Raw genomic sequence first — 104,429 nt, forward strand, 5'->3', positions numbered from 1 at the left:
CTGCAAAGCAAGGTGAATGGATAAGGTAGACTACTGCAAAGCAAGGTGAATGGATGAGGTAGGCTACTGCAAAGCAAGGTGAATGGATAAGGTAGGCTACTGCAAAGCAAGGTGAATGGATAAGGTAGGCTACTGCAAAGCAAGGTGAATGGATAAGGTAGACTACTGCAAAGCAAGGTGAATGGATGAGGTAGGCCACTGCAAAGCAAGGTAAATGGATAAGGTAGGCTACTGCAAAGCAAGGTGAATGGATAAGGTAGGCTACTGCAAAGCAAGGTGAATGGATAAGGTAGACTACTGCAAAGCAAGGTGAATGGATGAGGTAGGCCACTGCAAAGCAAGGTAAATGGACAAGGTAGGCTACTGCAAAGCAAGGCGAATGGATAAGGTAGGCCACTGCAAAGCAAGGTAAATGGATAAGGTAGGCTACTGCAAAGCAAGGCGAATGGATGAGGTAGGCCACTTCAAAGCAAGGTAAATGGATAAGGTAGGCTACTGCAAAGCAAGGCGAATGGATAAGGTAGGCTACTGCAAAGCAAGGTGAATGGATAAGGTAGACTACTGCAAAGCAAGGTGAATGGATAAGGTAGACTACTGCAAAGCAAGGTGAATGGATAAGGTAGGCTACTGCAAAGCAAGGTATCTAACTACACATGTTTATACAGTATATAAGGCTCAAATATTCATGTTTCAGGGGAGATCTATGGACAACCAAATTAATGCTTAGTTGGCTATAGTTAACTAGCGAGACAACTGCTACAAGTTATGTGTTGAATTGGTGATCTAGTTAGTCTGTCATTACTTCATAGTACCTGCTGCTGAAATGTCGTGGTCTCTCCTCGGGCAATGGCCCGCTTGCAATGGCACACGTGCAGCACCACATGCACTGAAGGGTCATTCTGATCATGGCTGACATGTCGTTTTTTTTATAGATTGAACATATTTAAAAGTGATCTTTCATGAATTACATTAACAAAAATCATGAAACTAATAAAAATGACTTTTCATGGCCTTACAAACCTTAATTTGACAACTTGCATCATTAGGGCTGTGGTGTCATGACATTTTGTCAGCCAGTGATTGTCAAGCAAATAACTGCCGGTCTCACGGTAATTGACCTTTTGGAACATCTACATTTTACAAAGTCTAATTAATCCATGTAATATAGCCTACACCATCACAATAAATCCATTATTTATTTTAGACAGGTCTAAAGGTACATGACAGGAAGAAAATGTAGTCTATTTCAGAAGAACAGAATAGCATTCTCTGAGCTGACCATATGGCTGTGGTGTACACTAGTTCATTTAGATTTGCTTAGAATTTCATGGCGTTATTTTATATGATTTTATTGTATGAAGAATACAATTGAATATAGCTGAATAAAATAGAAAGGATATTTTCTCCAAGCGATTTGAGGGAGTGCGCACATGCGGCTATTCTGTGTTGAGGGCTTAACAAAGAAACAGGTCCTCCTATTTGCTTAATTTAGAGTTATTTATGCAACTTTAGTTGTGATAGAAACGTTGGGCTATATATTTTCATTTTGAATACAGTACATTATAAGGCTGCAAGATGTGACTCCAATGATGATTTGGAAAAGGTTGCATGAAAGGCATGAGCTCCGCTTTGTTATTTGCACAGGCTGCACACACTTCATCAGTCTCTCATTCGCAATTTGACAAGCACTTGATAATGCCTAGAATTTCCCAGCAGCATGTCCTTTGTGTGTCCGTAATGCCCCCTAAAAAAATCCATGTCTTTTGCGGCCAGTGGTTGTGGTGCCCTTGGGCTAAATATACTAATTATTATTCCCTTCACATGGCTCTCTCATATAGCTTTATTCTTTGTTACATTTGCAGAAGTATTCGGACCCTTTGACGTGAGACTCGTGGGAAAGAAGAAGACTACTAGTACTGTAGCTGTTGCTTCATAGAGGCTCTTCAGTGCACTAGCCCTTCAAAGGAGAGGGCATTGACTTGCTATTGGCTTCAGACATTGTGTATGCTTGATATTGACTAAGACCATTGACACGTGGTGCCAGTAGTGGGATTTCGCATTCTATTTCTTCTATAATCTCTCAGGGCCACTGTGGACTAGAAATCTTCAATCTTCAATCTTCCATCGCTCACTTAATCTCACTGGGAGTGTCTCGGAACTCATTTTTTATTCTCCAATTTAATGCGAGATGAGACCAAGCTCACAGGAAAAGATGCGACACCATCCCCATATTACAGGCTATTAGGTAATGAGAAATCAACTGAGACAGTTCATCCATAGATTTTAATGAGTGTGCTTGATGGAGTAAAAATGGAGGACGCGGCACATAGATGACAGTCAATTTCAGGGCAATTTATTTCCTGCTTACTTGTCGTATGCTCATCGGTGGCCAGACACTCGTGCAGTAAAACGTCAAATCCCCACATCACCAGTGTGATCCTATGATAAATGTGAGATTAACAACTGACAAGCTCTTGTACTTAATACTGTGTGTACATGAGACTGCGTGTGAGGGAAGGAAAATCATCCACACACATGCCAGCATGTACCCACGCTCAAACATGTATCCAAACGCAGACAAATACATACATGTGTTTACGCCCCTGAAAACAGGGGAGAAATAATCACGAGAGTGATACGGTGTTGTATTCTCAAGTCAACATTTAGTTCAATCATTTCACAAAAGTAACACATTACATAACAGAAAACCCATTATACAAATAACACAGCAAAATATCTTATTAACAACACGCATGTTCATTCACAATCGACATAAAATGGCAGCTACTCTCAGTACGATGCTATCCTTCACTTCAACCGAGCAGGGCTAATATTACTCTCTTCAAACTTAACTCTAACTTCCTCAAGACGTTACTAAAACACACCTTAAACACTCTTGACATGTTCGCTAGTTATAACATTTAAATTACTATTTTTATCATCAATAAAATACCTGAAAACAGGGGAGAAATAATCACGAGAGTGATACGGTGTTGTATTCTCAAGTCAACATTTAGTTCAATGAGAAAAAGACCGCGAATTTCCCCAGGAATATGGGTGGAGACCAGAGCAATCGATCTCCGGCTCATAGATTAAAAGCATTTCGTAGATCACAGATTAACACTTTTAGGCACCACAAAATAAAGTAATCAATATAACGTTTACACATTACTCTCACAATTCGTACCCTTTGACAGATTTGAACTTTAACACAATTATATGAATGTTCAATCTCTATCAACTAATACTGAATGCATATTTTAACCTTAGATGTTTTAAGATCCTCACATACTATGAACTTACTAATACTTTTCAATGTATAACAGGCTATGAATATGTCCTTTAACCTGTCACACTCTCCCCGACAAAATAAATGTTGTCCCAACATTACCAACATTGTCTTCTTCAACAGTTCGTATGCACTGGACCTAGAAAATCCTCTTCTGTAAGGTAGTACTTGAGCAGAAGTCACGGGTCACAGTTCAAATATAACTAACAAGTTATATTCACAGTCCATATCTGTTGACCAGCTATATAACATAAGCAGTATTTTCTCATACTATTGATCAACAGTCCATCAATTTTAATGATCTATATGCATAGTCTGTAAATTGTCTCTTTTGACAGTCTGTGAAATCTGACAGTAGTCCATGGTCAAACATGTCAACTCTGTAGCCTCATGTTTGCTGAAGCCCATACATGTAAGGTGGCTGAAAGTAACATTGCTGTAGTGATGGCAGCCATGGAACCAGTCCTGGTGCAGAGTAGACAGGGAACAACTGTGGCTGTGGCTGTATACTGTAGCAGGAAGGGATACCAAGCTGATCATAGGTGATACGTCTTGGAGGGTGTCTCTCTCTTTGTGGCAGCTGGTAGGCTGGTTCCTCAGGTTCAGCAGCATCAGTATATGAAGGAAAGGCACTTGGTGGACGATCATCAGGCAAATTTTCAGCAGGCAAGTTAATCTCCTCAGCAGGTAGGTCTTTAACTGTTGTCTCCTCCAGCCGCTTTTCAACAAGAGGCTGTGCTGGTAGTGTATAAGGGACTGGCACTGCAACTGTCTGTTTCACTGTTGGGGGTCTGTGTTCCCACTCTCTCGCTGGTTCAGCATTCCTCTCCTCAGGTACTGTAGGAGATGTGGGAACCTGTAGCGGATCATGATGAAGGTCATATTCATCCCCACTGTCTTCATCAGAATCTAGAGTCTGTGATGCAGGCTGGTGTCTCCTCGTTTTCTGACTTTTGTCCACTTTGGTCATTTCTGGTTGTGTCTCAAAAGGTAAGTGGTCACAGGACATGAGCAGATTTCTGTGCAGGACCCTGGAGCGTCCCCTACCCTTTTCTGGTCTCAATTCATAAATCGGCAGGTCTGAACCCATTTGTCTCACCACTGTGTGAATTGTATCTTCCCAATAGTTATGGAGTTTTCCTGGTCCTCCTCTTGGTGTCAGGTTTTTAATCAGAACTCGCTCGCCAGGCTGTAGCACTGAACTCCTAACTTTAGTGTCATAGTACTTCTTACTTCTTTCAGCGGCTTTCTGAGCATTTTCATTTGCAATGGCGTATGCTTCTTCCATCCCTCGTTTCCAGTTCTCCACATATTCTCGCTGGTTACTGGAACCTGCCTCTGTGCACAATCCAAAGAGCATATCAACTGGAAGCCTGGGTGATCTCCCAAACAGAAGATAAAATGGTGAATAGCCAGTCACTTCGCAACGGGTGCAGTTATAGGCATAAACCAGTTTGTTCAGAGACTCCTTCCAATTTGACTTTTGTGTCTCAGTGTCTTTAACATTTGCAACAATGTTCTGTTCATGCGTTCCGCTTGACCGTTTCCCATCGGGTGATAGGGTGTTGTCCTGGACCCCGCCATGCCACTGAGTTTCTTTAACTGATGGAACAACTGATTTTCAAATTCTCCCCCTTGGTCATGGTGGATGCGGGACGGGAACCCAAACTTCAGGGCAAAATCATTGAAGATGAGATTTGCAGCAGTTTTACCTGACTTTGATGTGGTGGCGTAGGCTTGAGTGAAACGTGTAAAATGATCAACAATCACGAGGATGTACTCATATCCTCCTTTGCATCTGTCGAGATGAAGGAAGTCTATACATACCAGTTCAAATGGCTGTGTTGTCACAATGTTTGTCAGAGGAGCTCTTGTTGCATGGGCTGGCCTTTTCTGCTTGACACAGCTACAAGTTTTAGTCACATAGTGCTCGATGTCAGATTGCATATATGGCCAGAAGAAGCGGTCACGTACTAGTGATACAGTGCGGTCAGTACCTTGGTGTCCCATGTTATTGTGCAACTCTTCCATCACTTTACCTTTGTACTGCTCTGGTAGAACTAACTGCTTGCGGGCTGTAGTGATTCTGTACAAAATGCCATCACTGTCTATTGTCAATTTGTCCCATTCTCTGAATAGGCATTTTGTCTTTGGACTGAATTTCTTTTTGCTCTTTAACTGGCGGTTTGGAACCCGACAGTTTGAAATTGAGCACAGGACGGATGACTGGATCAGATTCTTGTGCTTCTCTAATCCCATCTTTTGGGATCGAGCTGGTTGTTGCAGTGGTTGTCTCACCTTCAGCTGATACTGACATAGATGCAGCTGAAAATGACCAAGGTACAACAGCCTCTTTCTGTACCTCAACTGCTTGTATCGTGGCGGCGATGGTGTCTGGTGGAAGCTCCTCAGAACATTCTCTCATCAGTGACTCTACATCCAGTGGCATCCTTGACAAAACATCTGCATCACCGTTCTCTCTGCCTGGCCTGTACTTTATTGTAAAGTGGAAATCAGCCAAGTCTGCAACCCACCTGGAAGTGGTTGCGTTCAGTTTTGCAGTAGACAGAATGTAGCAGAGCGGGTTGTTATCGCTGTATACAGTGAAGGTGGGAGCATAGTACAAATAGTCATGGAACTTATCAGTGATTGCCCATTTTAGAGCTAGAAATTCTAGCTTGCTCGAGTGGTAGTGATAGTTCTTCTCAGCTGCTGTTAAGGTTCGAGAGCCATAAGCAATGACCCTAAGCTTCCCCTCTTGCTTTTGATAAAGAACTGCTCCCAAGCCTTGGTGTGACGCATCAGTGTGTACAACAAATGGCTGAGTGAAATCAGGGAAACCTAAAACTGGTGGGTGAAGCAAACACTCAATCAGCTGTTCAAGTGCCTGTTGATGCTGGTCAGTCCACAGGATTGGCTTGTTTGAGGGCACCACATGACTTACTTTCTTTGTTTTTGTTTTCCGTGGGTGGTCAGGTAATTTCTCTGAATCTGCTTTCAGGAGGTCATACAGGCAGCTGGCACTCCTAGAAAAGTCTTTGATGTACTGTCTGTAGTAAGTGAGTAAACCAAGCATTTTTCTGAGCTGGCCCACAGTCTCTGGTCTGATTTCTTTCAATGCTCTTACTGCTTCAAAATCGGCTGGGTCAACTCGGCTGCCCTCTGCAGACACTATTCTGCCCAAATAACGGACCTGGGGTTTAAAGAGATCACACTTACTTGGTTTGAGTTTAATGCCATACTCTCTGAGACGCTGCAAAACTTTTCGCACATCATTCACATGGCTGTTGAATGTTTTACTGAAAACTAGCGTGTCGTCCAGATAAGGAATGCAGATGTTATCCCGGAGCCCTTCCAAACACTCCTCCATACACCGCTGAAAAGCTGCAGGAGCGTTCATGAGGCCGAATGGCATACGTATCCACTCATAGAGTCCCCACGGTGTCACAAATGCTGTCAGTGGTCTGCTTTCTTCAGAGATGAACCCCTGGTGATACGCTTTCCCCTGATCTAAGAGGGAGAACCAGGAATTACCACCTAAACTGTCCATGATGTCTTGGACCCGAGGGATGGGCTGGCGGTCGGGATGTGTCTTTCTGTTCAGATCTCTGTAATCTATACACAACCGGAGGGTCCCGTCCTTCTTACGAACGCACACGACAGGTGAGGAATATGAAGAGTTTGACTTCCTAACCCAGCCCTGGACTATGAGGTCATAAATGTAACCCTTCATCTCCTGATACAGTGGCCTGGGCACTGACATGTATGTGCGCTTTACTGGTTCAGAGTCCTTTAGAGAAATAGTCATTTTCAATCGTTCAATGCAGCCAATGTCATTGTCTGATCTGGAGAAGGAGTGACACTCTTCTCTAAGCATTTGCCTAACAACCTCTCTCTGTTCTTCGGTTAGGTGAGTTAAATCTACTGGTGGATCCCACTGTTCAGTAGCAGTACATGGGGTTCGAACGCTGGTGTGATTCACTGTGGCTGAGGTGACAGTTTTTTCAAAGACTTGGGCAGGTAACACAGTCATAATGGTTTGTACTGTACCGATGATTGTGCGTCCTAGCAGGGCAATGTCGTGGTCAGTGGGGTTAGAGACATCAAGCAGGATAACTGGAAAAACACCTTTACTGACTCTGACTAGTGTGTCAAAGAACTCAAGGTCATCTGGCCACTGCGGGTTCAGGTCTGGCTGGAAAAGCATTGTCATGTCATCTTTGAAAGGCTGGGAAGCTACACGGCACTCAATCTGAATGCTACTGTGTTTTGGTACAGCAACCTTCTCTTTCTTGGTTTTCACTGCGTATTCATCTGTCTGTTCTGCGCTAACAGCCTGTATAAAAGCTCTCACCTTTTTCTTTTGAGGCTTGGGAAAGCTGTTTTTACTGTACTGTATCGTTTAGTCTTTTCGGTCATTGTCAAGATGTGCTCGATAACATTGAAACCTATGATGGGATGAGATAGGTGACAGCCTTTCATTACCAGCACTGGGATGATCAGTTCCTTTGTTTGGTCAGTTTCAGAGGCTAGACGAAAAGTTGTTTCAATCCATCCCAGGTACGGCATTTCAGTCCCATTTGCTGCAGTCAACCTTAGATCATCAGGTGAGTCCAGGATTTCTGAAACATCTCTCAGCCTTGCGTTTGGGAGAGATTCCTCTTTCCATCGTTCATCAATGACCGATACCTGAGAGCCTGTGTCCCATAAAGCTTGGAGGTGGTGGCGATTCAGGTGACACTCAATAAGGCACTGTCTGCCGACTAGCGAGGTGACCTTACGGGGTGGCAACCTTGAGCTAGGGATGGTAAGGAGTGGGCATTTTCCTCTGTGCAGGAAAACCTTTCACTGGTAGAGTCACTTTTCAGGTGAGTGCATTTTTCCTTATGTTTAGTCCAATGTTGGTTTTGACATACTTTGGAACAGTACAGTGTCTCTTTACATGATGAACATTGTTTCAGGTTCTCAAATGACTCTTCTCTGGCACAATTTGCACATTTCTGGGACTTTTTGGTAGCTACGGTTAACACTCGTCCCTCAGCGGTAACCCGTTTCCGTTTAAAGGGGCCTCCTTGATGGTCTGGCTCCCGGATTTTACATCAAGCTTGAAAATGTTCTCCACTCCCACATCGGAAGCAGTGTGTGCAGCGTGCATCTGTTCTGGCCTGCTGGCAGACAAAACACCTCCTTGGAGCTTGAGCAGAGTGGTTGGTATACCGGTTAGGTGCATATTGATGCTGTGCAGGGTCAAGTGCTTGGGACCGACTGTAGTTGCTGTAATACTGCTGCTGGGAAACAGGTGGCTGGGGGTCCCTATCTGGCCTCCTAACTGGGGGTGGGGCATAGGCACAAGGCTGTGACTGAAACATAGGCTGCTGTAATGTCTCCTTAATCTGAGCAATCTCTGCACTGAGACCTTTTAGAGAAGCTACACCTGTCTTAAGTTCAGCTAACTCTGTTAACAGTTCTGCGGGTATCGTAGCTTTGGCTTCCTTCACAGAACACTTTGCAGATGGCATATCCTCTAACTGGACTACACTTACAGTTGTAGCAGGCTGTGGGGCATTAAAACTCTTTTTGTTTCGTCTTTCTCTCTCATTAGCACAAGCAATGTTAAGCTTCTCTAGCAAAACCTCATCTGATGTTTCGCTCTCTAGCAGGAGAGGCTGCATGTCTATCCTGATACTGTCACTCTGGAGACCCGTAAGGACTGTGTGTAAACACATGCTCTGGACTAGAGCAGGGTCATACTTAAGCCCTGATTCTGACTCCTGGGATGCAAACAGTACTTGTTGCCTCAAATCTAAAACGCGCATCAGGAAGCTTTGAGGGGTCTCCTGTGCTTCTGAAGCTAGCTGTTTGTAAAGCTCTGTTGCACTCTTCTCTTGGAAGTGGGAACGCAGGATACATCTAAGTGTGGGAAGAGTAAGCTGGGGTTTACCTTCCAAGTAGCTGCATAGCTGTGAGCCTGGAGAAATAGCCCTGACTACTGCGTCTACTATTTCTACCTCAGGATATCCTCTGTTAAGTCCATTTTCAATCTGATGGGCAAGGCTGGAAAAAATCAGTTTTTCTTTTTGGCCCGGTTCACCTATCTGACCAGAAATTTTAAACTCTTTGCGCCAGTATGAGCTGGGCTGTGCATTGGGTGAGAGCGGCACGCTCCCCTGAAAATTGGCATGGTGTTGGGGCTGACGCAGAGAATCACTGACTTTGGCTGCAGTAATCTGCTCAGTTCCCACCCCTTGTTGTGGGGTTACAGTTCTCATTTCCTCTATTCTGTGATGTGTTCCGGCTGGTTCAATATCATGGTCACCTTGCCCTGTTTTGTTATCTCTGCCACTGATCATCTCTGTCATTTCGTCTCTAAGTAGCAACAATTCCGACATGCCGCCATCTTCTAACTCTGTGACTTCCTCTCTTTCAAGGAACATCATAATGCGAGTCATTAATGCTATGCGGGATTTGTCTTTAACATCTCTTCTCTGTTTGCCTGATATTTCAAGGAAATCACATATCTCTAGTAATTTGTCTTTAGTCAGGGTGTGTAATTCTCCTACTACCTCTTCCTGTAGTTCTTCCAAGGCGCTTGTCATGTTGACAGAACAGGAGGAACGTTTACTGTGCAGGAGTTGACTCTGAATTAGATGGTCCTTACTGTCTCTGATGGTCGATCAATGGCCTCAGTTGACACGTACTTAACCACTAACTTCCAACTTCCCTCGAACAGCAACACTTTCCTCACTGCAGCCTGCCTGAGTTGTTATGTGGAGATTTAGCTGGCTCGGAATTCAGCGACCAGGGTGTGGAAACTGGACATCTGAGCAGCAATCTCAGCGGAGCCTCCAAAATGTTACGCCCTGAAAACAGGGGAGAAATAATCACGAGAGTGATACGGTGTTGTATTCTCAAGTCAACATTTAGTTCAATCATTTCACAAAAGTAACACATTACATAACAGAAAACTCATTATACAAATAACACAGCAAAATATCTTATTAACAACACGCACGTTCATTCACAATCGACATAAAATGGCAGCTACTCTCAGTACGATGCTATCCTTCACTTCAACCGAGCAGGGCTAATATTACTCTCTTCAAACTTAACTCTAACTTCCTCAAGACGTTACTAAAACACACCTTAAACACTCTTGACATGTTCGCTAGTTATAACATTTAAATTACTATTTTTATCATCAATAAAATACCTGAAAACAGGGGAGAAATAATCACGAGAGTGATACGGTGTTGTATTCTCAAGTCAACATTTAGTTCAATGAGAAAAAGACCGCGAATTTCCCCAGGAATATGGGTGGAGACCAGAGCAATCGATCTCCGGCTCATAGATTAAAAGCATTTCGTAGATCACAGATTAACACTTTTAGGCACCACAAAATAAAGTAATCAATATAACGTTTACACATTACTCTCACAATTCGTACCCTTTGACAGATTTGAACTTTAACACAATTATATGAATGTTATCAATCTCTATCAACTAATACTGAATGCATATTTTAACCTTAGATGTTTTAAGATCCTCACATACTATGAACTTACTAATACTTTTCAATGTATAACAGGCTATGAATATGTCCTTTAACCTGTCAAATACATACATGCACACTTGCTTGCCTATGCACACACAACACACACACTCCCTTCCCCCCACACACAGCCACACACACACACACACACATAAAGCACACATGCCATCCCTCCCACACACACCCACCCTATTCCACTCCCCACTCCCCACACACACAGATACATCCCCCAACCCCGGCCCCCACATACGACCAGTGGATTGGCAGTGACTTCTCGACTTCCCCCTCTCTCACGTATCACCTTCTGATTTCAACGGTACGGTTTCTGCCTAAGCTCAAAGCACTCATTTGCCATTCTGTCCAAAGCAAATGTAATGTCTCCAATTACAGGAGGCTCTGCAAGCAGGCAGATTTGGGGCGAGGTCAGAGCCAGAGTTTGCTACGCATCAGGGCATTTTAACAGAGTAGCGATTTTCTGCGGGTGGGGCAGATGATGGTGTCTGTACGGCCCCATCAGTGGAAAACTACCCCCTTTATGTAGAAAACGAAAGGTTGCTTGGCTGAAAACTGCTGGGATAGTCACAAAAAGATCTGCCTTTCAACTGTGCCTGCTATCTCTCTATCGCAGGAAAACTCAACACAGCAGATGAAAGGTTGTATCAAGGAGGACGGGGAAAAGTTGACAGGCGAAGTTGTTGGGAAATTGCAAAATGTTGCAGTATGAATAAGGCCCATACACTTTTATTATAGTGATCGCATCACGCACAGAAACATTGTTGAGGTGAACCTTCATACCGCTAACGAACATAGGGACCGATTCAAATCTTATCGCAGAAGGTCCGCGTTATAGCTCGATTGAATTGTAATAATTGTAATAATTCTTAAAATTGTATAATTGTGACAAACAAAAATAACCTAAGCAATGCTGCCAAACATTTCCCTGTTTTCCTGTCTTGAAGTCAACTCAGCAACTCCCAGCAGCCTTTGTCATTAACATCCTTAGTTTCCAATGTTTTCGCATTAGCATGACAGTGCACTTTGTGTTCGGCCGGTGAGGCTGAGGAGGCATGAAGCATGTGTGCCAGTGTTGTGATCTGCTAAGAGGCCACCTAAGCCTACCATTGATCCAATTGGTGTCAATGCTCCAGAGGGCCTGAGTCTGATGGACAGGGTGCCGGATGCGCATCAGAATGTGCCTGGGGGCGAAGGGGGTCATCAGAAACAGAAAAGAGAGAGGCGGATGAAGTGGTCTTGTGGTAAAAGTAGATACGTTTTGATCATTGGTCTCTTAATATAAGTGAACCTATGTGGTTTGTTATTTGACGGTTGCTCATCATGGCTCGAGGGATGACACTAATTCACTGATCTACACATCATGTGGAGCTGCATCACAATTATGCCAATCCACTGATTGTGAGTTTGAGATGATTGAGTCTGGCGTCATTCAACGAGAATGTGCCCTATTATTGGAATCACACGAGCTCAAGGACCTCAAAGCAGAGATTTAAGCCATTGGCGAGAGTCAAAAAATACTGTAAGTAAAGTGTTACCCAATTGCATTGTGGGAAAGAAGGCCTGATCACTGACTTGTGGTGTCAAGCAGTCATCCAATCACAGTGATGGACACTGGTTGAAGAGAAGAGCCTACCGAGACAATTAGCTTGCATGTGAATGGGTGAAGGAGAAAGGGCAGATTTGGCCTGATTATGCGTCCGTGTGTTTGCTGATGGGATTGGAAGGTCCCACAAACCTCCGACTTGCATTTGCAAACCACACCAGGGAAGGGGAAAAGAGGGATAGATGGGTAACATAGGCCTTTGAGCAAACTTACTGGAGTTTGTTTGATACTGGGGCGGTGAGGTCTCTGAACAGATGGGAAGAAAGAGAGAAAGTGAAAGGGGTTGCTGGATCTAAAGCGTGGAATTCCTCACCAAAAAAGCTGTATCTGTGCAATGTAGCCATAGCAGGCAGTTGTAGTTCTAAAATATTATTTCAAAGAATGGCCTTGTTTAGGTCCTAGGGCATGTTGACACTGGAGTGAGAACAGCTTTGGGGACCATTTCAACAGGATTTATATCTGAAACGATAAGGAGAGACAGGCAAACTGATTTCCTCAACCAACACAAAAGTCTTGATTTTGAGATGCGTTTACCATAGCAACAAAGCCACCTCCGATGACTAACAAACACAAAGGCATACCGTGGCAGATTCTTATTATCTGAAACTACTATATGTGAAATGAATGAGCCTGTTGAGCGTTTGATGGGCTGGCTTGCAATCTCACATGCTCATGCTCCCTTGTCTTGCTTTCAAGTCATCATCCCCATGGAAACGCCTGACATCGACAATTTATCACACACCCCATAATACTCCAGTCTAGTCCATAAAGCTCCAGCTAGCACATGCTTAACCCCTGTTTTAACTTTTACAACCCTCAGCTGACAAATGTCTATACGGGAGTAAAGAATGAACGGCTTAGTCCAATCAATTTGGCGTATGCCACTGCGTGTGATGCGTCCTTTGTTATTGACGGACATGATAGGTTATACATTTATGTCCCAGGTGGCATGTGATGTAGTTTACAAAAGGTCAATCAGTAAGGCTTTTTCATTCATCCAGTAAACCCATATAATTCACATCGCTTCCTAATAATCACATCGCGTGTTAATAATGTTACCTCGTCAACATAGCAAGTGTTTACAGGTAGTGTTAATAATGTTACCTCATCAGCATAGCAGGTGTTTACAGGTAGTGTTAATAATGTTACCTCGTCAGCATAGCAGGTGTTTACAGGTAGTGTTAATAATGTTACCTCATCAGCATAGCAAGTGTTTACAGGTAGTGTTAATAATGTTACCTCATCAGCATAGCAGGTGTTTATAGGTAATGTTAATAATGTTACCTCGTCAGCATAGCAGGTGTTTACAGGTAGTGTTAATAATGTTACCTCATCAGCATAGCAAGTGTTTACAGGTAGTGTTAATAATGTTACCTCATCAGCATAGCAGGTGTTTATAGGTAATGTTAATAATGTTACCTCATCAGCATAGCAGGTGTTTATAGGTAATGTTAATAATGTTACCTCATCAGCATAGCAGGTGTTTACAGGTAGTGTTAATAATGTTACCTCATCAGCATAGCAAGTGTTTACAGGTAGTGTTAATAATGTTACCTCATCAGCATAGCAGGTGTTTATAGGTAATGTTAATAATGTTACCTCATCAGCATAGCAGGTGTTTATAGGTAATGTTAATAATGTTACCTCATCAGCATAGCAGGTGTTTACAGGTAGTGTTAATAATGTTACCTCATCAGCATAGCAAGTGTTTACAGGTAGTGTTAATAATGTTACCTCATCAGCATAGCAGGTGTTTATAGGTAGTGTTAATAATGTTACCTCGTCAGCATAGCAAGTGTTTACAGGTAGTGTTAATAATGTTACCTCATCAGCATAGCAGGTGTTTACAGGTAGTGTTAATAATGTTACCTCGTCAGCATAGCAGGTGTTTATAGGTAATGTTAATAATGTTACCTCGTCAGCATAGCAGGTGTTTACAGGTAATGTTAATAATGTTACCTCATCAGCATAGCAGGTGTTTATAGGTAATGTTAATAATGTTACCTCGTCAGCATAGCAGGTGTTTATAGGTAGTGTTAATAATGTTACCTCGTCAGCATAGCAGGTGTTTACAGGTAGTGTTAATAATGTTACCTCGTCAGCATAGCAAGTGTTTATAGGTAGTGTTAATAATGTTACCTCGTCCGCATAGCAGGTGTTTATAGGTAGTGTTAATAATGTTACCTCATCAGCATAGCAGGTGTTTACAGGTAGTGTTAATAATGTTACCTCGTCAGCATAGCAGGTGTTTATAGGTAATGTTAATAATGTTACCTCATCAGCATAGCAGGTGTTTATAGGTAATGTTAATAATGTTACCTCGTCAGCATAGCAGGTGTTTACAGGTAGTGTCTATAATGTTACCTCGTCAGCATAGCAAGTGTTTATAGGTAGTGTTAATAATGTTACCTCGTCCGCATAGCAGGTGTTTATAGGTAGTGTTAATAATGTTACCTCATCAGCATAGCAGGTGTTTATAGATAGTGTTAATAATGTTACCTTGTCCGCATAGCAGGTGTTTATAGGTAGTGTTAATAATGTTACCTCGTCAGTATAGCAGGTGTTTATAGGTAGTGTTAATAATGTTACCTCATCAGCATAGCAGGTGTTTACAGGTAGTGTCTATAATGTTACCTCATCAGCATAGCAGGTGTTTATAGGTAGTGTTAATAATGTTACCTCATCAGCATAGCAGGTGTTTATAGATAGGGTCTATAATGTTACCTTGTCAACATAGCAGGTGTTTATAGGTAGTGTCTATAATGTTACCTCGTCAGCATAGCAGGTGTTTATAGGTAATGTTAATAATGTTACCTTGTCAGCATAGCAGGTGTTTACAGGTAGTGTCTATAATGTTACCTCGTCAGCATAGCAGGTGTTTATAGGTAGTGTTAATAATGTTACCTCATCAGCATAGCAGGTGTTTATAGATAGGGTCTATAATGTTACCTCATCAGCATAGCAGGTGTTTATAGGTAATGTTAATAATGTTACCTTGTCAGCATAGCAGGTGTTTACAGGTAGTGTCTATAATGTTACCTCATCAGCATAGCAGGTGTTTATAGGTAATGTTAATAATGTTACCTCGTCAGCATAGCAGGTGTTTATAGGTAGTGTCATAATGTTACCTCATCAGCATAGCAGGTGTTTATAGATAGTGTTAATAATGTTACCTCATCAGCATAGCAGGTGTTTATAGTAGTGTTTATAGTTTATAGGTAGTGTTAATAATGTTACCTCATCAGCATAGCAGGTGTTTATAGATAGTGTTAATAATGTTACCTCGTCAGCATAGCAGGTGTTTATAGATAGTGTTAATAATGTTACCTCGTCAGCATAGCAGGTGTTTATAGATAGTGTTAATAATGTTACCTCGTCAGCATAGCAGGTGTTTATAGGTAGTGTTAATAATGTTACCTCGTCAGTATAGCAGGTGTTTATAGGTAGTGTTAATAATGTTACCTCATCAGCATAGCAGGTGTTTATAGATAGGGTCTATAATGTTACCTCGTCAGCATAGCAGGTGTTTATAGGTAGTGTTAATAATGTTACCTCGTCAGCATAGCAGGTGTTTATAGATAGGATCTATAATGTTACCTCGTCAGCATAGCAGGTGTTTATAGATAGGGTCTATAATGTTACCTTGTCAACATAGCAGGTGTTTATAGGTAGTGTTAATAATGTTACCTCGTCAGCATAGCAGGTGTTTATAGGTAGTGTTAATAATGTTACCTCGTCAGCATAGCAGGTGTTTATAGGTAGTGTCTATAATGTTACCTCATCAGCATAGCAGGTGTTTATAGGTAGTGTTAATAATGTTACCTCATCAGCATAGCAGGTGTTTATAGGTAGTGTTAATAATGTTACCTCATCAGCATAGCAGGTGTTTACAGGTAGTGTCATTGTCACGTTCTGACCTTTATTTCCTGTGTTTTGTATTAGTTAGTATGGTCAGGGCGTGAGTTGGGTGGGCAGTCTATGTTTGTTTTTCTATGATTTGAGTATTTCTATGTTTCGGCCTAGTATGGTTCTCAATCAGAGGCAGGTGTCATTAGTTGTCTCTGATTGAGAATCATACTTAGGTAGCCTGGGTTTCACTGTGTGTTTGTGGGTGATTATTCCTGTATCTGTGTTTGCACCAGATAGGACTGTTTTGAGTTTCACATTTCTTGTTTGTTGTAGTCAGTTGTTCATGTGTATCTTAACGTATTAAAAAAGAACCATGGACACTTACCACGACGCATATTGGTCCTCTGATCCGTTTCGCCTCTCCTCTTCGGAAGAAGAGGAGGAAATTCATTACAGTCATAATGTTACCTCATCAGCATAGCAGGTGTTTACAGGTAGTGTTAATAATGTTACCTCATCAGCATAGCAGGTGTTTACAGGTAGTGTCATAATGTTACCTCATCAGCATAGCAGGTGTTTATAGGTAGTGTCATAATGTTACCTCATCAACATAGCAGGTGTTTACAGGTAGTGTCATAATGTTACCTTGTCAACATAGCAGGTGTTTATAGGTAGGGTCTATAATGTTACCTCATCAACATAGCAGGTGTTTACAGGTAGTGTCATAATGTTACCTTGTCAACATAGCAGGTGTTTATAGATAGTGTTAATAATGTTACCTCGTCCGCATAGCAGGTGTTTATAGGTAGTGTTAATAATGTTACCTCATCAGCATAGCAGGTGTTTATAGATAGTGTTAATAATGTTACCTCATCAGCATAGCAGGTGTTTACAGGTAGTGTCATAATGTTACCTCATCAGCATAGCAGGTGTTTATAGGTAGTGTCATAATGTTACCTCATCAACATAGCAGGTGTTTACAGGTAGTGTCATAATGTTACCTTGTCAACATAGCAGGTGTTTATAGGTAGGGTCTATAATGTTACCTCATCAACATAGCAGGTGTTTACAGGTAGTGTCATAATGTTACCTTGTCAACATAGCAGGTGTTTATAGATAGTGTTAATAATGTTACCTCGTCCGCATAGCAGGTGTTTATAGGTAGTGTTAATAATGTTACCTCATCAGCATAGCAGGTGTTTATAGATAGTGTTAATAATGTTACCTTGTCAGCATAGCAGGTGTTTATAGGTAATGTTAATAATGTTACCTCGTCAGCATAGCAGGTGTTTATAGGTAGTGTTAATAATGTTACCTCGTCAGCATAGCAGGTGTTTATAGGTAATGTTAATAATGTTACCTCGTCAGCATAGAAGGTGTTTATAGGTAGTGTCATAATGTTACCTCATCAACATAGCAGGTGTTTACAGGTAGTGTCATAATGTTACCTTGTCAACATAGCAGGTGTTTATAGGTAGGGTCTATAATGTTACCTCGTCAGCATAGCAGGTGTTTATAGGTAGTGTTAATAATGTTACCTCGTCAGCATAGCAGGTGTTTATAGGTAATGTTAATAATGTTACCTCGTCAGCATAGCAGGTGTTTATAGGTAATGTTAATAATGTTACCTCGTCAGCATAGCAGGTGTTTATAGGTAATGTTAATAATGTTACCTCGTCAGCATAGCAGGTATTTATAGGTAGTGTCATAATGCTACCTCATCAGTATAGCGTCACTTCTCTACTCCTCCTTTACTATTAGCACGTGTGTGGAATGTCATTCACATACTGTATTAACTTCAGTCTATGAGCATGTCACACTAGGGAAATTACACCACGGTTGCTGATTAACCTGTAGGCTCACTCGTGCAGTAACCACTTTCCTTTCTTTCAACCAATGGGCTTGAATCTAGGGGAGTATTTATATGTCAACTCCAACCTTGTGTCTTCCACTTGCTGTTTTTCAGCAACGGTCTCCCAATGACCTTTCACACCCCCACTACCACCAACTGAAGCCCCGTCATCGGATCCCCAGGGGGGGTTCGATGCCAGCTGCCCAGCATAGGGCAACCTGTCAGCAGCATCTGACTCTGAGGAGCATTCCTTGGAGACGAGGCCTACACCGAACTTTTCAGTAAAATTCCATATTGTAGTCTGCCTCTTTGTCATTCAGTTAAGCCTGTACTTGATTGAAATAATTATTATTACCAATGACAACCTTTTAGTACTGTTGTCAGTTTTGAACTACATTGTATCTTGCTGCTGACCTCTGTAATTGAATGGAACCCGTTGTATGTGAGTAAGAGTAGTAGTGGTGAGCAGTGCACAATGCTCTCTCACAGACCTCTGCAGAGTTCTATGTGTGTGTGTGTGTGTGTGTGTGTGTGTGTGTGTGTGTGTGTGTGTGTGTGTGTGTATCGATCTGTCAGTGATGTCGATGTTTCCCTAGTATAGTCATCCTGCCATTGGCCAGGATAGAAATATCCTCATGGTGAAGTAATCCAGTTGTCTCTTCTATTCTTCACACTCTTTGACCTATAAAAAAAAAATCATCAAGGTGTACTATGAGTGACCTTTTAGCTTTTGTTGAGTCTAAATGAGCTTTGTTCCTTCCCACCTAGCATACCAAAGTAAAAGTGATGTCATACTGTACATGTTATACATTCCATAATGTATTTCATACGTTAGATCGTCCCAGAGTGTAAGATATTAAACTCCCGGATGAGCCCTTAAAAATGTGTTCCGGGTCTCAGGTGAAAGAAATATATAACTTCCAAAAATCCATATGGAAGGACCCATTAACAAATTGTGGAAAATTTGGGAATATTAACCATTGGATGTAGACCTACCTAAAACATTCTGAGCTGAATACCTCAGCTGCTCTAACTGTACAGTAGGTTGTGAGGTACACCCTTCTCTCCTACAAGTTGAATGTCTCCATCAAAGGAGGATGAAAAGACGTGATTTAGCCCTACATAACAGAGGATAGGAGTTATTTTTCCACTGAACTCCAGTGGGTTTCTCATTCCCTCGTCCCTGGCGAACGGTAGCCATGGCAACAGCTAGATGGAGAGAAGCGCGCCGATGATAAGGGATGAGAGAATGGGATGAAAGGGTCGGCAGATCGTTTGGAGAAGCCTGACCCTTCTGCCAAGGACCTGTCTCGTCTGGTGAATTAATAGCGTACGCAGTTGGAGTATAGAGATTGACAGTATGGGCCCCCAAACTCTCTTGGGGGGCAATTTAACACATATCATGAGACAAGAGTGACACAGACACTTCTGAGGCGATTTTCACAAATTTCTAGATGGATCTTTCTCACTTTACTCATTTAAAGTGAAGTTGCCACTACTTTATTTTTCACTCACTATTAGAAACACACTTTGAAAGCCAGCCTACTTTATGAGACGACTCATTTGTCAAGGTATAATTGCAGTCATAAACAGTAACAACAACAAAAACAGTGAGGTGAATTTGGGTACAGCAAATACTTTTTTACTCAAAATCAAAGCTACCTTGGCTTAGAAGCGACTGGAATTGAAATAGATGCTCAATTCCTTTCCTTAGAGTCTTCACACTACCGAAGAAGCTGCTTGTGTGCTTCAGTATGTCAGGCCTAAAGGCTGCCTCGGAGGCAGCTAGACAGATGTGGGGTGGGATTGGACACACAACATTTGTTTTCTCAGCAATGAATTGGGCTGAGTGTACCTAATTAGGCAAAATGGCCACTAATTGAGCCCCAGCTGTATGTAAAGAGATGTGAATCTACTTCCACACACCCAACATCGCTTCAAGCTCCGAGACTCTCATCCTCTATTCCTCTATTCCTGTTCCTCGCCCCGAGCTCCCTTTGTTCATTCACAGCAGAACATAGCACGGTGAAAGATTTGTCAGGATAATGAGTACTGGGAGATAGACTGGAGTACAGTAGGGAGGGTTGCTGTACTTTGGGGCTCACTATTAGCTAGTACAACATGTAATTCTGCAAGTATATTTGAAAACTTCAATTTTAAGAAAATAGTTCTAGAAATGAAGGATTTTCAAAACAATGCATGTAGGCCATATTAAATATACATATTTCAATAGCATACTTAAGATAACTTTCATGTTTGCAAAAGGCCAAGATGATTAGATGCTTTGTATTACTAGTGGGTTGAACTTGAGGAAACAAAACTATGAATGATTCAGTGCATCGTTTTCAAAGGATCCATCTGCACAGCTTCTTAGGGCTGACTGAAGAGAACATGAGTTTCTCCCAGACTTCACAGAAAACATTTAAAAACTGACATTTCCGCTGAACTAAACCCCAATGACTTAAATCAGTTGGCATTGGACTTCTTGGAAGATGAGATTTTCTTTGCAGCTCTTGTATCTTGGTCATCAAAGTGTTTGGCATGCCACCAAACTGTGAATTCTCACTAATCTGATTTTGTCGTTAGAGCCACAATGAAGCCTTTGCGGGCGCTAGTGCAAACAAAGCCCTCGAGAGTAAAGGAGAAGCTGAGGCTGCGTCACAAATGGCACTCTACTCCCTATACAGTGGTCAAAATGAGTGCACTATGTAGGAAATAGGGTGCCATTTGGCACGTCAGCCCGAGAGCCAGGCCAGGGAGGGGTTTGAGGCTGAGAGGTGGAGATGGATTTTTACGAGGACCCTTTATCTTAAATTCATGAACAGTGAGTCATTTGATGAGATGGGCGCTGCAGAAAGTAATGATGGATGCACATATTGTAACGTTTTTCGTCGGGAGATAGAGAGGAGGACCAAAGTGCAGCGTGGTAAGTGTTCATGATGATTTTAATTAAAGAAGGCACTGAACACTGAATCAAAACAATAAACGATGACGTGAATTGACAAAACCGAAAGAGTACTGTGTGGCCCAAACACTCACACGGAAACAAACACCCACAAACCAAAAGTGAAACCCAGGCTACCTAAGTATGATTCTCAATCAGAGACAACTAACGACACCTGCCTCTGATTGAGAACCATACTAGGCCGAACACAAAAACCAACAGAGAAAAACAAACAGACTGTCCACCCCAACTCTGACCATACTAACACAAAGAATAAAATAACAGAACTATGGTCAGAACGTGACACATATGGTTTAACTGTAAAAAAGAAGACTGACTGTGTTTACTATGGTAACTTAATCTTAACTTTGATGAATCTTTGATACTGGGCTCCCGAGTGGCACAGCGGTCTAAGGCATTGCATCTCAGTGATACAGACCCTGGTTCGATTCCTGTATCACAAATGGCTGTGATTGGGAGTCCCATAGGGCGGCGCGCAATTGGTTTGGCCAAGGTAGGCTGTCATTGTAAATGAGAATTTCTTCTTTACTGACTTGCCTAGTCAAATAAAGGTTCAATCAAATAAATAAATAAAAGGTCTATTCACTGCTTTTAACCACATAAGTTATCATTAATAGATGGAGCTAGATTAATGATTAACTGACACATTGAGGCCCACTCAGAAACGGTAGCAAAGAGAGTTTTACGTTGCTTCCTCTTTTTTTCCCTCTCGTTATCATTCATACTGGCAATACTGCTTTAGTAGGTGAATGAATACAATGGTATTAGTTTCTTGGTAATGCTGCACCTTTTTTTAGTATTTTGATAAAAAAAAAGCAATTGCATTGCTATTATGTAAAGTAGCACCCTCATAAGAGATACTCCTGCACATTTGTCTTCTTAAAAATCTAAAACCCTGACATTTTTAAGTGAAGAAATTGCTGACCTTTGCAGCCAGTATAACACATAACCACGTGATTTTTGCCCCAATTAATCTAATGTCAAGATTTTATCATCCTTTAAATGCAGAAATAACTAGGACAGTGCAAAAGAGTGTCATTGACTTCTTCTAAGCCTTTTCTATTGTGTAGGCTAAGCTAAGTCAAGTACCCAGCAGCAGACAACTTCTATAACTTACATTATTGTAAATTAGCCTTCTGAGGGGAGGAGTCAATATGTTGTTCAAGGTCATAAACTCGGGACCGTCTGTGTTTACCCCCCCCCCCCCCCCCCCTGCAGAAACTGTTTTCAAAATAGGAGTAGTGTGCTTTCCAGTAGCCCTTTCCTGCAGTCAATGACCAAAAGCGCCTTGTTGGCCTCATGGATGGAATGTTGTTAATATTTTGCATAATTTCATAATTTAATTTAAAAAAATAATAATAATAACCTGGCAAATCTGGTCTTTCTATGTCAAACAGTTTTGTTGTATTTCAGTCTTCTGTGATGTTTATAAGTGTAATATTGGGATGCAAACTCAAAATCTAATACATTTCAACTCTATATCTGACAAATCCCCTAACCATGTATGTGAGGTGGATACTTTTGTTTCAAAGTCTATTTGTTTAAGACTACCAAGAAACACTCTGTGTAACCCTGATTTAGCCCACTGCAGTAAAAGGTTCAAGGGAAAATCCACTCAAAAACCACTGTATCCAAAATGTTTTGCATATCAGCAGTCAAGTTTTCAAGTGAATGGACTTTCATGATGATGTTCCTAGTGACACTTTGCTTCTTGAAATTGCAATATCTTGATAACATGACTGCTGACATGTAAAACATTTTGGGACTGTATCAACAGTGGACTAAGGAAAACAAAATATATATACATTTTTTTTGAGTGGATTTTCCTTTAAGGCGGTTAACCAGCTGATGGATACTGTAAGGCCTGGGATTTCATTTCATTCCGGCAGTCTCATTTCAGGGTTTATTTTTCAAACCTCAGCCAAGTCACAGCGCTGTGTCCATTAGCGGACAACGCTGAGCATTCAATGAGCAAACATGAAAATTGAGTTACTTCGGAATTGAGTTGCTTGGGAATTCAATATACATTCCTAATTTCAACATATTACAAAGCTACAGTCCTCACAGTTATCAGAGGGATAACATGTTAATAAACTTCATGGAATATCATACGTGTAAACAGTTTTTCATTCCTACAACAACATAGTGTATCAGCAAGGCCATCTTGAACACATTTGTAAATAGACTTTAAACATTGGATTTATGTTTGCAATGAATATACCATGAGCTATATGCCTCCAGCCCAAAAGGCAAAGAAACATAAAAGCATTTACTTTGGGCTGATAATATACTACCATTTCAACATCTCTGTCTCCAATTACCTGAGCTCACATGGCCTTCCTAGTAGGTCCACAATAGCAAACGCTGTTTATCTCAAAGTAATGAGAGAATTTATAATCAGGTACTACGGGTAGGAGTTAAAGTAAGGACAAGTTTAGTATGCTATTTTAAATATGTGCAACATACATGCTTTTGAAAACAATTGCTTCCAAGTTACAAGTTCATTAAGAGTTTAAACGAGATACAATCAACGCACGTCTCAGAGTTTCTTCTCTTTGAAGTGCTAGCCTAGCTAGGTACCACCCTGCTTTGACTTGTCCTTTTATGGCTTTGTTAAATGCAGACACAGTGAAGCACCAAATGGAACAGTTCCCTCTCTCTCTCTCTCTCTCTCTCTCTCTCTCTCTCTCTCTCTCTCTCTCTCTATTCTCTCTCTCTCTTCTCTCTTCTCTCTTCTCTCTCTCCATTGCCTAAACAAAAGTGAAATAAAAAGTGAACAGTAAATATGATACTCACACAAGTTCCAAAATAATACATTTCTCTCGCTCTCTCTTAATTCAATTTCAATTTAAGGGGCTTTATTGGCATGGGAAACACATGTTAACATTGCCAAAGCAAGTGAAGTAGATAATAAACAAAAGTGAAATAAACAATAAAAATTAATAATTAAACGTTACATTCACAAAATTTCAAATAGTTAATGAACAAAAGGGAAAATAAATCAACCTAAATATGGGTTGTATTTACAATGGTGTTTGGGTCTTCACTGGTTGCCCTTTTCTTGTTGTAATAGGTCACAAATCTTGCTGCTGTAATGGCACACTGTGGTATTTCACCCAGTAGATATGAGAGTTTATCAAAATTGTGTTTGTTTTCAAATTCTTTGTGGATCTGTGTAGTCTGAGGGAAATATGTGTCTCTAATATGGTCATACATTTAGCAGGAGGTTAGGAAGTCCAGCTCAGTTTCCACCTCATTTTGTGGCCAGTGTCTGCCTACTGCAGCCTTTCTCAGTAGCAAGGCTATGCTCAGTCTGTACATAGTCAAAGCGTTCATTAAGTTTAGGTCAGTCATAGTGGTCAGGTATTCTGCCACTGTGCACTCTCTGTTTAGAGCCAAAAAGCATTCTAGTTTGCTCAGTTTTTTTGTTAATTATCTTTTTGTTTTCTCATTATTTGGTTGGGTCTAATTGTGTTGCTGTCCTGGCGTCTGTTTGTGTTTGTGAACAGAGCCCCAGGACCAGCTTTCTTAGGAGACTCTTCTCCAGGTTAATCTCTCTGTAGGTTATGGCTTTGTTATAGAAGGTTTGGGAATCACTTCCTTTTATGTGGTTGTATGACAGTGGAGGCTCCTCAGAGGAGGAAGGGGAGGACCATCCTCCTCAGTGAATTTCATAAAAACAAAGATGGTAAAACATTGAAAAACATATCCTTTTTAGATAAAACTATTCTAAATATATTCAAGTCACCAGATAATGGATTAAAACACACTGTTTAGCAATGAAGGTCTACAGTAGCCTCAACAGCACTCTGTAGGGTAGCACCATGGTGTAGCCGGAGGACAGCTAGCTTCCATCCTCCTCTTGCTACATTGACTTCAACACAAAACCTAGGAGGCTCTCGGTTCTCACCCCCCTCCATAGACGTATATAGTAATTGGGACAACATCTGGAGGACGTCCTCCAACCTATCAGAGCTCTTGCAGCATGAACTGACATGTTGTCCACCCAATCAAAGGATCAGAGAATAAATCTAGTACTGAAAGCATAAGCTAAAGCTAGCTAGCTAGCACTGCAGTGCATAAAATGTGGTGGGTAGTTGACTCAAAGAGAGAGAAAGACAACAAATTAATTTCTTCAAAAATGAAGGAGAAGCAAGAGAGAGGGAGATTATTTTTTATTTTTTTACCCCCAAATTTCGTGGTATCCAATTGTTAGTAGCTACTATCTTGTCTCATCGCTACAACTCCAGTACGGGCTCGGGAAAGACGAAGGTCAAAAGTCATGCGTCCTCTGATACACAACCCAACTAAGCAGCACTGCTTCTTAACACAGAGCGCATCCAACCCGGTAGCCAGCCACACCAATATGTCAGAGGAAACACCATGCACCTTAGCATGCACTGCGCCCGGCCCGCCACAGGAGTCACTGGTGCGCAATGAGACAAGGATATCCCTACCAGCCAAGCCCTCCCTAACCCGGACGATGCTAGGCCAATTGTGCATCGCCCCACGGACCTCCCGGTCGAGACAGGTTACGACAGAGCCTGGGCGCGAACCCAGAGTCTCTGGTGGCACAGCTGGCACTGCAGTATAGCGCCCTTAACCACTGCACCACCCGGGAGGCTGAGAGAGGGAGATTTTGTCATTTTTTTTCACTTTCTGTTTCACATTTTCAGCTAGAAAATGCAGATGGCTAGTTTAGTTACTCAAACACCCTGCTCAAACATAGGGATGCTATGTTAGCTATCTGGCTATGACTATCCAACACAACATTGGAACTCTTCCAAGTCAAGGTAAGCTTTTGGTTTTATTAAGTTATTACCACCGTGGCCCGCCTGTCTAACTGCTTACTGACTATACACTGTAACGTTACTGCATGATTGTAGCGGGTTTACTAACACATTAGTTATATTAGCTATGTTGACTAGGACGCTACTTTACCTAATATGGAGACAACGATGTAGGCTGTGTGTTGTGGTGACATGACATGGTTTGGCTTCGAAAGGTTTGTTCTTCATTGAAGTTCACAAACGAAGTGAAAAGGTGAGAAGAGGAGAGTGCATAGAGGCTAGAATGAAAACAACCTGGCTGCTATGATCAGGGGCGTATTCATTCCTACGATTCTGTTGAAAAAAATAACATTTCTTAAATGGAACCAAACGAAACAGGGATAAAAATGCCTGAATTTATAGAAACTCCTGTTTGCAGCTGTTGGACTAATGATTACACCCTAGATAAGCTAGACGCAGACAAGAGTGTGAAAGGCGGTATTGAATGTGTCACTCTCTGTCATCTCAAATTTTTCTCTCGATCTGTGTGCACCTATGTTGTCAACTTTAATCAATAGGCTAGGTTGTGGCAACCTCGTGATGGGGATAGGGAAAATTTGAGTATCATGTAGTAGCCTAAACCTATTGATGTTTCATTGAACTGGGTGAATGGAATGTGAATGACAGTCATCCAACATGCTGTAATAGAACTAAGGCCATGCTCAAGAAAAAAATTATCGTCCTCCCTCATCATAAACAGTGTTTTACGTTGTACACAGAGGATATTTTTGCAGAGTTCTGCTGGCAGAGTCTCAATTTGGTGTTTGTCCCATTTTGTGAATTCTTGGTTGGTGACCGTACCACTGAGCCCTCAAAACCATAAAGGGAAATGGGTTCTATAACTGATTCCCCCCCAAAAAATTCAGGTCCTAATTGGTATGTTGAATTTTATGTTCCTTTTGATGCCATAGAAGGCCATTCTTGCCTTGTCTTTCAGCTCGTTCACAGCTTTGTGGAAGTTACCTGTGGCGATGATGTTTAGGCCGAGGTATGTATCGTTTTCTCTCTCTCTCTCTTCATCCGACAACTCACCTCTAAAATGCAATGACACATGACATCAGATCCGTGTGGGAGGGAATAAGTGTTGAAATAGTGTGCTAAAGAATGAGTGTTAAAACGGAATCCCTCCAACTGACTGGATTCATTCTTGACCGTTAAGCTCCCAGTCACCTAAAGTTAATGGCCCAGCCATTTACAGGCTGCCTCCCAGCCAGGACAAATCTTTTCACCTTCTGCCCGCATTTTAATATGCTTCAGATTCACCACAGACAGCAGTCGAGATGTGAACACTGCGATAACAGTACCAACTGAAACCAACAGTAACAATGGGATTACAAGGAGTCTTCTCATGTATCCCCTGCAAAAAAAAATACAAGTACAACCCGAATCTGAGATTTTGTGTGAGAAAAGTTGAGTAGTTTTAGCGAAGTACGACTGCTATACAGTGTTTGACTCGGCGGCCTGCATAACATGATTTGTCTGGAATGTGAAGGTCCATCGGTCTGGTAATAGAGAGGTGTCTCCCTGATACAATATCTGCACCCCAAATGGTACTTTATTCCCATATGGTTCTGCTCAAAAGTAGTGCACTACAGATGTAGGATCTTAATTTGATCACCATGTTGCAGGAGAACGCAGGAAATGCAGGAAATGTAACACTTGCAGTGTATTGAGGTTGAAAAAGGCTTCTGGAGTTTGTAATTTCCACGTTGGAATTCCAGACATTATTTTCCCTTACTAAAAAAAAAATGTATCAACCCCACAAAAATGTCCATTAATTATAATCCACATAATAATTTAAATGTCCTGTTGCTGCAGCATTATTTTCCCACTGTAGCAAAATCGCTCAAATTAAGATCCTACGTCTGTGAATCATGAGTAGGTTGCCTTTTGGGAAGCAGCCAATGTCTGCCTTGGTTGGTGAGAAACGGCAGACTAAATGCACAATGGACTAGGAGAAGAGCATGAGCTTGAGGATCTCATGATAAAGCCCACAGTCTCCATGGGGACAATAGAACCGTCATAGCATTTACTCACTTGTGATTAACAGTATTTTGAGAAGCTCTCATTAATAATGCAAAGACAATTACTGAATTACACTTTAATGTCAGATTGTATACTTAGAAAGGGCAGTATGGAAATTCAATGTAGCCCTATACTATTTAATAATGTTATAGACTGACTGGATTCTCATTGTTATTTTATGAGAGGAGGAATTCAGTGATGTGTGTGACTGTGACAAACAGGAGAGATTGAGTGCCAACATTTGTTTGTTGGGCGAACAAATGGTGACAAACGATGGCAAATTGGAGTGGAGCCCCCCGCTGAGCTATAGTCTGCCAACTGGGATCACAATGGAAGAGGTACGAGGGGAACATAAACACAGGCACACACATGCACACACACATACACACAATGCTATCCAAATGAAAGGGTGGAGTTGGGGGTGGGGGTGTGGGTGGAGGTGGGGGTGGGGAGGTGGGAGGGGTTCAATGCAGCATGGCATATATACAGACAGCCCTCACACACAATAGAGGATAAAGGGATAAGAGAGCATATTCATTTGAAGGGACAGAGACACACACAACACACACATCAATGCATAAACGCTCACACAGGACCGTCTAATCCCATGTTTAAGATGAAAGAGTGTGTGCTGAAGAGCATATGCCCTAAATCCTATAAATCTATAAAATAGCGACAGATGTAAACAGAGTTCCCTGTGTTTCTGCCTCTGATCTGGAACCCTGGGAAAAATCCCGTTCCCTACACCCTCTCATCCAATCCCAATCCCATTCCCACCTCCCATACCATTCCACGTGGGCAAACTCAGTGAAGTTCAACAATGGGCATAGACTAGATCAGACCTCTCCAACTCTGTTCCTGGAGAGCTACCCAACTGTAGGTTTTCACTAGGTTTTCAACCCCAGTTGTAACTAACTTGATGAATTAATCTTATAAACCAGCTAATCATTACAATCAAGTGCACTAGAAAAGGGTTGGAATGAAAACTTACAGGATGGTAGCTCTCCATGAATAGGGTTGGAGAGCCCTGGACTAGGTAGATACGGTAGCCAGAACAAACCAATAAAAAAATAGATTCGGAGGAGCTGCAGCCAATTTCTGAAAAGGGGATTCAATGTAATTGTCCAGAAAAAACAATGATTTTTAATTTCCCCAGAGATGCGCTTTGCCAACTTTGTTTGCCTGCAGAGACCCGTGTCACGAGAAGTGCCAAGTAGCTATCCGCACATTGTTCCTCTATTGGCGATGCTGTATCTTCTCTCTTCAGACGCCATTAGCATTAATAATGTCTGGCTAATTAGCAAGACGTTTGGGTAACAGCCCCTAAGGAAGATTCTGAACCATTCTTTGTGTTCAAATAGTATTTTATGGCATGCCTATTTTTAATGTCTCGAAAATATGTGTGCTGCACTTGATTGAGCTCGCCTGGCAGCCTGGGACAATGGAACCAATGGAATAGTCCTAAAGGTGCAAACCCCAAACCTCACCCATCTTGCACTTAAGGCAGGCTCGTTCCAATGCTCAACACTTTCCAAAGAAAACAGATACTATTTGAACCCAGGTCTGCTTTGTTTGTGTATCTATGCTTTATCTACAGGTAACTGCCAAAATAATTAAAACACTTTAGTAAAACATTTGGGATACAAAGTATATTGAAAGTGATTCCACACAGGTGTGGTTGCTGAGTTAATTAAGCCATTAACATCCCATCATGCTTAGGGTCAAGTATAAAAATGCTGGGCAGACCATTATTTTGGCTACCATGGCTATGCTCCCATAGGATGACAATGTCCCAATCCACAGGGCACGAAATGGTTTGATGAGCATAAAAATTATGTAAACCATACACCATGGCCGCCTCAGTCACCAGACCTCAACCCAATTATGGGAGCTTCTGGAGCGGCCCCTTTCCGCCACTATCAAGAAAATCCCAAATTATGTAATTTATCGTGGAAGAATGATGTCGCATCCCTCCCATAGTGTTCCAGCCACTTGTAGAATCTATACCATGTTGCAAGACACTTTATGTTTGGTGTTCCCTTTGTTTTGGCAGTTACCTGTATATGACTATCAGGGTATCTCTGGCACACAGAGAAAATCCACCAGGTCTACCTCGCTCTCCTCCCAGGCCACCAACACAGACAAGTCATTGTGTGTGGGCACAGATGAGATTTGCATGCACGTTAGACTGGATTACACACCCAGGCTCTGAGAACCGGGACCCCTGGGGTCCCGGTTCCCCTCTATTTCCCCTCGCTGGTGAGTTCAGGCCGGGCTAGAAAGACAGCCTCCCTCCCTTCAACGCAGAACTTCAAACGAACCTCAGCTTAATTGGCCCAGAAAACATATCAGATATAACATTAAATTCTCTGAGTTTGGGCTTTTTAGTTATTTTGAGCTGTCTCTGCACTTTATTGAAAGTAGCATTGAGACTTGCTCAAAATGATCATGCTATGCCAACCCTTACAGATCTATACTGATACCCATTAATTCAAGGTTTAGTGGGGAGAATGACAGTGTTGAAGGGGGTAATCCTTAAACTGATATGTATATGAACTACTTTAATCCTTGAACTGAGGATACTGTGTCTGAGAGGGTGGAGATAGGCAGGCCGACAGGGGCACGTAAAGCTCCTTAACTTAAGGGTGTCTGGGGCCTTACAGACAACATGGTGCCTGCTACTGAGTACTGTACGTCAAAAGTCCCCTATCTAGTGTAATTGAGACAGGAAATGTTAACCAGCATATCCAACTTGATTGACATATACAACTTATGGGATAAAAAACCTGTAACATGGTTATACGGACGTTTTGGGACATCCTGCTTGAAGATTTGTGAGGAACATGTTTTTTTTTGGTGGCTAAATTGTGCCTATTTTACAGTATGAAAAGCAAAATGTTGACTGTTGTCTCAAAGATTTAATGTAATGTGTGTATTTTTGGAGACAAAAGTCGGTCTCGCTTTAAATTACGTTCAGCTTATAAAGGCTTCATAAAGCCTTCATAAGCGCTACATCAATGTCTTATAAAGCATCTATAACCGTATGTCATGCTTTATAAAGGGTTCATAAATGTGGCATAACAGTGTGACATAATCACCCATGTCAATATTGAATATGATATAAACATGTGCTTTATAAAGGGTGACATGTTGTGCTGAAGGATGGCAAACGCTCTAAAGTGAAGTCATGTTAGTCACATTACACCTGATCTTGTTTCCAGACACTTCCACCCAAATGCGCGGAAGGTCTTATGGACCAATGCATCAAATGTGGCCTTCATTAGATAGGGTTAGGTTTAAAATCACATTTTAAGAAGATAAATGTTGGAAAGGGCGGCAGGGTAGCCTAGTGGTTAGAGGGTTGGACTAGTAACCGGAAGGTTGCAAGTTCAAATCCCCGAGCTGACAAGGTACAAATCTGTCGTTCTGCCCCTGAACAGGCAGTTAACCCATTGTTCCTAGGCCGTCATTGAAAATAAGAATTTGTTCTTAACTGACTTGCCTAGTTAAATAAAGGTAAAATTAAAATAAATAAAAAAATAGCCATAATTATGACTTTGTGGCTGTGTTAAATTGTGACGACCAGGGGGGATGTTTTGGCTAACAAAGGCCTGCTGACAAATACTTTACTCAGGAAGGCCACTTCCGCTAGAGCCAACCTTGAATAGTTGATATACCAGGCTTATACAATGCATTCGGAAAGTATTCAGACCCCTACACTTTTTCCACATTTTGTTATGTCACAGCATTATTCTAAAATGGATTAAATAAATAAAATTCCTCAACAATCGACACACAATACCCAATAATGACAAAGTAAAAACAGGTTTTTAGACATTTTTGCAAATAAAACACAAAAATACCTTATTTACATAAGTATTCAGACCATTTGCTATGAGACTCGAAATTGAGCTCAGGTGCATTCAGTTTCCATTGATCATCCTTGAGATGTTTCTACAAATTGATTGGAGTCCAACTGTGGAAACTTCAATTGATTGGACATGATTTGGAAAGGCACACACCTGTTTATATAAGATCCAACCATTGACAGTGCATGTCAGAGCAAAAACCAAGCCATGAGGTCGAAGGAATTGTACATAGAGCTCCGAGATAGGATTGTGTCGAGGCACAGATCTGGGGAAGAGTACCAAAAAATGTCCGCATCATCGAAGGTCCCCTAGAACACAGTGGACTCCATCATTTTTAAATGGAAGAAGTTTGGAACCACCAAGACTCTTGGAGCTAGCCAAACAGGCCAAACTGAGCAATCGGGGACAGAGCTCCAGAGTTTCTCTGTGGAGATGGGAGAACCTTCCAGAAAGACAACCATCTCTGCAGCACTCCACCAATCAGGCCTTTGTGGTAGAGTGGCCAGACGTAAGCCAGTCTTCAGTAAAAGGCACAGCAAAAGACACCTAAAGGACTCTCAGACCATGAGAAACAAGATTCTCTGCTCTGATGAAACCAAGTTTGAACTCTTTGACCTGAATGCCAAATGTCAGTTCTGGAGGAAACCTGGCACCATCCCTACAGTGAAGCATGGTGGTGGCAGCATCATGATGTGGGGATGTTATTCAGCGGAAGGGACTGGGAGACTAGTCAAGATTGAGCGAAAGATGAACAGAGAAAAGTACAGAGAGATCCTTGATGAAAACCTGCTCCAGAGCGCTCAAAAGCTCAGACTTGGGCGAAGGTTCACCTTCCAACAGGACAACGACCCTAAGCACACAGCCAAGACAATGCAGGAGTGGCTTCAGGACAAGTCTCTGAATGTCCTTGAGTGGCCCAGCCAGAGCCCGGACTTGAACCCGATCGAACATCTCTGGAGAGACCTGAGAATTGCTGTGCAGCAACGCTCCACATCCAACCTGACAGAGCTTGAGAGGCTCTGCAGAGAAGAATGGGAGAACCTACCCAAATACAAATGTGCCAAGCTTGTAGCATCATACCCAAGAAAAACGCAAGGCTGTAGTCACTGCCAAAGGTGCTTCAACAAAGTACTGAGTAAAGGGTCTGAATATTTATGTAAATGTGATATTTCAGTTTCTAAAATCCTGTTTTTGTTTTGTCATTATGGGGTATTGTGTGTAGATTGAAAAAAATTATCCATCCATTTTATAATAAGGCATAACAAAATGTGAGAAAAGTCAAGGAGTCTGAATACTTTCTGAAAGCACTGTATGTAGCCTAAAGACGATGTTACACCAAGAAATACTTACCTTGATGATAGCCCCTAACTGAAAGTGGCTTTCAGTACACAAACACACACTCAACAATATAACAAAGCCATATCGCGTGGTGCTGGGCCCAGTCAGGTCTTTGACACATTCACCCACTCCCCCGCTGAACGACCATTGTAACAGGTTGCAATCAAATCCTGGTCTCCAGCATGGGAACAGAAGAGCGGCAGTCTCAGGTTGGACTACTCCAAATCATCTTGGCTCTGACACACACACACAAGCTTTGCGGGTCCATCAACCCAATTGAAATACCTCTCACACCCTACAGTAACCTGTGGATCATGAGAGAACCTTCGTAAATCAGCAGAACGTTGATAACCGACTTATTGACGTTTGATTTAGTGTCCTGTAATACTTTGTTTGAAGTGAGCAACCTGCAGCCATTGATAACACATACAAGCTTAATAATGTAAACACAAATGTGTTAACACTTTAATTTGTACCTTTATTTTTAATTTTTTTAACCTTTTAAGTCAGTTAAAATCCCATTCTTATTTACCATGACGGCCTAGGAACAGTGGGTTAACTTCCTTGTTCAGGGGCAGAACGATAGATTTTCACCTTGTCACCTCAGACCTCGCAACCTTTCAGTTACTGGCCCAATGCTCTAACCACTAGACTACCTGCTGCCACACTTAGGGAAATAGGGAACACTTAGTGAATTATCACAGCTAAATCAAATAAACATTACAGACGTGTTTAAAGTACACATGTCCTTTAATCTTGACATTTTTAAAACAACACAATTACATGAAGTTTCAAAAAGTCCAGTAATGCAATTACATTGAACATTACACAGGGCTGTGAATAGTGTCGCTTGTTCCTGAGGTGGTGGGCGAATGGTTCTTGCCTCTCTGCCTGCTGGAGGTACTGCATGTTGGTCCCAACCTTAAAAGTATCAACTAAGAAAGTTAGCAGGTCTGGATAAAGGCATTTCTGTGCTGTGCCAAAAATACTCTAAATGCATAGATGGGAAACTCCATTCAAGTCGTATTATTATATTAATTTACAAATCTCAGGACGTGACGATGAAACTTGGCTGTATCTAGGGGGATTTTAATTTAGCTGAGCCTGCTAGCTAGCTAAATTTCGTTAGCCAGCTAGCAATTGCTGTGAAGTCAACTTTTTTTTTTTTATGATTGAGGTAGCTATGTAAATCTAACTCAAAACTGAACTACTACAAATTAATATAAATGAAAATAAATAAAGATTCATTTAATAGTTTTTCGCTGTCCAGTGGCACCACAAGTGGGCACACGTGTGCTTACTGCGCTACAGAAATACTGCTAACCATACAACAGTGCAGAGCATGCTCACTGAATTAAAGGGAAACTACACACAAAAAAGAAAACTGAATTAGGCAAAACATTTAAACAGATTTTAAAAGGTCCTACCAACATTTTTGCTGTGCATGACTACACTTTAGAGTGTGTGTCATCCAGAAGCACAGCATTTTGGGGAAAGTCAGGTCCAATATTGGCTATGCACCCAAGAGGGTAAGAGGTTGGGCCATCCTAGACATGTTTTAGAGTAATATAATATATGCAATTTAGCAGACACTTTTATCCAAAGCAACTTACAGTCATGCGTGCACACATTTAAGTATCGGTGAGCCCGCTAATTGAACCCACTATCCTGGTGTTGCAATGCTCCACCAAGATACATGACAAGGTTATAAATGCTTTGTGAAGCTTCATTTTAATAGAATTCATAAAGCTTCTATTAAGCAGTGCTTATGCCACCCGTTATAAAGCACAGGTTTATGCCATATTTGACAAAGTGGGTTATAGCACATTTGACTTAAAGCACATTTGACATCGGTGGTTATGTCACACAGTTATGCCACGTTTATGAAGCCTTTATAGAGCATGACATACGGTTATAGATGTTTATGAAGCCTTTATAAGCTGCACGTCATTTCAAATGGGACCCAAAAGTAATATCTCCGATGGGTGAACTATACACTGACTCACTGAGTTTAGTTTTGTGTAATAGCAGTCCATTCTAGCAGTCTCACACCGTACAGTACTTGCATGACTGTATACACTTCATACCTGTGTGTATTGCATGCAAGTGTAGCCTACAGTATGGGACCAGTGTCTGTTTATCGATGTGTCTGTTGTATGCCTGTGTGTTGTGTCTCTGTGTTATTGCACACAAAATATCCCACAATAAAGCACCACATCAGTATAATATATTATATTATATGTTCAAATGTATTCGTCCCTCTGAGCATATCCGTGAATAGATAAACGCAGCCTTGTTTAAACGCCAAAAGCCCCGCAGTGCATTGCAGCCCTGAGGATTATAAATGAGAGCGGGCTTATTATTGATCCCTGGGTAACCTATGAAGCGCTAATAATTTGATAATATCCTTCCACACACACTGTTATTAATGACGTTAATGCTCTACTGCGGATAGCTCTACAGAAACATCCACGACCGTGCACCTACTGTAATATCCACTGGGAATTTTGAGGGGAGCTACATTCTCAGTAAGGACTCAATCAAATGCAACATGAGGAACACCGGTCATGCCCCTTTGGATGTTTCGGCTTAATTGATTCTATTCGTATGTCCTGGGGTAAGAGGCTATCGATTTCTGCCGCTTTTGTTTTGACTTTGTTTCCATGGTTGAAACGGTCTTTTGCAGGCAATGTGTCACCTTCTGACCATAGTTCTGTTATTTTATCTTTGTTTTAGTATGGTCAGGGCGTGAGTTGGCTGGACAGTCTATGTTGGTTTTTCTATGTTGGTTTTTGAGTTCGGCCTAGTATGGTTCTCAATCAGAGGCAGCTGTCAATTGTTGTCCCTGATTGAGAATCATACTTAGATAGCCTGGGTTTCACTTTTGAGTTGTGGGTGTTTGTCTTCCGTGTTAGTACCACACGGGACTGTTTCGTTCATTTCACGTTTATTGTTTTGTATTTCGGAGTGTTCAGTTTATGTAGTAAAATAAACATTATGGACACTTACCACGCTGCAAATTGGTCCTCTGATCCTTCTCGCTTCTCCTCCTCATGAGAGGAGGACGAGATTCGTTACACAATGTTGTGAGGTGAGATGGGAGTGCCTGTTACAGGTATGGTTGTTTTTCTTATTAGATACTGTATCTCATCATTGCTGAGCAGTGGGAGGGTCGAGGTGCTGCATCCATCCACAGCGCCTTTGGCTTTTGGAATGAGGTGCTAACATTTTCCTATTTCCTATAGTTGTTCCCTATTTCATATGGCCACGAGTTGTTCCAGAACATATGACCTGGGCTGGGAATATGTTATGGAGAGAATCTCTAACTAGCGCCCAGAATATTTCCTGGTCAAGTCACACGATCAGAAAAATAGGGTTTGATTCCTCTTCTGACATGTTGCGTTACTAGATACAGTACATGCATTAGGCAGAGAGACATGAGTAAAGTTAATATTTACTGGGTAGAACTTGAACACGACTAAAGGTTTAACCCTTCACAGGACATTGTCATAACAGATGCCTTATTCTACATAATATTCTGCATCAAAATACTAGACTACATTTACTTCAGAAAATGACATCCAATCACTGTATTTCACCTCAAAAAGCAACACGACACAGATGTTCAATCCAATTCTCAATAGGTATACCTACTAATTGGCTGAGCAAAAGGCCTGAATGGATTTCAATTGGCAATGTACTACAAGTAGCAGTATCAATGAACCAGGCGTCCAACCAAACACAGGCTATCCCCCTGGGGTATTAATTTTCACAAAGGCACAGATATGAGTGTATGTGTGTGGAGAGCTGAGCCGGGGAGTGGGTGGAGGCGATTGATTCAATATCTGAGGTTGTGCCGCAGAATACAGATTCAGATTCAGATTCACGCACACTCACACACACACACACTCAAGCGGCTTATGAGTTAAGGCAAATATACATTTGGTTTGTATTCGTTGATAGTGAGCCATGAACCCTCGCTGCCTCTCTTATTTTCACATTGTAATATAATCATCTGTAGCCTATACTGCAGGGCACTGGTCAATAGAAAATAGATTCATGTGTACAGTATTCCTTCCTTATCTAAGCCCTTTAAAAGGCACTTTTGTTGCGCTGAATATAGGCTTGTGTATATATCAAGGCATATACACTGACTGTACAAATCATTGCTCTTTCCGTGACAGACTGACCAGGTGAATCCAAGTGGAAGCTATGATCACTTATTGATGTCACTTGTTAAATCCACTTCAATAAGTGTAAATTAATGGGAGGCGACAGGTTAAAGAAGGACTTCTAAGCCTTGAGATAATTAAAACATGGATTGTGTATCTGTTTCCTTCAGAGGGTGAATGGGCAAGACAAAATATTTAAATGCCTTTGAATGGGGTATGGTAGTAGGTGCCAGGCGCACTGGTTTGTGTAAAAAACTGCAACGCCGCTGGGTTTTTCATGTTCAACAGTTTCCCGTGTGTCAAGAATGGTCCACCAACCAAAGGACATCCAGCCAACTTGACACAACTGTGGGAAGCATTGGAGTCCACATGGGCCAGCATCCCTGTAGAACGCCTTCGACACTTTGTAGAGTCCATGCCCTGACGAATTGAGGCTTTTTTGTGGGCAATATTAGGAAGGTGTTCTTAATGTTTTGTACACTCAATGTAGACATCAATGAATGGAGTAACCATCCAGGCAGACATTTCAAAGATGTTAAATGGATAATCCTGGCTGATCATAGGTCTGCCACATAATCTCATGTTGTGACCCAACAGTTGATACAGTCACAATATGGCGGCTGGCTGACCTGATCATTACATGCTACAAGGATCCTTCTAAGATCTTTGTAAGAACCTAATAAGCTATTGTGATCTTCAATCCTGGACTTCCAACCCGGGGATCCACAGGGTGTGTATGCATTTGTTCCAGCCCTTTACTGACACAGATGAATCAACTAATGGACAGCTTGATGATTAGCTGATTTGGTTGAATCGAGTGTGTTAGTGCTGGGCTGGAACAAAAGCCTGCAAACCATATGAAAAAAAATTGGACCAGGGTTCAAGAACACTGGTTTAAGCCAACAACACCACACCATATATTCAACCAAGAGTGACGGTATGTGACTGCGAGTACTGATGTCTATTTCAAAGCATTTAATAGACAAACCGAATCCAACCAAATCGCATGAATTCACGACAATGTATTTCCTAAAGACGCAATCTATTCATCAGTGTATCTTTAAAACACATAGTTCTGTTTCTCTATAGCCAAGACTAAAATGTGAGATGGAATGAATGAAATAGCCCTGGTCTGTTTTTGTCTCTTTCATATTTCTCTTCTGACTTGTTCATCAATCATCCACGGCCCATTAGCAATCATTCTCCAAGACTAATAATATAATCAGGGAAAGGGTCCTATAGCCTACCACTGTATTTCCAAAGAGATAATTGTAATACATCAGCTGATGTCAAATTATATGCTGTTATTCTTGCAGCTCACTTAACTTTATCTTTGTCAGGTGACTAAAAGCTCATTTACCCTCAGAGCGGATTCGCTCAAGGTAGAATATTCCCGACATGCTCGTTCTAGACACGCCAACATGACTGTAAATCAGTGCTTAGAGACTGGGATAACACTATGTATTAGAAGAGATGTATTCCGAAATGTCTATGAGGAATAAATTGTGCAATTATGGTGTACTAGGTAGTAAACTGCATTTGCATTTTGGTCATTTAGCAGAAGCTTTATCCGAAAGGACTTACAATCAGTTCCTTCAACAAATGTAGGTAAAACAACCACATTCAACCATCATTGTTAAAATGGCTCCAGAAATGTACTTAGGCCTACTCCTTTGTTACACAGTAGTCACATGGTAGTTACTGGGTCATTCTAATTACGCTGATATTAGAGTAGGTTATGTCCTGAAACCTGTATGACTGCAATATATGCAGCGATTATGTCATACTGTTCTGTCTTCCCTTTGTCTAGTGTCTCAAATTTTCACTTCAGCATGTAGCATCTTCATCTGCTGTAAAAACAAATCACTTTCGGTCTGAGCCTCAAATGGCTCTTCCGTGTAGGCCCTTTAATAATTCATAACTCAAGTAACGTTGAGTCCATCAGGGTATATGTAAGATACAGGCACAAGGGCATGCACTTTCCCTTTTCAGTCGTTGTGATTTTCGTCACCTGTAGACTGTTATAGAGTCCAGGTGGAAACAACAAGAAATATTTCATCAATTGGATCACAGGATTATAGCCTACACCTATGCATCACTAATTCTTCCAGGTATTATTCAAACTTGAGCGGATTTCCCTCACATTTTTGGGAGAGGAAAGTACAATCTATCTTTAAACTTTTACTGCAGTGGGCTAAATCAGGTAGTCTTAAACAAATCTACTTTTGTTTCAAAGTATACACATCACACTCGTGGTTATGGGCTTAGAAAATAAGAAGACGCCTCTACCATGTCAGGTATAGAGTTGAAGTGTACTACATTTTGAGTTTTACGTCCCAATATTACACCTTTATGTACATCACAGAAGACTGAAATATGAGAAAACCGTTTGATATAGAAACACTGGACGTTCAGCTGTTTTGTTTAATAATGTTTATTAACTATGAAATTACGAAAAATATGAATAACATTCCACCCATCAGGCCACTAGAGGGCGATTTGGTCATTTGACCACAGGAAAGGGCTACAAAAGTTAAATATGGTACCATATCATCTGGGTTCCTGAATTATTTCTGGATTAACTGGATCTATCTGTTTAAAAGTAAGGCCCCAAATCTATAAAAAAGGAAACTACGCTGCAGGTTCACTAATAATGTTTATAATACATTTTAAAGGGATAGTTCATGTTTTGGTTTTAGCTTCGAAACAGTGAACTATCCCTTTAAGGGCAAGTATGGTTTCGCATCCATGTTCAATGATAATGTCTGAGAGTGGAACAGCTTGTTGGGTGTGTTTTGTTTTTAATGCGGGTAATTACACCTCCAATCGATGATTACAGTGATTACATCCTGATGGAACCTGCAGTTTTTCCTCTACGTGCAATTGATCGAATACAGGCCTAAGTTCCATGGTAAATGCATTGATGTGACAATTACAAAACATGATGTTGTTGACAAGGCTAGCTTTTTCTAAAACCAAGAGTTTATCTTTATTCAAAGGTAAAAAACATTTCATGTCCTGAGCAGGGCATAGATGTACTAGGCCTACAGTAAACACATGGTTGTATAATGCTTGCCTTTGTTTCCCCATTTCATGAATCCCTCTCCTGACATATGCTAAACACGCCATGCTAGCAGTATTAGAACATTGTAAAGGTTACCGAGCCTTATCTGATAGCATGGCCTAACACAGTGGAAATGGGAGAACATGGGCATTTGTGTACAGCAGGATCTACAGATCCTTGATGGTGCTCCAAGCGTTCTGCAGAGCACACAGTGCTCCCTAGTGGCACATTTTGAACAGCTTATGATTAAAGGGATATTTCGGGATTTTGGCAATACTCTATTTCTCCAGAGTCAGATGAACTCATGGATACCATTTTTATGTACCGTATCTGCATCCAGTATGAAGGAAGTTAGAAGTAGTTCAGTGAGCCAATGCTAACTAGCATTAGCGTAATGACTGGAAGTCTATAGTATCTACTAGCTTGCTAGCAGTTACCATAGACGTCAAGTCATTGCGCTAACGCTAGTTAGCAATTGCGCTAACGCTAGTGAGCAACTTCCTTCACACTGCACTCGGAGACATAAAAATGTTATCCATAAGTTCATCTGACTCTGGGGAAGTAGATAAAGGGCTTCCTTGCCAAAATCCTGACGTATCCCTTTAAACAAACTAGGTATTAGACAGTATTTCACTGCAATAGCACCCCTAATTGATGATGCTTGTTTTTTTTGTTTTTTTTATTGCTAAACATTTTAGAGTAAATACCAATGTATATGTAAAATTATTTCGTCTGTTGACCATTGTAAAGGTTTACAAATGTCCTTTACGAAGCACATGTTAAAGCATCCAAAATGCAGATAGAAATATGCACTTCCTCTCTACATAGGCAACACAAATGAGTGTCTTCTGTTATGTATTCTGATCTACGGTACAACTGGGTTGCCTGATTACTAATGCTACTTGCTATTCCATTCTCTTCCTTCCTCCCTATACCCTTGGCTATCTTGAATAGCTATCTACATAAGCAGTGATATGAGAGAGGTAAAAACGAGAGGTGAAAGGCACTCCTCCTGGCACAACGGGATCTATTATAAGAAAGGAAAGATTAAAGGAAGCTAGCATGGGTACATAGTTCAGATATGGAAACACAAATGTTCTTCACCAACAAGTGCACTATAAATAGCAGTTTTGAAAACTTGATTTATTCAACATCAATTACATCATTCCAAAATATTCAAACAGAGAGCAACGGTGCCCCCTTGTGTACATCCGTAATACCATGTTATATATTTATGGATACGTCTTTTGGTAGATATTAAATATTCTATCTACTACAGAAACACTACAAGCAACAATATTTCAAAGAAGTTTGCTCAAATGTGCAAAGATTCGTGTTGGGATAGGAAAATGGGTAACACTTTATTTGAATAGTCCATCTGTAGATGCTCTACAGACTCAGTAACGTTTCAACTAACTATATACTAACCCTGAACCTATTTCTAACCCTTATCTTAACCATAGCCCTAACCCTAACCTTAGCCCTTATTCTAAACCTAACCCTATAACAACAACCTTAGCAAGCAGTATTTATTGCCTTACCTCTCTTATCCTACCTCATATGCACATGCTGTATATAGATTTTTCTACTGTATTATTGATTGTATGTTTGTTTATTCCATGTGTAACTCTGTGTTGTTGTATGTGTCGAACTGCTTTGCTTAATCTTGGCCAGGTCACAGTTGCAAATGAGAACTTGTTCTCAACTAGCCTACCTGGTTAAATAAAGGTGAAATAAAAACATTTTAAAAGTTGCTCATCAACAGATACTTTGTTGATAGTATGACTGGACTATCCAAATAAAGTGTGAACGTAAAATAGACTCCACAGAGCTTTAAAGTGGGTTGGATAAGCCTATAGGTCATTGGTTGGATCTCTTCTGCATTGCAGAGTTTAGACACACACCACCTTTATTGTAATGTGCATTCATTGACCTTCTCATAGTAGTTGGGAGACATACTGTATGTGTCACATCACCTCACCTTTGACCTTTATTAGGGCTTCAGTTGTCATTCAAGTTGACAGCAGGGACGTGTTCAGTAGTGCATACCTGTAGCAATATGCGTTGCAACGGAAACCCAGAAGCTGTGCTCTTATTGGACAAGTTCAGGTCATGCCTCCCCATTTCAAAACATTTTCTCCCTACTGAACATGACTCTTGTCTATTCTCCGTTGTCTGAGCTCTGGGCGTGCTGCACTACTTTGGGTTCGACTAGGCGATCATAGGATAGTATCAGCATCACCTGGAAATAACAATCCAACGTTAAATTGTAAAAGTGTACATGCTAGCCACAAAAAGCCTCATCAAATGTGGCTAACATGCGCCACTTGAAAAAGTAGTGAGGTGCTAAATCCTCGTGAATGAAGTTCATAGATTGATAGATCGTAACTTCTTTAACTCTATCATGGGATTGAATAGGCACAGACACTGTGACTACTCACTGTGATCATGAGGAGAAGAGCCAGCATCACTCCAAGCATCAGGTACAAGTTACCGGTCAGTCCTCCAGCCCAGAGAGGCCCCAGGATAGTAGCCAGCCCCCCAACAGAGCGCCTCACGCCTTGACTGAACCCTAGACACCACCAGGAACACACACACAAACACAAAGACAATCCCATTAATTTGAGTGATTAATGACCTCCCCTTCCTGTAAAACAAATGGCCATTTAGTGATAGTTAATGATCATTCCCCTCATCATTCTCAGCATTGCCATGAGTCAAAGAGCCTGATTGACTAAGATTAACTCAACCTTCACACAAGTGCATTATTGGAACATTTCATTTTCAGAAGATAATAAAACAAAACCAAAGCAACAATATTTCATTATTTTATTTAAAATCAGTCTTTAATATTAATATTTGTATTCCTTCTCGAAATAACATTTCTAAATATCATCATAAATCAGCACTATGGTGAGTCCAGCTCAATGAACCAATACATGCAATTATCACATTCGCTGACCCAACTGGAGTGATACGCTATCAAACTGCTATGCCATGAGTCAAACGGCGGTGATGTAAGTCAGACACCCACCTTGCGTTTTCTCTGCAGTGACTTTGGAGAAGAGCGACACCTGGGACACGGCCACGAAGGGAAGCCCGAGCAGCTGCAGGAACACTCCGATGATGAACGTTGCCAACTCCCAGGAGTACCCGCCTGGACACAGGAAGAGACACAACCTCAGTCAGATGGATTATTGTTGGTGAAATGGTTGTAATTCTACTACTACAACTCCCTCTAGGAAAAGAGGTGTATGTGTGTGCGTGTTTGTGTGTGTCTGCTTGCTTATATGTGTGGTCTTCATGTACCTCCGAGTGGTGGGTTTTATAAGACTTACAGATCGATCATTAACACCTTCATAGTCACCTCACCACCCTATCCACCCCTGGAGTCTCACACCAACCGTGGGTACAGATCTAGGATCAGCTTCCCTTTCCCCAATCCTAACCTTAACTTTTAGTGGGGAAAATGCTCAACTGACCCAAGATCAGCCATTAGGTTCACCCTACTCCCACCCACTCACCCTGGGGGTTGGCCAGGAAGATGAGGCACCAGACGCAGGCAACACTGCAGATGACCAGCCCCACGGCCAGCACCACACGGTCTTCCACCTGGCGACTCAGCCCACGCACCAAGAAGAAGCCCAGGATCACCTCAACGCCACACAGGCTGTACATCAGGCTGTTGGCAAGCTCTCCGAAGCCAAAAGAGCGCTGGGTCAGAGGTGTCACCATGGTCTAGAGAGGAAGGGGAAGGGGGACATAAGAAATTACATCACTATGTCAGGGTAGTCGCCATAGGGAGAGAGAGGAAAACAGGATATTACATCAGTATTTGTTTACCTCTTTATGGGAAAGAGTTCCCAGTTCCCACTCAATGAACAAGGTGTAACGTCAAAATGATATTGTGAAAAGGTATGAACATGAAAAAGAGCTTTCAGGTCTTGAAATACGGTTAGGGTTAGGCATATGATGTGGTTACGATGCAACAACAAAAAAGATGGCGTCCTTGTTTAGGCTGTTGCCGCAGAAGCTCTTACCTCCAGTGCTGTCTGGTTGAAGAGGGTGATGAACTGTGCAGTGAGGAGCACCACCACCTCCTCCCTCAGAAACTCTACAGAAACAGAGAGAGAGAGAGGTAAGAAAATCCATAAAAAATTTTCACCACATATGCAGGCATACTTCAAACTTCCTTGAAAACTTGACAAAGCTGGAAAACCCCTGAATTTTTGTACATTTTTTTTCACCTTTATTTAACCAGGTAGGCCAGTTGAGAACAAGTTCTCATTTACAACTGCAACCTGGCCAAGATAAAGCAAAGCAGTACGACAAAAACAACAATACAGAGTTACACATGGGATAAACAAACAGATTTTTCTATTGTGTTATTGACTATGTAAAGTGTGTGCAAATGTAGTAAGATTAGGGAGGTAAGGCAATAAATAGGCCATAGTGGCAAAATGATTACAATTTAGCATTAACACTGGAGTGATAGATGTGCAGATGATGATGTGCAAGTAGAGATGCTGGGTTGCAAAAGAGCAAAACATTTATAAATAACAATATGGGGATGAGGTATGTTGGGTGTGCTATTTACAGATGGGTTGTGTACAGGTACAGTGATCGGTAAGCTGCTCTGACAGCTGATGCTTTTAAAGTTAGAGAGGGAGATAATAGTCTCCAGCTTTAGTGATTTTTGCAATTCGTTCCAGTCATTAGCAGCAGAGACCTTGAAGGAAAGGTGGCCAAAGGAGGTGTTGGCTTTGGGGATGACCAGTGAAATATACCTGCTGGAGTGCGTGCTACGGGTGGGTGTTGCTATGGTGACCAGTGAGTTGAGATAAGGCGAGGCTTTACCTAGCAAAGACTTATAGATGACCTGGAGCCAGTGGGTTTGGCGACGAATATGTAGTGAGTGCCAGCCAACGAGAACATACAAGTCGCAGTGGGGAGTAGTATATGGAAGGGGCTTTGGTGACAAAACGGATGGCACTGTGATAGACTACATCCAATTTGCTGAGTAGAGGGTTGGAGGTTATTTTGTAAATGACATCTCCGAAGTCAAGGACCGGTAGGATAGTCAGTTTTACGAGGGTATGTTTGGTAGCATGAGTGAAGGAGGTTTTGTTGCGAAATAGGAAGCCAATTCTAGATTTAATTTTGGATTGGAGATGCTTAATGTGAGTCTGGAAGGAGAGTTTACAGTCTAACCAGACACCTAGGTATTTGTAGTTGTCCACATATTCTAAGTCAGAACCATCCAGAGCAGTGATGCTAGTCGGGCGGGCAGGTGTGGGAAGCAATCGGTTGAAGAGCATGCATTTAGTTTTACGAGTATTTAAAAGCAGTTGGAGACCATTGAAGGAGTGTTGTATGGCATTGAAGCTTGTTTGGAGGTTTGTTAACAGTGTCCAAAGAAGGGCCAGATGTTTACAGAATGGTGTCGTCTGCGTAGAGATGGATCAGATAAGCTGCTCTGACAGCTGATGCTTTTAAAGTTAGAGAGGGAGATAATAGTCTCCAGCTTTAGTGATTTTTGCAATTCGTTCCAGTCATTAGCAGCGATATCATTGATATATACAGAGAAGAGAGTTAGCCCGAGAATTGAACCCTGTGGCACCCCCATAGAGCCTGCTAGAGGTCTGGACAACAGGCCCTCCGATTTGACACACTGAACTCTATCAGAGAAGTAGTTGGTGAACCAGGCGAGGCAGAATGCGTCGAGTCCAAAGCCTTGGCCAGGTTGATGAAGACAGCTGCACAGTACTGTCTTTTATCGATGGCGGTTATGAAATCATTTAGGACCTTGAGCGTGGCTGAGGTGCACCCACGACCAGCTCGGAAACCAGATTGCATAGCGGGATTTGAAATTGCGTGGGATTTGAAATGGTCAACGATCTGTTTGTTAACTTGGCTTTCGAAGACTTTAGAAAGGCAGGAGAGTGAATAAAACAAACTTAGGGAGGAGGCTTCTGACATGCATGAAACCAAAACTTTTACGGTTACAGAAGTCAACAAATGAGAGCGCCTGGGGAATAGGTGTAGTGCTGGGGGCTACAGGGCCTGGGTGAACCTCTACATCACCAGAGGAACAGAGGAGGAGTAGGATAAGGCTACGGCTAAAGGCTATAAGATCTGGTCATCTAGTGCGTTGGGAACAGAGAATAAAAGAAGCAGATTTCTGGGTGTGGTAGAATAGATTCAAGGCATAATGTGCATGCAAGGGTATGGTAGGATGTGAGTACAGTGGAGGTAAACTGGAGGCACCAGTTAAGCCAGGTGAGGTCTCCACATGTGTGGGGGGGTGCGACAAAAGAGCTGTCTAAGGCATGTTGAGCGGGACTGGGGTCTCACTCAACATAAAACAATAATAACTAACCGAAACAGCAGTAGACAAAACATATTGACATTAGGGAGAGGCATGTGTACCCGAGTGATCATAGGGTCCAATAAGCAGCAATAGGTGAGTCAGGGAGCTGTTCGGTAGTCGCTGCTACGCTAGGCGAGCAGGAAACATGGCGTTCAGAAAGCTAGCAGGCCGGGGCAAGCAGATGGGTCTTCAGCGACATTGCAACAGAAAATCCTGTTGAAATCACATTGGACAATTACGTCGGCAGACCAGTCGTGATGGATCGGCGGGGCTTCGTGTCGGCAATGAAGGGTCCAGGCCAATTGGCAAAGAGGTATTGTAGCCCAAGAATTAGCTGGTATACCTCTTCGGCTAACAGGGAGATGAGCCTAGATCGAGGCTAGCTGGTGCTTGCTTCGGGACAGAGGCGTTAGCCAGCAATAGCCACTCGGTTGCAGCTAGCTAGCTGCGATGATCCGGTGTAATGGTCCAGAGCTTGCGGAAGGAATCCAGTGATGTGGTAGAGAAAAGCTGTCCGATATGCTCTGGGTTGATATCGCGCTGTGCAGACTGGCAGGTATTGACCGAGCTAAAGCTGGCTGGTGTCTGAGCTAACGGTGAAGTCCACTAGCAGTGGCTAACTGACTACTAGCTAGTAGCTAGTTAGCTGGCTAGCTTCTGATGGTGGTTCTAGTTATAAAGTGTAAAAATAGCAGATTCGTACCACATTGGGTGAGGCGGGTTGCAGGAAAGTATATTCAGTTCGTAGACGGAAAGTGAGATTAAAATATATACGAAAATTGAAGAAACCGACTATTTACGCGGGACAAGACAAACACACGTCCGACTGCTACGCCATCTTGGAAACTAACGAACTAATGAATGAGAATATTTACCACGTACAAAGTCGATACGCTTTACATTCACAACTCTTCTTCCATCGTCCTCAAACCCACTACAGACAGGCAAACATCAACGATAAAGAATGTTTGCAGCATTTAGAATTTAGTCTCCCTTTCGCCCACAAAACTCAACACAGGCATAGAGTCAATTAAAGAGGAAGTCCAACACGCATACCACCTTCTCCTTCCAACAATCTACACACACAGAGAGAGACTCAATACGAGTGATCTGACACACACACACAAACACAAGCTGGCACATGAAAGATACTTGAGAGACTGAATCAATACAACTCAACAGACAAGATGGTGAGAAACTACCATTATACACGTCTAAAGAGTAGAGAGAGAGTAGAGTATTACTTTATTAATCCCAATTTGGGAAATTGTTTCATCACAGCATGTTTAATCAATTACTTACAATAACACCCCACACAACATTGACCAACACATGATGAAAACTTTTTCAACACATTAGGACATAGTATCCCTGAAATAATAGTCTGATTCTGTAAAGCTGTTTTCTATCTCTCCACTCACCTTGACTAGCACTGAAAATTGTGAGGGGGTTTGAGATAGTCGAAGGAGGGGACGAGGAAGAGGTAGAGGAAGGCGGCGAGGGAGGGCACTGTGAAGGGTCCTGGAAATGGTGTATCTCTGAGGAAAGGGTTGTCTCTATCTGGTCGTCCCAGACAGTGCCGTAGGTCTCCAGTGTCTCCTCTGCCCTTACCAGCGGCTCCTTCTCTTCGATCTCTCCCACAGCGATACCCCCCTCTTCGGAGCTGATAGGTGGTATGTCCCAGTACAGGGCCAGCACTACAAACTGGAGCAGGATCCACATCAGACACATGAAGATCTGGAAGAGGGGGAGGAGGGGAGGAGAGGGTGTAGGGGTGCAAGATGGTTGAGATGGTACAGTAAAATATTTTTATGCCAGCATTTTAATGTGTGTGTGTTGAGGGTGCAGTGTTTAAGAAATGTTTTATAATGTTTTCAAATGTTTCCATTGGTTTGATTAAGTATAAATACAGTGCATTCGGAAAGTATTCAGACCCTTTGACTTTTTCCACATTTTGTTACGTTACCAGCCGTATTCTAAAATTGATTAAATTCATCTTGTCCTCATCAATCTACACACAATACCTAATAACGACAACGTCAAAAGAGGTTTTAAAATAATAATAACACCTTATTTATACTTTCCGAATGCCCTGTAAGCAAGCAAGGTCAATAAAATCCTAGTGTACAGGCTATAGTGTTAATGTACCCGCTAACTCTGAACAGGAGATTGAAGGTACATGCATGGGAGCTAAACGGATGTTTGTGGTTTAGTATTCATGAAGCATAGAGCTGTAGTGGGAGAACCGGAGAGGATAGATTGTCTGGATGCTGGGTGTTTACCCCGGGAGAGGTGTAGTTGTTCACCACAAATGGCCCCAGCTGGAAGTCGCACAGTCTCAGGAACAAATTGAATGCTGGCCCTGAAAAATGGAGGGTTGTATTCATTAGGTATCAAACGGACGAAAACAGACAAAAACAAACAGGGAGGCACTACCTAAACTTAAGATAAGACACACATGTTTTTTGTTGTCGGAGCAGTTTGGGGGTGGAGTTGCTATACATTTTTATCGACAACAGGAGCGGGGGGCGTTCTGGACCACAGCCGTGGGAAGTAGGGGTGCTGAAACCCCCCCCCCCCTGAAAAATCGGAATATATTTTTGAAATAATAATAATAAAATATATGTTTTCACAACAGTAGTGCACTGGGCCTAGTATTAGCAGTATTTTCAGCATCTCCATTTTTGCAAAAAAATGTAGTTGTATAAATAAGAACAGTATCTCGCAGGATTCAATAGTTGGAATTGTCCTCTCTCTTTCTCTTCATTGTCATTCTAATGGAATGCAGAAAGAACAAAACCCTGTCCTCAAACATTTACATCAAAAGATGCAAAGTTATGGGCAAGACAGAAAACACCCACATCAAATTAAATATTTTTCTTGATCAAATAACATGGAAAACAACCACATTTTGTGCAGTATTACAAACCACTTAATGTAAATGTACATGACTGTATTGTACATAGGCTGGTCATTTAGGTTTTTACCTAGACGTTCACAATGCAGTAATTGAGTACATTGAGAAATCAAGTGGTTTGTGATGATGCAGCTCAGTTAGTAGCGCATGGTGCTTGCAATGCTAGAGTTGTGGGTTCGATTCCCAAGGGGGACCAGTATGAAAATGTATGCACTCACAACCGTAAGTTGCTCTGGATAAGAGTGTCTACTAAAATGGAAAAGGAATGAATCGACCATTAAAGTTTTCAACATAGAAATACATTGCATTTGCAACGTATTTCAAAAAACTGGAAAGCATATATCAAGCAAGTGTTTTATTTTCCACAAGTATTATCAGATGAACTGTTTTGTACAGATAATTAACAGACTCAAATAAAAAATGCCGGTAAACACTCAAATACATTTAGTTACATTTTTCCCCACAAAACTTGTGCACTGGGCCTTTACTAGTCCTGTATTAGCAGACCAATATAGCCATCTTCAGTGTTGGCAAAAAATACATTTAAAAAGATAAAATAAAAACTGCATTCTCCCAAATCGCAGCACCCCCACCCCGAAACTACTTCCTGCAGCTATGCATTGGAACAACGATAACAACACCAAATCAATTATAATTATTGTAACGCTTTTTTAAAAAAGCCTTTATTATAGCAAAGACTAAAACCAGTTGCATTCATTCGTGAATGCAATTTCCGAAATGGAATGATTTAGGTCTATTTATAGTTTACGGGAGTTATACAATGGTAGCTTAGATATTTTATTTTAAAACTAAAATGCTATGCTGTGTGATGACATCAACAAAAAATGATTGATTGATACAGTAACCAATATAAGTATTGAAATATAGGCCTAAGTAATGTTCCCTCAAATTTTTTGGTGCACTGAGCAAATTTCAGATCTGCTGAGTTCAAAGTTGAAGTTGTGAAAATTCTGTGAAACTTCCAGCGTGCTTTTACTGTGAAAACTGAGGCTGTACCCGCTTTAAGTTACAGTTTTAACAGTGGCCAAGTAGGCTACTGTGGCTATTTGATCATAATGTAGATCTACCAGAGTGACCTACCCTAAAAAACAAAATCCCATAACATTTTAACATGGAAATAGCTGTTCTTTCATTCAGCCTACAGCAGCAGCCAATGTGTGGTGTTCGACTTAGGCCTAAATTCCATGAGACTTTTGAAAAAACATGCAGGCTTGACATTAACCTGTTTACCCACTTGTCCTTCAGACAAGAAGGTGACTGAAATTGTTGTATTGTTTCATGCAAGAACCCACTAAACAAAATAAAATTGATTAATATTCCCATACCATTATTACACAGAATCAGACAAATTAAGTTACCCTCTGCCTATTGGCTACTTAGTTTATTAAGGCATGTCTCAAAATATAACACTGCCCCTTTAAGACAAAAAAGCTCTTTACCTTTTCAAAGATGACTAGAGATCTACTCACCTATTGCTGACTACAAATTATCTATAACTGGGCTAATAACTCAATTACTAGCAAAGGATATGAACAAAATTTGCACAGGCGGCAACATGCAGCTCTTGCTTTGATCTCCAAATAAGTGCATCTACTCAATACCACAGCTATAAACACAGTCCGGTTCAAAGTAAATGTTAGAAATCCGTATATGGCAATGGTCTGTGTAGAGTATGGGCTGAGTCATGCACAATAGAATCAATGGTGTAAAGTTAAGTAAAAATACTTTAAAGTACTACATTCCTGAAGAAAATAATGCACTTTTTACTCCACACATTTTCTCTGACACCCAAAAGTACTCGTTACATTTTGAATGCTTAGCAGGACAGAAAAATTGTCTAATTCACGCACTTAAAGAGAAAATCCCTGGTCATCCCTACTGCATCTGATCTGGCGGACTCATTAAACACAAATGCTTTCTTTGTCAATTATGTCTGAGTGTTAGAGAGTGCCCCTGGCTATTCGTAAATTCAAAAAACAAGAAAATCGTGCTGTCTGGTTTGCTTAATATAAGGAATTTGAAGTGATTTATATTTATTTGTACTTTTACTTTTGATACTTAAGTATATTTGAGCAATTACATTTACTTTTGATACTTAAGTATATTTAAAACGAAATACTTTTTTACTTTTACTCAAGTAAGACTTTACTAGGTGACTTTCACTTTTTCTTGAGTCATTTTCTATTAAGGTATCTTTACTTTTACTCAAGCATGACAATTGTGTACTTTTTCCACCGCTGAATAGAATCCTACTCCGATGCGTTCTGACTACAAAATAAATCTCTTGCATAGTTCTTTTTGTTTCGGTATGTAGCATTGAAAGTGGGTAATATTGCGTTGATTTGATCACGATTGTCACAGTAGAGGCAAACTTTGATAGTGTTAACTAACAGGGAAAACTAGAAAGTTGACTGAAATTCAATCTCGTGCTTCTCTCTGTTGGCTGGTAATTCTTCTGGGCTGTGCGCGGCAATCCAGTGGGAACTGTGCGGCAGTCTCTGGGCTCAGGGGCGGAGCCAGAGGGGTGTACGAGGTGGCACTGGACACCCCTGACATCTGATTGGACACCCCAAAATGGAATTCGCTGGCAGTTTGATGCTGATTGATATCTCATTTCACCTCTTGTTGAAAGAAGCATTTATTTTGACATTCGGAGGCGTATTTTTCAAATCGAGGACAAAGAAGAGAGAATGTTAACGTTGGTTGCGAGATACAGAAGAATAAGAATAAGAAGAACATACAGAAGAAGAAGAAGAGAGCATATTTCCACAGCTCCACGAGCTCCTTTCGCGATTGGCGAAAGCATCATATTTGAAATCAGGTTTAGGTTTCCTGAACAACTTTTACGAAAGTTGAGTCGCTGTGTAAGTTAACGGTAGACCTTTGGCTCCATTAACAGACAGTTAATCAGATAAGAGAGATCGGTCCCAATTTAGCCTAACATTATATTTACATCTGTGCTAGTAATACACGCATATACAGTGCAGTGTCGTAAGTTACAGTATATGAATGTTTAGCTAATGTGGGGTGACTAGTAGGCTACAGATGTCAAAGGTTCGGCAAGTAAAAATTCAGCGATTTGAAATCCATTAACTCAGTTAGATTTTCGTACTTGAACTCAAAATGAACAATTGTTATTATCAACCTGTTAACGTTACTCAAAAGATTACCACACTTTGCAGATAGCTGGTTTGCTATCTTAAAGGTGTAAGAAATTATACCTAGCTAAGTTACTTACCGCACAGTAGGGCTAGACATGATCTAACTAGTAACTTAGGCTGGTAGTTGATTTTAAGGTACAGTTATGATAATGGGGATTTGTAATTAAGGATTGAGATTGGACTAAAACGTGGGTAATTTGGATGCTTAGATGTAACCATAGACTGTCCTTATTTTTGCATAGGGTCAATTACACATGAAAAGAAAGGGAGCAATATTACAGTGCCTTGCGAAAGTATTCGGCCCCCTTGAACTTTGCGACCTTTTCAGGCCACATTTCAGGCTTCAAACATAAAGATATAAAACTGTATTTTTTTGTGAAGAATCAACAACAAGTGGGACACAATCATGAAGTGGAACGACATTTATTGGATATTTCAAACTTTTTTAACAAATCAAAAACTGAAAAATTGGGCGTACAAAATTATTCAGCCCCTTTACTTTCAGTGCAGCAAACTCTCTCCAGAAGTTCAGTGAGGATCTCTGAATGATCCAATGTTGACCTAAATGACTAATGATGATAAATACAATCCACCTGTGTGTAATCAAGTCTCCGTATAAATGCACCTGCACTGTGATAGTCTCAGAGGTCCGTTAAAAGCGCAGAGAGCATCATGAAGAACAAGGAACACACCAGGCAGGTCCGAGATACTGTTGTGAAGAAGTTTAAAGCCGGATTTGGATACAAAAAGATTTCCCAAGCTTTAAACATCCCAAGGAGCACTGTGCAAGCGATAATATTGAAATGGAAGGAGTATCAGACCACTGCAAATCTACCAAGACCTGGCCGTCCCTCTAAACTTTCAGCTCATACAAGGAGAAGACTGATCAGAGATGCAGCCAAGAGGCCCATGATCACTCTGGATGAACTGCAGAGATCTGCAGCTGAGGTGGGAGACTCTGTCCATAGGACAACAATCAGTCATATATTGCACAAATCTGGCCTTTATGGAAGAGTGGCAAGAAGAAAACCATTTCTTAAAGATATCCATAAAAAGTGTTGTTTGCCACAAGCCACCTGGGAGACACACCAAACATGTCGAAGAAGGTGCTCTGGTCAGATGAAACCAAAATTGAACTTTTTGGCAACAATGCAAAACGTTATGTTTGGCGTAAAAGCAACACAGCTCATCACCCTGAACACACCATCCCCACTGTCAAACATGGTGGTGGCAGCATCATGGTTTGGGCCTGCTTTTCTTCAGCAGGGACAGGGAAGATGGTTAAAATTGATGGGAAGATGGATTGAGCCAAATACAGGACCATTCTGGAAGAAAACCTGATGTAGTCTGCAAAAGACCTGAGACTGGGACGGAGATTTGTCTTCCAACAAGACAATGATCCAAAACATAAAGCAAAATCTACAATGGAATGGTTCAAAAACAAACATATCCAGGTGTTAGAATGGCCAAGTCAATGTCCAGACCTGAATCTGTGGAAAGAACTGAAAACTGCTGTTCACAAATGCTCTCCATCCAACCTCACTGAGCGAGCTGTTTTGCAAGGAGGAATGGGAAAAAATGTCAGTCTCTCGATGTGCAAAACTGATAGAGACATACCCCAAGCGACTTACAGCTGTAATCGCAGCAAAAGGTGGCGCTACAAAGTATTAACTTAAGGGGGCTGAATAATTTTGCACGCTCAATTTTTCAGTTTTTGATTTGTTAAAAAAGTTTGAAATATCCAATAAATGTCGTTCCACTTCATGATTGTGTCCCACTTGTTGTTGATTCTTCACAAAAAAAATACAGTTTTATATCTTTATGTTTGAAGCCTGAAATGTGGCAAAAGGTCGCAAAGTTCAAGGGGGCCGAATACTTTCGCAAGGCACTGTATCTTCTGTTCCAACAGGACCCAATGGTAGGCTAGGCCTATACTTTAAACTACACATTTTTAGTTATCAGCTGTTAGTATCTAATCTTGTGAATCCCTTAATTATGCATTTACACAGAGATATGACACATTATTTAACGTGTATTTCAGACATTACAAGATCCAGAGAAGAGGGTCCTGTACAGCCGTGTTTGAAAACATTTCCCAGAACTCAGTATGATACTAGGAAAAGGGCTTTCAACAGCTCCTGGTATAAGGACAATTCATAGTTTGAATATTCTGTAAGTCAAGATTCAAACTTACTGTTTCACCAGTAGGCTTTTTTCTCTGCCCATTACACCTGAATCTGCCTTCACACACAGTCAGGGTTTTGTAACTGGGGAAAAGGCGCTGTTTAAAGATTCTGGGTTTAAGCTCCATTCGAAGGCAGAGCATCATATCAATGCTATGTATGCTTGGAATCATCATAAAGCGGCTTTTGACAGCAACTCATCAATGTTAGATGTCATAAATGAGGACCCGGAAAAAGAAAGTGGAGGAAAACTGCACTTACATTAAAACAATTGCAGATGTGCTCTTATTAACTGCCACTCAAAATATAGCGCAGAGTGGTCATCGAGAGTCAGGTTACTCTCTCATAGAGAAAACACTATTCTAGAAGAATTTTTTTGACAATCTTAGAAGAAATAGCAAAGCATGACCCTCTCATAGAGAAAAGGATGAATGCATGTGGCAATGCTAAGTACACAAGCCACCAAATCCAGAAGGAAGTTGTTGAGGGCTGAGCTGAGATGGTACAAAGTGAAATAACAAGATAAGTAAAAGAAAGTGAAGTTTTTACTGTAATTGCAGATGAAACCAACGATTTAAAGTTTAAAAAAAATAACAAATGTCTTTAGTTGTGAGGTACTATTACAACGGGGCCATCCACAAAAGATTTTTACACTTTCAGTCAGCTGAAAGCTTAGATGCAGCAGGTCTCACAAAAATTATAATTGATTGCCTTGGAAAACATGTTCTGGACTCTTGAGGGACAGGCTTCCATCAGTTCTGAGAGTGCTACAGGATATCATACTTGAAAATAGTGGTGATAGATCAGTGGAGGCAAGGGGCCTTCTTTCTCAGATAGATTTACATTTCATAGGGGTTTTGGTTACCTTTTAAAAAGTGCTTGGTAATGCCAAATGTATTTTTGATAAGCTCCAATCAAGCTCTCTTGACCTAGCAAGGGCTGTGGCCTGAGTAGGTGCCCTTAGACACCTTACAGGACTACAGAAGTGAGGGTTATTTTGGATAACTATGGAAGGAGGTTGAAGAGATTGCAGAGCATGCAAAATAAGTGTACAAACAGTGTGTAAAAGACAGCCTTAAACAAGCTTAAGATTTTAACGACTCATTGATGATGAGCACTTGTAGGACAGAAAAATAGTGACCAAAGTGATGGTGAATGTTATCTTTTAGCAGGTGCTTGACAGTCTGAGCTACAGAGACGTTTTCAAAGAAGAATTGCAAGATAATGCAAGGGGTCCAGTCTCTCAACCCAAAGAGTACAACATTCTTGAATGATGAGCCTCTGTTTGTCTTTGCTCAGACCTTTGAGTCAGATTTAGAGGACCTCAAACATGAGGTTCATCAAACCAAGCGGCTTCTTGACAGGAGAGAGAAAAGTGGAAGGGACAGACCGTCTACTCTCCTTGACTTTGTTGTGTTTCTAAAACCTTATAAAGAGGTCTTCCATGAGCTATTTCGACTTTGTAAGATTTCTGTTACACCAGTCAGCAGTGCTTCTTGCGAGAGAAGCTTCTCAGCTTTAAAACTGATTGAAGCCCACCTTAGGACAACAATGGTTAATGATAGGTTAAGTCACCTCGGAATTCTCAGTGTTGAGCCAAGGAGGGCATGGATGGATGAGTTTGTGAAACATTTTGCCAGTTCTCACCAGAACCACAGAATTATCCTGTTTTAAATCTACCTAGGATAATTTGGCACTTAGACGGTCCCTCTGGTCATGACTAAAACCTGCACTCTGTACTAACTAGTACACTGACATTCTAAAATGATAAATCCAAAGGGTATCATGTCACACAGATTTAATTTGGACTTGATTAGGCCAATTCCAAAACGTTTCTTTGCTATTAGTTAAAATAATATATATGAGCATAAATATGATACTGTAAGTTTGTGATATTGATGGACATTTTTGCTTGATACCTGTTATGTCAAATTGCAGTGTGTTTTTTTGTAAATAAACTATGCAATTTATGTAACACACAAATGCTATCTTATCTCTTTGGTGCTTGAGCTTTATATTCTGAAAATATTTTGGGTCTTCAACACTTATAGACCCTGATTATATATTCATGAAAACAGAGTAACCCAAGTCTCTCCTGTGTGTGAGAGAGAGAGGCACTGACTATTCATAGTATGTTAAAAAATTCTAGTGAACAGACCCTTTTGGACCACACTATCTACCACAATGAAGAACTCCGGGTTAAGTGAATTATCACTTCTACCTCTAATCAGCAATTATCATATTCATTCATCCTCCTTAGATGCCAGGTTAGGGTTACACAATAATTTTCTGTCATGGTCTGTGGACCCCCTGAAGTAGCCTTGGCCACCCCATGTATAAAACTAGTTCCGCCACTGTCTGGGCTACTGCATGGCACTCTCCAGGCTACTACGCGCCAGCGCGCAGTTTAGAGGGAACGTTGGGCCTAAGTAAATGACGGTACTAAGACTAAACAGGATGCGCTCTTAAGGCCTACAGTATAACAGGTGGTTATACTGGGTTGAATTCAGTTGAAGTGAAACGTTCAGATATGGAATGCTGAAAATAGAAATGTAGCATAGAGTTGAACAGATTCCATATCCTACATGATAGACAATAATATATTCCCATCTGAGCGGTCTGTAATGTTTCACACTCCTGAACAGCCCGCTGATTCGTTGCTGGGAATTATATTGCGGCCGTACAGTAGGACGCAACGTTTTGGAACGTTCAGATATAAATAAGCTATGTAGAACACAAATCACGTCGGATGTATTCATGGCATTTCTATCTGCAACGTTTGACAACATTTGACTAATTCACGTGGCGCTGATGTTACACTTTTATTACCAAGTGATACAGTAGCCGAGTATCGTTCCATTTGGTTTTAGTGTATGATTTACCACCCATGCTTTTGAACAACATTTGGATCTGTCAATTTTTATAAAAATACTTATCTACCTATTTTATTGCTGAAAAGAGTGACAATGCTTGTTCTGTTCAATATAATGTGTGACTTACAGGATTGTAGGGGTCAATGTGTCACGCCCTGACCTTAGTTATCTCTGTTTTCATTATTATTTTGGTTAGGTCAGGGTGTGACGAGGGAGGGTGGGAATGTTTCTCTTGTCTAAGGTTTTTGTATATCTAGGGGGTTTTGTAAGTCTAGGTATATGTATGTCTATGGTGGCCTGAATTGGTTCCCAATCAGAGGCAGCTGTTTATCGTTGTCTCTGATTGGGGATCCTATTTAGGTTGCCATTTTCCCTTTTGGTTTCGTCTATGTGTAGTTGCCTGTCAGGACTCGTTTTTGTATAGCGTCACGTTCGTGGTGTTATTTTGTTCAGTGTTCTTTCTTCATTAAAAGAAGAATGTGTGCATATCACGCTGCGTCTTGGTCTCCTCATTACAACGAACGTGACACAATGTTGTCTGTCAAATGACGTTTGTAAATAAAAACAGTACATTTAAAAATATATATTTTAAAAGGTATAATTGCCTATATAAAAAAAGAACAGTAAAATATATACTAATAATTCATTGTTTAAATAAATTCAAAATGAAATTAAAACACTTTTTGTCAAATGTAATGGGAATTAGGTTATTCTGTTTATGATGGAGTGTGTTGATGGACCTCCCCTTGGCCTATGACGTGATACGGTGCGATGAAGAGAAGACAGTCAGAGAAGAGAAAATAGGCAACATATCATAGAATACACGTATCTTAATCTCATCAAACCAAGTGTAAATTGCCGTTTGCCATAAAAAAAAATGCCGAAAACCGTTGGCGATACATTAATTGGTGTCCTTAATGATTTGGGAATGACTAAACTGAAGTGGTTCAGACATAAACTCTGTGAACGCAAGCAGGAGCCAAAAATTCGCAGGGGCAATGTTGAAAAATTGGACTCAATAGACTTGGCAGACCTTCTGACCCGTACTTTCACTGAAGACGGGGCTTTGGATGTGGCTATAGAGGTATTGAGGGCAATTGACTGCCATGACGGCGCAAAGGAACTGACGGATTTCAAGAAAGGTAAATCGAACATGTCCATTGGACATTTTAATATATATTTAAAAAATGTCATTTCGTATCTTTGAAGGGTTTAAAAAACACTATTCTAGAAGAAAACTTTATTAAATAAATAATACACGTGTATTTAAATTGCATTAAAATGTCTGTATGTAAAACTAAGGAACTTGACCGTACTACTTTAACTTATGAGCACATTCTATTTGTTCATATTTGTATTCAATTGGTGGTGTCTCATGAAGCTTGTTTTACAGCTCAAGAATCTTGGGTAATGTCGGGTGCTGCTAAGGGAAGTGCGCTTGGACCAAATAACATGATCAAAGGTAAACACTAAAGCGGGTGTTATATAGCCTAATGTTTCAAATACGTTATTAAAATGTATGTTTCACTGTAATTGGTAATGGTGTATGTAGGGACAACTTCAACTTGTAAAGTTTTCTACCTTGATGAACAATCACAAAAGTCCTTCCTTTTCATTTCTTCATTAAATTGGTCAGTGAAACTGCTGCCCTCCTAAATCTTTTAACAGCATTTTCACTCCTCATATTTAATGCTGTCTGAATTACAAAAAGTGCATCATCACACCTATCCTCCAATTTGCGCACCCTACACGCACACACAAACACGCACCATTAAAGGAGAAGTGTAGAGATATAGGCCCCTATCAAATACATTATGTATGCTTTGCAGTCCATCACCTTTAATATTCCTAAACCATGTCCTATCTCTACCTCAGACAAACACTTTGTGGACCATCACCGGACAGCCCTGATTGACAGAGTGAGCCAGGTGGCACCCATCTTGGATAGGCTCCTGGAGAGGGGAGTCATCACCTCAAATGCCTACAGTGACGTTAGGGCTGAAAAAACCAAACAGAACAGGATGAGGGAGCTCATAGATGTCCCTCTGAAAGCATCTGGGTCCAAAGGCAAAGATGTGTTCTTAGATATCCTTATGGAACAGGAGCCATACCTAATCAGTGAACTGAAGGGGGAATAATGGGGATAGGGGCCACTTTTATTTATTTTTTAGTGCAAGGGACAAACATTTGGGGATAATAATGCACTCTGTTTTACAGTATATTCTTAAATTTGGGAAAATTAATTCTCTCCAAAGTCTGCAAAAAATGTCAAACAAATTATATTGACCGCTGTTTTTTAAATTTTCATGAGCAAATACTGTGTTGTGAATTCTAATCATCTAGCTGTTTGGAACTCAACAATAGAAAACATACATGTAGTAACATTGTGTTATGTAGTCTATACAAATGAGTGCGTCTGTGTTTTGGCTACGTTAGTTTCTTAAACATAAACAAGCATACGGCCATTTGAATGTAAATGTCTGCTTAACATAAGAGATCCATTGATAGCCTGGTCTCAGATCTGTTTGTCTTGTCAATTAATTGTCATTGTCGGCATGACAAGGAGCGTCAAGGACTGGCATGATGGCACAAACAGACTGATAACCAAGAGTGTATTTTTTAGTTGCATTAGAGTTTCCATTGGACACATTCAGGTATGTCCGTCCGTTTTGTTCTGTTTGCTTTTGTTTGCATCAGTTTCTTCTGTTTGGTTTCGTTTGGTTCCTAGTTAGTGAATACATGCTACCATCCATATATGGCTGTCTATAGAAGTAGGTGGGACAATCATCTATAAATGCCGCGTTCACGTGCTGATCGGAACTAGGAAACTGACATTTACGACTAGCTAACTGGTTGTAGTTATTCACATTCCACATTCAACCAGTTCGCAAGTTGGAAATGTCAGTTTCCTAGTTTTGACTAGCATGTGAATGTGGCATTAGCCTGTTTTTAAATGTTCCAAAGTATTCTTCCTTTCACAACATGTTATTTTAGTTTGCTTGTGTGCCAATGCTTTGTTTGAACAAAACAAATTAACATAGAGTACCACAGTATGAGTCATAATACCCATAAAACCTAATGGTCAAACAGGGAAATGGTTCCAATTGTTTTTCCACTATTCACTTTTCCCATAGGGGATTTTAGTAGCACTTAAAATAAGGGGTGTATTTCATGTAGGCTTACTCTGGCGTGACGTTTTGATAACCGTGTAAATCTCTCTAGGACAAGATGACTTTAATCAATATATTCGCCTGTATTTACCCCCACAAAATGAAATGCTAATTAGCTGCTAATATGGCTATCATAAAGAACTGCAAATGCCATGACGATATGAACAAGACTGCTGAATCGAGGCAATGGGAAGAATGTTAGCTGAATGTAGTAATGAATAAATTGGCAAAAATTCTTTAAATGAACAATTCTGTGAACTGTCTTGTGCAAGTTTTAAATTGACACAGTACCTGTTAGCAACGGTGTCAGCTAGATTTGACGTGCAGGAGCTGGCAGGGATTTGTAGTGTTGCATGATGTCTACTTTGATGCGAATTAGCATTTCCAAAACAGAGAGTATATAGAGCCAAACATAGCCGTGGGCAGTAGTGGTCCTGAGGGTGCTCAAGCACCCCCTAGAAAATAAATAATGATAATAGTAAGAAAAATATACAGTACCAGTCAAAAGTTTGGACACACCTTCTCATTCAAGGGTTTTTCTTTATTTTTTACTTTATTTCTACATTGCAGAATAATAGGAAAGACATCAAAACTATGAAATAACACATATGGAATCATGTACAGCTTTGCACACTCTTGGCAGTCACCTGGAATGCATTTCAATTAAAAGATGTGCCTTGTTAAAAGTTAATTTGTGGAATTTCTTTCCTTAATGCGTTTGAGCCAATCAGTTGTGGTGTGACAAGGGAGGAGTGGTATACAGAAGATATCCCTATTTAGTAAAATACCAAGTCCATATTATGGAAAGAACAGCTCAAATAAGCAAAGAGAAACGACAGTCTATCATTACTTTTAAGACATCAAGTGCTGTCGCAAAAACCATCAAGCGCTATGATGAAACTGGCTATCATGAGGACCTCTACAGGAAAGAAGTTACCTCTGCTGCAGAGGATAAGTTCATTAGAGTTACCAGCCTCTAGAAATTGCAGCCCAAATAAATGCTTCACAGAATTCAAGTAACAGACACATCTCAACATCAACTGTTCAGAGGAGACTGTGTGAATCAGGCCTTCATGGTAGAATTTCTGCAAAGAAACCACTACTAAAGGACATCAATAAGAAGAAGAGACTTGCTTGTGCCAAGAAACACGAGCGATGGACATTAGACCAGTGGAAATTTGTCCTTTGGTTTGATGAGTCCAAATTTGAGATTTTTGGTTACAACCACTGTGTCTTTGTGAGACGCAGAGTAGGTAGACGGATGATCTCTGCTTGTGTGGTTCCCACCATGAAGCATAGAGGAGGAGGTGTTATGGTGTGGGGGTGCTTTTCTGGTGACACTGTCGTGATTTATTTAGAATTCAAGCCACACTTAACCACAGGAAGCCATACCATCTGGTTTGTGCTTAGTGGGACAATCATTTGTTTTTCAACAGGACAATGACCCAACACACCTCCAGGCTGTGTAAGGGCTATTTGACCAAGAAGGGGAGTGATGGAGTGCTGCATCCAATGACCTGGCCTCCACAATCACCCGACCTCAACCCAATTGTGATGGTTTGGGATGAGTTGGACCGCAGAGTGAAGGAAAAGCAGCCAACAAGTGCTCAGCATATGTGGGAACTCCTTCAAGACTGTTGGAAAAGCATTCCAGGTGAAGCTGGTTGAGAGAATGCCACGAGTATGCAAAGCTGTCATCAAGGCAAAGGGTGGCTACTTTGAAGAATATATAATATATTTGATTTGTTTAACACTTTTTTGGTTACGACATGATTCCATGTGTTATTTCAGAGTTTGATGTCTTCACTATTATTCTACAATGTAGAAAATAGTAAAAAAAGAATGAGTAGGAGTGTCCAAACTTTTGACTGGTACTGTATATATTTTTGGAAAACATTTATTTTTTACAAAAGCAGTTCACTGGGCCTTTACTAATATTAGCAGACCGATATAGACTTCTGTAGTATAGGGAATGACCAAATAAATTCAGCATCTCAGCTTTGGCAGAACAGGTAGTTGTATAGTTTAGACCGCTCCTGAGTGGCGCAGCACTGCATCTCAACGCTAGAGGCCATTACAGACCCTGGTTCAATTCCAGGCTGTATCCCAACTGGCTGTGATTGGGAGTGGTGGTGCATAATTGACCCAGTGTCGTCCAGGTTAGGGTTTGGCCTGGGTAGGCCGTCATTGTAAATAAGAATTGGTTCTTAACTGACTTTCCTAGTTATATAAAATACATCAATAGTAAGAGTTGTTGCCCTGTCACTTTCTCTGCAATTGTCATTCTAATGGAACAGTTACATCGAAAGGTGCAAAGTTATGGGCAAAGACACAAAACATCCACATCAAATTAAATATTTTCCTTGATCAAATAACATGGAACCACAACCACTTTTTGTGCAGTTTGCATTTTCCATCGTTACGAATGACTTAATGTAAATGTACATTACTGTAGACTGGCCATCCAGGTTTGTACCTACAGATTTTCCAGCCCCGTGAAGAAAAGCAATGCACAATACATTAATTGAGTACATTGAGACATCAAGTGGTTGTGATGATGTGGCTCAGTTGGTAGTACAGCACCCCCAACCTCAAACTACTTCCTGTGGCTATGGGCTGGACAAATCTTTCTGCCTGCACTGGCGCTGCAGACAGATATATCTGCTAATAAAGGACTATTAAAGACACAGTGCATACTTGTCATTTTTTTGTATTATTATTATTATTTTTTTTATTCCCCATTTTTCTGAATCAGCACCCTTCCCGCGGCTTAGTGTAGTACAGGAAGGTACTTTGACTGAGATTCACATCTGGTCAAAACAGCGGTGCGCCATAGTACTAATAAGATCATGATGGCATATTAGGAAAAAAACTGACTGACCAATCAGGAGGCCAGCTTGGCGACATGCCATGATGGCAGCGAAAACACCAGCGCGTTCCTCTGGCCGGGTGCTCCGTGTGAGGAAGCCAAAGATGGAGGAGCCTGCTCCTGCACCAATACCTAGAAGGCATCAACACGTGTATTAAATAGGTCTAGATTGTGTGACCAAATCAAAGGCTGTACAATATCAGGACCGTAACATTGGGATGCCATTCATCTCTCTCTCTATCACTTTCTCACACACACAACCACACACACAGACAATTGTAAATAATTCACTTAACGTTTAAATGAGTGGGTATAGGCCTACAGCACAACAACAGAAAACCACAAACACTCCAGAATTTGTATTTGTCTCACCTGCTACAAGTCGACTGCACAACAGCAGCCATTTTGAGTATCCCATAAAATACATGAAGCTACCTAGGGGATAAAATATGTCATTTCACCATTAGTTGTATCATCTGTGGCTTGCACTTAGGACTCTTTTAGTTGGTCTTAGGAATGAATTGCCTACTGATGTTGCCATGAGTGTAAGGTTTTGCACATTCATATTTACTTTATCACAACTTTGCTGCAGTAGGAGGTTGGATAGATTTTTTCATAAACACCACGAAATCTGGAAGCAAGTCTGCCCATATTACTGTAACATTTCCATTTCTAAGGACTGCCATTTCCTCACTCCCCCTGCAACATCACATCAGCAGGCTAGCTGGGAGGGTTGAATGGAATCTGTTTTTCTTTATGACTCAAGTCAATCATTCCTGTTTCAGTTAAATAAATCATGTGGTTCTTTGTTTGCATCCCAAATGGCCAGTATTCCCTATATGGTGCACTACTGGTCAAAGTAGTGCACTATGTAGGGAATAGGGTGCCACTTGGGATGCCGACTTCATGTGCCTTGCAACAGCTGGTTCCTGAGCCTGGAAACAATTTGAAGCTGTGAAGCTTACCAACAATCTCAAAAACGTTGGAGTATAGGATGATGGTCTTTGTAGTTCGGGTCCGGTCGGACCAGAGGCCGAACAGTGGGCCCGTCAGCAGCCCACTCAGACTGAACGCAGACAAGCCCAGACCCAGGAAGTATGGAGGTGCCTCCAAAATCTGGAGATACCTCCATATTGTAGGGAGGATGACAGCTAAGAGAGAGAGAGAGAGAGAGAGAGATGCATTAGACATGTCTCATTTACCATACAAGCCCATTTGAAAAAGCAATATTTTAGTGTTTTTATTATGCATGTTTTAGATTTGAACGTGACAAAAACATACAAATCATATGACAGTCAGTCAGACATTTTTCGTTTCATTGTCGAAATATGTGTACATTTAGGCAGCCGAAACCAACTCACCGTACTCAATGCCACTTAACAGAAATATCAATCCAATAGTGAAAAAAGTACAATTCTTCTTCTGACGATAATCCATCACATAAAATGACTTCTCTGGCTATTGCACATCAACGTTTGCCTCCTCATATCGTTCAGGGACAAATTTATCAAATTAGATTAAGCAAACAAGAGGATGATGACTCCAATCAAGCCTATTTCCCCTTGGTAAACATTGGAATGTGCTCCACTGTATTTTCGGAATAAAGTTGCATTTGGTCGCTTCGAAACTCTCATTTGCCCCACAGGTAGTTGCCCCCACAGGTAGGTACTACAGCATCCTCGACAGCTGGTAAAAACCCGATAGGCCTTATCAGCATATCCCCCAGAGTCTTTCGTCCTCCATGAACCACTATAATCCCATTAGTAAATATCCCAGACGAGCGTCATTACTTCAAATGCCTGAAGGAAAATTCAGTTTGTTTTCAGTCATTGGCAGCAGGTTGACCAAGAATATTGGAGACTGTAGATCACTGCATAAAGCCTGAGCTCTGCATATGCCACTGCAGGCATAGCCAATGTTCTTATTCTGCTGTTTTGTGTTACAAGGTGAGGTAAAGCACACAGGACATGATATCTATTATTCATTATAGACAGCTCTCATTTCATTGTAAACACTAGGTTCACACGCCACTCCAGACCAAAATGCATATACACAAGCAATGCTTTAAAATAGCCATCCAGGTTAAGTAAGTGCTACCCTAACCCTAGGCTACTAGCTACTAACTAGCTGGTTTATGGGTGTAGCGTACAGTATTAGCAGCGATGGCCTGCATGCAACCTCTCCACAAATATACCAGCACAGAAATATGGAATTTACATTTCAGAATGTATACTAAAGTATCTGGGCCCTCATTTGTCAATGTTGGGTAGAAAAGCTTCTAAATTAACTCGTACGAAGAAAATGTAGAATGTAAAGTACAAAAAGTTGGTATTTATCAAATGCTCATATGCTTGGTTTACACACACCTGTAAGTATTTTTGCCTTGATAAATCAGACACGTTCTTAAAAACTGTGCTAGTGCACGTGGAGTCTCATTTACATAGAGAACCGCCCTAAATGACCATTTATGGTCACAAACCGTCCCTTTAAAGCTGAAAGAAATGTCACTGATTTCTGTCCACCAACATGAAGGAATCAAAGAAGACAAAGAAAAACAACTTTTAGGATGCAGAAATATAACTTTTGATCACTGAAGTGGAAGCAAAATAAGCCATACTTTTTGGTGCCCTCAGCAATGATTTGACAAATAAGATAAAAATATTGCTTGGGAGCAGGTTAGAGCTGTGGTAAATTCTGCCTCATCTGAGTGCAGAACATTTAATGAAATTAAAAAGAAATGGTTTGACTTGAAAACGTATACACATTTTTTAAAATTTGGATCCACAAAAGGGATATAAGTGCAGGAGGGCAGAGAGACTCTTCACTGTCTGCTATGGACCAGCGCATTGGTAGCATAATTGTAGAGACCTCAGTGTCTGACATCATTTGTTATGTTGATACTGAGGACTGTCTCCTAGACCCTGAAGAAATACCAAGCACACCAACTGACGGTAAATCAAGCTTTATTTTTGCACCCATATTCAGACATGGAACACATCTAAATATTTTTTCCTTGACAATAGATATAACATTATAAATGTAACAAAAATTAATATTACAAAAATAACAAAACATGAAATCTTCACAGATGTGGGTGATTTGCCTGACCCCTCATCCCCAGGCCTACAAGAAGGGTGTCCTCTTTGGTGAGCGCTTCAGCTGTGCCACATGACACAATCCTGAAACAACAAGAAGAGATCAACACATCAATTCTTGGACTCAAACAGCAGCTGGAGGATGTAAGGGAGAGCGAGGTATGTTGTCACACTTTTCAAGCTGTCTAACATTTACTGGGCACAATGCATCACAATGGTATAAATGTCATACCAAATGAAAGACGGAAGTCTTGGGCACATATTTTGTTTTCGTTACATCTTCATATCTCATTTCAGTATGGAGTTGTAGACCGTTAAAGAGAGTGTGCCCTTGTGACAAATTGCCCCATCAGCCGGTAAATTATCACACTATGTCGGGTAAGTTGTCACATTGGATTATCAACAAATAAGAACACAACTTATTAATTGTGAATATTGAACCAAATTCAACTTAATTTAAAGAACTCAAAATAAAAACAATCATGCCTAGAGAATCTGGCAAGTCATGCCTTTCAATCATAGCAATAATGCTGGCAAAGCACACTAAGTGGCACGTCCACTTTACTTTGAAATCTAACGTTCTCTGGCGTGCACATACAGTGCATTGCAAAAGTATTCATCCTCCTTGGCATTTTTCCTATTTTGTTGCATTACAACCTGTAATTTAAATGGATTTCTTGGGGATTTCATGTAATGGATATACACAAAATAGTCCAAATTGGTGAAGTGAAATAAAAAAAATCACTTGTTCCAAAAAAAAAAGAAGGAAAGTGTGGCATACATATTCCCCCCCTTTGCTATGAAGCCCCAAAATAAGATCTGGTGCAACAAATTACCTTCAGAAGTCACATAATTAGTTCAAGTCCACCTGTATGCATAATAAGTGTCACATGATCTCAGTATACCTGTTCTGAAAGGCCCCAGAGTCTGCAACACCTCTAAGCAGGGGGCACCATGAAGCAAGTGACACACTGAAGACCAAGGAGCTCTCCAAACAGGTCAGGGACAAAGTTGTGGAAAGGTACAGATCAGGGTTGTGTTATAAAAAAATATCAGAAACTTTGAACATCCCACAGAGCACCATTTAAATCCATTATTAAAAAATGGAAAGAATATGGTACCACAACAAACCTGCCAAGAGAGGACTGCCCACCAAAACTCACAGACCAGGCAAGGAGGGCATTAATCAGAGAGGCAACAAAGAGACCAACGATAACTCTGAAGGAGCTACAAAGCTCACAGCGGAGATTGGAGTATCTGGCCATAGGACCACAGTAAGCCGTACACTTCACTTTACGGAAGAGTGGCCAGAAAAACCATTGCTTAAAGAAAAAATAAGAAAACATGTTTGGTGTTCGCCAAAAGGCATGTGGAAGACTCTCCAAACATATGGAAGAAGGTACTCTGGTCAGATGAGACTAAAACTGAGCTTTTTGGCCATCAAGGAAAATGCTGTCTGGTGCAAACCCAACACCTCTCATCCCCCTGAGAACACCATCCCCACAGTGAAGCATGGTGGTGGCAGCATCATGCTGTGGGGATGTTTTTCATTGACAGGGAATGGGAAACTGGTCAGAATTGAAAGAATGATGGATGGTGCTAAATACAGGGAAATTCTTGAGGGAAACCTGTTTCAGTCTTCCAGAGATTTGAGACTGGGAAGGAGTTTCACCTTTCAGCAGTACAATGACCCTACGCATACTGCTAAAGCAACACTTGAGTGGTTTAAGGGGGAACATTTTAAATGACTTGGATTGGCCTACAGTAGTCAAAGCCCAGACCTCAATTTAATTGACAATCTGTGGTATAACTCAAAGGTTGCTGTACACCAGCGAAACCCATCCAACTTGAAGGAGCTGGAGCAGTTTTGCCTTGAAGAATGGGCAAAAATCCCAATGGCTAGATGTGCCAAGCTTATAGAGACATACCCCAAGAGACTTGCAGCTGTAATTGCTGCAAAAGGTGGCTCTACAAAGTTTTGACTTTGGGGGGGTGAATAGGTATGTACACAAGTTCTGTTTTTTGTTGTCTTATTTCTTGTTTGTTTCACAATAAATATTTTTCATTCTCTCAAAGTGGTAGGCATGTTGTGTAAATCAAATAATACAAACCCTCAAACTCACATTTTAATTCCAGGTTGTAAAGGCAACAAAATAGAAAAAATGCCAAGGGAGTGAATACCTTCGCAAGCCACTGTAGATCAACGCTGCAGACAACTTGCTTAAATGTTTAAAGTCCTAACAAAACAGATGTGATGTTTCAACACACTAATGCACAGTTTTGTAACAGCCTATACGACGTATCCATATCTGACTAATCAGACTCATCTTTGGAGTCACAGTTCCGGCACACATATATTGCCTGGCCTGGGGCACACTTCACCTCACACACTTCCCCTCGCACACTTCCCCCAAGTCTCCTTTGGACGGCTGTTTGAAAAATGGCTCCACACAGACGAGGCTGAAGCACTCCTCTTCGTCTGATGACTCTTATACGATTAATGTTTTTAGCTACCGCCTTGTTCTTTGCAGATCCAGATTTTAGCTTCCGTTCCCATTTCTTCGGAAACACCCTTTTGCTACATTTTGCCTTATTCTTTTCCATTTCTAGTGCCTGCTTCACTGGTGTGTTGGTTAGAATTCTGTTTTGCGCCGTTTTCTTCCTTTGCCAGCTGGTTTTTCAGGGGCTAGCTTTTGGATATGGCCATATGTCCTCTGGAGTTGGCAGTCCAATGGCATGGTGCTAGCATAAGAACTGGGCAGGTCTGTGTCTGAGCTCATGCTAGGCAGGGCTGCTGGAATAGTGTTTGGGCCTGGCAGGTTGTTGCTGGGGCCTAGTAGGGTTTGGTTCTGAATAGGGCGATCTGTAACATAGGATGGGGCAAACTCGGTTTCCAGAAATACATCCCTGTTGTAATGCTGTACCCCAGCCACCCTCCCAGTTAGGGGGAGTGATGAGCTCTACAGCAGAGTCTCACAACTCAATCGCTGGTTGAAAACTGTTTTCTGCCCCTCCCAAAAGATAGAATTTGTAGATAATTGGCCCTCTTTCTGGGACTCACCCACAAACAGGACCAAGCCTGACCTGCTGAGGAGTGACGGACTCCATCCTAGCTGGAGGGGTGCTCTCATCTTATCTACCAACATAGACAGGGCTCTAACTCCTCTAGCTCCACAATGAAATAGGGTGCAGGCCAGGCAGCAGGCTATTAGCCAGCCTGCCAGCATAGTGGAGTCTGCCACTAGCATAGTCAGTGTAGTCAGCTCAGCTATCACCATTGAGACCGTGTCTGTGCCTCGACCTAGGTTGGGCAAAACTAAACATGGCGGTGTTCGCCTTAGCAATCTCACTAGGATAAAGACCACCTCCATTCCTGTCATTACTGAAAGAGATCATGATACCTCACTTCTCAAAATAGGGCTACTTAATGTTAGATCCCTTACTTCAAAGGCAATTATAGTCAATGAACTAATCACTGATCATAATCTTGATGTGATTGGCCTGACTGAAACATGGCTTAAGCCTGATGAATTTACTGTGTTAAATGAGGCCTCACCTCCTGGCTACACTAGTGACCATATCCCCGTGCATCCCGCAAAGGCGGAGGTGTTGCTAACATTTACGATAGCAAATTTCAATTTACAAAAAAAAAAATGACGTTTTGTCTTTTGAGCTTCTAGTCATGAAATCTATGCAGCCTACTCAATCACTTTTTATAGCTACTGTTTACAGGCCTCCTGGGCCATATACAGCGTTTCTCACTGAGTTCCCTGAATTCCTATCGGACCTTGTAGTCATTGCAGATAATATTCTAATCTTTGGTGACTTTAATATTCACATGGAAAAGTCCACAGACCCACTCCAAAAGGCTTTGAGCCATCATCGACTCAGTGGGTTTTGTCCAACATGTCTCTGGACCCACTCACTGTCACAGTCATACGCTGACCTAGTTTTGTCCCATGGAATAAATGTTGTGGATCTTAATGTTTTTCCTCATAATCCTGGACTATCGGACCACCATTTTATTACGTTTGCAATTGCAACAAATAATCTGCTCAGACCCCAACCAAGGAACATCAAAAGTCGTGCTATAAATTCACAGACAACACAAAGATTCCTTGATGCCCTTCCAGACTCCTCTGCCTACCCAAGGACGCCAGAGGACAAAAATCCGTTAACCACCTAACTGAGTATCTCAATTTAACCTTGCGCAATACCCTAGATGCAGTTGCACCCCTAAAAACTAAAAATTTCTCATAAGAAACTAGCTCCCTGGTACACAGAAAATACCGAGCTCTGAAGCAAGCTTCCAGAAAATTGGAACGGAAATGGCGCCACACCAAACTGGAAGTCTTCCGACTAGCTTGGAAGGACGGTACCGTGCAGTACCGAAGAGCCCTTACTGCTGCTCGATCATCCTATTTTTCTAACTTAATTGAGGAAAATAAGAACAATCCGAAATTCCTTTTTGATACTGTCGCAAAGCTAACTAAAAGCAGCATTCCCCAAGAGAGGATGACTTTCACTTTAGCAGTGATAAATTCATGAACTTCTTTGAGGAAAAGATTATGATTATTAGAAAGCAAATTACGGACTCCTCTTTAAACCTGCGTATTCCTCCAAACCTCAGTTGTCCTGAGTCTGCACAACTCTGCCAGGACCTAGGATCAAGAGAGACGCTCAAGTCTTTTAGTACTATATCTCTTGACACAATGATGAAAATAATCATGGCCTCTAAACCTTCAAGCTGCATACTGACCCTATTCCAACTAAACTACTGAAAGAGCTGCTTCCTGTGCTTGGCCTCCTATGTTGAACATAATAAACGGCTCTCTATCCACTGGATGTGTACCAAACTCACTAAAAGTGGCAGTAATAAAGCCTCTCTTGAAAAAGCCAAACCTTGACCCAGAAAATATAAAAACTATCGGCCTATATCGAATCTTCCATTCCTCTCAAAAATTTTAGAGAAGGCTGTTGCGCAGCAACTCACTGCCTTCCTGAAGACAAACAATGTATACGAAATGCTTCAGTCTGGTTTTAGACCCCATCATAGCACTGAGACGGCACTTGTGAAGGTGGTAAATTACATTTTAATGGCAACGGACCGAGGCTCTGCATCTGTCCTCGTGCTCCTAGACCTTAGTGCTGCTTTTGATACCATCGATCACCACATTCTTTGGAGAGATTGGAAACCCAAATTGGTCTACACGGACATGTTCTGGCCTGGTTTAGATCTTATCTGTCGGAAAGATATCAGTTTGTCTCTGTGAATGGTTTGTCCTCTGACAAATCAACTGTAAATTTCGGTGTTCCTCAAGGTTCTGTTTTTAGGACCACTATTGTTTTCACTATATATTTTACCTCTTGGGGATGTTATTCGAAAACATAATGTAAACTTTCACTGCTATGCGGATGACACACAGCTGTACATTTCAATGAAACATGGTGAAGCCCCCAAAATTGCCCTCGCTAGAAGCATGTGTTTCAGACATAAGGAAGTGGATGGCTGCAAACTTTCTACTATTAAACTCGGACAAAACAGAGATGCTTGTTCTAGGTCCCAAGAAACAAAGAGATCTTCTGTTGAATCTGACAATTAATCTTAATGGTTGTACAGTCGTCTCAAATAAAACTGTGAAGGACCTCGGCGTTACTCTGACCCTGATCTCTCTTTTGAAGAACATATCAAGACCATTTCGAGGACAGCTTTTTTCCATCTACGTAACATTGCAAAAATCAGAAACTTTCTGTCCAAAAATGATGCAGAAAAATTAATCCATGCTTTTGTCACTTCTAGGTTAGACTACTGCAATGCTCTATTTTCCGGCTACCCGGATAAAGCACTAAATAAACTTCAGTTAGTGCTGAATACGGCTGCTAGAATCCTGACTAGAACCAAAAAATTTGATCATATTACTCCAGTGCTAGCCTCTCTACACTGGCTTCCTGTCAAAGCAAGGGCTGATTTCAAGGTTTTACTGCTAACCTACAAAGCATTACATGGGCTTGCTCCTACCTATCTCTCTGATTTGGTCCTGCCGTACATACCTACACGTACGCTACGGTCACAAGACGCAGGCCTCCTAATTGTCCCTAGAATTTCTAAGCAAACAGCTGGAGGCAGGGCTTTCTCCTATAGAGCTCCATTTTTATGGAACGGTCTGCCTACCCATGTCAGAGACGCAAACTCGGTCTCAACCTTTAAGTCTTTACTGAAGACTCATCTCTTCAGTGGGTCATATGATTGAGTGTAGTCTGGCCCAGGAGTGGGAAGGTGAACGGAAAGGCTCTGGAGCAACGAACCGCCCTTGCTGTCTCTGCCTGGCCGATTCCCCTCTTTCCACTGGGATTCTCTGCCTCTACCCTGTTACGGGGCTGAGTCACTGGCTTACTGGGGCTCTCTCATGCCGTCCCTGGGGGTGCGTCACCTGGGTGGGTTGATTCACTGTTGTGGTCGGCCTGTCTGGGTTGGCCCCCCTGGGTTGTGCCGTGGCGGAGATCTTTGTGGGCTATACTCGGCCTTGTCTCAGGATGGTAAGTTGGTGGTTGAAGATATCCCTCTAGTGGTGTGGGGCTGTGCTTTGGCAAAGTGGGTGGGGTTATATCCTTCCTGTTTGGCCCTGTCCGGGGTGTCCTCGGATGGGGCCACAGTGTCTCCTGACCCCTCCTGTCTCAGCCTCCAGTATTTATGCTGCATTAGTTTATGTGTCGGGGGCTAGGGTCAGTTTGTTATATCTGGAGTACTTCTCCTGTCCTATTCGGTGTCCTGTGTGAATCTAAGTGTGCGTTCTCTAATTCTCTCCTTCTCTCTTTCTTTCTCTCTCTCGGAGGACCTGAGCCCTAGGACCATGCCCCAGGACTACCTGACATGATGACTCCTTGCTGTCCCCAGTCCACCTGGCCATGCTGCTGCTCCAGTTTCAACTGACCTGAGCCCTAGGACCGTGCCCCAGGACTACCTGACATGATGACTCCTTGCTGTCCCCAGTCCACCTGACTGTGCTGCTGCTCCAGTTTCAACTGTTCTGCCTTATTATTATTCGACCATGCTGGTCATTTATGAACATTTGAACATCTTGGTCATGTTCTGTTATAATCTCTACCCGGCACAGCCAGAAGAGGACTGGCCACCCCACATAGCCTGGTTCCTCTCTAGGTTTCTTCCTAGGTTTTGGCCTTTCTAGGGAGTTTTTCCTAGCCACCGTGCTTTTACACCTGCATTGTTTGCTGTTTGGGGTTTTAGGCTGGGTTTCTGTACAGCACTTTGAGATATCAGCTGATGTACGAAGGGCTATATAAATAAATTTGATTTGATTTGAATGTTCAAGGGGGTTGCAGCCAGACGATTGGCGATTGCCATAAATAAATTGCCCTAACCCTAAATTGACATTGTCTTCCTGGGATTGTTCCTCATCCAGGCATCACACGAGGTGTTGATGTGCCTCTTTAGTGGCCCATAGACAGACCTGTCTAAGGGTTGAAGCCAATGAGAATAATGGGGTGGGAATGACAGCATAATTATGCCATTTTCTTTGGCATAATTGAGTCCATCAACGGACAGATGAGACTTGTGGTTTTGTCCAAAAGGAGTAAACAGGGCTTCTCCTTTGAGCACTTCGTATGCTCAACTAAATGTTTCAGGAAGTCAACAAAGTGCACATCTTTCATCCACCTAGAGGGATTTGCCCCTCCATTGCTGCCATGTGGCCCGTGGATCAGGAAATGATCGCGGAAGTTGATACGGGAATATAAAATACGGAGGTATACTATTCCCTGTGACTGAGACGGCACAGACCAGTGTGACAAGGGTTCCCCTTTCAGCGGAGGTCAGTGACCCTACTTGTTTTAATCCACGCCTACCCACCACTTTGTCAGGTTTATGTACAGTGGTCACCCCAGTTTCATCAACATTCCTGGTCCAAATTAATATCTTTGTAGCATTTCTGCTACATTTTTCAAAGAAAACATTAACATTTTATCTGAAGCTACTTGCCCTGGCAAGGCTAGTTGCCTCTGGCTTTCTCAGCGTCAGCGTAGGGTACCGCTTTTTTAAGAAGCCTGTCAACTACTCCGAGCTGGCCTTTTCTTATTCTGCCCATGTTGGCGCGAACTTCAGCTGGTGTGCCACAGCAAACTGGTAGGCAAGTCTTTTGACCTCACTTGGCGACAGACCAAAATTAATGTCAGCTGACCTAGTAATTTACTGAACAAGCTGCATCTCCAAATCCAGTGAGAAAACCTGCCATGGCTTTGAATAGACAACCACTGTTGTTGGCATGGCTGTCCGACTTCCAACTTCTTCTCTGGTAACCTTTTGACAATACCTTCGCTGTACTCCTGATTGATTTGTTCTGCAACTTCACCTGCCTCACTGCCTTTAACATTATGCCAGGTGGTGTGCTGCCATTCTCTTTCTTTTTATCATTTCTAACCTTTCTTTCCTTCCTTCAAAAACACATTTCCTCATTGCAATTACATTCATTACAGGCTTATTACGCCCACCTCAATGTCTACTATCCTTGTTGCCACAATGCAATTCATAACAGCACACTAAATTCACGTGTGTGTGTGTGTGTATATACTGTCTCATACAGTAGGCATGTAGTGTTAGTAGATACACACACACACACCAGAGCCTGTCTTGTGTAGTCCAGGGATATGTCTGCTGCTCTAAACTATACGTGTATATATAATAATCCATTTACAGTAACATTTAATACTATTATCAGAGCTGATTACACTTTCGCAATGTTTTTTGAGCATGTTCTATGCGTCTATGTATAACATGGCAAGTTGTCACATGTGAAGACTTGCCCCAAGGACATTGAGACAACTTGCTCCAAACTCACATGTGTGCTAATGTTGGCTAAATCTCTCAAGGTTAGCTCAGCATAGGACTGCAGCTAAAGTATCAAAAGACACATTATTGTCTCAGTGCAAAATTATAATGTTGAACATTCATACAACGTTTTATTGCATAAAATGTAAAGGGACAATTGTTTTACTTTTGAAGGGGAAAAATTTGAAACTTGTGCTCACCTCAGATTAGAGTGACCTTGACCACAAGTGAACAGGAAGTTGAGCATAGAATGTGTAGTCATGCAAAGTAGCTATTTGATTTTTGAGATAGCGCCTCTAGTGTTGGAGGTATGAACAGTTTGTATGAACAACTTACCTCGCTCTCCCCTATGCAATGGCCTGAGACATAAATCAATCATTGAAAGAACTTGTTGATTGTGTCAAAAATGTGAAACAAATTCTGGTGCAATGTAAATGTTTTTTCCTTGTCAATTTGATTCCAATATTGGAAGAACAGATACAGTGGGGAAAACAAGTATTTGATACACTGCCGATTTTGCAGGTTTTCCTACTTACAAAGCATGTAGAGGTCATAGGTACACTTCAACTGTGAGACGGAATCTAAAACAAAAATCCAGAAAATCACATTGTATGATTTTTAAGTAATTAATTTGCATTGCATAAGTATTTGATCACCTACCAACCAGTAAGAATTCCGGCTGTCACAGACCTGTTAGTTTTTCTTTAAGAAGCCCTCCTGTTCTCCACTCATTACCTGTATTAACTGCACCGGTTTGAACTCGTTACCGGTATAAAAGACACCTGTCCACACACTCAATCAAACAGACTCCAACCTCTCCACAATGGCCAAGACCAGAGAGGGTGTAAGGACATCAGGGATAAAATTGTAGACCTGCACAAGGCTGGGATGGGCTACAGGACAATAGGCAAGCAGCTTGGTGAGAAGGCAACAACTGTTGGCGCAATTATTAGAAAATGGAAGAAGTTCAAGATGACGGTCAATCACCCTCGGTCTGTGGCTCCATGCAAGATCTCACCTCGTGGGGCATCAATGATCATGAGGAAGGTGAGGGATCAGCCCAGAACTACACGGCAGGACCTGGTCAATGACCTGAAGAGAGCTGGGACCACAGTCTCAAAGAAAACCATTAGTAACACATTAATCCTGCAGCGCACGGAAGGTCCCCCTGCTCAAGCCAGCGCATGTCCAGGCCCATCTGAAGTTTGCCATTGACCATCTGAATGATCCAGAGAAGGAATGGGAGAAGGTCATGTGGTCTGATGAGACAAAAATTGAGCTTTTTTGTCTAAACTCCACTCGCTGTGTTTGGAGGATGAAGAAGGATGAGTACAACCCCAAGAACACCATCCCAACCGTGAAGCATGGAGGTGGAAACATCATTCTTTGGGGATGCTTTTCTGCAAAGGGGACAGGACGACTGCGCCGTATTGAGGGGAGGATGGATGGGGCCATATATCACGAGATCTTGGCCAACAACCTCCTTCCCTCAGTAAGAGCATTGAAGATGGGTCGTGGCTGGGTCTTCCAGCATGACGACGACCTGAAACACACAGCCAGGGCAACTAAGGAGTGACTCCGTAAGAAGCATCTCAAGGTCCTGGAGTGGGACAGGAGGCAGACCTTTCTCCAGACCTGAACCCAGTAGAAAATCTTTGGAGGGAGCTGAAAGTCCGTATTGCCCAGCGACAGCCCCGAAACCTGAAGGATCTGGAGAAGGTCTGTATGGAGGAGTGGGCCAAAATCTCTGCTGCAGTGATTGCAAACCTGGTCAAGAACTACAGGAAATGTATGATCTCTGTAATTGCAAACAAAGGTTTCTGTACCAAATATTAAGTTCTGCTTTTCTGATGTATAAAATACTTATGTCATGCAATAACATGCAAATTAATTACTTAAATCATACAATGTGATTTTCTGGATTTTTGTTTTAGATTCCGTCTCTCACAGTTGAAGTGTACCTATGGTAAAAATTACAGACCTCTACATGCTTTGTAAGTAGGAAACACTACCAATTTTGCAGGTTATCAAATACTTGTTCTCCCCACTGTACCTATAATCGTTGTATGATATTGACTCTTGTCCTCAGTGCCAGAGCTATGGGTAGTGGGAAACACTCCCTGTCAGGCATGGGCTCATCAGGTCTGGGTGGATCATTCAGTGGAATGCCATTTTTGATTGCAATGTTGTGGAGCACACTGCAAGCCTGGACAATGTAGCAAACCTAAAAAGGAATTTGCACGCTGTATTTCATTCAAGTAATGGCATGTGAAGGAATGTCACTTCAGAGGCAGACCTTGCTAGGCTGGTATTGCAGTGTGCCTCCTGTCCCAGACAAGCACAGACCACATCTTTTCGGCAGACCTATGGTGCTCTCCACTGTTCTTGTGCGTGGGCTTGCTTGTACCTTGCCTCTTGTTGGTTTGAGGGGTTTGTGTGGAGTCATCCGCCATGTTTTCAATGGGTAGCCCCGGTCTCCTGCAGTTATGAACACAACATTCCGATATTGTTTCCCAGTAGATGTCTAACATGGCAAATAAAACATGTCACTTACCAATAAGCCGTCTATCCTCAACAGCTCCTTCCTGGAGGTTAAGGCCGACTGAACTGTTCTGCACAATGAATGAATCATGTGTCCCACCTGGCCACTACCTTCAACAAAGCCCAATGTGAATCACAGATGACCTGCACGTTGACGAAGTTGAATTTGTTCAATGATGGTGTTTTTATTGTGATGTGGGTGCAGTCAATTGCTCCAATGACATTGGGAAATTCAGCTACAGTATGGAAATCCCTTTTCACTCTGGCCTGTTGCACAGCAGTATACGGAAACTGTATGTATTGTGGGGGTCAATGAAATAATGCCATGAAGGATTGCAGGCAATACTCGGCTCATGGTTGGTTGTGAAATGACAGACCGATCCGCAATCTCCCGTTGGAATGTTCCGGTGGCCAGAAATCCCAGGGTGGAGAGGACTTGGCTATGCACTGGGGTGGCATTGGTGCATTTCTCCTCCATTTCTAATACTGGAGAGAGTTGGTTGCAGAGATATAATAAAATATGCCTTGGAAAACAAAATCTACTAATAAGCCAAGCATCGCTCTCAGCAAAAAACATCTGCATGTTCATTGAGAACCGGCTCCTTGCGTAATGCCCGTTCCATGATCTCGCCATCACGGTTGACAACTCCATTGTGTCCTCCTCCCAGAGCGCTAAGAACCTTGGCGTGATCCTGGACAACACCCTGTCGTTCTCAACTAACATCAAGGCGGTGGCCCGTTCTTGTAGGTTCATGCTCTACAACATCCGCAGAGTACGACCCTGCCTCACACAGGAAGCAGCGCAGGTCCTAATCCAGGCACTTGTCATCTCCCGTCTGGATTACTGCAACTCGCTGTTGGCTGGGCTCCCTGCCTGTGCCATTAAACCCCTACAACTCATCCAGAACGCCGCAGCCCGTCTAGTGTTCAACCTTCCCAAGTTCTCTCACGTCACCCCGCTCCTCCGCTCTCTCCACTGGCTTCCAGTTGAAGCTCGCATCCGCTACAAGACCATGGTGCTTGCCTACGGAGCTGTGAGGGGAACGGCACCTCAGTACCTCCAGGCTCTGATCAGGCCCTACACCCAAACAAGGGCACTGCGTTCATCCACCTCTGGCCTGCTCGCCTCCCTACCACTGAGGAAGTACAGTTCCCGCGCAGCCCAGTCAAAACTGTTCGCTGCTCTGGCCCCCAATGGTGGAACAAACTCCCTCACAACGCCAGGACTTGCGGAGTCAATCACCACCTTCCGGAGACACCTGAAACCCCACCTCTTTCAGGAATACCTAGGATAGGATAAAGTAATCCTTCTCACCCCCCCCCTTAAAAGATTTAGATGCACTATTGTAAAGTGGCTGTTCCACTGGATGTCTTAAGGTGAACGCACCAATTTGTAAGTCGCTCTGGATAAGAGCGTCTGCTAAATGACTTAAATGTAAATGTAATGCAGCTTGTGCCAGATCCTCCAGCAATGCGAGATTTGCCATTTTGGACAAGTCACAATGCATCAGTGTTGCCTTTTTTATATTGATGTATTATATAACTAAATTGCCTCCAACCTTACATTCCACACTCTTTCTAATTGACTTTATTATTCAATTAGGTTTAAATGGATTCATGTTTATGAATTCAATAGCACCCCTGAGAACTATTAGTAGCTTAAGTGTCTATAAAAGAAATACATGAATAAACTATTCATGTATTATATTTTTCCTTTCATAGTTGATGATTTGGTCCAGTATGCCAAGCCTTTCTCCATTTGGTGGATGCTATTTCATTAGCAGTTTGACTTTTCTACCACAAGGTGCTGTGCGTACGCACGGTCAAGAGTGTGCGTCAACATTAAGCACACTTGAGAAGTGTAAGTACAACTTGATCAATCCCACACTTTGATTCGAAACGAACGCACGCGTGGTTTACCAACATTTCTGTTCGAAGGCCCAGGTACCTTCTCCAGGATATATAAATATAGTTAACATAAGAGTCAAAAACACTTCACATGGTGGTCAAACATGTCATAACATACCTTTTTAATTCACATGATAGTCAAACATTTTTTGTAATACAAATACTCCAATATCAAACTGTAGGTTTTACTCTTCCATCATGCTCAGTTCACTATTGGACATAGGCCTACTGTACTGTAGGCTAATATGTTATTGGGTTGACGATGTGTTAAATATCACATTTTAGTCATTTAGCAGAGGTTCTTATCCAGAGCTACTTACAGTAGTGCGTTCACACATTTTTCATACTGGTCCCCTGTGGAAGTCAAACCCACAACCCTGGCATTGCAAGTGCCAGGCTGTACCAACTGAACCAACACGGGATACATTCACAAGCTGGCGTGGGCCGATGCCCTGGGGTTGTTGGATTAAACAAACATCATTTAAACAGATGTCCATATGTTTCCCTTTTCACATAATCAACATGGAATGAATAATATACCTTTTTAGTATAGGAAAATCACAAAAAAATGAATTGCTAAAGGTATGCTTACGAAACTCCTGATGTTGCGGTCATATAAACTGTGGTGAGACAGTTGCCATTTTCACTTGAGACCGTTTGCTACAGCAGGAAAAGATTCGTGCAGCAACAGGAAATGTGAATTGGGAAAGGTGAATTGAACATTTTTGTAGGGTTGATGAAATGTCAAATTCCAGACTTTAGAAGCCTCTTTAAAACTCACTACAAGTTCGCATTTTCTGCTGTGCAGTAAAATTCTCAGCAACAAGTGATCAAATTAAGATCCTACACCTGTACATCTTTTCAGTTTATTTCAAGCGTGACATCTTCAAATAACATAATAGTATAATCCCAGTGATCCCAGTATATACAGCGGCAACTGTTAGAATGACAGTATTGTTTATTCTTACAACAGTTAATATCAATAAATACTGAAATAATATCTCCAAGGGTCTCCAAAGTCTTTCAGATATAGTTTTTTGTTCGTCACTAGTGTTCTGAGTGTAACCAGTAGCACTACTTAAGAGTTGTAGCAGTCTGTCTGTGTATTTGTCTTTCCAGGAACCGGTTGACTTTACTCTGTAGTTGGGTTGCAATCCTGGTGTCTGTAATATACTGTATCTCCAGTGTCATGTTGAATTTGTGATAATCGTTGACACAGATACCAAGTCCATGGCAAAATACGTACCATGAATGAATATTCCATTCAGTGTAATTGAGTTCAAACAGAAGCAGAGTTTCACAAAACACTCTACGAATAACATTATTTACAAACGCCAATAATAACAAGACTGCCGCTGTCCTAAAGCAAAGTTTTTACCTCAGAGTTACTGAGGAGCCACTCCCAACATAAAACCCTGGGTAGAGTGGCTCAGTGAATTTGGTGTGGAATGTGTGCAGGTGTGTCCGTATGTTAGAGGAGACTCTGCAGAAGGACAAAATGCCGGCCTGCCAGTCCAGATACACTCCTACTCTGTAGTAAGGGGAGGATTGGACAGGAAACTCAGTGCAGTTATTATTGTGCCAGGTGGTGTTGCTGTGATTAGAGGACTCCAAACTCCAAGACTTACGATTGTATCCAAGCACACAGTCTTTACGCCCTCCTGTCCTGCTGATTCCTTTATATGCCATTCCTATAACAGCCCATTCCCCATTCCAATCTGCCTCCCAGTAACAGGGCCCGGGCCCAGATAGACCCTCTCTGCACAGCACCTGTTCGCAGTTCCCAAATCTCGCTGGGTGATCAGGATACCGCTGCTTCTCATCCACCCATGTCACCTTTCTGTTCCCCTCAGACAGAGAGAGGCGTCTGTGTGCTGTGTTTGGGTCCAGTGTGAGATCACGTGCATCTGAATGGGGAGATGAAGACATAACTGATCACATTTCATCAAATTATCCAACAATTGGGGGGGGAGCAACTAAGAAAAAAACTCCACAAAGCTTAAATGTTGGCTGGACTTAAAATGTAGAAAAATATCGAGATGACATGGAATACTCCATTAACTCAATTTTTTTTTTTTTTGCTAAATGTTGGTTGAATTAAACAATTGTTGTCTGAACTTAAATATTGAACATTTTCATTCTAACAGTAATGACGAGTTAAGTTTGCTGAGACCCCAACTTAAAATATTGTGTTGTCCTAAAATACATATTTCCTAGTGTGAATTTCAGCAAGTTACATTTTAATTTTATTACGTGTCAGGGACCGGTTTACAATTAAAGCATACATTTCAGAGGCTGAAATTATGCATTAAAACCAGATATAGCTAAAAAAAAAATGATTTTTTTCTCCCCATTAGTGAGATTGTTTGTACCTGTTTTATCTGGTCTATGCTTCATATAAGCATATCCAAATGAACTCACTGTCTGGTCCATCAACTGGATCATGACTGAAACTAGAAAGGAGTCAAAGTGGAACATTCCAACAGTCTCATGAGTAAATCAATTTAACTTTTCCCCAACTATCCACAATGTTTTGGTCAACCTAAAATATGAATTTCATAAAATACAAAAAATTGGTTAAATCAAAAAGGCTGTGGAACTAGTTACAACATCTTTTTGAGTTGGGCCACCTCAGTTATTTTTGTTTGTTTTACAGTGTATGATTATCTATCATGCCCAGTGGTGTAGTGGAGGTTTAAACGCACATAAACACCGTTAACCCACCTTTTTACTCACCCGAACGGCGATCATCGTTTACCTACTTATTGTTTTGCCACTACATCCCTGATCCTACCTCCATTATCAAAGTTTGAATTTGTGGGACATTTTCACGCTGGGAGAAATTTTACAGCATATGACGTCACAGTCAGAACGATTGGGAACTATTCCACGCTGGGAAGATTTTTTACATGGGACACGTAAAAATCTTGGGAAGTAGTTCCAACGCTGATTGTGACGGGAAGATTTTTTGAAAATTTAGTTCAATAGCTGGGACTATGTGGATGGCTGAGGTGTCATCGATCTCAAAAAAATCTTCCGCTCACACATCTGATTATTGACTCTACAGTTATTATGCAATTACTGATTGCCATTAGGCTACAATGGTTTGTTGAGCAATTACGAAAACCATTGCCATCAGAACCTATCCTATTTTTAAGTCACGTTGATATTTCCTATAGTGAAACATTCCATACAAAATAGCATAAGAAAACACTTGGAATACATAATACAAACACTTAAAAAAGTACAGAACAATATGAAAACTGTATTTGAATATGCTTTGAATTAAATAATTTAAGCGCACCCTCTCCCTCCTCTACCAGAGGACCTGAGCCCTGGGACCATGCCTCAGGACTACCTGGCCTGATGACTCCTTGCTGTCCCCGGGCCACCTGGTCATGCTGCTGTTCCAGTTTCAACGGTTCTGCCTGCGGCTATGGAATCCTGACCTGTTCACTGGATGTGCTATCTTGTCCCAGACTTGCTGTTTTCGACTCTCTCTCTACCGCACCTGCTGTCTCTAACTCTGAACGCTCGGCTATGAAAAGCCAACTGACATTTACTCCTGAGGGGCTGACCTGTTGCACCCTCTACAACCACTGTGATTTATTATTATTTGACCATGCTGGTCATCTATGAACATCTTGGCCATGTACTGTTATAATCTCAACCCGGCACAGCCAGAAGAGGACTGGCCACCCCTCAGAGCCTGGTTCCTCTCTAGGTTTCTTCCTAGGTTCCTGCCTTTCAAAGGAGATTTTCCTAGACACTGTGCTTCTACATCTGCATTGCTTGCTGTTTGGGGTTTTAGGCTGAGTTTCTGTATAGCACTGACATTGGCTGATGTAAAAAGGGCTTTATAAATACATTTTATTGATACTGTGAGCTATTTAGCCTATATTCTGGAATAACTTTCAGCACTGGACAGCTCCTGTGATGACAGTTACGTTTCACTTTGTAGCGAGTGCACTGCATGGTGTTTTGGGAAACGGGTATGACATCTTCGGACGTTATTGTTTTTTCCTATGCATCGTTTAAAACACTCGTGAGACTAATTTCAATCTTTATCGGGAAACCAGCCCTGATCATTTGAACATGTCTTTTCATGGCTTTGAGGGGAAATGTATATATTTATATATATATATTTATATACATTTATATATATACATTTATATATCTATTGTGTCCAGGAAAAAAATGTAGTAGGTCTACAACATAGCTGGTTGTCTTTCAATTCACTTTGACCAGTTAAAATGTTTTATTCAGATGTGTCCATCAGCTCAGAAAACAAGTGTACAAAATAAAATTATACACATGAATGGGATAAAAGTTTATTCATCCCAGCAATCAACACTCACATTTAATTTGACCTGGTTGGGTTGCGAAATCTCCAGATCCCATGCTGTAGGAAAAACAAAACAAATGAATAATATGCGCACACACACACAAATTAATGCAAGCATGTGCATTATGGACACTGCAACAGAGACAAAGAGCTTTAAACACAACTTTACTGGTCTGTTCCCACACTGGTTACTGGATGTTTGGCAACAATAAATGAGAAAATGGTACAACATACTTGAGTTTCTCCAGTTTACAGCAGGGATCCTCTAATATAGCAGAGAGCAGATTCACTCCTGAGTGATTGTAGCTCAAGTCCAGCTCTCTCAGGTGTGAGGGGTTTGACCGCAGAGCTGAGGCCAGAGAAGCACAGCCTTTCTTTGCGACTCCACAGAATGACAACCTGCAAGAGTTTATCATGAGTTTACATCCTCTAGTGGAGAAAATGGTAGCTGTGTATGTCTTCCTCAATCACTTAAAATGTGACATTTAAAAAATAAAATGGTCAAAAATATAATTAATAAATCCTTTTGTGACTCCCAAACCCGCATGCGGGAGCGTAATTTATTTTACTAGGCAAGTCAGTTAAGAACAAATTCTTATTTTCAATGACGGCCTAGGAACAGTGGGTTAACTGCCTGTTCAGGGGCAAAACGACAGATTTGTACCTTGTCAGCTCGGGGATTCGAACTTGCAACCTTTCGGTTACTAGTCCAACGCTCTAACCACTAGGCTACCCTGCCATAATCATTGCCTGAAACTAATTAGCATAACGCAACGGACATAAATATCCCTAGAAAATATTTCTATTCATGAAAATCACAAATGAAATATATTGAGACACAGCTTAGGCTTTTGTTAATCACCCTGTCATCTCAGATTTTCAAAATATGCTTTACAGCCAAAGCTAGACAAGCATTTGTGTAAGTTTATCGATAGCCTAGCATAGCATTATGCCTTGCTAGCAGCAGGCAACCTTGTCACGGAAAGCAGAAAATAAATCAAATTAAATTGTTTACCTTTGATGAACTTCAGATGTTTTCACTCACGAGACTCCCAAGTAGATAGCCAAAGTTCATTTTTCCCCAAAATATTATTTTTGTAGGCAAAATAGCTCCGTTTGTTCTTCACGTTTGGCTGAGAAATCGCCCGGAAATTGCGGTCACCACAACACCGAAAAATATTAGCTCCATAATATCGACAGAAACATGGCAAACGTTGTTTATAATCAATCCTCAAGGTGTTTTTCTAATATCTATTTGATAATATATCCGTCGGGACAATTCGTTTTTCAGTAGGACCGATTGGAGTAATGGCTACCTAATGGCTATTTTACGCGAGAATCTCTCTCGGAGCCACCATGTGACCACTTACGCAATGTGGCCGCCTACGGCTATTCTTCAACAGAAATGCGTAAAACTACGTCACAATGCTGTAGACACCTTGGGGAATACATAGAAAGCATAAGCTCGTTGATGGCACATTCACAGCTGAATAGGGACTCATTGGAACGCAGCGCTTTCAAAACCTGGGGCAATTCCGGATTGGATTTTTCTCAGGCTTTCGCCTGCAACATCAGTTCTGTTATACTCACAGACAATATCTTTACAGTTTTGGAAACGTTAGTGTTTTCTATCCAAAGCTGTCAATTATATGCATATTCTAGCATCTTGTCCTGACAAAATATCCCGTTTAAAACGGGAACGTTTTTTTTTTCCAAAAATGAAAATACTGCCCCCTAGTACCAACAGGTTTTAAATACATTAGAATTTAATAAATATTGAATCTTCATTTATGACAATCTTCTTTATGCAATTCGGTACATGGCATTTGGAAAGTATTCAAACCCCTTCCCTTTTTCCACATTTTGTTACGTTACAGCCTTATTCTTATTCTATTGTAAAGTGGCTGTTCCACTGGATGTCTTAAGGTGAACGCACCAATTTGTAAGTCGCTCTGGATAAGAGCGTCTGCTAAATGACTTAAATGTAAATGTTCTAAAATTGATTAAATAAGTTTCTCAATCTACATACAATACCCCATAAGTTTTTTTGTGTGTGCAGGTTTACTACAAATAAAAAACAGATACCTTATTTACATAAGTATTCAGACCCTTTGCTATGAGACTTGAAATTGAGCTCCGGTGCATTCTGTTTCCATTGAGCATCCTTGATGTTTCTACAACTTGATTGGAGTCCACATGTGGTAAATTCAATTGATTGAACATGATTTGGAAAGGCACACACCTGTCTATATAAGCTCCCACAGTTGGTAGTGCATGTCAGAGCAAAAACCAAGCCATGAGGTCGAAGGAATTGTTTGTAGAGCTCTGAGCCAGGATTGTGTCGAGGGACAGATATGGGGACGGGTAACAACATTTCTGCAGCATTAAAGGTCCCCAAGAACACTGTGGCCTCCATCACTCTTTAAATGGAAGAAGTTTGGAACCACCAAAACTCTTCCTAGAGCTGGCTGCCCGGCCAAACTGAGCAATTGGGGGAGAAGGGCCTTGGTCAGGGAGGTGACCAAGAACCCGATGGTCCCTCTGACAAAGCTCCAGAGTTCCTCTGTGGAGATGGAAGAACCTTCCAGAAGGATAACCATCTCTGCAGCACTCCACCTATCAGGCCTTTATGGTAGAGTGGCCAGACGGAAACTACTCCTCAGTAAAAAGGCACATGACAGCCCGCTTGGAGTTCCCCAAAAGGCACCTAAAGAACTCTCAGACCATGAAAAACAAGATTATCTGGACTGATGATACCAAGATTGAACTCTTTGGCCTGAATGCTAAGCGTCACGTCTGGAAGAAGCCTGGCACCATCCCTACTGTGAAACATGGTGGTGGCAGCATCATGCTGTGGGGATGTTTTTCAGCGGCAGGGACTAAAAGACTAGTCAGGATCGAGGGAAAGATGAACGGAGCAAAGTACAGAGAGATCCTTGATGAAAACCTGCTCCAGAGCGCTCAGGACCTCAGACTCGGGCGAAGGTTCACCTTCCAACAGGACAACAACCCTAAGCACACGTCCAAGACAAAGCAGGTGTGACTTTGGGACAAGTTTCTGAATGTCCTTGAGCGGCCCAGCCAGATCCCAGACTTGAACACGACCAAACATCTCTGGAGAGACCTGAAAATAGCTGTGCAGCGATGCCCCCCCCATCCATCCTGACTCAACCAGCTTGAGAGGATCTACAGAGAAAAATGGGAGAAACTCCCCAAATACAGGTGTGTCAAGATTGTAGCATCATACCAAAGAAGACTTGAGGCTGTAATCGCTGCCAAAAGTGCTTCAACAAAGTACTGAGTAAAGGGTCTGAATACTTATGTAAATGTTATATTTCCGTTTTTTTTTTACTACATTTGCTAACATTTCAAAACCTGTTTTTGCTTTGTTTATTATGGGGTATTGTGTGTAGATTGATTAGGGGAAAATACTATATAATCAATTTTAGAATAAGGCTGATACGTAACAAAATGTAGAAAAAGTTTAAATTCAGCTGACCTATTAGTCCGATATTGTCCTATACATATGGTTGATAATATAAGAACTAGTTAACTAATGCAGGAATACTGACCTCAGTGTCTCAAGTTTACAGTGTGGATTCTCCAGTCCAGCTGAGAGCAGTTCTGCTCCTGAATTCCGCAGGTCATTGTCACTCAGGTCCAGCTCTCTCAGGTTTGAAGAGTTTGACATTAGAACTGAGGCCAGATAAGCACAGCCTTTTGCTGTGACTCCACAAAATGACAACCTGCAGAGTGTATCATGAGTTTAAATCGTTTAGTAGTGAAAGTGGGAAATGGAAGCTTTGTATGTCTTCCTCAATCTCTGAAAATATGATAATTATTGATCACATTATTACATATAATTATTGCATCTTGAAAGTACTTTTTTTTAATACAATTGTATACTGTACAATAGATTTGAAATCAATCTTTCTCTTATGTAGTTAGGCTACTTAACTATGACATTTAAATTTGGCTGAGGTCAAACACATTAGTCTGATATTGTTGAAAGGGGAATAAAAGTGGATTTGAAGAACTATCCAAATGTGAACTAATACAGGAAAACTAACCTCAGTGTCTCAAGTTTACAGTGCGAATTCTCCAGTCCAACAGCGAGCAGCTTCACTCCTGAATCTGTCAGCAGGTTGTTGTCACTCAGGTCCAGCTCTCTCAGGTGGGAGAAGTTGAGAGCTGAGGCTAAAGCTTCACAGCATCTCTCTGTGAGGTTACATCCATTCAGCCTATGAAAAGGTAAAAATACTAATTTATCACAGTTACACAAATCTAGTGAACAAGTAGCTTATATTTTGATAAAATTGGGAAAATAATGAACATTCGACAGTTTAATTCCAAAACGCTATATATCCATTTGATTTTTAGATTTGATTTTATTGTTTAAAGAAATTATGAGAGTGGTGGTTTTTTCCCACTATCTAATCATGGTATGGTGTTGTTCAATGACAGACATGTATTTGTTTAAACTCTATCAGATAGACAAATCATGTTTTTTTGGCAAAATGCTACAGTGGCTTCAGAAAGTATTCACACCCCTGGACTTTTTCCACATTTTGTTGTGTAGATTTTTTGGGGTCACTGGCCTACACACACACACACACACACACACACACACACACACACACAATACTCCGTGATATCGAAGTGGAATTATGTTTTTAGAAAGTTTTACAAATTAATAAATGAAAAGCTGAAATGTCTTGAGTCAATAAGTATTCAACCCCAAACCTAAATAAGTTCAGGAGTAAAAAAAAGAAGAAGCTTAACAAGTCACATAAGTTGCATGGACTCACTCTGTGTGCAATAATATTGTTTAGCATTATTTTTGAATGACTACCTCATCTCTGTACCCCACACATACAATTATCTGTAAGGTCCCTCAGTCGAGCACTGAATTTCAAACGGATTCAACCACAACAACCAGGGAGGTTTTCCAACGCCTTGCAAAAAACGGCACCAATTGGTTGATGAGTAAAAAGAAAACATTGGAGAGAAAAAAGCAGCCATTGAATATCCCTTTGAGCATGGTGAAGTTATACATTACACTTTGGATGGTGTATCAATACACCCAGTCACTACGAAGATACATGCGTTCTTCCTAACTCAGTTGCCGGAGAGGGAGGAAACTGAGGCCAAAGGTGACTTTAAAACAGTTACAGAGTTGAATGGTTGTGATAGGAGAAAACTGAGGATGGATCAACAACATTGTAGTTACTCCACAATACTAACCTAATTGACAGTGAGAAGAAGGAAGCCTGTACTGAATAAAAAATATTTCAAGCTTAGTGGTGGCAGCATTATGGTATGGGTTTTGCGGACAGGGAAGTTTTGCAGGATAAAAAACAAACACAGGCTAAATCCGAGAAGAAAAGCTGGCTGTCTGCTTTCCACTAGACACGGAGATCAATTCACCTTTCAACAGGACAATAACCTAAAACATAAGGCCAAATCTACACGGGGGTTGCTTATCAAGAAGACCGTGAGTGTTCCTTGAGTGGCTGAGTATTTTTTAAACTTTTTTTTACTTAAATCTACTTGAAAGAGCTTGAAGAATTTAGAAAATAATAATGGGCAAATGTTGCACAATCCAGGTTTGGAAAATTCTTACCCAGAAAGACTCACAAGCTGTAATTGCTGCCAAAGGTGCTTTTACAAACTATTGACTTAGGGGTGTGAATACTTATATAAATACTTACATTTTTTATAAATGTGCACAGGCTAAATCTGCTAGGATTTAGCATGTGCTTAGCTCTATTCTGTTTCTTTCCGTTGTAGACCCCAGGAAGAGTAGCTGAGTAGAAAATCTTAATCTTAATCTTAATAAATACCAAAAAAATACAAAATATTTCAAAAAGCATGTTTTCACTTTGTCATCATAGGGTATTGCATGTAGGTGGGTGACAAAAAAAAGTTATTAATTGGTTAATTTCGAATTTAGGCTGTAACACAACAATATGTGGTCAAGGGGTATGAATACTTTCTGAAGGCACTGTATATATTCGCTTCAGGGAAATAATTAGTACTGCTAGATTTTGCAGAGCCAAATGTAACAAATAACTACATTTTTAATAAAGACATTTACAAATGATACATTTGTGAGGTATACATACACACACACGCTACCGTTCAAAAGTTTGGGGTCACTTAGAAATGTCCTTGTTTTTTAAAGAAAATTTAAAATATTGTCCATTAAAATAACATCAAATTGATCAGAAATACAGTGTAGACGTTTGTTGTAAATGACTATTGTAGCTGGAAACGGTAGATTAAAAAATAAGAAAATAAAAAAAGGAATATCTACATAGGCGTACAGAGGCCCATTATCAGCAACCATCACTCCTGTGCTCCAATGGCACGTTGTGTTACCTAATCCAAGTTTATCATTTTAAAAGGCTAATTAATCATTAGAAAACCCTTTTGCAATTATGTTAGCACAGCTGAAAACTGTTGTGATGATTTAAAGAAGCAATAAAACTGGCCTTCTTTAGACTAGTTGAGTATCTGGAGCATCAGCATTTGTGGGTTCGATTACAAGCTCAAAATAGCCAGAAACAAAGAACTTTCCCACTCCTTCTATTCTGGTTAGAGCCCGTTTGCGCTGTTCTGCGAAGGAAGTAGTACACCGAGTTGTACGAGATTTTCAGTTTCTTGTCAATTTCTCGCATGGAATAGCCTTCATTACGCAGAACACGAATAGACTGACACGTTTCAGAAGAAAGTTATTTGTTTCTGGACATTTTGAGCCTGTAATCGAACGTACAAATGCTGATGCTCCAGATACTCAACTAGTCTCAAGAAGGCCAATTTTATTGCTTCTTTAATCAAAACAACAGTTTTCAGCTGTGCTAACATAATTGCAAAAGGGTTTTCTATTGATCAATTAGCCTTTTTGAAAGGATAAACTTGGATTAGCTAACACAACGTGCCATTGGAGCACAGGAGTGATGGTTGCTGATAATGGGCCTCTACGCCTATATAGATATTCCATTTGAAAAAATCTGCCTTTTCCAGCTACAATAGTCATTTACAACATTAACAATGTCTACACTGTATTTCTGATCAATTTGATGTTATTTTAAATCAACATTTTATTTTCTTTAAAAAAACAAGGACATTTCTAAGTGACACCAAACTTTTGAATGGTGGTGTGAGTTATAAAAAATCAATACAGTAATATAAGATCTGTAAAACATTTAAATTTTACATTTTAGTCATTTAGCAGATGCTCTTATTCAGAGTGACTTGCAATAAGTGCATTCATCTTAAGACCACATGGAATGGAATGTTTGTATCCTGTATGATTGACTATACAGTCAAACATACAGGTCATGAACATTCCATTCAATCTAAACAATGGATATCTAAAATCTATGAATGAAAAATTTGAGAACATTAATATTTTCCACACACATTAAGGTACCCATAAGCAATCATTTCTGATGTCAAAAACACATGTGAAATTGGAGGATATAGCATTTTGGAAATAAACTCTTCACATGTATAATATAATTGCATTTTGATTGACCATTTATAATAATATAGTATGTTTTCAACTCACAGAGATGTTCTGGAGGCTTTGACGACTGGCAACAGTCTCAGAAGCCCCTTTTCTGATCTGGAGTATTTCTTCAGATCAAACACAACCAGCTCCTCTTCTGAAGTCAACAACACAAAGACCAGAGCTGACCACTGTGCAGGTGAGAGTTCTTCTCTGGAGACATTTCCTGAGCTCAGGTAGTTTTGGATCTCCTTCACCAGTGAATGGTCATTTAGTTCATTTAGACAGTGGAACAGATTGATGCACTTCTCTGGAGAGTGATTTTTTCTGATCTTCCTCTTTATGTACTTGACTGTTTGCTCATGGCACTGAGAGCTGCTTCTCGTGCTCCTTGCCGGTGTCAGTAGGCCATGTAAGTGAGACTGATTGGACTCTAGTGAGAGGCCCAGAAGGAAGCGGAGGAACAGGTCCAGGTGTCCATTGTTACCCCGTAAGGCTTTATCCACAGCACTCTTGTGAAAGGTGAAGGCAGATTTGAATGTAAACTTCCTAAGAATGTTTCTGATGGTGGAAAGTTCTTTGTTCATTAGGTTTACATTGTTGTTGTTGTATGATAAAAAGACATACAATGCAGCCAGAAACTCCTGGATGCTCAGATGCACAAAGCAGTACACCTTCTCCTGGAACGGCCCATAATCCTCTCTGAAGAGCTGTGTGAACACTCCCAAGCGTTCCGAAGCTTCTCTGGCACTAATGCAACACTCTTGCAGATCTGACTCATAGAAAATTAGGTTGCCATTTTTTAGCTGTTGAAAAGCCAGTTTTCCAAGTGCCATAATGCTCTCTTTATCCCAGTGTGGCTCTCCCTCGCCTTTCTCATTATATTTCTCGTTCATCTGTTTAGCATGAAACACCAGTAAACCAAGGAATAATTGAGTCAGAGTCTTTGGTATTTCTCCATTCGTATCTGTGCTCAATATGCGCTCCAGAACTGTAGCTGCGATCCAACAGAAGACTGGTATGTGGCACATGATGTGGAGACTCCTTGATGTCTTAATGTGTGAGATGATTCTGTTTGCCAGATTCTCATCACTGAACCTCTTCCTGAAGTACTCCTCCTTCTGTGGGTCATTGAACCCTCGTACTTCTGTCACCTGGTCAACACACCTAGAAGGAATCTGATTGGATGCTGCAGGTCTGGAGGTTATCCAGAGGCGAGCAGAGGGAAGCAGATTCCCATTGATGAGGGATTTCAGAAGCACATCCACTAAGGTTGGCTCTGTAGCTTTATCCCAGCTATCATTCTTCTTGTAGTCTAGAGGCAATCGACACTCATCTAGACCATCAAGGACAAATAGAACTTTGTACTTGCTCTCATTGTAGTTTGGGTTTCCTGAGTCTTGTAATTTTGTGAAAACCTGATAGAGAAATTCCTTCTCAATCACTTTTGCCTCTCTGATGCATTCATGAACAAGATCCACTAAACTCAGCATTTTCTTCCGCACCAAATTTAGCTCTCGAAAAGGCAGTGAAAATATGAACTGGATATCTTGATTTTTTTTTCCTTCAGCCCAGTCCAAAATGAACTTAAGTACAGAGAATGTTTTTCCAATGCCAGCGACTCCCTTCGTCAGCACAGTTCTGGTAGGTTTGTCTTGTCCAGTTACAAATGTAAAGATGTTATTGCATTCGATCAACCTTTCTTCTGTCGCTGCTGGTGTGATGGATGCGATCTCAATCTGTCTTACCTCGTGTTCATTATTGACCTCTTCACTTCCGCCCTCTGTGATGTAGAGTTCTGTGTAGATCTTATTGAGAAGTGTTTTCTTTCCCTGTTTTGGCACCCCCTCAAATACATGCTGAATCTTCTCCTTCAGTTTGTATTGGAATTTACGTCGGTACTTCTCAACATCTTCATACGAAGGACCTGACAATGGATATACAATTACAGTTTAAGATTAGGTATAATCAAGGTTTGATTGTGATTAGCGACTCAAATATCAGTCTCTCCGTGATTTTGCGAAGCCAAAGAGGTGTTTTCATTTTAATAAAGTTATTGTTTAAGTGGCTTAATAATTGAACAGTGCACAAAGGGTACTTGCGACTGTGATTCCTGAAATGCAGCGCTTGTTGGAGTATTTTTTTAAATGTATTCTGAAATTATACTTCTGTTGCATTGTTTGCTAGCTGGTTAGCTAGCTCATTGGCCACAATTGGAAAATGTTGCTAACGCTAGCTAGCAAGTTAATATAACTTATTCTCTCGATGTATGTTAGACAGCTAAGTTCGTTGTATCTGAATATAACTCTCAACTGCTGTCAACATCAGAATAAGATTTGCAAGCACTAGTTTGGTCCAGAAGTGGTTAACAGCTTTGCTGACAGTGCATTCAGAGCCATCCAGTGGCTAGCCAAACTACAGAATTGTGTGTTGTAACGTAACTAAAGTTCGGGAGGAAAGACCACACATGAAACAATTTACATTTCCTCCCCTTTTGACAATCAAACAATTTAGAACTCCTTGTCAGGGCTGGACTACCCCATTTGGGGCCCCGGGACACAGATCTCCAGGGGGTCCCCACTTTTTAGGAAAACATATACAGTGGGGCAAAAAAGTATTTAGTCAGCCACCAATTGTGAAAGTTCTCCCACTTAAAAAGATGAGAGAGGCCTGTAATTTTCATCATAGGTACACTTCAACTATGACAGACAAAATGAGAAAAAAATCCAGAAAATCACATTGTAGCAGTACGACTCTCCCTGAACCGAACCTCCCGCCAAGCCACCATACAACACAGCAACTTCCTCTGACCCACTGTCCCAACCATCTCCTTTCTTGGCTGCAGTCCACCAGCAAATCATGCAGCAAAACCTCCACGTCCCAAAGCTTCCCTGATCTTTCGGCCATTGTCGGGATTCCTACCGGGATTCCCTTGCACGACAGTCACCATTCATACCCAAGCCCACGGTTTCGCCATAACCAGATGCTATCGCAGTCCGACAATCACACACGATCATACTGACGTCCTCCTTTGCTGAAGCCTGTTCATCTGGTTCACATCGGATTAGCCATGACGCGTTTCTCCATTCAAATCGTTTGCTCAATCTACACGTCTCCAAACTCATTCCTCTGACAGTGCAAATTGGACACCAAAAATTGCAAATTGCCTTGCAAAATGTCAGAATTGTCGCAGCAGAGTAAATCATTTTTGCCCGCAAATGTATATTAAAAAAATGTAATCCATGGTTTGGTTTTCTATAACAGCCACTACAAACTTCAGCTAACTTTAGCCACCGCTAGTTATACATCAATGGAAGTGATTTGGCCATGAAATTATTAACAGGCACTGCATACCCCTATCACTCCCATAGATATTGTCGTAGCAGTGGTGAAAGTTAGCTGAAGTTTGTAGTGGCTGTTTAAAGAGAATTGAACCATACATTTAAAAAAAATCCTGGCCCATAGTTCCTCACCCTGAAAGCAGTCTATCTAATATTAAGTTGTAAAATACAACCTTTTAATGCGACATTCTGGGAATACTATTATTTTTTTTTAAATGAGAAGACATATAGTTGTATTGAATGCCTCTCTCCATAGTGAGATTTTATGTTATTTACCATCATCTGTAGAGTTAACAGTAGTGAGTTTATGTTCCTTAACATGGTCTCCAGGCTCAGTGTGGTTGGAGAGATCTGCAGAAGCATCCTGAACATCCTGAACTGGTACGGTGCTTGTGTTCAGGTTGGGCCTGGTTGGTATGGCTGATACTCCTGCTGTGGCTTGGTGTTCTGTCACTGACATTGGAACTAGATAAAACAAAAATGTATATACATTGATGTATTGATCAGTCAAGGAGGTCTGCATTTGTTTTATTTTGGAGGAACTAAATAATGTATGATAAAGTGGTCCTCCAAAGAAAGGGGTAGTGGGGCTGCAATTAAAGAAAATATATTCCCCTCCTTAAATAACTCTTTCCCTCCTAGTCGGCAAACACATCTGGTTTCAATCAAATGTGCATTTTAGAATGATTACAGTCTCAAGCATATAGTATGACTCCTGAGCTATTTTTAGTCTGTCTTTAACTTACCAGCTAGATCATTCCGTTTAATCTTTTGCAGAATATGGTGTGTCATCTCCAGAGCACCAGCTTCCCTATAGGTATGCACCATCTGATCCACTGTGTCCTCTCTTTTAGCATTTTCCAGCCTGCTAACTGGGATGGGAGATGAGCCACCCGAAACAGGCTGCTTCAGGTACCACTGAAATGACTTCAACTCCTCACTGGTCAGTTGTTGTAGAATAGCTAGCAACCGCTCTGGGACAGGTGTGGGTGGAGCAGGTGATGAGGTGTCCATTTTAGATCACTTGACACTATTAAACAACAGAACAAGTAAAATGTGTATATAACGTTCACACAAAACACAACACTAGGCCCCTGTCAATTGTGTCAATCTGCTGTTGATATGGCATTATTGGAGGACTGAATAGTTTGGGGGAGCATGTCTTTGGCAATTGAATGAGGGGAGCTATTTAAAAATGGGGATGGATAGCCAACTTGAACAAGCTAAATTAAGTATGCAGCAGTGGCGGTTGGTGCCATTTTCTTTTTTTTGACCATGGCCTTATTTCTATTACAGCATATTGGATGACTATCATTTACTGTATATTCCATTCACCCAGCTCAATGTAACATTAATAGATTTAGGCTAGCTACTACATGATGCTCATTTTCCCTATACCCATCATGAATGAGGTTGCTACAACCTACGAATGAAAGTTTACAATGTAGGTGCACAGGACGAGTGCAAAATGCCAAACCTTCATACCATAACTGCTAACTGCTACACACAGCCTATATCGTTGTCACCATATTAACTAGCGTCATAGTCAACATAGCTACTAGAACTAACACATTAGTAAACCAGCTACAATCATGCAGTACAGTGTACAGCAAGAAGTTTAGCAGTTACACCGGTGGCAATACATTTTATAAAACCAAAAACTTACCTTGACTTGGAAGAGTTAAGTGTTGGATAGCCATAGCCAGATAGCTAACATAGCATCTCCGCTTGAGCAGGGTGTTTGACTATGCTAAACTAGCTAGCTGCATTCCCTAGCTAAGAAAGTGAAAGTGAATAAAGAATAAATAATAGCTAGCTCTCTCGTTCTCTCAATTGCTTCTCCTTCATTTTTGAATAAATACATTTGTTCAAAACTGTTCAACTAGTCTTTCTCTCTGTCAACTACTCACCATATTTTATGCACTGCAGTGCTATCTAGCTGTAGCGTATGCTTTCAGTACTAGATTCTTTCTATGATCCTTTGATTGGGTGGACAACATGTCAGTTCATGGACAAAGAGCTCTGATAGGTTGGAGAATGTCCTCCAGAAGTTGTCAAACTTACTGTGTAAGTCTATGGAATGGGGTGAAAACAATGAGCTTCCTAGGTTTCGTATTGAAGTCAATGTACAATGAAGTCAGTGCATTCGGAAAGTATTCAGACCCCTTCACTTTTTCCACATTTTGTTACGTTACAGCCTTATTCTAAAATTGATTACATAAAACAAAATCCTCAATCTACACACAATACCCCATAATGACAAAGCGTAAACATGTTTTTAGAAATGTTAGCAAATGTTATTATTTTGTCATATATATTTACATAAATATTCAGACCCTTTGCTATGCGACTCAAAATTGAGCTCAGGTGCATCCAGTTTCCAATGATCATCCTTGAGACGTTTCTACAACTTGGAGTCCACATGTGGTACATTCAATTGATTGGACATGCTTTGGAAAGGCACACACCTTTCTATATAAGCTCCCACAGTGGACCGTGCATGTCAGAGCAAAAACCAAGCCATTAGGTTGAAGGAATTGTCGCTAGAGCTCTAAGACAGGATTGTGACAAGGCACAGATCTGGGGAAGGGTACCAAAATAATTATGTAGCATTGGTCCCCAAGAACACGGTGGCCTCCATCATTCTTAAATGGAAGAAGTTTGGAACCACCAAGACTCTTCCTAGAGCTGGCCGTCCGGCCAAACTGAGCAATCGGGGGAGAAGGACGTTGGTCAGGGAGGTGACCAAGAACCTGATGGTCACTCTGACAGAGCTCTAGAGTTCCTCTGTGGAGATGGTTGTCCTTCTGGAAGATTCTCCCATCTCTGCAGCACTCCACCGATCAGGCCTTTATGGTAGAGTGGCCAGACGGAAGCCACTCTTCAGTAAAAGGCACATGACAGTCCGATTGGAGTTTGCCAAAAGACACCTAAAGGACTCTCAGACCATGAGAAACAAGATTCTCTGGTCTGATGATACCAAGATTGAACTCATTAGCCTGAATGCCAAGCGTCACGTCTGGAGGAAACCTGGCACCATTCCTACTGTGAAGCATGGTGGTGGCAGCATCATGCTGTGGGAATGACTTTCAGCGGCAGGGACTGGGAGACTAGTCAGGATTGAGGGAAAGATGAACGGAGCAAAGTACAGAGAAATCCTTGATGAAAACCTCCTCCAGAGCAGTGTCACCTTCCACCTGGACAACGGCCCTAAGCACACAGCCAAGACAACACAGGAGTGGCTTCGGGACAAGCCTATGAATGTCCTTGAGTTGCCCAGCCAGAGCCCGGATTTGAACCCGATCTAACATCTCTGGAGAGACCTGAAAATAGCTGTGCAGCGACGCTCACCATCGAACCTGACAGAGCTTGAGAGGATCTGCAGAGATGCATCAGAGAAACTGCCCACATACAGGTGTGCCAAACTTGTAGCGTCATACCCAAGAAGACTCAAGGCTGTAATCTCTGCTAAAGATGCTTCAACAAAGTACTGAGTAAAGTGTCTGAATACTTTTTGTTTTACATTTGCAAGTGTTTAGAAAAATAAAAGAATTGGGTATTGTGTATAGATTGATGAAGATTTATTCATCAATCCCCTGGGAATGCACAGCACCCAGAGGATGACAGAAACTACCTGTCCTCCGGCTACACCATGGTGCTACCCCAGAGAGTGCTGTTGAGGCTACTGTAAACCTTCATTGCAAAACAGTATGTTTTAATCAATTATTTGTGAATATATACTTAAAGTGTTATAATAACCATGTATCTCTCTCTCGGACAAGGGGACTTTTATCAAAATATTTGGCTATATACACTAACGGTCAAAAGTTGACACCTACTCATTCAAGGGTTTTTCTTTATTTTGACTATTTTCTACATTGTAGAATAATAGTGAAGACATCACAACTATGAAATAACACATATGGAATCATGTAGTAACCAAAAAAGTGTTAGAACATTTGTTTATTTTAGATTCTTCAAAGTAGCCACCCTTTGCCTTGATGACAGCTTTGCACACTCTTGGTATTCTCTCAACCAGCTTCACCTGGAATGCTTTTCCAACCGTCTTGAAGGAGTTCCCACATATGCTGAGCACTTGTTGGCTGCTTTTCCTTCACTCTGCGGTCCGACTCATCCCAAACCATCTCAATTTGGTTGAGATCGGGGGATTGTGGAGGCCAGGTCATCTGATACAGCACTCCATCACTCTCCTTCTTGGTAAAATAGCCCTTACACAGCCTGGAGGTGTGTTGGGTCATTGTCCTGTTGGAAAAAAAAGATAGTCCCACTAAGCACAAACCAGGTGGGATGGTGTTTCGCTGCAGAATGCTGCGGTATCCATGCTGGTTAAGTGTGCCTTGAATTCTAAATAAATCACAAACAATGTCACCAGCAAAGCACCCCCACACCATAACACCTCCTCCTCCATGCTTTACGGTGGAAAATACACATGCGGAGATCATCCGTTCACCCACACTGCGTCTCACAAAGACACGCCGGTTGGAACCAAAAATCTCCAATTTGGACTCCAGACCAAAGGACACATTTCCACCGGTCTAATGTCCATTGCTCGTGTTTCTTAGCCCAAGGAAGTCTCTTCTTCTTGTTGGTGTCCTTTAGTGGTGGTTTCTTTGCAGCAATTCAACCATGAAGGCCTGATTCACAGTCTCTTCTGAACAGTTGACGTTGAGATGTGTTACTTGAACTCTGTGAAGCATTTATTTGGGCTGCAATTTGAGGCTGGTAACTCTAATTAACTTATCCTTTGCAGCAGAGGTAACTCTGGGTCTTCCATTCCTGTTGCGGTCCTCATGAGAGCCAGTTTCATCATAGCGCTTGATGGGTTTTGCGACTGCACTTGCAGAAACGTTCAAAGTTCTTGAAATGTTCCGTATTGACTGACCTTCATGTCTTAAAAGTAATAATGGACTGTCGTTTCTCTTTGCTTATTTGAGCTGTTCTTGCCATAATATGGACCAGCCCTATTTTGGTAAAAGACCATCTTCTGTATACCCCCCTACCTTGTCACAACACAAGTGATTGGCTCAAACGCATTAAGAAGGAAAGAGTTTCCACAAATTAACTTAAGGCACACCTGTTAATTTCAATGCATTCCAGGTGACTACCTCATGAAAGCTGGTTGAGAAAATGCCAAGCGTGTGCAAAGCTGTAATCAAGGCAAAGGGTGGCTATTGATTTGTTTAACACTTTTTTGGTTACTATATGATTCCATATGTGTTATTTCATAGTTTGTCTTCACTATTATTCTCCAATGTAGAAAATAGTAAAAATAGAGAAAAACCCTTGAAAGAGTAGGTGGTTCTAAAACCTTTGACCGGTAGTTTATATAGCCGAATATATTGATAAAAGTCCCCTTGTCCGAGAGAGACTTACATGGTTATTAAAAAACACTAAGTATATATTCACGCCGCCAAATAATTGATTAAAACACACTGTTTTGCAATGAAGGTTTACAGTAGCCTCAACCGCACTCTCTGGGGTAGCACCAATGGTATAGCCGGAGGACAGCTAGTTTCCGTCATCCTCTGGGTACCGTGCATTTGGAAAATATTCAGACCCCTTGACTTTTTCCACATTTTGTTTTACGTTACAGCCTTATCCTAAAATGGACCAAAAAAAAATGTCATCAATCTACACACATTACACGATAAATTAAAAACATTTTTGCAAATGTAAAAAATAATATATTAACTTTACATAGGTATTCAGACACTTTACTCAGTACTTTGTTGAAGCATCTTTGGCAGAGATTACAGCCACGAGTCTTCTTGGGTATGACGCTACAAGCTTGGCACACCTGTATGTGGGGAGTTTCTCTGATGCAGATCCTCTAAAGTTCTGTCAGGTTCGATGGAGAGTGTCGCTACACAGCTATTTTCAGGTCTCTCCAGAGATGTTCTATCGAGTTCAAATCCGGGCTCTGTCTGGGCATCTCAAGGACATTCAGAGACTTGTCATAGTTTTTATGTTTTCACTATTATTCTACAATGTAGAAAATAGTTTAAAAAACAAAGAAAAACCCTTGAATGAGTGGTGTTCTAAAACTTTTGAAAGGTAGTGTAGGTCAGACACTTCAGAACAAACTTCCTTTAGATTTTTATTTGTGGGGGGGACTATCTGTTGTTCCATGTAGTGAATCTGTTAAATGCGTTTGTATGGGCTAAAAGCATTATTTTTTTATATATATAAACATTGTATACTACCCCCACGCGGCTTAGACAAAGCTTGGACTGTAATGGTTAACAGTTTAAGGAACAAAGAGTAACAAAGAGTAAGATGGTAAAAACCAGCTCTCACTTTAAGAAGCAGTACTACTCAGCCTGAAATGGAACTCAACTACTGACAAACACTTGAATCGTATCATAGCGGAAACATACCAGTCTTAGCTTTCAGGAATGGGGTCATATAGCTAATGGCCCAAACCGTTCAAATGCTAAAACTGGCTGAGAGGAAATCAAGGGGGTTTGTGGGATTTGTCCGCAATTTCGGGGCCATGGGGTGACGAACAAATAACATATATGTAAAGCTCTGACTTTGACTTCTGATTGACTTACATGTGAAGTTAAAAATGTTCCATTCAGTAGTGGTTCACTTTCTTGTCAGGTAATATTGAGTAACCTTTTATTAAATCGGGGAAATGTGAGCAGGGTTCCACAATATTAATCAATAATATGTACAAATAAATATTTAAGTATTACCTCTGTTTGCTCTGTTAAAATAGTAAAAGTCAAGTTCACTTACTTCATTCTCTCTTCTCTTTAAAGCAGCATATTCTGCCTTGGTTCTCTAAAATAACGACACTGACAGGAAACTACTATAATCAGGAAGCTTTAAAGTTGCCTTGTCATGAGTTTTAGGGTGTTCTCACACTTGGTTCTATTCATCCAATTTTTGTGAACGTTATTAAGAGTATTTCTAATTTTCTTGATTTCTTGTCAGCCCATATGTAGGAGAGTTAAAAGGGTTATTCCATCAATCTTCAAATGATTAGAATAGTACACAACACAGAACAGAACAACCAGGTTGAGAGTCAGTGGCCCAAACCTGCGAACAGGAATATTCCAAGTTCAGACAGAAGGGTGGAGTCAGATCGCTATGATCACCAGGAACTTTACTTTTGGTTTCTCATTTCAATTGTTGCGCAACTAGTGCTGCCTGTTGATGTTAAATAGGCAGCTACAGTAACTGGATGATATTAACATCTTCGGTTTTTATTTCATTAAATGTATGTTATTTCATCTGGGTGCTTACGTCACCTACTAACACTCTGGTACTACCCGTAGCTCCCGTTCTCATCAGTTTTAGAAAACACAGAAAGGTGTGTTGCAGATTACTCCTGTGTAGAAGTCCATAACGTGAAATAAATAAAGCATCCCAGGGTTAATGCTATAGGTACTGTTATAAGGGGGTGTGAGACTATTAAAACATGTAACTTTCATCGTTGTTATTGATATAGTTTTACAGTGCTAAAAAGTATTGCTATTGCTAGCTAGCACGCCTTTCTGTGGTGCAGATGGTTAGCAGAGCTGCCGAGTTATGCTAGCGTTGTATTGTGGGAGGTGCAGTTTTGCCCTCTAGGCCTAGGAACAGTGGGTTAACTGCCTTGTTCAGGGGCAGAAAAACATATTTTTACCTTGTCAGCTCTGGGATTCGATTTAGCAACCTTTCAGTTACTAACTCATCACTAACCACTAGGCTACCTGCCGCAAACTTGCCAGATGGTGCATTGGAGACTGATGTGTTCCTGTCCTGTCTTTTCATAATACTATTGCAGGTATGGTTCTATTGTCTAAGAATTAATATTATACTTTCTTTGTATTAAGGATTGTTTATTTTATTCTATACGTTATGGTTTTATGTATGAATGTGATTGTTTTCTCGGACTTGCACACTGACAGAGAAAGAACAACATGTCAGACGGTACATTGGAGACTGATGTGTTCCTGTCCTGTCTTTTCATAATACGATTGTAGAGAAAGATCTACATACATTTCACCCATGGGTGAAAGAGTAGATCATATGAATGTACACGGACGGAGCATACAAAACATTAAAAACACCTGGTCTTTCCATGACATGGGACTGACCAGGTGAATCGAGGTGAAAGCTAGGATCCCTTTATAGATGTTAAATCCACTTAAATCAGTGTAGATGATGAAAGGGTGGTGACCGGTGAAAGAAGGATTTTTAAGCCTTGAGACAATTAAGACATGGATTGAATATGTGTGCCATTCAGAGGGTGAACGGGCAAAACTAAAAATGTAAGTGCCATTGAACGGGGTATAATAGTAGGTGCCAGGTGCACTGATTTGTGTCAAGAACTGCAACAATGCTGGGTATTTACGCTCAACAGCGTGAACAGAGTCCATGCCCCGACGAATCAACAAATCGAGGCTGTTCTGAGGGCAAGGGGGGTAGCAACTCAATATTAGGAAGGTGTCCTAAAAATTGTCAAAGACCCCAGCCACCCCAGTCATAGACTGTTCTCTCTACTACCGCATGGCAAGCGGTTCCGGAGTGCCAAGTCTAGGACAAAAAGGCTTCTCAACAGTTTTTACCCCCAAGCCATAAGACTCCTGCACAGGTAATCAAATGGCTACCCAGACTATTTGCATTGTGTCACACACACCACCTGCCAACCCCTCTTTTACGCTACTGCTACTCTGTTCATCATATACTGTATGCATTGCCACTTTAACCGTATGTACATACTACCTCAATCAGCCTGACTAACCGGTGTCTGTATGTAGCCTCACTACTTTTATAGCCTCGCTACTGTATGTAGCCTGTCTTTTTACTGTTTTATTTCTTTACCTACCTATTGTTCACCTAATACCTTT

The 104,429-nt window shown here is 41.2% G+C and overlaps 3 protein-coding genes and 1 long non-coding RNA gene across 6 annotated transcripts; 1 reads left to right on the forward strand and 3 right to left on the reverse strand.

Moving 5' to 3' along the window:
- Positions 1-41,543: 41,543 nt before the first annotated feature.
- On the reverse strand, positions 41,544-65,899 carry mfsd8l2 (major facilitator superfamily domain containing 8-like 2). Its single transcript, XM_029642148.2, has 11 exons — positions 65,345-65,899; positions 64,949-65,134; positions 64,356-64,418; positions 63,996-64,115; positions 49,072-49,151; positions 48,211-48,526; positions 44,460-44,533; positions 43,944-44,157; positions 43,454-43,576; positions 42,861-42,991; positions 41,544-42,661 (listed from the first exon to the last, which is right to left on the reverse strand). The coding sequence occupies exons 1-11, from the start codon at positions 65,418-65,420 to the stop codon at positions 42,581-42,583; spliced, it is 1,464 nt and encodes a 487-aa protein (XP_029498008.1). The 5' UTR covers positions 65,421-65,899; the 3' UTR covers positions 41,544-42,580.
- On the forward strand, positions 58,723-63,795 carry LOC115114139 (apoptosis-associated speck-like protein containing a CARD). The gene is made up of 3 exons (XM_065013282.1): positions 58,723-59,086; positions 59,338-59,406; positions 59,820-63,795. Exons 1-3 carry the CDS (start codon positions 58,822-58,824, stop codon positions 60,080-60,082), a joined length of 597 nt encoding a protein of 198 aa, XP_064869354.1. The 5' UTR covers positions 58,723-58,821; the 3' UTR covers positions 60,083-63,795.
- Positions 65,900-66,929: 1,030 nt separating the features above from the next.
- Positions 66,930-76,208, reverse strand: LOC115114881 (uncharacterized). The gene is made up of 2 exons (XR_003861283.1): positions 76,121-76,208; positions 66,930-67,162 (listed from the first exon to the last, which is right to left on the reverse strand). It is a non-coding gene; the product is annotated as an uncharacterized LOC115114881 (long non-coding RNA).
- Positions 76,209-80,461: 4,253 nt separating this feature from the next.
- On the reverse strand, positions 80,462-102,648 carry LOC115114140 (NACHT, LRR and PYD domains-containing protein 3-like). Of its 3 annotated transcripts, XM_029642150.2 has the most exons (9): positions 102,331-102,645; positions 96,315-96,598; positions 95,845-96,033; positions 92,288-94,154; positions 88,785-88,955; positions 88,287-88,460; positions 84,949-85,113; positions 84,728-84,771; positions 80,462-82,276 (listed from the first exon to the last, which is right to left on the reverse strand). In XM_029642150.2, the coding sequence occupies exons 2-9, from the start codon at positions 96,580-96,582 to the stop codon at positions 81,744-81,746; spliced, it is 3,411 nt and encodes a 1,136-aa protein (XP_029498010.1). In that variant the 5' UTR covers positions 96,583-96,598; positions 102,331-102,645; the 3' UTR covers positions 80,462-81,743. The 3 variants fall into 3 exon arrangements, with proteins under 3 accessions (XP_029498010.1, XP_064869357.1, XP_064869356.1); XM_065013285.1 differs by lacking the exons at positions 84,728-84,771; positions 84,949-85,113 and having other exon boundaries at positions 82,184-82,276; positions 102,331-102,648; XM_065013284.1 differs by lacking the exons at positions 80,462-82,276; positions 84,728-84,771; positions 84,949-85,113 and adding an exon at positions 85,144-87,900 and having other exon boundaries at positions 102,331-102,648.
- Positions 102,649-104,429: the final 1,781 nt, after the last annotated feature.

The sequence above is a fragment of the Oncorhynchus nerka genome, linkage group LG9b (genome assembly GCF_034236695.1).
Source record: "Oncorhynchus nerka isolate Pitt River linkage group LG9b, Oner_Uvic_2.0, whole genome shotgun sequence".
NCBI classification, from domain to species: Eukaryota; Metazoa; Chordata; class Actinopteri; order Salmoniformes; family Salmonidae; genus Oncorhynchus; species Oncorhynchus nerka.

Coding starts and splice junctions, on each gene's coding strand:
- LOC115114140 (XM_029642150.2), bottom strand. CDS start 96,582: ATGGACACCTCATCACCTGCTCCACCCACACCTGTCCCAGAGCGGTTG. Junction 96,034..96,314: donor TAAACGGAATGATCTAGCTG/GTAAGTTAAAGA, acceptor TGTTTTATCTAG/TTCCAATGTCAGTGACAGAA. Junction 82,277..84,727: donor CCAACCAGGTCAAATTAAAT/GTGAGTGTTGAT, acceptor CTCCCCATTCAG/ATGCACGTGATCTCACACTG.
- LOC115114139 (XM_065013282.1), top strand. CDS start 58,822: ATGCCGAAAACCGTTGGCGATACATTAATTGGTGTCCTTAATGATTTG. Junction 59,087..59,337: donor ACTGACGGATTTCAAGAAAG/GTAAATCGAACA, acceptor CTTGTTTTACAG/CTCAAGAATCTTGGGTAATG. Junction 59,407..59,819: donor ACCAAATAACATGATCAAAG/GTAAACACTAAA, acceptor TCTCTACCTCAG/ACAAACACTTTGTGGACCAT.
- mfsd8l2 (XM_029642148.2), bottom strand. CDS start 65,420: ATGGATTATCGTCAGAAGAAGAATTGTACTTTTTTCACTATTGGATTG. Junction 64,116..64,355: donor GTGCAGTCGACTTGTAGCAG/GTGAGACAAATA, acceptor GATGCCTTCTAG/GTATTGGTGCAGGAGCAGGC. Junction 44,158..44,459: donor TCAACCAGACAGCACTGGAG/GTAAGAGCTTCT, acceptor CTTCCTCTCTAG/ACCATGGTGACACCTCTGAC.